The following is a 120,891-nucleotide window of genomic DNA, read 5'->3' on the forward strand; positions in this document are numbered from 1 at the left end:
AACAAGGCATTAGTTTCGATTTTTTTTCTCAAGTTGCTAGTCAGAATAAATAAACAAGATAATATTTATTTTTTATATATATAATAAATATATAGATATGCAAATATTTTCCTACAATTTGATGTGACATTTCAATTACATATTTAATACACAATGACAATCAGACAGACTGTGTTATGGATTCATTGTTCCACTTTTAATCCAGGTGCAACTATTTTAAAATTAACTAATGTTAAAATGTGCACATCAATTTTACACAGGGGTGGAAATTAGACGAAATTGAACGGTAATTGTTTTTTTGGGATTTTTCATTTTTCTTTCTGAAGAGTAAAAATAAGTTACGATTTTCAAAAATCGGAATGAAAAATACAGTTCGTTCCGATTTTCTCCCCTATTTTTATTCACTACACTACTATGCTTTAATAAAAATCCAATGATTATTGTTTCTTTATTCACTTTTCCCAATAATAAAAAAAACACATTATTTAAATACAAAACTCATGTATTAGTGCTCTACTTTACAAAATTGCGTCAAAATCAAAAGAGTCTTTTGCTATTGGTTGGCATCAACTAATATATAAATACATAAAAATAAAATAAAATTTAATTTTCTTTTTGTGGAACTGAATTAAAAGCATTTTTCATAGTGGAAATATGTAGTAGTGGAAATTGACCCAAAATTGCAACCCTACCCGACATGCCCAACTATTACAACCCCACGAGTGATGTTGACAATTTAACCTCCATTAGAATGTTCTTTATTTACAATTGTCAACATTTTCCAATCTTTTTTTTTTTTTTTTTTTTTTTTTTTTCTCTATTGTTATTTTCAATATTTGAATTTTTGCCAAGTTCAACATATGTAGTTTGACTTGGCTTTGATTTTCTTTAAAACCGGCCATTAATTAATTTCCACTCATTTCTTGCACCAACTTACCGCCCCCAAAACGAGCTATATGCAGGCGCACAATTTTCACTCGTTTATGTGTAGAAGAAAAATTGAACAAATTGAATTAAGTTGCATGTTTCATAAATTGTGGGACTTGTAATAAAAGTTAGGGTAAATTACAACCACCTCACTGAAATAAAGACTATTTATGAATAAAATAATCTTTTTTGTTTTCCAGATATTATATTCAGATCCCTACAATTTGTAAATTCCTTACATAAACCGCCGAAAAAAAGATGTTAATATAAAAAAAAACTACGAAGTGCAGAGGTGAATGTAATTATGAAAAATGAGGGACTTTTTGGTAAATAGACCATACATCAGGGACATATCTAATACGGGGAAGATACAATTTTCATCCCTCAAATTTGCACCGATTTCACCTTTGATCCCCGTGTTTACAAAAAAAAAAAATATTTGGTCCCTCATGTTTCAAAAACTCAACATTTTTGGTCATTTCCGTCATTTTTCCATTAAGACTAACGGAATCAAACGTGGGGCCATCATTACCCTAACTGACGGACTAACGGTAATTCGACGAAAATGACCAAAAATGTCAAATTATTGAAACATGAGGGACCAAATATATTTTCTGTAAATATGAGGTAACAAATGTGAAATCAGTACAAACTTGAAGAATGAAAACTATAAATTTACGAAAAGTAATATCCTAAAAGTTATTGGAAAAATTTACTTTAGATTTGAAGTGGATTATGATGTGATAGGCCAACGAATCTTGTAGGAAATTTTATGCTTAAGACGGCCAAATTTAATATTACAACAATTTTGCATGGCCGCAATAATCTACAATTGCACACGCCAAAAGCATTAAACTTTTCATTTTTTACGTATTCGGTCCAATATCTATGGAGTAATATGATAAAAACCCCATTTTCCACTTCTTACTTATTTTATGTTCTTTAGTGGAATAAAATTGCATCTACATTATTCAATAGAAGCTAGTGCCTTTAAAAAAAACATTGCACAATTTATTTCATTACACATCAGTTTTGTAGCTGCTATACTCGATAAAATATACCAGGTGATTCTGCTTATAGATTTATATTACAAAATCACCCGATATTTTTCATCTGGTGGTAAATTACATGCTTACATATGTTTTTTATTTCCTCTTACGGTAAATATAAAAGTAAAATGTTTTATTGCTTATTATGAAACTAAATTTAGTAAACTAAGATTTTGATTGATTTATAATAACTTAATAAGATATAATTGTGTAATTAAGGTTAACTTTACAGAGAAAACTAGGTCTTAATGTAATAAATTAGTAATAAACGTGGGTCGTTATTGGATAATGCTGTCTAATGGTCCATAAATTATGTGCAGATGCATCGAATTGGACCACAAACATTTTATTAATTTCCACGTCACCAAACGGCCGGCAAAATTATACTTTATTATATTTAAAATATTAACAATGAATTTAGCAATCGTATGATAATATGTAATTAATAATTTTGCCTTGAAATTTAAAAAGAATAAAAAATAAAACTAAAAAAAGATACTTGAAAATATTCCTAGCCTAAAAGGTTAATCTAACATTAGATTATAAGATTATTTAAGTACGTAACAATCATTAGTGACTAGATCATTAATGTTTGATGTTGATTACCCCTCATAAACTATGATTATTATATTGTTCGAAAAGTCACATCTTTGAAGTTTCAATTCCCCACCATTGATCATTTTTTTTTCTAAATTAATAAATTAAATTAAAAGGTGGTGTCTAATAAATCGGAATTCGATTCTTCGATTCAACCAATATTTTCTAGGTTAAGCTCGTTGCACATAATTCTAGGTTAACATTTGAAGGAACGCGATCTCTTACTGACTTAATTGCTTTAAAGTATTGAGTTAATTATCAACACGTGACATTATCTGATTTAAACGTTATAGTATAATCGCACCGGGATTTCTTGAAGTGTCAGATAGTGTTTTAAGTGGTTTTGCAGGAAATTCCTGAACGACTATACTTTACGCAACGAGTATCGCATACTTATAAAAACGCAAATGTTGTGGCATTCGAACCAGCATTCTTGAATAAATTTTCAAATTCTAAACCTTTGAACTACTCGTTTCAAGAGATTTTGCATCAATTTCGGTCAATTCTTTATGGGTATAATAAATGTATACATGCTTAAAAATTGCAAAATTTATTGCCAACTTGAGATAATTAAGAAGAAAATAAGAGAGACAAAATAAATTGAGTTGTTAGTTTTACGTCAACGTCAACCCATTCTGGATTTTCACTTAGTCAAACTCCCGGCTGGATATATATACATGCAATTTCTGGATTAGTTGAAATTCGGCAATTTCAGATTCCAATTCCAATTCTGTCAATTATGGAATAAGAACGAATCACACCAGATTATACCAACTAATTAAAATAAATAAATAATAATATTAATATTAATCCCCCATTCAAGAAATAGACCTGATCGATAGCTATAGGAATTTAATTTGTTTAATGCCCTAATAATCATTCAGCTACACTAAATTATTAAGACATCCAGCTCATTAATATATGCTTTAAACATAGGTATTTAAATTTAAATAAATTCGTTGTGACCTAGGAGTATATATATGATGATTCCCTTAATTATCGGTTGTACAATTATTGCATCATTAATTATCTTCGACATGTTATTTAAAGCTTCAAAACCCTTTGGTAACTTCATTTTGAAGAATGAATTGCAATTAATGGCTTTGTATTAATGGTGTACGAGATGCTAAACCTGGTGTAACATACAGATTGATTTTGAACAATTGATCTATATAAATAACTAGTCGCTAAACACATATACACATAAGTGTGTGTTATTACCGTATGTATTTCGTCGGGTGTAGCATCTATAAAACCGTAATTAATACTCAGATTAAAACCCATTGCATCCTATGGGTTTTAAAGAGACCAATAATACAATATTGAAATTTTAAGTTTGTGGACTATTTTTTTATTTGATTTTTTTTAGTAAACATAAATTTGATGTAAATATTTATAAACAACATTGTAATTAAACCACCACACAAGGGTATATCCCATGATATTCAAGAATCCAAAAAGAGTGGTCTCTTTTTATTATGAAATAAAGCTATTCATAATTCATAAATACACATCATATCTATTCCACACACTCATCACTGAGGAAATTACAAAGATTCCACAAAAGCAAATTCACTTTTAGAAAAACCTAACAAAATAAAAAATAAAAATAAAAATAAAAATAAAAATAAAAATAAAAAGAAAGAACAAAGATCATTTTTTTTTCAACTAGGGAATGAAAATGAAAGGAAAAAATGAAAAAAAGGGATAGAGACACACACTACAGAAGTGGTGGGGTCTCACTCTTCAACTAAGGCGTAATTTTCATTTTTTTTCACCCACAGCTCAGCAGATCAACACAACCCTTATCAAGAAACGCGCCACCGCGTCAACCCAGCGAGTCGACTCAGTGAGCCTAGCTCAATTTCCAGGCCGAGGTGGCAATCAGTGGCCTGGTATGCCACCCCAACATCAAACAACCACCGTTCTCCTCCACCATATACCCATCCCCACCAGCAAACAACGCCAGCAGCATACTGGCTTGCTTGTAAGCGTTCGAACCCAAATGAACCGGTACAAACCCGGCCGAGTCGAACCGGGTTCTCCACTGAGCCAGTGTTTCATGCCTCTCGACCCGGTCCACACCCTCACAAGCCACCACATTGCAAATCTGCCTCCCCAAGTACACCTCCGTCATAACCTTATCCTGAACGCTCACCGCCTCTTCTGCGGCGGCGGCGGATCCGCCGCCCCCGCCTCCGCAGCTCTCCAACGAATCGAAAAGGGTGGAGTAGTAGTGCAGAGACTCGGTGAACCGGTCCAAGAAAACAGCTCCGTTGTGATTAGCCTCTTGCTCGACGACGGTCAAGATTTCGGGCTTCAATTCACGGACAACTTGCAGAACCTTCTCGACGGCGCCGGGCCGGGCCATCAACTGGTGCAAGTCGAAGATTGAATTGACCGCCACGGTTTCGCCTTCCCTCACATCGAACATGGACGCGTTCAGATCCGCGAGGGAATTAGCGACGAAGCCCCTGTACTCGAATTCGACGTTGATAGTTTCCGCCAGCTGCGCCAATCTCCACCCAACTTCCTGCAAGTGATCCGTGTCGTCGTGCGAAGGCGGGCCGATTCCGGTTAACCGGAAACTAGGAGGGCCGCCGGGCCTCAACGCCAGAGCTTGCAGGAGGGCCGGCCACTGCATACCTTGCTTCATGCTGAAATCGATGACGTGGACTCTGCTTTTGCCCTCGAACGCTTCGAGGATTGCTTGGTTCGCCGTGAAGTGGGCGAATTTGAGATACGGGCACGTTTCGTAGAAGTGCATTTGGAGCAAATCGGTGAAGGCGGAGTCCTGTGGGTTGGTTGGGTACAGCCTGTAGATTCTTCTGGCAAGTGCCTCCGCGAAATACGTGGCAACTTTCCTCATCGCGCCGGGCTGTGAAACTGCGAGGAATCCGATGTTCTTGACCAGAGCTTCGGCGAGTTTGAAGTTCTCTTGCTGTACGGCCTCGGCGCAGGCTAACAGTGTGTGGACGAGGCGGACGCCGTTCTCCTGTGAGTCGAGGAGGACTACGGGCCGGGCCGATTCAACGGGCCGCGCGAAAACCGGATCCCTATGAAGCGCTGATACGGAGTTGCCCAGAGACGGCGACGTTTTGAGTTTCTTAGCTTGCGGCTGATGATGCTGATGCTGCTGCGGCGGCGGGGGAGGAGGGGGTTGAGTTCTGGGGTAAACGGCTTTTCCGGGTATGGCGATGAGATCTGACCCGAAATCCAAGTCAACCGGCATACGAGGACGGCTGTCGAAGCTGTTTGTGGTGGTGGTGGTGGTGGTGGTTAGGGTTGGGGATGAATCGAGAAATGGATTATCTAACGAGGAGTCGAAATCCGGCATCGGATTGAGGCCGGAAATCATGGATTCAAGCCACGACGAGAGATCGGAGGGGTTGTAATGTACGGTGTCGGAAGCGAGCTGAGAAAGGCCGTCCTGGCGGACGCTGCCCATCACCTCCTCCAACTGTTCGATCTTATGCGCCACCTCCGCCATGTCCGACGACTTGACGTTGTAGCCGAGAACAGCAAAGAGCTCGTCGACTCCGCCGCCGCCGCCGCCGCCGTCGTCGGCATCGCACGGCCACATCTTGGCTTTGGTGGAGGAGCTGCAGCTGCCAGCTGTACTGCTGGAGAAATTGTCCTGATTCATACTGTCTCTCTTCATCTCTTTTTCAGAGAAATCGAAAATCAAAATCAAATCAAATCGAAAGAAAGCTAGCTTGGTGAATGGGTGGATTAGGAGAAGAAAGAAGAAGAAAAAATTAGGGCAGTGGGGATTGGGGGAAAGGGTGCTTGGTTTTTCACATATGGTATGGCCGCCTCTGTTTCTGGGTTTTAGAGAGAGAAAGTGAGAGTACTGTTTTGCAGTGTGTGCGCTTTGGGGAGAGAGAAAATTAACTGGGTGTGTATCAGAAATCAGGGACTAGAATAATAATAATAATAATAATACAGGTACGAATAGGAGAAGAGAGAGAAAGAAACTAGAGAGAGAAAGAGGAGAGAGAAGAGAGAGAAAGGGGAAAAGTTCTCGTGAAGAGTGGCTCGTCTTTCAACACTGTAACTATATTATTATTACTGGCCAAACCCACTCTACTCTGCTTTTTTACCATTGCTAATAATTTCTTACACTCTCAGTAAATAAGATTAAAATGTTTTTTTTTTAAATATGTTAGTTTAAATTCCAATTTCCCCCCTCGTACTTTGGCTCTGTATTATTTTACGCCGTCCTACTATCGATTGCATTGATTTCCCCCCTGCACTTAAAAAATTGTCTCAATATGGCCGTCGCCGTTAGTTGGTAGACCTTTGACCTTAATATCGTTTGATCTAAGTCTGAAAATTAAAAAAAACCACCCTCACAGTTTAAATAATTATTAAAAAAAAAAAAAATTATTGTTGACGTTGCGGACTATGCTTTCTCGTTGTCTTGAATTTTTTATTATTCTTTTTGTTTTTCAATAATTATTTAAACTGGGTGAGGTGGATTTTTTGTAATTTCATAGCTTTAACTATACGGTGGTATGTCAAATGTTTAACAACTAACAGCGATGGTCACAGTGAGATAATTTTTCAAGTGCATGGGGCAAATCGATAGAATCAAAAATATGAGGAGTAAAGCAATACCAAGGCAAAGTACAGGGGAAAAGTGAAATTTACCCCATATATTATTGAAACTATAAAGTAGTACCAAATGAAAAGCTTAAAGAATTCTAGTTAACTAGGGTTCGGTTTTAATTACATCATTAAGACATAATTATGAGTTTTGCAGTTCGAGAGGTGGGGATAATCTTCTTAACTCCATCTAGTACATTCCAAAAGTAACATAGAACAATTACTAAATTACCCTTGTTCTATTTTATAATTTGTCTTCATAAATTAATTAAAGTTCTATCTATATATATATATAGTTATATATATATATATATATATATATATATATAGCCTTCTATTTTTCTCATTTAAATCATTATTTTTCTTCTCGTAAATTGGAACTTGTGATGATAAAGCTGTTGAAATGAATTAATAAAGTATATATGAATAAAAAATTGCTTGGATTTGAGGTTAACTTCTGAATCTACTTAGTCAACTATCTACATTTTAAATATATATTCCATAACAAAAGATAAAAAGGATTACCTTGTAACTTTGCTTTTAGAGGATGAAAATTTACTTTATCAGAATTTTAATTAAATATTCACTGACAATTTAATCTTTTTATTATTATTTACAGCTAGAAAATTAAGGGTTTTGAATTTCACCTTTATTTTTTTTTATTTTTTTTTATTTTATGTTGTTGAATTTTGGATTAACTTTGATAATATCTATGCAAATGCACTGAGGCTGAGGTTTTATATCAGAATCCCCGTGTGCAAGAACGTGCAAGAAATATTCCGAGGCTATTAATTAATTTATTAATTTTAATTTACCCAAGATATGCTTTTAGTAGTATTATTATTAATTATAATTAATTAAGTAATTAATTAATTTTAGATGTAGCTGTCAAGAACGCATAGAAAACTTAAGACAGTTTCAGCTTTATTCTTTTGGTTAAACATGAAAGATAGAATTTCGTGTCTTACCCTTTATCCCAACTATCAATATTTTCGAATTCAAATTATACAATACTTATATATTTATTTTTTTAAATCTCGATTTTATGAATACCTCATATTAATTAAGTCTAAAATAAAAAAAAAACAATTATGTTTAATTATGTCTAAGCTAAAAAAAATTAATCTTAGAAACTTCAAATTATATGCTTAAGATGCTCTAATGGATCCACTAGTTACATGGGACTCAAACATTTTAGCTATCGTGCTCGATGGAAGCGAGCTCTTGACCCATCTGAATCTCCGTGGGCGAATTTGCATGGTCCACGTTACTCTCTTCCCCTATTCGGCCTCCTGCCCAATATGTCGAGCAGGTGGGGGTACGGCCCATTTGTCGAACGTATGGTCGTAACGCCATCAGAAGTGTTCGAATCGTTCTGCTTACGCGTGTAGTGACATACTTTAATTTATAGTAGCAATATGTAGTGGTGTGTCTACGATGGATACTCACATGATTTCAAACTTGTACTAACCGTTTTGCAATAATTAAAAGCTATTTATTTTTTTCTTCCTTTTTTTATATAATTTATGGAGTATTAATCAAGTAGTAAATTATACTATTCAAGTAGAATAACATATGGACTTCTTGAAAATAAAATTGTTATTCTTATATTTAATTTTTGTGGTTGGTGAAATTTTATTAATAATTAGGGATGTGAATGGGTTTGAGTTTGACATGTTGAGAATGCAATTATTCGAGTCGAGTTTTTGTAAGATGAATAATTATGAGAAGAACGGTGGAATTAATATTTAAAACGATTTTTTTTTTTTTTTTTTTTTAGAATAGCTAGTTAAATCGTAGTTAAAATTTTAAGGGGGTGATATTTTTATTCACTTTGTATATACAACATCTATATTTTTATAAGAATCATAAAATAAATTTGAAGTATATATTTTCCTTAGGAATAAAAAAATATATATTATTTAATAGAGTTAGACCCGTTGACTTCGAGTCCGACTAGGGGCTGAGTTTAGGTATCTGAATTTCATAATTTTTCATATTCAATATATTTTTCATTTCTTTTTATTAATAATAGGGTAAATTACAACTAGAGGTATGGTAAATTTACAAAAGAACCCCTCTTGTTTGGATCATTACATATAACCCTCCAACTATGATTTTTTCTTACATCTCCACCCTAATGGAGTCAAATTCAACATAATCATATAGATTTCGTGGAATGTGCTATAGTTTGTACTTGTTTTGTGTGAAATGCAGTTTCTCGTGCACCATAATCTGATACAGGGGCATACCCAAGCTTGTGGCTGGGGTGGCCCCCGCCCCCCCCCCCCCCCCCCCCCCCCCGAAAAAAAATTTAAGCTGTTTTTTTTTTTTTTTTTTTTTTTTTTTTTGGGTATTTATGTATTAGTTAATGCACTTTCGCCCCCCTTCCCCAAACTTTTAATTTTGTACATTTTAGTCCTAAAAACAAAAAAAAAAAATTATTTTCTTAAATTACCCATATATTTCATCCCCCCCAAGAAAACCCCCTGGGTCCGCCCCTGATCTAATATATACAAGCCGAAAAATACATATTATGATTATCTTGCTTCAATATATGGAGTTCGAGATTGATAAAACGGGTACAAAAGTGATAATATTCCATATAATCTCGAAGATTCCACTAAATTTGAAACCGCAAGGGTGGACATGTAAAAAAATTTATAGTTGAGGGATGGTTGTAATTACCCAAACAAGAGGGGATTTTCGTAATTTGACCATACATCAGGGGTGGTTGTAATTTACTAATTTACCCTTAATAATAAAATACTCAATAATTAAACTTCAGCAAAAATAATGAGCGCGTGTAAACTATTCATCGATGAGGACGTGAGGAGATCAGATGAAATAACAGCCAGATTCAGTGTCAGATCTGCCCCACACAGGGGAGACAAATTGACCAAACGACCCCGCCGTCAACATCACCCACAACTTCCGTTAAACGGTGGGACGGTGATAGGCCAGTACGGAAATCGGAGTCTTAACGGCGTTACTGCTCCCAGCCTTATCTTCTCAATTCCCCATGCTGGCATGCATCTGCTATAATTTCCATCATAAAAATCGTATTTGTACCAGACTTTCACTTTGATCCCTCAACCTCTTAATTATTCGCTATTGACCCCCTATTTTACAATTATTTCACAATAACTATCACTTTTGGAAAAATATTTTTATTTTACATATTTTGTCACTTTACATTTTCAAAATTGTATTAAATATATCTTTTTCTTGCTTTAAACTTACTAATTGTTAATCAGTAAAGATTATTTTAGTCATTTTTATGTGACTTTATTAAAATGAAGTCACATATATGGAATTTCTTAATATTTGTGCAAATATGAAGGGAGACAATTATTTACAAAGTATGAGGGACTTATTTGTAATAATAAAAACATCAAGGGCCCATGAGTAACACACTACATTAGCTCACACAGTTGAAGTGGCCACAAGGGCCCACCTCCCACGTGATGATGACACGTGTAGGATACAACAGCGTTTTGATTGGCCCCACAGCACTTGCTGCAGTTTTAAAGTCCTCTTTGCTATTTTTAGCACATGTAGATAGATTAGGCCAAGCCTTGCTGTCACACGTGTCACAAAAATCTGTTATTGGGAGCTTTATTTTTAACTGCAATTAAAAAATTCAACAACATCTAGTATCATATTTGCAAATATAAATTTATAACAAAGTTAATAATATCTTTACGACTTCAAACGTGATTTTGATCATTTTTAATTTTAAAGTTTTCAAAACCTGGAAAATTGAATTTGTAGTATTCTGAGTTAGTTTTCTAATCCAACTTAGAATCACTAAAATTGGATGTTGGCCGAGAAAGATATACATTAATCAATGAATACTGCCCACAACTTTGATGTATTGAGGTATCTAAAATTCAAAATGTGGCTCAGGTCATGCATAACTTTGTCACACGACATCCAATCTAACGGATTTAAGTTGGATTAGAAAGCTAACCCAAATGACTACAATTTTTGTGTTTCGAATTTTGCTAAAATCAAAATAGAATTATATCAAAATTAGATTCGAAGTTAAAACGACATTAGTAAAATGACAGACTAATGTCCAAAAATCCGTTACGTGAAAAAGCAAAGCATCTCCTAAATTCATGTGTTGACCGAAACAAATCTAGTCCCTTTTTGATTGACCAAGAATTTTATTTTATCTATTAATTATTAATTATAACATTGTACAACTAGCTTGATTTTGATAAATCATTTGTTGGATTTAACGGGTTTTGTTGATGCTATACACGGTGAAATACACCAGTTAATCCTGTACCATTGATCTACACATAATAATACATATATTGTAATTAACTTTTTAATTTCAGTTTGATCCGTTCGATTGTCTTTCCTCGTTCAATAAATTATCCAATCCACTAGTACAACATTCAACAACACACACACTAGATGTGTTTATGGAAGGACAGAATAATAATACATTAATTTTTGAATTTCTTTAAATGTAACGCTTGGTATTTTCAAATAACAATTGATAGAACCCAAGTCATTTATTTATTGTGTATGCCAGCTTCATTTGAGTCTCAAAAACCGAATATTCTTCCTTGGACCACCCAAACATTATTTTCACTCAATAAAAAAAAAAAAAAATTCCCTAAAAAAGAAAAGAATAATACAATCAAAACCTAAATAAATAAATAAATAATAGCGATATATTTCCCATCAATGTCATATTTCCCTATCTCGAGACCCAAAAGTTAAACAGATTATACCAAATCCGAACTATTATTCCAACAATTTTCAGAAAAATAATACATTAATTTAAATAATTTAAATAGTTAATTAGTTAAGCTCACATCAAATGAATAATTAAATGGAGCCAATCATTTGGAACCACATAGGATAAGTAGCATAATACAAAACTGGTTAATTACTCAATTACATATCGGCCGGCCGTTCGATTCGAGACCATGTAAATAATACAAATATGTCAAATTTAGGTATCTAAAATTATATTCATTTTAACTGTAACGGTCAAGTACATCGGGTCATTTCAAACCACAGATTTACAGATAACACACACAATCATATATGTATACGAGCTCAGTGTGTAGTTATTTATGTAGATCTACAGTTTAAGTTCACGCAAGCAATACACTAATTGATACGAACAACAAAAATGATGTCTATAGTCGGCAATTAATAACATAAAATTTTATTGTTCCCAGGCCGGGCCGGGCCGTGGTGAAATTAATTTTCAAATTATAGGATTTGGCAAGTGCAGTTTTATTTTTTCCCTTTCCCGTGGTTATGCAAAAGAAGCAAGAGAAATGAAAAAGAAAATAATGTGGGGTTTATTGCAATTAGTACCCTCTATTACATCGAATTGCTAAAAAGCTACCTTGTGTTATTTTATTAGCAAAAAGATCCCCAGATTCAATTTTTCTAGCACTAATTGCAATAAACTCAATTAATGTGATTGGACAACACTAAAAACTAAGGCACTTGATATACCATAATTTGTTGTGGCTAAATTCAAGAATCAAAAAAGAAGTGGCCCTAAAAGAACTCAAGATCTGACCTATATTTTCACAGAAGTGGAGTCAGAAAGGCAAAAGGAAAAAGTTGAGTATTTTCACATAGGGAAAAGGGATATTAAAGAATTTATCAATCATGTTGCATTTTCAGACGTTTTATTTAATTTAATTTTATTTATTTATAACATTGCAATATACAGTTCAGACTACAAGCGAAAGTTAAACGAAGACCGTATTTTTAAAAGCAGAAGTTAGTGATTGTAAGTTATTGCTTATTTCCTAACTTTTCAAAAGCAGAAGTTAGTGATTGTAAGTTATTGCTTATTTCCAAAAGTTAAGGTGTCTGCAGATATGTTGGAAAATCAACTTAAATTGAAAAAACGGGTCTAGAAATGTTTTTTTTAAAAGCTTAAAACAAGTTATTTGAAGAAAAGTAAAAGCAAAAGTTGATTAGGCAAACACCTAAAAACAACTTATGAGCAAAAAAAACTCGTAAATTGTTTATAAAAGCTTTTGCCAACACCATCAAAATACATATTTTAAATAATATTTTATATTTTTAGAAAAGAATATCATATTTTGTATCTAATAGACTAATACACACTTAATATATATATATATTTTGAAAGACCCATATCTGAAGAAGTACTTAAAAAGGAAAAAGCTGGAGTTGCTTTATATAGTATTGGGGCCTCTATGATTGATAGAAAGGGAAGACAAGTGATGAAAGCACATGCTCAATCAGTGTAGAATATGCACCAACTTCTAAGCAAATGTCATTAATTTCTTTTCTTTTTCAATTACAATTAAATATAATTGTAGAAAAACATATTATCTATCTTTCATGTATATATAGCAGCAAAAAAACTTAATATGCATAAAATTTCAGTATGACCCCTTAATAAGTTCATGCTATTACTCTGACATCCACTTGGAATGTAACAAACGGAATATATTTCTGTGTGGAAAAATTACCGGTATCAGTCGAAGGGTAAAATACGGAGTTAATTATAAAAATAAAAATTAAATAGTTCCGTGATGTTGTAAACGGAATCATCCAAAATTATGAAATTAATTACTTAAACAGCAACACTTCAGGAAAACTAGCCAAACTTATCACAACAGACAAAAAAAACAAAAAAACAAAGAAACCTATGTTTTTTATGGAAGCATAGCAATTATATCGAAAACACATAAAATGAAAAATCATTACATGCAAAGAATATATATACATGTGCGTCTGAAACATTTGGCATTCGCTACGGTTCGTCTTTAACCAATTGAAACATAAACAAATAATAAATATTTAAAAAAGGTATCAAATACAAATACCAGTTAGTTAGCACGTGAATCGCATTGATCACATCTAAACGATGATTACAACATTAGAAAACATACAGTTCTTTTCAAATTTCTCAACCTTAGTTCTTCCATAAGGACTATAATTTGCAACATTTTCTCAAAAATATTTTAAAAAATAATTGTATATTAATGGATGAATTCATTGCAGCCAATAAAACCCACATCTAACTATCAAAATTTACGGGACAGCCAAAATAAATTATGTGGTAATAAAACACAATTTGGAGAGGGGCGGTGAAGAATAAGATAAGCTTATACCAAATGAAATTATATGACATGTCCCAGATAAGTCAAAAGGAATCTAGTTACTGCCAGAATGCCTGTGGGATTATATTAAACGGCTTCAGTAAATGCGTGAAAATACAAGACAGAAAAAAAAAAAGAAGGGACAAAATGCGTACCTGCGCATGATTTCATTCATCTATCAAAGAATGCATCTGTTGTCTGAATATGGATATTTTACTAGCTTCAATAGCCATCACTAAACCCATTGGCCGATAATTTTTAAGCTGTAATGGTATTGGATTTCAATAATCAGCAAATAACAAAAGGCTGGAATTTGAAAATGTGAAAATACATCGAAATTAAAATTTATTACTAGTATTAGAACTTTAGGACAATACTTGCCTCATCCGTTGTGACTTGCTGTGCATGCAACGGAAAACTGAAGGACCACGAGCAAAACTACAGAAGTATTTTATGAAAGTCAGGTTTAAATACCGAAAATACAGAAATAGAAGAAAGAATAAAAGCTTGGTACCTCAAGGAAAAGTTCATCTTCCGGTTTGATGTAAATTACGTTTTCATCTCCATTTTTAGTTGTCCCCTTATCCCCAACTGCATTCTTGTGCTATAAGCATGCAAAAGAAAAAAATTATCAATAAATGTTGATTTACTTAGATCTTACTCGGTATTGATTGGCATATACAGAGCTCATTCAACATGTACCTTATATATTTTGCTGATAATCAGATAAAATTTGAAGCGAAACGAACTCTGGAGCTCCGCTGTAGGCTTTAAACAACACAATATAGAAAAGTCATTAGCATGATGAAGAAACATAATCATCTCCAAATCTTGTCTTATCATAATAACATTGTGATTTATTTACCTCGTCTTCTGTTGCCCAATTTACTTCATCGAAGAGAGAGTCATAAAGCGGAGGCAAAAGCTGAGGTGGCAGATTTACAACACGCTGAGAGACGATAAGACCAACATCTTTTGCACGATCCCCAATTAGAGACTTGAGTTGAGGTATTATATCCATATCCCGGCACACTTTTAGCAGGTAATCCTTGAGCTCAATAATACATTTACTATCCTGATAGTAAACGCACAGCATCATATATTAAATGAACTTTAAGCAACAATTCTTGAGAAAAACTAAAATGGCGGAAAAACGGGATAAGACAGTTGAATATCAAAAGTGTAAGGTCTCGTTTGGTTGCCAAGATAGGATTGGCCAAGATAAAATTATATAATCTAATGAAAACCCAATTGTTTTATTGGACCCCGAAAGGCCCAACAAAAAGGGTCCCTAAAAGGCATGACACAGCATGATAATATCATATTTCCGGGTTGACCCGGGAAGTTATTGGGTTTACCAAACGTCAAACAAAGTCCAATTATTTAGTTAATCATGACTAATCTACCCAACCAAACAAGGCCTAAGTAGATTACCGTGTATCTTCCTAAATTGAGAGCAGAAACAACAGAGTAAACTCCTTCATCTTCATCATCCTCAATTTTGACTACGGTCCCCACTGTTGGTTGACCCAATATCAAGTCAACAAATCCACTGAGATCCCACTGCTTATTATCAAGGTACGTTTGTAAAAGAACCTTCACTCCATGGAAGTCGCTGTTTTTTGGATCAAAGAAGGCGAAATCTGCTTGAACGACTCCCTTCCCAAACAAATACTGTAATCGATTAGATATTTATAACAATCAAATGCAACAAGTGGTGAGATGAAGGTGAAGGGGACAACCTCAAGATCTTCGCTGTCAGAAGATTCAGACCGTTTAGTTTTATCTTTGCCGTTGTTTAGAAGCCTGTTAACTGCAAAAGAGCATTGGCCTTCAAATTTGATGAAATAATTTAAACCAAAAAAGGGAATCTGAACGAAAAAAAAGCATACCAGAAGATGATGGGGAATCTTCGATTTGTAAGTTGATTTCCTTAATATCTTGCTTGGCCTTTTTACATGATGTCATAGCCACTGACCGAGCAAATGGAGTAAAGGTGAGTGGGTGGTGTCGTTTTGATTTCTTCGGCATTCTGTAAGTTAGAAAAACTTGGACATACGTTTAGAAAAAAAAAAACTCGATATTGTGCCGTTGACCACACACGCATACATGATACATGCACACACTCGCACACTTTTCACACACTCACACACATTTTTCACACACTCACAGACACACATTCACTCACACACACTCTTGCAGAAGGGCAAGAGTTGATTGATTGTCTTTTATTTTTTATTAAAATCTCAGCATATAAGATGCAAATTTCTGTTCTGTCAAATTTCTAAGTCTAACCAATTACACAAACATCTTCACGGTACATGCAAAGTGCTTGACTCCCACAATGTTTTCAACAGCAATTCTCTTGAAATTTTTCTGACATGTTTATATGGAATTTGGAATAACAGATTTCAAAACTAAATAAAATACACCATACAATAAAGTCATTATATTCATAGACAAATCAAAACAAATTTCATTCTCCTTTTCTACTTGACAGAGCTGAGGTATTGTGAGTAGCTGAAAAATATATGTTAATTTTCGATAATCAGTAAATAATGCTTAAACTTCGTTGATTTGTTCCAAGTAAAACAGCAAGCCAAAAGGAAAACTTCGTGATAGAGAGAGATACCTGTTGTTGAGTGGGAATTGAAGGAGCTTGATGAGATTTTGAACGAAGCTTTTCGATTACTGCGTTGACGGCGGCGGAGGCGGTGGTGGAAGTGAGTGGCGACCGACGGGTTTGGTCCGTTCGGAAGATGAATTGGGAAATTAGGGCTTTTTAATTTTTTCTATATTTTTTTTATGAGGCAATTTGCTATAAGTCCTCTTATTAGATTTAGAGGGTGTTTGGCTAAGCTTATAAGATGTTAAAAGGAGCTTATAAGATGTTTTAGAGCTTATAAGCTCTTCCAAAGTGTTTGGTAAATTTTTAAGAAAAAATCTTAATTTTTTTCAAAATAAGCTGTTGGAGACCAAATAAGATCTTTTTAAATAAGTACATCTACCCCACCTTTTTATTTAAGATCTTATAATGAATAAAAATAGAAAATAAGCTCATTATCCAAACACTCTAAAAATTAATCATAAAAATAAGATGTAACAGCTTATCAGCTCTAAAAACATCTTATCAGACGTAAGAGCTTATTAGCTGTTTAAAATAAGCTTAGCCAAACACCCTCTTAATGTGTATAAACCCAACTAATAAATCCCTATTTTAATTAAATTTATTGCAATTTTTGTATCTAAAATACCCCTCACAATATATGGAATAAAATCCCAAAATAATAGACAACTTAATACTTGATTTTTATCCCAAAAGATCCGTATCAACCACTCTCTAAAATTCCAAGAATCCTGAAATTAAAATCCATCGGCAAAAATTAAAAAACCTAGTCAAAAATTGGATCGTGTATGCATAGCAAGAGCCTTCGGATTGTTCTGAAATCTTCAAATTTCTTTTGATGTTTGTGATGTGGTAATTGCTTGCTCGTTCTTCGTTTCTTCGTTTGCTATTTTGGAGACATCGATTGTTATTTTGGGAGCTTTTTTCGTTCTAGCTTTGTTTAGTGTTTGTGATTTTCACTCCTCCCGCAAATAATGGTTCAGACATGTATGAGTCTTGGTAAGCAACAAATGTTATGGATATTATGCTGAAAAATAAAAGTCTGGGTATGTAATTATCTTTTTTGCATTTCTCCCATTTGTTTTTTGATGATGATTTAATGATAGATGTTATAGATCTCTTCTTTTTTTATCTTAGGAATTTCTTTTGCTGATACAGGAGTATCGATCTCCTTCATTAACCACACATTTCAAAGGTTTCGATTTACATATTTTGTACCTTTATTAATTGTACTTTTTATATTGTTGTTTGCATTTTTTAAAATTTTTTATTTTATTTTTTGCAGTTGTTTGTTGACAATTATCGTTGTTTGTATTTCTTATTGTATGAAATTTGCATTACATTGTGCATTATTGAACCTTTGTATTTATGTTTATTAGATGTTCTTATGACGGTCTCCATTTTGTTGTTCTTCAGGTCTTCTGTTATTTATTGTTGTTCATTTGGTTTGCAGTTTGCTATTTGTTTATAATTGAATCAACATATTCTTGTTAGCAGTTTTTTGTTTGCAATTTGAAGTCTCTTGTTTACAATTTCTTGTTTGATATTCATTGTTTGTAATTTCTTGTTACTTTGAAATTATTGTTTGGAATTGCAGTTATTGTTTGTAATTTGCTATTTCATGTTTATCTTTGCAATCGAAAATCTTATTGATAGTTTTTTGTTTGTTTTGTGCCTGCTCAAACAATTACGTCAAAAAAAAGGGACGAAAAATTACATGACTCCTCATGTCTTCCAGGAAGGCAAAAACAGGAGCAAATCCGATTGCAAACGAAGCCCTGAAAAACGACGACTTTCGTCGAGCATTGTAGGATCATTAATTCCATATTATTGTTGTGTAAAGGCGTTTGTACAATAACATTTTTAAACATAACATAGTTGGTTTCATGTTCTATTTGTTATGCTATTTATTTTGTTGTAGCAAATTACAATTTGTTTATCCTTTCTTTTGTATTTCTCGCTTGGTTGTTGCAATTGGTATCTTGCAAATTGTATTTTGCATTTTGCTGTTACAACTTGAAAAGATATAAATTTGGTGGATAAAAAATTGGATAATAAAAAATAATGTCGAAAAATTATGAAAATAAATGTATGAAATCCTACCAAAAAATGTAACAAGTAAATACATATATTACACCGATTTTGTGACGTTAAATATGCGTTCAAATTATTTTGTTGTTTGATGAAGCATAATTAATTAGAAAATGCAAATAAAAATTATAAGTCTGCTACAAATAAGTAATAACAAAAATATATTGAGAAAGAGAAAGAGAGGAGAGTGATTTACGTGAGATTGGGAGAGGGAGAGGGAGAGAGAGACTCGCGTGTTGTGTGATAAGAAAATGACAGATATGTGAGATTTGTTCCCTCATTTGCCATAAATAGTTATTTTCATATAAATATTAATTAAGGGTATTTATGTCTATATACTATTAATTTAAATATTTTTTTTAAATTAAAGGACTTATATCTATATTTATTTAACAACTTGGATCCCCAACTATATAAGTGTAGAATAAAGGGTGTTTAGTCAATTTCCCCTTTTAATATTGACCCTTTTATTTGGGCTTTTATTTATCCATATAATTTTGAGTTGGACTTACATATTATTTCTTAAGTAGGTTTGGCCCGGTTCATATGGACCTAGTTTTTTTTGATTTCAACTGTTAATAAATTCTTACCAGATAAGTTGTTTTACGAGTTAATAAACTGTTTGGTCTTATTTTTTGCATCAATTTTTAAATTGTTTTGATAATAATCTTATAAGTTATTTTTACTCCTTAATAAAATTTTATTTGCACCCAACAACTTGTTTTTAGATTTTTTTTAAATGACAATCACGTTAAACAAAAATTATAAGCTCTTAAGCATTTTATAATTTATTTTTAACTGGTTTTTTAAATTTAGCCAAACAAGTTCCAACTTATCTCACTTTCCCTCACAAAAAAAATAGCTAACAATATTAATCGACAAAGTACGCTGACTAATGTATTGTATTATCTCTCTTAATTTAGATTACATGGGATTGTATTAATTATCTACTTACCACTTAATTATTCAGTTAGTGTCTTCTAAAATATATTTAATTAGTAATAATTTTTTATATCTCAAATCAGATCTTGTCCTATTTATTAAATAAAATCTCTTATTGATAAAATCAAAATATGATTTTAAGGATAAAATCACATATATATTTTTTTTAAGGGGTAGTACTAATTAAATTCAATAAAAGGGTAAATTCCATATTTCTCCCTTGTACTTTGGTTGGATATCACTTTACCCCCTTATACTTTCAATTGCATCGATTTGTCCCCTTGTACTTTGGTTCGATATCACCTTAACCCTTCTACTCTCAATTCATCGATTTGCCTCCTTGTACTTTGGCTTAATATCACTTTACCCCCTTTACTCTCAATTGCATCGATTTGCCCTCATGTACTTGAAAAATTGTCTCAATGTGGCCCTCGCCGTTAGTTTTCAGACATTTGACATTAACACCATTTGATCTAAGTTTGAAAATTACAAAAAATCCACCCTTCACAGTTTAAATAATTATTAATGAAAAAAAATAAAAAAAAATTTATGACTGGCGTCGTGGACTATGTTTTCTCGTTGTCTTGAATTTTTTATTATTTTATTATTTGTTTTTTTTATTATTTTTCATTTTCTTTATTTTTTTTAACTGGAGGGGTGTCATTTTAGTAATTTTCAGACTTAAATCAAACGGTAATAAGGTCAAAAGTCTGAAAACTAACGGTTAAGCCACATTGAGACAATTTCTCAAGTACATGGGGCAAATCGATGCAATTGAGAGTAGAATGGGGTAAAGTGATATCGAGTCAAAGTAAATGGGGCAAATCGATGAATTGAGAGTAGAAGTGGGTAAGGTGATATCGAACCAAAGTACAAGGGGTCAAATTGATGCAATTGAGAGTACAAAGGGGTAAAGTGATATCCAGCCAAAGTAAAATGGGAGAAAGTGGAATTTAGGCTTAATTCCACTTTGCACCCTTGAAATATACCATTTTGGCACTTTGCACCCTCGAAATAAATTAATAGCACTTTGCACCCTCGAAATACAATAAATCATGCATAATGCACCCCAAATGATTTTTTAAAGCTAAAAGATATAAATTTAATATTTGTAGTGATATTTTTTTAGGATGCCAAATGTCAAATATTTTTTTTATTCATCAATCATTTTGAAACTATAAAGTTCAAAAATAAAAATACATTCCATCAACATATTTAAAAATTATATTGTTTTATCAAAATAAAATATTTTACGAAAAAAAATCATTCAACTATTACGTTATCAAGTATCTGAAAATTATTTTTTCTTCCAAATATTTTCACCTAATATTTTACAAACAGTGACATAAAAGATCCACAATCGAATAATTTAGTGATAAAAGAATATTTTTTTTATTTTTCTTTTGTAAGATAATGTAGTTTTTTTTAAATAATCCGGTGTAATTTTTATTTTTTCGCACTTTGTCCGCTCGAAATTAGGTTTGAGGTTCAAGAAAACAACAATTTTTTTTATTTTGTACCCCAAAACGAAAAACACCAATGAAAAATAAAATTGCCTTTATTATTCAATTGAGGGTGCACTGTGAATGATTTATTGTGTTTTGAGGGTGCAAAGTGTTATTATTATTTTTCGAGGGTGCAAAGTGCCAAAATGGTATATTTCAAGGGTGCAAAGTGGAATTAAGCCTGGAATTTACACTAAATAAAATATGAATTTGGATTTGCGGGGTGAATAGTGGAATTAAGTCAAATATAGACTAGTCCATATCCCGTTTGGATTTTCACCCGCAGTGACGGAGGTCAATTTGGATTCCCATTACTGCTAACCACTCTTATTTACTCTCTCTCTCTCTCTCTCTCATTTCATACCGATTTCTTATTCAATCTCCGATCCATTTCCCTTTGATTTCACACTGCAAAAAATAAAAGTTGAAAAAAAATCCTCTCTGCAATGGAAGAAGACAAATCATTTACCATCACCGCGGAGCCGATCAGCCACGCCGCCGAGGACAACAGCCACGGCTGGCAGAAGGTCACCTACGTGAAAAAGCAGCGGAAAGTTCAGAACCAGAAAACGGCGTCCGATCCATCCGCGATGTTGGCTAACGGATCTGGAATTCTACCCGAGAAAAGCAGCGTTTTCAAGGGATTGGAGAAGCACGCCGAGGAGAGGCGCCGGCAATTGGAGGCGCAGCGCGCCGCCGCGGCCTATGACGACGACGACGAGATTCCGAGGAGATCGAGGAATAATCGAGGAGGTGACGAGGACGACGATGACGTCAGCAGCGATGCCGATGTCAAGGGTAATGCGGCGAAGGTGGTTAAGGAGAAGCCGAAGAAGGTTAAGAAGCCGAAAGTGAGTGTGCCGGAGGCTGCCGCTAAGATCGACGCTGACGATCTGACCGCTTTTCTCGCTAATGTTTCGGTAGGTTTTCTTAGATCTGAATTTATTTTATTTGTTGGTGGAATTTGATATTTATATTTGTTTTTTGGGTGGTAGGAATCGTACGAAGGGCAGCAAGATATACAGTTGATGAGGTTTGCTGATTATTTTGGACGTGCATTTTCTTCTGTGAGCGCGTCTCAATTTCCGTGGCTTAAGTTGTTCAGGGAGTCTTCTGTGGCAAAAATCGCCGATGTGAGTTGCTTAGGATTTTATTTAGTATTCATTTGTTTGTAAATCTGTATTTGGAAAAAAATTAAGCACCAAGGCAGCTAGATGAGTTTTAATGGGTTTTCAGCTGCATGTGCCAACAATGTGTTATGAACTTATGGTATAATTAGATAATATATTGTGGGGATTTTATGGAAGCAAAATAAATTATGAACTATGATTTTGCCTTTTGATTAATAAGTGATTATGTACCACACAATTTCTAATGTTAAATTTTGGTTACATAATATTCCAGATTACTAGTCTAGATTCTTGTTTGAAAATCACGTGCTTTTTGGTTGATCAATAAAACTTTGATTTCCTGTGTTGTCGTGGTAGTGGTTTGGTTTATTCTCTAACTGATGATTTGAATATTGTGGCACTTAATGTTCTCTATTGAGTTTTTCTGCATCAGAATTAGTTTGTTGCTTCCATTGCGAGTTTTAGGCTTAGAATGAGAGGTGCAGTACAGACACATGGAATCTAATGTTAGCTTTTGTCGTTCTTCTGATTTTTTTTTTTAAATATTGACACTCCTGCATTTGTTGTGGCCTCTAACCAATTGTCATCGCCTAGATATACAGCTTTCTCCTGGTATGCATTGGACGATATTATTTATGATTATCGTTTCCTGATTCTATTGCTTTTTTTTTTTGGTATGCATTGGACCTTTATGATATCATTTATGCTTGATATGATCTGTGTTTTTGGTTGATTTTTTGGATGCCTTTGAGGCTTCAGAGGATCTTAGGCCTTAGAGTGTGCTCATTTTTTCTTTTCCTTTTTATAATCAGGTCCCTGTTTCTCATGTTTCTGAAGCTGTTTACAAGGCTTCAGTTGACTGGATCAATCATCGTTCCAACGAGGCATTGGGAACCTTTGTGGTCTGGTCATTAGATTGCATATTTGCTGACTTGGCTAGCCAACAGTTGGGATCTAAGGGTCCAAAGAAAGCCGGACAGCAAGCATCTTCAAAGTCTCAGGTAGATGTACACAATGCTTCTTTTTTCACATTTTAGCTACTTAATAAGTTAGTTTGCAGTATCATCGGTCAGTGTTTTTTTTTCCTAAAAAAATTGGCCTTTTAAATGGCCTACAATCTGACCTCAAATGGAATTCGAATCGTTGACCTAATGCTACTCACCCCACCCCAATACCACTCAGGCAAGATCTCCGCGGTATAGTGCTGGACAGTCTCTAATTGTTATCTTGACTAAATGGTCTGTAATGATCTACCAATTTGTTTTGGTTTAGATTCATGAGCAGGCTCGTGTGTTGCCTCCTGAATAAAATGATACTAGTTTTTTCAGAGTTTTATAAGTTGTATAATTTCGTACTAGAAAGTGCAATTGAAGTTTTTGGTTCTGAGTGGTTTGATAACCTCCTTTGAATGGTCTTGTTTGGACACATTATATATTGCATATAGAGGAAATTATAAAACTAATATTTTTCCCCATCACTTTTAACACTGTAGTCGAAGTTTTATGCAGTTTGTCACTTGAGTTAGGAATGTTGTTCAAGTTGGTGATTTTAATATCCGGTTCCTGTTTAATAATTTTTTTTTAGACTTTGATCCTTTTAAGTGTTTCTTCTGCACTATGTTGGAAAGCTCATTTTTTTTGTCCATAATATGTTTACTGATTCTGATATAGTGAAGGATGTTGTGGATGCAATCTTATGTCTTTCCAAGGGTTCCTCTCTTGAGAGAAAAAGTTTAATTTATATAAATTAATTTTAAATTGAAGGATAGTTGGCTCGGATTCTCAGAATGTATTACATTGGTATCCGGTTCCATTTACTATTTACTCATTTGTTTCGTTATATTACATCTTTGTCAATTATCACACATGTTAAATTTCCCACTCCTTACCTTTCTAACTTACAGTGTCATATCATAACATCTTCTGGAGAGTATGCAATCTGTTATCCATTTACTAAGTTGTTGATATTACAGGTTGCTATCTTTTTAGTTTTAGCAATGGTATTGCGGCGGAAACCTGATGTACTTATTAACTTATTGCCAAATTTGAGCGAAAACTCAAAGTATCAAGGACAAGATAAGCTCACAGTTATTATATGGATGGTAGTTCAGGTGAGAAAGTTACACTACTCTCCACTATATCATCAATTTCTGTTCATATAGATGCCTTGGTTTTTATTCCCTGTGTATTCGCTATTCCAAGCTGAAACTGAGCCTTTCTGTGTAGGCATGTCAAGGAGACTTAGCTGTAGGGTTGTATTTATGGGCTCATCATATTTTGCCTGTACTTGGAGGAAAATCAGGGTCTAACCCACAATCCAGGGACTTGGTTTTGCAGTTGGTGGAAAGGTTTGAAGTTGTACCCTCTCCAACACTTTGAAGTGCTTTGATTTATTTTATTGATTTTCTTAAATGACATAATCTACTTATCCGTGTCTCAGAATTCTGGCTGTACCAAAAGCTCGTGGCATATTAGTAAATAATGCCGTTAGGAAGGGCGAGCGCCTTGTGCCGCCTGTAGCACTTGACCTATTGTTACATGTAGCTTTTCCTGCTTCATCTGCACGAGTTAAGGTACGTGTCATTGAAAAACTTCTGCACTATCTTTAACAGAATCAGAAATTATTCCAAAGGGGTCTTCTTTTCTCTTCTCTACGGTGATTAGATATGGTTGTTACGTATAATAGGCTACCGAAAGATTTGAGGCAATTTACCCACTTCTGAAAGATGTTGCTCTTGCGGGTTCCCCTGGAAGCAAAGCAATGAAGCAAGTGGCTTTGCAGATACAGACTTTAACTGCTAAAACAGCTGGAGAAGGTAATTTTTTTTATTTTAAAATTTAAACCACTCTCTATTCTTGCCTCAAAGTAGTTAGTAGTTAGTAAAGTAAACTACGAAGAACATTTGATAAAATGGCCCTTTCAGGTATTCCGTCACTATCTGAGGAAGCATCTAGCATCTTTATATGGTGTTTGGTTCAGAATCCTGATTGCTACAAGCAGTGGGTAACTTTTTTGTGTTGCTATTTCGAATTCTAATATTATTATTATTATTAATTTTCTTCTTGCCCTTTGGGTTCAGACGAGAATCATATTAATGTTAATTGTTGTGATTTTCACAGGACAAGATTTACGAGGATAACATAGAGGCTAACGTAGCTATCTTACGAAAGCTTTCCGAGAATTGGAAGGAGATTTCTTCGAAGCATTCCTCTCTTCAACCACTTGGGGAAACTCTGAAGAGTTTCCGTCAAAAGGTTGACTTTTCTAGACCTGTCCTTGACTCCTTGTCTACTTAGTTGAAAGTCAACCAACTTATATATATATTTCAACTGCCTTAAAATTTGCAGAATGAGAAAGTGTTGAGTGGAGGAGGTGATGCGACTCGACAAGGTTTGTTCAAGGAGGCGGATAAATACTGCAAGGTGATTTTGGGAAGGGTATCGAGTGGGCATGGTTGCGTGAAAACCGTGGTGTTTACCATTGCTGTGCTTGCTGTGGGAGCTGCTGTTGTTTCCCCAAACATTGATGCATGGGATTGGAGTAAGTTGTCCGTTTTGTTTAATGCCCAGCAATCTTTCTGAGAAAAATCGTCCATGTCAACCAAAGTCAACCAAGGCTTAAGAGTTCGAAATATAGTTTTTTTTTTTTTTTTATAATCTATTTGGACCTGGGCAAAACGAACATAAGTTGCCCGAAAATAAAGTGGCTGAAGAGGTAGGTTTTTTTTTGCGTAATAGCAAGTTCTGGTGGGTTTACTCTGAATTAGAATGATGTGAGAAAAGGAAATTTGGTTGGGTTTTTTTTTGAGGTGGTGAAAGTTAGAGACGAACCCCGATGTAATCGGCACTAATCTATTTGGTCGGCGAAATGAAGACATACAAGATATTGATATACATGTTTATTTATTTTGGACTATTTTCTTGAATTTGTGATTGGTTTAGGTTTCTTAATAATTGTTGAATATGCCTCTCATTATTCATTGCTTCTTTGTTGTGAATGTGTATATACTGAGTATATATATAATTAGCCTTCGGTGAGAAAGCACCTAATATATATACAATTGTACACACAATTTGAGAAAGAATACAAGAGAGAAGGAAGAAGATTGAGAGAATCAAGTGTATGTTTGATATCTAGAAGAATAAGTGATAAAATTTACAATGCCTAGGGATTTATTTAAATCAAATGAAAAATGGTTAAATACAAATTGTAGCCCCGTACTGTCATTAGTGTCGTGTATACCCTGTACTACAAAATGACTCCTGTCGTTAAGCCATGTTAAAGAATTCGTTTATTTTCAAAGTTGACTGACCATTGCATTAGATGTTGGACAATTTCGAATGAAAATACCCATATGCTTTATGTATAAAAGGTGTTCTTTCTCTTCTATACTTAATTTACTTCCAATTTTATTTTTTCCACGATCTAAAATTTTCACCCAAATTTTCTGGAAAAAAAAAATATTTATAATTTCCTTTAAAAAATTATGAAATTTTGCAATTTCGAATTCTCAAAAATCATACATTTCATCTTACGTCCAAACAATATATAATATATTTTTTCAGTACCACTTGTCGATGCAACCGAAGTGCTACGTAATAAAGTAAAAAAAAATGGCCAAGCAATAAAGCCAAAAAAATGTTTATTTATATTATATAAATAATAAATGTAATAGTAAAAATATACCTACGCTACATAAACTAAACATATTAGAAATTTGGGGATTGACCATTAAATTAAATTGATCACTTTGTCGCATTTTGTAGTAAATGAAGTAAATGCGACAATGCATATATTACATGAATGCAATTTGTATTTAACACATGAATCTAGAATGCAACATATTATCGACATAGCATTATTATAATCTTTATGTTATGCATATTTTCTGAAAAATAATGATAAGTGAAAATAATATTATAATAATAGCCCAAACATGCACTGAAAACCACTTATTAATTATTAAACGATTGACTGTGATTGACATTTAAACATTACATTTATTTTAAAATATTTGTCAACATGACTTTTAATTTTGCACAGTGTAAACAACATAGTAATAATAAATTAATCTATCCACACACGAAATTAATTTAATATAAAAATGAATAAAATAAAATAAAATAACAAAATAAAAAAGATGATGTGAAGATGAATCATCATATGATGAAAGAGGGCCGGTATTATTAGCCACCCAACCAAAGGTAACGAATTTTCCACCTTTTTCACAACAGGGTGTAGCCATTTACTCTCTCTCTAGTAACAGCAAGAGAGAGAGAGAGAGAGAGAGAGAGAGAGAGAGAATCAGGGGTTCCGAATTTTACGATTGATAAAACTGAAGCAAGTGTGGGAATGGCGACACTTCAGACATGGAGGAAAGCGTACGGCGCTCTTAAAGACCAGACTAAAGTCGGCCTTGCCCATGTCAATTCCGATTTCAAGGTTTTTCTACTTTTTTTTTTTTTTTTTTTAATTTATCGAACTGCTGATTTTATATGAGAGGGTTTGGGGTTGGTGTTTGCCAAAAATAGTAGAATCAAGGGAAACAGTTTAGAACTACGGCGATCGTGTACGAATGAGGGCTTTCGTGTGTTTGAATACCGAAAATAGAGAAATGTGATTTTTTAATTTTTTAAATTTTTTAATAATATGATATTTGTTTTGGATGGCTAAAAAAAGGATGTGGATGTGGCGATCGTGAAGGCTACTAATCATGTGGAGTGCCCACCCAAAGAGAGACACATCAGAAGTGAGTTTTTTTAGATCCGTTAATTTGTGGTTTGATGCCATGTATGTGTAGTTTCTTCGGTTTTCTGTGTGTGTGTTTGGTGGATATATTATCCACTGGTTTCTGGGTTCTTTTGGGGGAGGGTGAAAATGTCGAAATTTAGTGTTCGTTTTTCGTTTTATGGGGATTTTTGAAATTTCGTTATAGATATGTTCGGTTTTGGTTTCTTGGAGATTCATGCGGGTTTGGTGTTTCGGAATTAGTAGAAATTTCACCTTCTTGGTTGTGTTCTAAAGGATGCAGAAAGAAAATGAGAATTTGCGTTTGGGGTTTCGTTTTTAAAGGGGGAGATGAGAAATTAACCGCGTCTCACTCTAGGGATTTGGTTGTCATTTAGTAAAAGATGAGTTCACTTGCAATCATGTTATTAGTGTTCGGATGCTTCTTGCAGAAATTTTGGTTGCCACATCATCGATTCGACCTCGCGCTGATGTTCAGTACTGCATACATGCACTTGCTAGAAGATTGGCAAAGACACACAACTGGACGGTATAGGATTTCTTCATTTTTAGATTTGTCTAAGGACTCCATCTGTATATACTTTCCTCCATTTGAGCATCAACTTACATCCTCTTCGTATACTTTTCAACAGGTTGCACTGAAAACATTGGTAGTTATTCATAGAACATTGAGAGAAGGTGATCCCACATTTAGGGAGGAACTCGTCAATTTCCAACAAAGAGGGCGATTTCTCCAAATGTCCAATTTCAAGGACGATTCTAGCCCTATCGGCAAGTGGCTACTGTTGTGTATTTTTTAATATTTGTCTTTTGAATTTTTATCGCCTTATCTTGAGTTAGGCTCAAATTATTTGTACTCTATTTGTCCAGCTTGGGATTGCTCTGCGTGGGTAAGAACGTATGCACTCTTTTTGGAAGAAAGACTTGAATGCTTTAGGGTTCTTAAGTATGACATTGAAGCCGAACGTCTTCCTAGACCTGCACAAGCCCAAGATAAGGTGTGTTTTAGTTTCATAAATAGTATCTTTATGATTCCTATTTCCTTCCTAGTTGATTGATAGTCGTATCTTTAACACTCTCTCAAATTTCTCCCTCTACCCTTTTGTGGATGTCTGAAAATAAGGCTCTGTTTCTGAGCAGATAATTTTTCCGAAACCCACATTTTCACTTGAATAAATGATATGAGCCCATAATAGTAGAATAATCCTAAAATTATAGGATTTTACGGTTTTACTACTTAAATCCTAGTAGAACTCTAATCCAAGCAAAATACTTCAAGATTGGGAGTAAAATCTTTAAAATCTATGATTTTAGATTTGGATCAGAATTGGGCCATGATTTTAGGTTTTTTTCTTCGAAAAAGTGAAGCTCAAGTGAAGTCAACCATTTTCTTTGAGGAAGACTAAATCTTGGCCAATAGTCAACAACAACCAATAGCACATTTTGTTTATGTTCAGAAACTTTTACGAGTACCGGAACATGCTTCATTTATGGTGGGAGATGTTTTATAAATGGGGACATAAAGCATTTGCTGTGATATTTAAATTTACAAGTTATGTAAAATCCCATGATTTTATCCGTTTCAACATTTACAATTTAGAACAATTTTGACTACCTGTTAGCCCACTAACCCCCGCTCACTAATTCCAAGGGAAAAAGTGTACTATAATCCGTAACTCACACTTCTAATTATTGTTGAAGCTTTGTGCCAAAAGTCAAACTAGGACACTGATATTCGGAAAAGGAGTACAAAAGAGATGTGTGTTAGATATCGGTTTAAAACATGCGAACTAAATACTTTTAACTTGAAGATATTTGGATACAGTACCTGAGGTTTGGTCTGTAGCATGCAGCATGAAAAAATGTTTAAAGTTTTGAGTGCTTTTAATCTGTGAAAAGCGAATTGGAATTCAGTTATCGTCCAATTGCATGACCTTGAGAAAATATTAATGTCACAGGGAAAAAAAGATTAGGTTTTATGACTTACGAAGTTGACGCATATTTTCGTATAATTTGTGATCAGGGTTACAGTAAAACTAGAGACTTGGACAGTGAAGAACTTCTAGACCACTTGCCTGCTTTGCAGCAGCTGCTTTACCGTCTTATTGGATGTCGGGTACTCTCATAATCTCTACGACTGTCATTCTTTTTTGGTTATAACCATTTTCAAGTTGTGTTTCTTTTCCACCATGTGTCTGAATATCTCACTATCAGTCATATGTGAAATTACTTTTTTAACCGACCTTTATTGACTTACAGCCTGAAGGAGCAGCTATGGGCAATTATGTAATTCAGTATGCACTCGCCTTGGTTCGTGCTCTCTCTCTCTCTCTCTCTCTCTCTCTCTCTCTCTCTCTCTCTCTCTCCAACGAGAACTTTGTTTTTTATTTATTCTTAAATGTTTGATTTCACTTTTCATGTTCGATGTTTGTGATTTTCAGGTGCTGAAAGAGAGCTTTAAAATATACTGTGCCATAAATGATGGGATAATCAATCTTGTTGACAAGGTGAATGAATTATCATTCCAGGCCCCATATATTTTTCTTAATTGATGGCTTCGATTTTGCTTAACACAAAATTGGTTAACCTGAATTTGCATTTCAGTTTTTTGAAATGGCAAGACACGAAGCAATTAAATCCCTCGATATATACAAAAGAGCTGGTCAGCAGGTAGTTTCTTGCTCTGCAGAACTAAAATACGAGTTCTCTTTTCCATCTGTCATTTTTAAGTTAAATACAATGAACCTGGAATTGCTCTCGATTGTTTCATAATTGTTTTTTTTAATGCAGGCCACTAGTCTGTCCGATTTTTATGAAATTTGCAAAGGTCTTGAACTTGCTAGAAATTTTCAATTCCCCGTGTTGAGAGAGGTAAGTAGTTGTCGAGGATTGGTGTTTTTTTTCTTATTAATTATTAATTATTTTACTGCTTCGTCTGATTTTTCTATGTGTTATGATTGTGTAGCCACCACAATCATTTCTCGTCACAATGGAAGAGTATATAAAAGAAGCACCGAGGATGGTTTCGGTACCAAGTGTCACCTTGGTCAGTATATATATAAATATTATATATATATATATATTATATATATATATATATATATATATATATATATATATATATATATATATATATATATATATATATATCATTATTCGGTACCATAATTTTTGCATTTGCCTATGATAAATTAATTCTCAATAATAATAATATAATTATCTGGAATATATATCATCAGGAATACCCTGAAAGGTTAATGCTAACTTACAAGGAAGAGGATATTTCTTCACCTTCCGAAGAGACAAAAGTGACGTTGGATGAAGTGGGCCCACCACCTTCGAACGGAGTTGTCGTATCAACCCCTGAGGTGGCATGTGACACGGATGATCTGCTGGTGAATTTTTTTATTCTTTATATTTTGGGATTGCATTTTCCTTTTTTTCAAATTTATTAATCCATCCTTTATTATGGGTAAATTTTTTTTTTTTCCAGGGTTTGAATGCAATTATTGAGGAACACAATCCTTTGGCTTTAACCGTAGTTCCATCTGGTCAGCATTCATGTCTATTGTTTTTGTGATCGATCACCATATTGTAGAGGGTTTAATTATGATATGATTTTAATGCAGACACTACGCCGTTCGACTTTGATGCTTACGAAACAAAAAAATTCGAACCTAGTGGCTGGGAACTTGCACTGGCTACTACTCCCAGCACCAATTTATCAACCGTTCAGGAGAGGCAATTGGTATATATATATATATATATATATATATATATATATATATATATATATATATATGTATATATGTATATATGTATGTTGAAACTTGTAGTACTAATTTACAAACACCCGTAAAGTGAAGTAAAATATCAAGGGGGTATTTGCAATTTTAGAAGTTAGCTGGATTGTATTCGTAGTTTTGCTTAATGGGATATTCTTGATTTGCAGGGCGGTGGATTGGATTCACTTATACTCGACAGTTTGTACGATGATGGTGCGTATAGAGGAGCATTGCAACAACCTGTGTATAGTGGTGCACCTGCTCCCAATCCGTTTGAAGTCAACGATCCATTTGCTGCAGTTCCTAATCCTCCTCTTGCTGCAGGTCCTAACCCTCCGATAGGTCAAACCAACAACCCGTTCGGACCATTTGAACCCGTTTACCCACACCCTGAACAGCAGCAGCAACAATTGTTCGTTAGCCCGCAAAATCCTTTCGGTGATACAGGCTTTGAAACATTTCTACTCCCTACCCCTGTTTTTACCCCTGCCCCTGTTTCTGCCCCTGTTTTTACCTCTGCCCCTGTTTTTACCTCTGCCCCTGTTTCTACCCCCGCCCCTGTTTCTGCCCCTGTTTCTACCCCCGCCCCTGTTTCTGCCCCTGTTTTTACCCCTGCCCCTCCTCCTGTATTTGCTCAAACACACCCAATGAATCCATTTGGGAGCACAGGGATTGTATAATAATAAAGATGCATATATATATAAATATATATACAGAATGTAATACACTCGGCGAATAGATGATTTTATCGGTATAGTTGTTGAAATGAGTGGCAGTGCTACTATTGCATAATTCTTCCTATAAGCATAGTAGTAGTACTTGTCTTGAGTTTTTGTAAAGATATTTCAGTTGTTTACTAAATCTATTTCTTTGTTTATATGATATGATGCTAATTTTTTTTTTATTTTTTTTTTTCAATTTTCAATTTTTTTTTTGGAAGATGAAAATTATATGTATTATAGAGATATATGTACGGGCCGGGCCGTACCCCTCTGATTTTCATACCCACTATTTGCTAAATAGGGACCAATTGTTTTTTTGGCCCCCCCCTACTTTTACAATCGACCGACCTAAGTTGAAAATCCGCCCCCCATCGCATGATTTTCACATTTATGTAAATTAACTACATTAGGTAAATCCGTAAATTTATCCCCAAAAAAATCAATATTAGGTGATGCATATTTAGGTATTTCATACTCAATTCATGTTAAAAAGACACAAAAATAAATAAATTATATTAGTACATGTCATGTTTGTAGATTGAGTATATTAGAAAAAAGATCTAGAATTTTTTATGTTGTTTGATATATTTTATATTAGTTTTATTGATAACATCATCTATGAAAATTAATCTATTTTAATATTATTTTATATTTTGTGAAGAGAAATTCAATATGACACATGATTCCATGATAGAGAATTTGAACTGCTTTAATTTTGTTTTCCGCAGCTGCATCAAATCATCATACTCATTGCATTTTATCTGACTTCACCCAAAAAAATATAAACAAAAAAAAAAGAAAAAAGAAAAATTGTATTAACTATTAATTAAAGAAATAATTAAATTATTAATTAGAGTTGGGTGATGTCTCTTTCCAGCCAATAGATCATAATTAATTACTGATTGGTCCTATCTTAGAATTAATTATTCAGACAAAGGTAATAGGTATAAAGGAAAAACATGCTTCACTCACTACAATTTGCCCAACTCTAGATTTTAGTACAAATTAGCTCTCCTATTTGATTAATTGGACAATTTAGTAAATTCTAGAATAGAAGAATGTATTTTGGATGTAAGAATTATTAATTAGGACTTTTTGGTATTTTCTCCTAATTTTATTCGGTCTACTAATTTATTATTGCAGTTTGAAAGGGGGAAAAAACAACAAAGATGCTCTCATTTCTTTTCCTATTTGGGTAGAGAATAGAGATGTTTAATATAATTATGGTTAAATACAAATTACACCCATATACTATCACTAATGTCGCATATACCCATTTACTATGAAATACGACAATGTGAACCCTGCCGTCAAATATGTTAAAGAATCCATCAATTTTCAAAGTTGACTGATCATTGCACTAGATGTTGGACAATTTCAGACGAAAATACCCCTATAATTATGTATAAAAACCAAAAAGTGTACCTCTTTCTTTTTTTCGTGCATTCAATTAACTCTAAACTTTTTTTATTTAACCCATAAAATTACGGACACATAATATATTATTACATCAAAAAATGGAAAAAAGGAAAATTAAAAAAATAATAATAAAAAAAAAAAAGGTAGACACATATGATGAGGTCCAACATCTGCATCCTTTTGTGGGCCCCATCTGGCTTTTGGGTATGGCCCATCAATACCATTTTCTTGTTAGGTGGGCCCCATCATTTTGATGCCCCGTGAAGATAAATAAATAAATCAATACGATTTTCGCAAAGCAAAAGGCGTTTTGGATCCAAAGTTGACAACACCACCCATCCGATTTTATTTATTTATTTATCTTTTAAATTTTTTTGGGGGGGGCGGGGGCCCCCGAATAATGTAGTTGCCAAAAATAATTCACTTATATAAGAAATTCAAGATTTGGAGGAGAGCGTGTTGTTAATGACAATAGCATGAATTAGAACGTTAAAAATCCATTATATATTTATTGGAGCTTGATTTGATTATTAATTGAATTCAATTTCAACAATACTTAATATATGGCATAGTTCAAACTTTTTACATGTTTTTAGTTCTATCATTTAATATTTCACTAAATTAATAAAATTTTGCTAGTCTCGACAGTACTAATTTATAAATGTTTAACTGTATATAATATCTGAGCTAGTATCTGAACAACTGTCATATTAATGGGTAAATTACGACCAACCCCATGAGGTACGGTTATTAATGTGTAAATTACGACCAACCCCATACATGTTTGGGTAATTACAAACATCCTTTAATTATGAATCTTCTTACACGTTCATTCTTACGGTGTCAAATTTAGTGGAATTTTCTAGATTATATACAATATTCTCCAGTTTGTTCCCATTTTATCTCATTTGAGCTCTACATTTTGAAGTAAAATGATCGTAAAATGCGTCTCTTGGCTTGTAAACATTACATTGTAGTGCATAAAAAAAACTGCATTTTGCAAAAAATGGGTACAAACTAGAGAACATTCCACATAATCTAGGGTGGATGTGTAAGAAGATTCATAGTTGAGGGATAGTTGTAATTATCCAAAGAAGAGAGATTTTTCGTAATTTGACCTTACCTCAAGCTCAAGGGTGTGGTCGTAATTTACCCTATATAAAAAATGAAATAAGAAAAAAAAAAAATTGATTGTGTGATGAAAGTTCGTCAAATGTCTGAACGCTCCGTTTGATTTGTTAAACATTCTTTAATCTTTAATCCTCTCACTTAATTCTTTTGCTTCTTTTTCTAAAGTTGTCTTCTTTGGCTGTCTGCTGCTTCTTCAAACCGCCCGCCCTCTCTCTCTCTCTCTCCTACCTTCCGATTCTCTCTCTCCTCTTTCTCTCTCTACACCAGTTCAAATTTCTGCTCATTTCCCAATTCTCAACAATTATCGTTTCAAAATACATACAATCACCCCCTGTTTCTGTTTCGTCATCTCTTCACAATAACGACGCCCACCAGGTGTTTGAAACATGGCCGCAAACAGATTCGCCACCATGTTGCACAGAAACACCAACAAGATTACGCTGGTTCTCACCTACGCAGTTCTCGAGTGGATTCTGATATCCCTCCTCCTCTTAAATTCCCTCTTCTCTTACCTGATCGTCAAATTCGCCGAGTTTTTCGGGCTCAAACCGCCATGCCCGTGGTGCACGAGAATCGATCATATCATTGATCCAGCCAAAGGGAACAAGAACATGCACAGGGATCTCCTCTGCGAAGTTCATTCCAAGGAGATCTCCAGATTGGGGTACTGTTCGAATCATCAAAACTTGGTCGATTCTCAAAACCTGTGTGAGGATTGCTTGTCCCCTGTCCCGGATTATAAGGATAAATTGAATAATTTCGCTTTGTTTCCATGTACGAAGGGGTTCGGAGGGAGTGATAAAGAGAAGGTTGGTGAGAATGGGGAGGTGAGTTTGAACTGTTTGAACTGCTCTTGTTGTGGGGTGAGCTTGGATTGTGATAAATATTCGTCTTATATACTGCTCAAAACTTCATCTTGGGATGTTTTGGAATGTGCCCAGAAAGAAAATTACTTGATTAATGATTCTGATGAGAAGCTGTCAGATTTCGCTGAGGGAGAAAACGAAACGAAAGGGGATGATGTGGATTTGTGTTTGGAGGAAGAAAAGGGAACATTGATTGAGGAGAACTCGACTTTGATCATGAAAGATAAGTCTGTTCAAGTGTGCGTTGAAGAAGATGCTGGTGCTCCTGTCGAAATTTTCTCCGAGCAGCATCTGGAATTTTTTCTGGACTATAGTGGTAATAGATTGGTTCCGATTGAACTGATCGATTCGGTGACTGAAGAACATAAGAGCGAGGGGAGTGTTACGGTCGAAGACGAAGATAAGAACTTGGTTCGAGAGTTCAGACAAGATTCTGAAGTTCAGTTTGAAGAAAAAGAGGAATTGTTTGTGGGGGGTAGGAGCGGAGTGGAGAAATTCGAAACGTTTATTGATGTTGATATCAATGAGGAACCTAAATACACCATGTTGGAGTCCATGGAAATTGAAGAGGATGAAAATTCTCTGGTTTTTCATGCTAACCACTGTCGTTTGATGACGGGTGAGTTTGCAGATTTTCGAGCTTTCCCTTTAGCCAGGTGGCCTTCTCAAGAGGCAACTGATGTTCAAGAAATGGCAGGCTCGTCGTTGGAAATGCATTTAGATGTTCATACAGGTATAGATATATATATTATTTTTTTAATTTTTCAATATTTCTTCAAGAATTATCTCATAAGTGATATATGTGAGAAAAAACTATAACAATGCTTTTTTATATAGATAATGTAGCATGTGAAGAAGAAGAAGTTGCTCAGTCAAACAATGAAAATGAAGCAGATGTCTCAATTGGAACAGAAATCCCCGATTTAGATATAACAGATGAAATGCAAATACAAGATTCTGTTCATTCATATGATTACATTCACGAAGATCCTTCAACAAATCCTCACAGAGTATCTGATCATGGTAATTTCCGAATTCTTAACTATTATTCACCTTCCAATTCAGTTCCTTGTTGCACTTTGATTAAATCCAACGATTTTTTTTTTTTTTTTAGATACTTCTCAATTTGAGGAACACATGAAAGAATTACAGTCCTTATCAGTTCAAAATAGGGAGGATCATATAACAAACAATAATTCATCGTTCCATTTGGAGATAAACGAGCCTGAAGAAGACAAGGTCCCCGATACACCTACATCTACAGACAGCTTTAGTCAGTTGCACAAGAAATTGCTACTGCTCGAGAAAAGGGATTCGGGGGCAGAAGAGTCATTAGACGGGAGTGTGACGAGCGAATTGGAAGGCAGCGAAGGAGTTGTAACCGTCGAAGGGTTGAAATCAGCACTAAGATCAGAACGAAAAGCTTTGCAGGCACTGTACTCCGAGTTAGAAGAGGAGAGAAGTGCTTCTGCTGTGGCGGCTAATCAAACAATGGCAATGATAAATCGGCTCCAAGAAGAGAAGGCGGCAATGCAGATGGAGGCTTTGCAGTATCAGAGAATGATGGAGGAACAGTCTGAATACGATCAAGAAGCTTTGCAGCTTTTGAACGAACTAATGGTGAAGAGAGAGAGGGAAAAACAAGAACTGGAAAAGGAGATGGAAATTTATAGGAAGAAGCTTTTCGATTACGAGACGAAGGAAAAGATTAGGGTTTTGAGAAGAAGCAAAGATGGGAGTACAAGAAGCGGGTTTTCATCGGACAGTGATGGATTGTCTATTGATCTAAATCATGAATCGAAGGAAGAAGACGGGTTTTATAGCAATCTTAATACTCCTGTTGATGATGTCATCAACTTGGAAGAATCTTTAGCTGATTTCGAGGAAGAGAGGATGTCGATTCTCGACCAGCTGAAGGTTCTAGAAGAAAAGCTTTCTACTTTGGATGACGAAAATGCTAAAACCAACGGTGAAGCAAATGGGCATGAAAATGGATTTTCGAATCATCATCAAAAGAGAAGAATTGCTGGTCTGCAGAAGGGAAAATCGCTTCTTCCGCTTTTCGATGCGATATTTGAAGAAAACGGAGATACGATGAACGAGAACGGGAACGGAAACGAAAACGAAAACGGGTTCGATTCTTATGAATCGAATTTCGAAATGGAGGAAAACAAGAAGCTCGCCATTGAAGCGGAAATCGATCATCTTTACGAAAGGCTACAAGCGCTCGAGGCAGATAGAGAGTTTCTTAAGCACTGCATTAGCTCTCTAAAGAAAGGGGACAAGGGAATGGATCTTCTCCAAGAGATCCTGCAACATTTGCGCGATCTCCGAAATGTGGAGGCTCGATCGAGAAACTTAGGGGACAGTGCTTAACGAAGATTAATATCGGTAATTATTTCAAAAAAAAATTGTCACTTTACTTGGATTACATTGTTTCTGATATCCCTTTTGTTAATGCAGATTCCATTTTCAAGAAAAGGTCTTATTTTGGGGGTATTATTGGCAGACAAGAAGTTGAAGTCTGCACAACTTTTGTTTATTATTTCCTATTCATTTTGTCCTAGCATGCCCAAATTTTTGTGGGTATGTTTCTATTTGTCTACCCCCCCTTTTTAAGGTAAAAAGGGGGGTGATGAATGTATGTGTGTGTAGTCTAGTGGGCAGAAGTAGTTAGCCACTCTGTCATTTTCTATGTTTTGTGTGTTAAAGAAAAAAAGAAAAAAGAAAAAGAAAAAAAAAAAGAATGGATAAATCCAACAAAGATTCCATTTTTTCCAGGTTCTTAGAATTATAGCTTATCAGGTATTTTTAGGGTTAGAACATTTTTTTTTAATTTCAATTTTTGTTTTAAGAGGAAAAAGGGGGGGTAAGTAACTTTCTTTTTTTCCAGTCTTATATTTGAGAGTTTGTTTATTATTTTGGAAGGCTAAGTTGGTCTAGTTGTATACTACATGTATCCATCTGTAAGTATTTATGAAAATTGAGTGTGTTTTGTATAATGTTTCTTTTTGCTGTCAATTTTTTTATTTTTTATTTTTTATTTTTATATATATTTAGCAGAGCTGTCAAGTTTATACAAATGACCTATGAGTCTATGACCATGTTTGATGTTTGTTATTTATGTCAATGTAGTGAAAGTCAATTAAAAAATTAAGTAAAAGATTGCTTTCACAATGAATTGTGCTTTAAGCATAAACAAACCTTGTTCTTTTAGATAGATATGTCATATTATGTACTTTAGTTGCTCAATTAGAGCTCAATTACACAAAGCTAACATAATAGTTTACTGCTAATGACAAGTGCTTAACATTATAATAAAAATGAACTTAATAATCAATTTTTAATTTTTTTGGTAATGAGCCGCAAGTAACCAACCATATATGTACATTGGATAAATATACACTCGTAAACAATGTTATCAGAACCGGACCGGACACTAAACCGGATAGGCATTCGGGTCACGGTTGGACCGGTTCAACCGGGTTCGACCCGGGTTTTTTAATTTTTAAAAATTTAAATTTTGTAATTGTTTTTATTGATTTTAAATTTCAAAATTAATATATTTCTATCTATCTTTATATATTTTAAACATTTTTTTTCCATTTTAATACAATATCCCTTATTTTATTTTATTTTATTTTATTCTTTATCTCTCATGTCTATAATTTTCTCTCTTCCCACTTTTTCTTCTCTCCTTCACGTAGCCCCTCTCTATCTCCTCTCCCCTTCTCTCTCCTCTGTGAATTCAAAAATTCTTCTTCTTCCCTCATTTTCTTTCTTTTTCTCTATTTTCTACCATTTATTTCTCCATTTCCGGCATCCGTCCACCGAATTCAGCCCACGGCCGCCCATGTCTGCCCACCTGACCGTCTTTACAGCGGAGATTCGTCCACCTCCGGCCTCCGACCACCGGATTCAACCCACCTCCGCCCAGATCTGGCCACGAACAGCTGTTGCGACCGAGATCCGTCCACCATTATACTTGTTTTGATAAAAACCGGGGTCATTAACCGGTTCGCCGGTTTCCGGGTTTTGCCCGGTTGAACCGGGTTTCGCCCATTTGACCCCGGTTTTAGATTTTCCCGGTTTTGAAGTCCAAACCGGACCGCCTCATCGCCGGGTCGCGGTCGAACCGGTCCGACCGGCCGGTCCGGTCCGGTTCTTACAACATTGCTCGTAAACTACACTAGGCTAACCATGTGTGACAAGTTCGATAACAAGAACCTGAGTTAATTGACACGTGTTGACTTGATCCAACCGCCAGATCAGCCCTTGTGGGACACTACTTCGTAATCATTTGAGTACAACAATGCAGTATATTAAATTCATTTTTAATACATGTACTTTAGTCATGAAACTTGTTCTTGTCATGATTAACGAATATTTTGTAAGGTGAAAGAAATGATTACCGAATATTCTTTATTTTCTTCTTATTTATATAGCTGAGCTCAGTTCCGAGCACGAGCTGGTTTATGATATTGCTTAGCATGTTCAAATCTAATAGTGCAAAAGTTCAAGTAATGTTATAAAATGAATTAGGGTTTGTTGTCAACGAGTCGAACTCGCCTGTTTTGGCAGGCACGGGCTCGAGTTCATTTTGTCGAGCTCGAGCTCGTCGAGTTTTTTTTTTTTTTGTTTTTTTTTTGAATTTTCTTTTTTTTTTTGACTTTTAATTTTTTATTATTAAAAATTAGTTTGATTATAATTTTTTTTTACAAAATAAATCTGTAATTATGTATATATATATATATATATATATATATATATATATATATATATATATATATATATATATTTAATATTTATATTATTTATTTCTATTATATTTTATATTATTATACATTATTTAAATAAAAAATAAAAAATAAAAATAATAAGGCTCGCGAGCCGGCTCGTGAGTTGAAGAACAACTAAAAAATAGCTCGAGCTCGACTCGTTAGAAAGCTCAAGCTCGAAAAACTTGAGTTCGAATTCGAGATTTTCTCGAACCGGCTCATCTAACTTACGAGTCGGCTTAGCTCGTTCACCACCCCTAAACCTAAAATGAATGTATAGAGAGAGAGAATTTTCTGATACTTTCCATTTCTGAAAATTAAAACAGAGTACAAAAGGAACACTCGTGTGTGGGAATATTTCACTACAAATCGGCTAATACAATAATACATAAAGGACACGCTTCCATTAATAACAAAATAGAAATTACATAAAATAAAAGCCTCACCAAGTATTGCAATTGGGCCGGGTCCATTTAATCGGACCGAGCCCAATCTCTTCATTCATCTAAACGACGCCGCATCACTCCAAATCAGCCTCCGCTAAAACGCCGTCGTTTCAAGCTGTATACAATTGCACTTCCTCCTCCAATCATTCCCCAATACTGTTTTGTAAGCATTATCTATCTCCATATCTCCATCCAATCTTCCAAATAATAATGTAGGCCACGTATTAATATCTAATAATTGTAATTCACAATATAAATTTTTTGTAAGTTAATCTAAATATGACGTCATTCCAGATTACGTCATAAAAACTGATTTTTTGGATCTTTCAAATAAAATCCTTATGAGCCACTTGTCACACCGTCATTGGTTAGTTAAGGGTACTATTCCAAATTTATATCTGTACTAGATTTTAACAATTTTGGTATTTGACCTAATAAAATAAATCTTGTTAACTACTATAATACAAGTTAATAAGTATTAAAACATAAAATCAAATAGTAATTAACAGCATGATTTTTTATGTTATTTTTATTTTTTCTGTACACTAAAATCTAAAAAATTGAGAATTATATTATATAAAATGGGATTATTGTTTATTGTTTGTCTAGTTAATAAAAGTCCTTCGGCAACGGTGGACATTTCACACGTGCAAGGAATTATTCAGTAGGATTATATTTATAAAATTCGTAGCACATTATAATATTAATAACAAAATATTTGTGTTTGACTTCCGTTATATAAAGCTTTCATAGTACGTAAACCAAAGGTGACATTTAAAAAAATTGTTTATGAATATACATATATATTATAAATTATATATGTAGATGTTATTTATTGTCTTTATATACTGTGCTCATATGTTTAATAATGTAGTTTTAAATAAAAATAAAAAGTAAATATTGTTAATTGAAAAAACAAAGAAAGATAATAAGTGAGTGTAACACATAAGATAAGTGAACTTACGAACCGTGGCGTGAAACCAGAGGCGAGTGCTTATGGATAAACTCAAGTCAACCCTTAATCGAAAAAATTCTCAATATACCTATATATTTATTAAGTTCACCTAAATTTTTATTATTTAGTTCAGCCGAAATCCAAATTGACGCAAAAAAAAAATAAAAAAATCATAAGTTTCTTTTTTTCTATTTTCTGGTTTTTGTCAAAAAAAAATTCTAATTTTTTAAGGGCTCGCCCCGAACCTCTGAATTTCGTCATTCTTGAAACAATTATTGATCATATTTATTTACGTTATTTTTAATATATATTTGGACTGTCAATTAGACTGTTCTTACAACGATAGTCGATATTTCTTATTAGGATATAGGTAATTTCTAAGGGATAATTAGTTGGAACCCCCTTATTTGGAACTTATATAGATGGGGGTCCATTTTGTTAGTTCATTATAGCTATAGGTCCCTTGACCAATAAATATAATATAATTAAATTAAATTATTTTTTTATTGACATTAATACCTTTAATTATTATTTATATTGAGATAGTTAGTTATGGAAAACATGAATAAAATCCCACATTTCACTCTTCCCTTTAACTTCTCTCTCTTCCTCTCCCTCACCTCACGTATCTCTTTTTTTTCTCTCTCTTTAACTCCTCTCTCTCTCCTCACGCCTCTCTCTCTCTCTCTCTCTCTCTCTCTCTCTCTCTCTTTTTCTTTTTTTCTTTTCTATTTTTTATTTCCTTTTTTTTTTTCTCTTTTTCTTTTCTATTTTTACAACAACAAATTGCAAAATACAATTAGCACCATACAAAGTTACAAACTGCAATTTATAATAGCAAAAATAAATAGCAAAACAAAATATATTACGGAACCACAGACCATATGTCAAAAATATTATTTTACAAATGTCTTTTCACAACAACACAATATGGAACTAATGATAATTTGCTCAAACAACAGATGTCTAAGTTTATTCTTAGTCGAACAATATAAAATTTATTTAAAATATAAAATATGAAATAAAAGATGATATAACAAACCAACAAACCATTTTTATTTAGGAATAAATCAGTACATTAAATACAAAATATTGTAAGATACAAATTAATAGATACAAGCAGTGTTGCAATATAGTCGATGAACAAACTACAATCTATCATAATTGATTATGGTTGGGGTGATGTCATAACGGACAGAGTCTCGGCGTCCGACTGAATTCACAACTTCCAAACGTCATCCGGGATCTTCTAGAAACATGATCGTGTCAGTAGCATCAACCTCTAATGAATTCCTTGTTTGTTTTCTTCTCGCCTATAGTTGCAGCGACGGTAAAATGCGAGTTCAACCAAAAAATCTTACAATTATAATATGCACAAATTTGCATCAATGCATATCACAATATCAAAACACATCATAGAATCCCTATAGGAAAATACAATGTTCGAAATTGCAACAACGAGATGCAAATAAATACAATTACTATTGCAATATGCAATACATTATGAAACGGCAAAATACAAAAGAAAAAAAAAGTCATACACACATTAAGTTTAATACGAGTTTAGAAAGAGAACCAAAAAATATGTGAAACTTTTCATAGTTATTCTCAAAGAAGAAAAAAAACTAATATTAATTTGCAATAACGAGCTGCAAATTAAAATATGAAGAACTGCAAAAGTGAAAATCAAAACCGTCTAAAGGGACAACATCAACAAACTTCAAGTTGCAGACAACAACATAAAAAATATAAACTACAACAACATCAACAAAATAGTGGCAGCAACAACCAAATAAAAGTATACAAATAACCATATCCAAATGCAATTGTCAACAACAAACTGCAAAATGCAAACGATACAATGACAATAAGTTATTTTCAACAAGTATTTTGTTATGATAGATGAAACCATTTGTTAAGACACAAACTGCAAAATGTTACAGAAAAGTGCAACTTGTACTATGATAGCAACAAAGTCGAAATGAATTATAATATAAAAGTAAAATACGTATCATATAAGCAAAATCCAAAATAAACAGCAAAGTGCAAATTATACTATGCTAAAAACAAAAAAAAATCCAAACAAAAACCAATAAAATGTTGCAATCGACATCAAAAAATTATGTAACAAAAAACAACAAAATCAAAAGCAAGAAACCAATGATTTTTACAAAAAAACAGGTATGGTAACCGGGGTCGAAGAATCAAAGTGCAAAATACACATAAAAACAGCAAAATAAACATAAAACAACAAAATAAAAAACGAACAAAAAAAATTCTTTCCGGAAAACAAAGTTATTACATGTGGTCGTAGGCTCCAAATCTCTATCTTTCACTTCATTCATAAAAAAACCCATTGTATTTCGTCAATGAATCGCGATTTAAAAAAAATACAAAAAAATGCAATGTATAGCAAATTACCTGTACGTTTTCGATTTTGCGTCATCTTCTCGGTATCCAGATCTACAAACTCTCCATCGATCTCAGCAATAAGTGGCTATGATTACAGAGTTTGGGTTGAACGAAAGGGGGAGAGTTTTTGCATGTTTCAATCGACGAGACTTGCAGATTTTTTCCTTCGGTGGCGGTTTGCAGATTTACAACTTCTTCGTCGATCTGAGAATTAGGGCTATTGTGTGTGTTGAAAGAAACGAGAGGTGAGTTTTTGCAGTTTCTCCCTTTCGATGGCGGTGTGAAGATATACAACCCTTTCTGTCGATTTGAGAATTATGGCTATAGGGTGCTTTGAAAGAAACGAGAGGTGAGGTTTTGCAGTTTCAATCTCACGATTTGAGATTTGTTTGCCTATTTTTTAGCTAAAAAACTGATTTGCTGGATAATTATATTTAAAAGGGAATTTTCCTATTTTGCTGCAAAGGGCAAATCAGCCAAAAATATTAGTAGGGGGTTTTAGAAAAATAGGACTTATGACTTGGACTAGGACCTATATAATCTTAGAGTGGAGGGTGTATAAAAAATTAGAGTAAAAAGCAGTTTGCCCCCTAAACTATGACCCATTTTGCGCTTTGCCCCCCAAACAATTTTTTTTTGCACGTTTTTACCTAAACTCGAGTTTTTGTTGCACGATGCCCAAAAAGTGGTATATTCCGGCAAAATTCACCGGAAATCTGTGCACGCGCGCCACATGTGAAATTGATAGGGTTAAATTTGTCTATTCACTCTCATCCTGACTAAAAGTTTAATTTTTCCTTTTTCTTTTTTATCTCTCCTTTTCATTTTTCATTTTTCATTTTTTTAATCTGCCAAATCTCTTTCTCTCTCTCTCTCTCTCTCTCTCTCTCACTAATTCTCAACTTCTGTAAAAAAATTTATTCTTGTTCCCATCTTGCTTAGCCCAAATCCCTTTTGATCTCCTCTCCCAAACTCTTGCTTTTGTGATGGAGGATTTCCTTTATTTGATTCTTGTAATTTCAACTTTGTTTAATGAAATTTGTTACTTATCAAAAAAAAAAAAAAAAAAAATTCCTCCTCTCCGCCGCCTCCAATTCCCACTCCTTCCGCCGTCGGAACCCCTAATCAAGTCTACCAAAGCAACCCAGGACTCAACTCCGACAACGAGACCTATCGCCCAAACCCCAGCCCACAACCTCCCACCATCCCGTCGCGAAACGACTCCATTTCGGCGCCGGCAGACGAGGCTAATGGGGATGCGAAGCCGTGGAACTTGTGGCCGGGGAAGGAGCCCGTCAAAACGGCGGCGGCGGAATCGAAGAAGGAATGAGTAAAATTTGGAGTCTAGATTATTTTGATTGACGAGATGTTTGAAGACACCCTCGGCGGAATCGAAGAAGGAATGAGTAAATTAGGAATGAGAATCAATTTCTGTAAATTTTCTTATTCTATGTAGAATTGATTGAAAATCTTTTTATGGATGGAGATGAGGTTTAATTGCTCCGTTCGTTGCTCTCTGTTCTTTGGCATGGAAATGGGTCTGGGAGGTTGTTGGGGAAGAAGATCAGAATTTTCTTTTTTTATTTTTAATTTTTTTTTGTTTATTTTTGTTTTTTAATGATTAATTTATATTTAATATATAGAATTTTAGTGAATAGACAAATTTACCCCCACAAATCACACGTGCATCGCACATGATATAACATTCCGTTCAAAATCGCCGGAAAATTGAGTTTAGGGGGCACCGTGCAACAGACTAATGAGTTTAGGTAAACCCGTGTAAATTTTTTTTGTTTGGGGGGCAAAGTGCAAAACGACCACTAGTTTAGGGGGAAAACTGCTTTTTACTCTAAAAAATTACCCCAATTTATAATATTTGAAACAAGAATATAATTTCTTTCTTTTTAAAAATTAAACTACAAAAAATTAAAAATGAGAACCGTCTTCTTTGTAATAACATTTCTTTGATAGAAAAGTCAAAGTCAACGCGCCTCTCCAGTCTGTGTTGTTATCAAAACGCTGTCACCTGTTTGGTGCAGCAGCTAAATTTCACACGCAATTCATAAGAACTCTTCTTCAGATTACAACGGCAAAAACATTTCATTCATATTACTAATTAATAATCCCCAGAAAAAAAAAAAAAAAAAAAAAAAAAAAAAAAAAAAAAAATCTCGACGGAAAATGGTAGCAGTTGGAGATGAGTAAATCGAAAATCTTCCTCCGTAATCTTATCAAGCCCTTCAAATCCCACACAACACCAGGTCAGTTTTTTTTTTTTTTTTTTTTTTTTTTTTTTTTTTCTGGGCGGAAGCAAATCTGTGTAATTTTCTGCAATATCTGATGGAATTTGGTGTGTGTGTGTTATTTAAAGACGAAAACGAAGTGGATTTGCAGACAATTGCAGCAAAGGAGCAGAGGAGTTTCTCTTTTCAAACCCTAGTTGCGGCGACCAAGAATTTTCACCCCTCTCATAAGCTTGGTGAAGGGGGTTTTGGTCCAGTTTTCCGGGTAATCAAACAATTGCTACTCAGTTTTATTTAATTTTACTCTGTGTGTGTGAATTGGGCTGGATGATATTTGTAATTTTGTAAAAAAATTGATTTAGGGTTTTTATTTTTAGGGAAAATTGGATGATGGGAGAGAAGTAGCTGTGAAGAGGCTGTCGCAGAGATCGTCTCAGGGGAAGCAAGAGTTTCAGAATGAGGCAAAGCTTTTGGCGCGTGTGCAGCACAAAAATGTGGTGAATTTGCTTGGTTATTGTTTGCATGGTGAATTTGAAAAGCTTCTTGTTTATGAGTATGTGCCTAATCAGAGCCTCGACAAGCTTCTTTTCAGTAAGTTTTCTTGTTATTTATTTATTTTATTTTTTATTTCGATTTTGTATTGCTTTCTATCATGGGCTAATGATGCATAATGCAAGGTTCGATAATGTGTTAATGCAAAATTCAGCATCGTAGACGGTTAGGATTAGATTGGAATCTTCACAAATCAAACGTTTACATCTTTATTTATGTTTACTAGTGCAACACTTCAATATTGTGCTGCTATATTCTGCGTTAAGTAAACCTTAGATGTGATAGCAATTTACTTTCATCTGCCTGTAAGAGATTTGATTACCCACATGCATAACTGTGAGTGATTTTATAAATTTGTAACTTTGGGTAGAATGGTAATTTTTTAAGGCCTCGTTTGGTTGCCAAGGTAAGATTAGTCGATAAATAATCTAATGAAAGCCCAATTGTATTATTGGATAAAATAGTATTTTCCGGGTCGACCCGGAAGATATTGGGTAATTTCCCAAAACATCAAACAAAGTCCAATTATTTAGTTTATGATGTCTAATCCCCCCACCCCAACCAAATGAGGCCTTAGTAATATTACAACATGGAAGTGAGATTACAAGTTATATATACTGACATTACATAAAATCTCTTTCTTGTTTTAGAACCCGATACACGAGAATTACTCGACTGGAAACGGAGGCTTGACGTGATAACAGGCACAGCAAAGGGATTGCTTTATCTTCACGAAGATGCTCCGTGTTCCATCATACACCGTGACATCAAAGCCAGCAATATCTTACTAGACGACAAATGGGTGGCCAAGATTGCCGATTTCGGATTGGCTCGTCTCTTTCCCGAAGATCAAACGCATGTCCAGACACGTATAGCTGGCACTAAGTACGTGTTTTCTGCATTCTAATATTTTTTTTAAGGTTGTCTCTTTGTTGTTTGAGTTGGATTAACAAATGTCTAAACTAATTTCTGCGTGCCTAAATGCTTTCAAAAGAATTTGTCGCTTTAGAATTCCAATACTGGATTGGTTACATAATTTTCAATTCTACCCTTACATTCTCTCTTCTCGACTTATTAGTGGACACTATTATATTAGTCTAATCATGTACATTTCCCTAAAACCAAGCCATAAATATTGAGTTTCTTAATATTGCAGTGGTTATATGGCACCGGAGTATCTCATGCTTGGGAATCTTTCTAAAAAAGCGGATGTCTTCAGCTTTGGAGTCGTTGTTCTTGAGCTAATTAGCGGACAGAAGAACTCGGCTTTCAACCGAGACCCTGATTGTCAGAGCCTACTTGAATGGGTAAATAAAAACTTTGATATTTGACATTCTATTTGATGTTTTAATCGTAAATAAAAAGTCCCGAAAATTTCCGATTTTGGAACAATATTTTTCATTCCATATTCCGAAAGTTCCGATATTCTGTGGAACAGAATTGGAATATTATTAGATTCTGATTTCTAATCCGATTTTAATTTTCAAGAAGTCCGACTTGTTTCCAAAAATTACACTTGTAATATCAATATTATTATGTATTTTGTACTATAACTTCCGTGACCAGAAAAAAATGGAGTTTCCGAATTTCGCATTATGATCCTTAAAGTTCCGATTTCGGAACAAATGTTTTGATTCCAATTTCCGATAATCCCATTTTTGTTTTGGAACAAAAAAAAAATTAGTTTTCCACTTCCAAAAAAAAAAAATCGTTTTTTCCTGAAGTGCTAATTCCGATCTGATCTGTCCGATTTTGTCTTGCCATGTGCGTAGTAAGACAAATACAATCTATATACATTCATAAACCTTTTTTTAGTGTAAAAAACATCACTTCATATATTAAAAAAAGTTCCACCATGTTCTATATCCAGGCATATAAGCTATACAAGAAACGCAGAACCTTGGAAATCATGGATCCCTCATTGCTGGCATCAGCAGACAGAGAGCAGATAGCAATGTGTGTGCAGATAGGTTTACTCTGCGTCCAAACAGAATCGCATCTACGGCCAGACATGGATCGTGTGGTTGCGATCCTCTCGAGAAAACCGAGCAATCTCGAGGAGCCCACCAGGCCAGGTTGTCCTGGATCGAGGTACAAAAGACATCACCGCCCTAAGTCTTCTACCGGCGGTGCTGCCACGTCATCAGTTACTGGAACTTCTGACGTGTCGAGTTCTGGTTCGTTTGGGTCCACCACAGGTACGCAAACCGCCACGTCATCTGGAACTCGATCGAGCTATACGGGCCCACGTGTTGATGGCCCGCCACGTGGAAAGCGTCCTACCGTGAAAGATTAAGGGCATTTCGTTAATTTATATGTGGCGGGTGAATATAATATTTTTTTGTACATATGATGTAGTTGTGGTTGCGGGTATTTTTTGTTTGTTGATAGATTTTGGTGCGAGGGGGTGATATAGATATTGAATGCCTAATTATACGAGCGATTAGCTTAGAAATTCGATTATTGTTGCGCCGTAGAAAGAAGATTGATTTGGAGTAGAGGAACATATGTACTTTTTGGTGTCTAATAATATGTTGCATTTAAATGTTAATTTTTTTATTTTTCTAATAAATAAAAAAGCCTTTTGAATAATATTTTTCATTTCGAATATTGAAATTTCAGATTTTCATTTCGATAAAAAAGAACTGAACTCCAAGAACAATAAGAACAAGTAATTCATAGTGGTTCAGATCAAGAATTGATCCAACATCCACTTTGAACAACACGAACTCGATCGTTTTATTGATCAATTAACGGAACTCAGGTTCTATTATAAAAACAGATACTCGCAACAAATCACTCTCTCAAGAAACATCACCGAAAACTCTAAATGGGTTTCTCTCTCATAAACTAACTAGCCAACAAGCAGGGGCGGACCCAGTAAGAGACTAGGGTGGCCCCGCCCATGCAATTTTGAATTTATCTATTAGTTTATAGACTTTCGCCTCCCAAAAAAAATATTTTTATACACTTTTAACCCTCCATATTTTTTTTTCTTAAATCACCCAATATTCTAACCCCGCAAAAGATCATGAGTCCGCCCCTGCTAACAAGTGGCTTATATGCACTCTAAAAGATGCTAAGGTCCAGCACCTCTTGTCCACGTGTTGCATGTCACCAGAAGTTAGTTAACTCTTCACACTACAAAAGAAAAAAAAAAAATCTTTTTAGTGACAACACCTATTTTTTTTTACATAGTTAGGCAAAAAGTGTTGTTATTATGCTTGTCACTAACGGGATGTCGCTAATGCTCTATAGTGATAATAAATAAGGATTTAGTGACAACAAAAAGATGTATTAGTGACAATAAAAAGACGTTGTCACTTAATGTGTGTATTAAGTGACAACTTTTGTATTTGTCACAATTGGGGTGTCGCTAATGCAATTTTTTCTTGTAGTGGATCGGTTGTTTTCCAGCTTGTACAGTCAGCTTTCTTCAACCAATCAGATCCGTTCTTGATCCCTTGATACTTCATCAATCCTTTAAAATTAATTAATTAATTCGAGTAAAATTCTATTGTAACAACTATTACAGTAGAACCTCGATAAATTAATACTCGATAAATTAATAACCTCGCTTAAATAATAAATTTTCCCGATCCCGACTCGGGGACAACGTGCTAAATTAATAATTCGCTAAATTTATAAGATAATACACTTTCAAAAATTTTAAGAAGCCCCATATAATATATAAATTAATAATGCATAAAAATAATTCTTAAATTACATGGTACAATACATACTTCACATATCTATGAAGGCTTAGTAAAATATAATTTAATTGTCACTTGTTTCTTGTTGAAGTTCACATTACCATCAATCTCATCCCTCACTTTTCTTAACATGGTTAGAATTTTTGGTATAGTTTTCTCATAACTCAACAGAAAATTGTTCAATGCCATATCTGCTTTAAAAGTTTCCGTTTGTGAAACGGGCTCTATAGTGCACTAAACTAATGGTACAATGAATAATATACACGTAATTTAAAAAAAAAAATGTATTATTGAAAATAATAATAAAAGTAATTTCATAAATTAATAAGTTATTAATTACTCCCTCCTTCCCATATTATTTGTCGTTTTGAGCTGATGCACACGTATTAAGAAAACCAATAAATGTGCATGGATTATTGAAAAATCATAATAAAATGACCAAAAAACCACTTTCATTAATTGTTTCACCTAATTTTATTAATAGTAGTAAGGGCAAATATAAGAAAAACACAATAAATGCTTCATTGGAAATTCAAAGTGACAATTATTTTGAAATAAATTTTTTTTTCTAAAAAGACAAATAAAATGGGAAGGAGGGAGTAATGTACTCCCTCCTTCCCTTAATATTTGTCACTTTTGCCATTTTTTCATATTTCAAATTATTTGTCATTTTACTATTCCAATAAATAATTAATTGCATTTTTTTCAATTTTGCCCTTTCTCACTCATAATTAATTGAAATATAATTATTTAAAAATCAATTAATGGCATGAACATTTTAGTGATTTACTATACTTTTTGCTACTATCTATACATATTTATTGAGTTTCTTAATATGTGTGCAACTAACAAAAATGACAAATAATAAGGGAAGGATGGAGTATAAATTAATAATTATTAATTTATCGATAAGTTAATATTTCGCTAAATTAATGAAATTTTGATGGTCCAATTGTATTAATTTATATTAATTACTATCAATCATGAAACAAGTAATTAATAATTAATAAATTAATTCACCAACCATGAGAAGTAAAATGACCTTAGCTTAGCTAGATGTAGGTGTGATACAGTAGTTTTACAACAAATTAAAGCATATTTTTATTTATATATATCTACAAATTAGTCAATTTCTTATATCATAGTTGTGACTCTTGAGCAGCAGCTCTAATTTGACCTTACACACAAAAAAAAAAAAAAAAAAAAAAAAATGATAATTAATAAAATGTTTATATTCAATATTAAACAACTGGAGGAACAAACCCAAATTCACTTCAAGTTTTATTTCTTAATTTATGATCCAACAATAATTGATCAATAATAAATACATACAACTTACAACAAATGCATGCACTAACATTAATTATTCCACACAAAATAATATAACACACACACACACAACATGCGAGGTACGGTACGGTACTCGAGGACGACTGGACGACGACGTGGATAATTAAACAAACATTTAACGCACTTTGTGCTTTATTAATACGACGATTAATATAATTAATCGATAGAACTCTCTAGTTGATTGCGCTGCAAACCCTTCTTATGATTCCAGCGCTTCCGAGGAGGGGCGAAATCTCGGACATTTTAATCATTGCGTTGCCGAAATCAGTCGAAAAAGTTCTAGGGTTTGTGCTGTACTCCGAGACGATGCTAGTCGTGGCACCGGTAAGAAGTATCTGATCCGATTGGAGAAGACCCCTTCGCAGCACAATATTTCTGAAATAATTATTGTCGAACGAGTTAGGTGTCACCAAATCGAGGGGGGCCAAATTTGCGTTACCCCCCGTCGTCTGAGGGCACCGGCGTCTTCTCTCGCTGGCGAAATTGGGATCGATGTCGGTGCCGTTGCTGTATACTCTCGCACGGAACAAGAAGCATTGGGCTTGACCTATTGTGTGTGCTCCTGCATGCATGCATGCACGCACGTACGTACGTGTATATTAATCATCGGTTAAATTAATTATATAACGATATGTAGTACTGATTATGTATAAATATATATAAATACCTGATAGGGCTACCATTTCCCTTGTATTGAGTCCCTTATTTGCGAAAGCTGAGATGAGATCGTTGAGACTGCCAAACGGATTCGGAAGATCGGTGTTTGCCTGCGCACGGTTCGCCGTGGTCGAGTCTCGTCTCCCTAGCCTCACCGTCCACGACGGACCACTAACCTGCACACACACATATATACATACACAAATATTAATATATATATATATATATATATATATATATATATATATATATATATATATATATATATATATATATATATATATATATATATATATATATATAGTAACATCATATAATTACTTTATATATATAGAGAGAGTTTAATTTATTGCATATTCTATCCACGTGTTGTACTGAATTGTCAAAAAAGTCATCGTGTTATAAATATTAGCGAAAATGAAAATCAAGAATCTAATCTAATGATTAGTTATTCAAGAAGTGATACTATAGATATAAATATAAAATATATATATGCACTTACAGCAACGGAAGCTTCTCGTGCAGCTAGGGTTAGTACGTCGGCGCAAGAAACGACACCGGGGCATGCACGCTCGACGAGAAGTTTGGCCGCGTCAATCACTTCGTACCCTCTCGCGGAATTATTATTCGGGATTGCGGTTTTCTCGGACTGAATGGTGGGGGTCTCGTCCAATAGGATCGAAGCATCGCAGCCCTGAACGAAGCAGTCGTGGAAGTGGAGCCGAATGAGCGAGGCCGCCATGCGCCTCTCACGTGACACAGCTGGCCTGATTGAGTTTCTGATGATGGTGATTGCATTGGGGCATGTTCGGTCGTAGAATGTTGCAGACAGCTGTGCTTCGCTTAGTGGAAGTACGACGAAGATGCTGAACAGAAAGATCGCCGAGAAAACGGATTTTTTTATCGAAGCAGAAGAAGCCATTATTCGAAAATTTAATTTTGGAAATATAATTAATTGATTAATTAATTAATTATTTGATTTGGAGGTGAAGAAGAAAGTTGATGGAGAAGAAAGAGGTTTTGCTGCTGTATTTATAGGTGTACTTCTTCAGTCACCGTTCACGGCTGAAGCGCGTTGCGACCACGTAATTTATTTTATTACAAAACAATATTGTGTTATATTTAATTAATTTATATTTTTGTGAAATTTTATTTAGTATGTATGGGACTTGGTCTTGGCGTTCTGTTAGCTAGTACTTAGTAGAGTTTTATTTATTTATTTTGGAATATTGAAATGGGTATTTGTCAATATAATGGATATTATACACATGCTGATAAATTATAGTAAAAAAATATTTAAATAAATACACATGCTGATAATGAATATATGAAGGTGAATGGAAACTCGAACTCCATACGTATATCCATGTTTATGTATATTTAATTTATATTTAATTAGTGGATTGTATTCTATTGTAAATTTAAATATACATGTATATATTTATATGATTTTTCTTAAATCAATAGAGAAAAATATCGGTTGTACGTATTTCGACGAAGAATCTGTACAAACTTGTGTCGACGAGAGCCAAAAAGTCTGAAATTATAATAAAGTTGAGTTTATATACTGGATAAACCTCTCGAATAATAGCTTGCAAATCATACAAGAGACATCAACCACACTAGAATAATTATGTGTGACAAGCTCGACCTGACCACTACTGTTGGCAAATGGATTCGAATTACAATTTTTGACCAATTTAAGTGATTAATTGTAATCTCCTAAGCTAAAGAAAGTTTTGTATAATTTGATCAAACTAATTAGAAGATCAAACAGGTCTTCATTTTATTTTTTATTTTATTTTTACTTTTTAGAGAAAACAAATATTTTTATAAAATCAATAGTTGGTGACGATATTCGAGTTTAAAACGTTTATTCCTAATTTTCCTAGTTTGACTTTTCATACCGTTATATTGCTTATGACAATTTTTATATAATAAATTGTTTTTATTTTTGAAGTATTGGGAATAGGTCCAGTTATTAATATTCTATAGCAAGATGCTACTCAGGACTATCCCTATTCACACACATCTAATTGCAAGTGTCAATTCTCTTTGAAAAATATATATAATTGTTCAATTAGGATTATAATTAATTAATCATGCATGAAAATATATAATTAATAATTATGATTTAAAATAATAAAAAATAAAAAATAAAAAATCTTACGACCCTTATCATCTAATTTGTCCCCACGAATCACCATAACGTGATTTGGTAGCAATACAGTGTTGTTGATTCGATTGGAATTTAATTACATGTATAATACAAACTAATTCATCAAAATAAAAATAAAATAAAAATAATAATAATAACAATTCATAATAATTGCTACAATTGATAATTTTAGAATTTATTTATTGTAAAATTCGTCGATCTTAATTAGCTTAATAGAGACAGTTTATCCTCTACTTGACATGATCTTTTATGCATGGCGGACCCCATGACAAAATATTTGCGGTAGCAAATTTGATTTTTATTTCCTAAAAAAGTTAAAAATAAAAATTGATGAATGGTTCAATGTTTTAGGAATTCTTCGGAAAAAAATATTTTGGGAATTCAGGGCAACAACATCCTCTAATTATTTTTAGGGATATTTTTATTATATATAAAGATAGCTAAAACATTATTAGTTTTAATTAGTATATACACCGTAAAATTTAGTTAAAACAACATAAAATTTCATCAATATTAATTTTCAATTGTGTGAATCCATGCACAATTAAATTATTGAGCCAATAATTTCATTTCTCTAAATAAATCGAGCTCAATTTGGGAATCGTTCTCAAACTCTACTATGTTCTTCGAATTTTCGTATAAGAAAAAAGGTTACAAAAAAATTATATATTTGAACCCTAAATTCCGAATCTAATAATCAAAATTATGCATAATAATAATCACTTCCGATCCCGTGAGATGTCGGTGTAAACTTCGTTCTCCAAGTTACATTAACACCGAAATTTGAAATAACAAATATAATAGTACCATTTAATATAATTAACAAACTTTAATTGTCAATATATGGTAACTAGTAAACTAATACATTTAATTGAAGGATGCATGGTTGTGTGGAGCTTTGAACAAGAACGTTTCTAAGTCAAACGAGTTTATTGACAAGCAACTATTTATATATAGCTAATTAATAATCAATAGTTTAATTAAATAAATAAATAAATCAATACAATTAAATTAATTAATTAAATATGAATAGAACCATTATAATTTGATTCTATCAAGAACCAGTTGTATTCAAATGCAAGGAAAATTATGACTTCGTTTGAAATTTCCTGTTCAAACCTTCAGAGGCAAGTGTCAATTTACACAATATTATAATATTAATTATACTCCTTAGTTATTTAATAAACCTACTTTTGAGCTAACTAATTCCAGTAATTATTGGATACACGTGGAGGATCGTTACAAGAAAAAGTCCAAACAGTGATCCATGTTTTGTTTAATTAAAGGGGAAATATGCAAAACCCCCCTCAAACCATAAATAATATGAGTTAAACCCATTTGACTTTTAAGACTTTTCTCCACACCCAAAGTCCAATTTTAATTAGTGAAACCCCCCCTCAACAACTGTGATAAGACGAAACTACCCTTATCAGTAGTTTTTAAAATAATTACAATATTTATTTTCCATAACCGTCTCACGTGATTGTAGGATTACATTAATTCTCTCTCATTCTCTCTCTCTTTCTCACGCAACTTCACTCTTTTTTTTTTTTTTTTTTCTCTTCTTCAGACCCATAATCCTCCACCACTCGCCAATGTACACCACTCAGCCGCACACGGCTCCGGCACCGGCGCCGGGTTTCGATTCTCCCTCCGAAGAGCGAACGAAAAAAGAGGAAAAAAATCAAGTTTTGAGATGCAACAGTTTTCGTGCAGAGGCTAGATCGGAAGATCTAACCGTCGGATCGGGTTGATATTTTTACACAGGATTCATAACACATAAATCTAATTTATGAACGGTGGAGATCGGAATAAGACTTCTCTAAATATAGATCGGATCTTAAAACTCGCTGCTGGTTTTTGTTACTGAATAATTCAGGACAGCTAGTTTGGACGCGTTTTTCGTGCAATTGAACCGTTGGATGTGGCCGAAATTTGGATAGAGTATTCGGAGTATATATTTTTATATACTGTACGGAGGAGATTGAATTTGGTGCCCCCTAGCTCCGGATATAAATTGTGAAAGTATCACAATTTGGTGAGATTTTTTTTTTTTTCATTTTTTAGTCTTCACTTTTAGAGATTTTCAATTTAAAATTTGTTGAGGTCATTTGTGTTTGATTTTGATATTCCAATTGTTGTTAATTGTTGTTAATTAGTCATTTTTTTCGTTGAATAGTGCAGATTCATTCAGCAGAATTATTCATATAGTAGTCACATTCTCATGTTTTTTTGTAGTGTTGCACAACATGTCGTCAATCTTGATGATTGTGTTGAAGTATGGAGGGTCGTTTGGGGTGAAGATATGTCAGGGTGAATTTGTGTATGAAGACCTCGTCGACTCCCATCCCTCTCTCTCGTTATTTTTCTATCTTTATTTATATTTTTCGATTTTTTTTCTTCAGATCTGAACAGCAGTAGTAACATGACTATAGTCATATTCGAATATGACTATAGTCATATTTATGTATTTTTCGAATATGAGTGTAGTCATATTCGAATATGACTATTGTTGAATATGTTCTATCTTCTCGTTTTCAGGTTGACTTCTAATAACAAGATTCAAATTGTGATTTTTGTGTGGATGTTGATTGAATTGATTTCGTAAATAATAGGGAATTTTCGTTGTTTTATATGATTTGGTTAACATGACTATACCATATAATCGGAATTTTTAAGTTTAAAATGTAAAAAACAACAATATAAAGAAAGAATATGACTACAGTTTATAGTCACATATAGTCATATTCAACCATAGTCATATTCGGCGTTGCAAACCTGTCGAGAAAAAAATTTCAATTTTTTGTTTAAAAAAATTTAAAATAATTTTTTTATTAAAAAATTAAAAAAATAAATGACTAAATAAAGTCCGAAAAAATAAAAAAATAAAATCCGATTTTTTTTATTTTTTTTTGATTTGGTAAATTTTTTTTAGGAATTTGGAAGGTGATTTTTAGGAATTAAATTGTTGTTATGGAAAGAGAGAAAAAAGGAATAATTGAGATAAATTATATTAGGAGCAGTTTTATTAGGGAAAGTATATAATTAGACCTAATTAGCGAGATTAGGTGCCTCATTAATAGGGATTTCGAAAATATTGGATAATTATATAAAAAAAGAAAACGTGATAGGTACTAAAGGGTAAGATTGGAAATAAATATTTTAGGGGTTTTCACAAAGGAAGAATTATGGTATGGAAATATCACTATTTTTTATCTATAGGAGGGGTGTATTGCTAATGACCCTTTAATTAAATAATATGAAAATATAAATATATAATTTGAAAGTAAAAACAAAAAAGTCTGTAACAAGAAGTTATCCAAAAATGGACGCGATCCACAATCAACATCACATGCATCTTGGATAAATCTTCTTTATTAATATTTATTCTTAGGATAAAGGTAATTACTATTTGGTTAAATTACGAAACCTCCCCTGAATTTGAACTAAATTACAAAAAATGCCTCCACCTATCCGTAATTACTAAAATTCTCCCGACTTTTGTTTCGTCCATCTTACACCGATCCCCTTTACAGTGTGATTTTCATGGAATTTTTTTTATGCCAAATAATATTTCCCGAAAAAATGACAATTCTACCCCTGCAGACGTGACATTTCTTTATGCTATTTTTTTAAAGGGAAAAAAAATCAATTAATTTAGTGAGTGTTTTTTTCTCTTCTTCTTTACTTTAAAAAAACCAAGAAAAAAAAAATTGCCACTGAAAAGATGAATTTGCCTCATTGACTATTAAAAATTCAATTTTGGGTGCAATTTGAATGGTTTACTGTGATTCCAGTTTGCAAAATGCTATTATTTTTTTATGACGGTGCAAAGTGACGAAAACTATATTTTAAGGGTGCAAAGTGTAATTAAGCCTTGTTAATTTAACCTATAAACATATATAGTTGGTCTATTTAAGTTTTAACTGAGGGGGTAGAAAGTCAATGGTAGTAAAAGTGTAAAACTGTCACGCAATTGCTTTGGATTTAAGCTAAAATCAGAGACGACTTTTAACAAATTCAACGCTTTCCTACAAGGTCCAATGTCAAACAACCATGCACGCAAGCGCATCTGACAGCTAATTAAGGGACAATTAATTAATATTTTAACCATTAATTAAGCATCTTTAATATGCCTGGTTCGAAACATAATTTTCATGCATGAAAACTGATTTTTGTGGAGTAGAAAACTTGCTAGTATTTTGGTACATGGTTAGTTTGTGCGGAAAATGGAACGGAATTTTTTATTTTCGTCGATTGCAATTCGGATAATTTCAATTTAGATCAATATTTTTCATTCCGAATTTCAAAAAAATGATTTCTGATTTTCCGAAAATCGGCTATCCGCCTATTTAGGTTTTGTGCATGTCTTCGTAATTTACTACATATCTATATTGATCTGGGCCAGTTTGGACACACACATACACCAAGAACACACACTCCACACATACAGACACACAATACACTCAACACGTTTCTATGGTGGCCAAACGAACCCCATCATATATTATACTCATTTGCAATATTGTTTCAATTCATTAGTGTGTGTGTGTATATATATATATTGAAATATTGAAATGAATAAAACTCTATATATATATAAGCAGACAATGATATATAGAAATGAAAATTCCATTATATTAATTGATTCATAAAATCAAAGATTACATGGAGGGATAACATAACAAGAAAATACAAGTAGTAGTGTGAATGAATATACAATTATTGAATGATGAAATAATATGTGAGATAAATATCAGCTTATTTTGAAAAATACATATGAATTGCATACGGATCGAATAACAAATTAATTAATGAATGAACTAGTTGATTGCGCTGCAAACCCTTCTGATGATTCCAGCTTGTCCGACAAGGGGCTGAATCTCCGACATTTTAATCATAGCCCTCGCGAAATCAGCAGCAAAAGTTCTAGGGTTTCGGCTGTAGTCGGTAACAATGGCGCTCGTCGATCCGCTTAGAAGTATTTGATCCGTCTGGAGAAGACCCTTTCTTTGCACAATGTTCCTGTAATAATTGTTGTCGAACGAATTCGGTGTCACTAAATCAAGTGCCGCCAAATTAGAATCGCCGCCGGTTTGAGGGCATCTTCGTCTTTTTTCTTTGGCAAAGTTGGCGTCAATGTCGGTTCCGTTGCTGTATATTCTTGTACGGAACAAGAAGCATTGTGCTTGACCTAGTGTATGCGCTCCTGCACATTCATTCATTCAAACACCATATTTATTATTAATAAATTACTCATTTTTTGTAATTAATTAACATAAAATTAATTATGTATATATTATTAATATGATTAATTAATTAATTAATTAATTAATTACCAGATAAAGCAACCATGTCTCTTGCATTAAGTCCCTTGATATCTGATGATGCTAAAATGTAGATCACCTGGGGTAGTGTAGAAAACGAACTGGGAGAGCAAAGCGGATCAGTAGCTTGACAACTTGATGATCCTGAGGTACCTGCGATCATAGAACACATGAACTAAGCCGGGGGTTGATCCGGCGGAAACATCTCCGACGCTCAAGTCAGACGTGCTGATCATAGAAATAGTCCAGAGAATACAATTAATAGTATTGCTCAGATAATAGGACGTACCTTAAGGAATGAGTTCAAACCTTTATTTATAGCTTAGTTGAGATTGTCGGGCCCAAACCTTACTTGAAGGTGATTGGGCCTCAGTGATAGTGGTCTTCGATATTGGGCTCGTGGCCCAGTAGGTAAATAATTTGTAGGCCCATTGGGTTGGGCCAATTAGGCATATCATTAAGCCCCCCACTCTCGAGTCGATGTGGGGGCCATATTGAAATGGGTGACAGATCGTGTCGAGAGTAAAAATTGTAGTAGTCGATGGTGTGCGAAAACACGTTGGAGCGTGTGTCGGAGGGGCGTGAATGCGCGTTGGCGCGTAGCGTGACCAAGTTGTCGCTATGTAAGTTATTTGAGTTGTCAGTGTTGTCCCGCGACGATGTAATAGCGAATTATCTCCTCGTGGGAGTTGTCTCGTCGCGGGGTAATATAGTTGATCGAGTTATCTCCTCGTGGGAGTTGTCTCGCGATAATGTGGTAGCACGGATCAAGTAATCTCCTCGTGGGAGTTGTCTCGTCGTGGGGTAATAGAGTTGAGCGAGTGGTCTCCTCGTGGGAGTTATCTCGCGATAATGTAGTAGCACGGAACTAGTATTCTCCTCGTGGGAGTTGTTATTTATCGACATTGTCAATGTTTTGACGCGTTGCTTGTATGTGTTTACATATAGCCTTGTGCGTGATGTACTTGAGCAGGGGAATAGGCTCTCAAGAGTTTTTTATGGGGATCGTGCCCCTTGTTAGACCTTGTGGGTCGTAAGTATGTTTGGACCGTGGCCACGTTTTAATGAAGGACCCGTCGAAAACAAGTAGATAAATTTTGAGTAATCAAGCTGGCCAGGCTATATAGATTCTCATAATATCTCTAACTGTTTCTAGGGTTATAATCGTGCTAACTTGAGTTTGCGATTATGTAGTGCATTGCGAGCGAGTTGTCTCTTCGAGAGAGTTGTCTTGCAGCGAAGTTGTAGGAGCATTGGATGACGCGCGATTGAGGAGCGTGCGGATTGAGGTTGCTCTGAGCGAGTTGTCTCCTCGTGGGAGTTGTCTCGCAGCTAGTCTTATTATCGAGCGAGGTGGTTGCACGTGGGAGTTGCCTTGCAACGCATTTGTAGTATCGAGCGAGTTGGCTCCTCGTGGGAGTTGTCTCGCTGCGGGTTCGTAGTATCGAGCGAGTTGGCTCCTCGTGGGAGTTTCCTCGCTGCGGGTCGTAGGATGGAGCGAGTGGTCTCCTTGTAGGAGTTATCTCGTTGTGGGTTCGTAGACCCGAGGGAGTTGCCTCGCAACGGGTTATATGACTGAGCGAGTTATCTCATCGTGGGAGTTGTCTTGCTGCCGGTTGTAGTACCGAGCGAGTTGGATCCTCGTGGGAGTTGTCTCGCTACGGGTTGTAGTACCGGGCGAGTTGGCTCCTCGTGGGAGTTGTCTCGCTGCGAATTGTGGGACGGAGCGAGTGGTCTCCTCGTGGGAGTTATCTCGCTGTGGTTATGAGACCCGAGGGAGTTGGCTCCTCGTGGGAGTTACCTCGCAACGGGTTATAGGACGGAGCGAGTGGTCTCCTCGTGGGAGTTATCTCGCTATGGTTTCGTAGACCCGAGGGAGTTGGCTCCTCGTGGGAGTTGTCTCGCTGCGGGTTGTAGGATGGAGCGAGTGGTCTCCTCGTGGGAGTTGTCCCGCTGTGGGTATGAGACCCGAGGGAGTTGGCTCCTCGTGGGAGTTGTCTCGCTGCGGGTGGTAGTACTGAGCGAGTTGGCTCCTCGTGGGAGAGAGAAATTAATTTTTCACCCCCCTGAGGTATGGTCAAATTACAAAAATCTCCCTCTTGTTTGGATAATTACATCTACCCCCTCAACTATGATTTTTTCTTACACACCCACCCTTATTGTGCCAAATTCAACATAATCATCTAGATTCCGTGGAATGTGCTCTAATTTGTACTCATTTTGTGTAAAAATACAGTTTCCGATGCACCACAAACTGATATATACAAGCTAAAAATCGCATATTATGATCATCTTGCTTCATAATGTAGAGTTTGAATGGGATAAAATGGGTACACAAGTGATAATATTCCATATAATCTCGAAGATTCCACTAAATTTGAGGATTGAGGGGTTGGTTGTAATTATCCAAACAAGAGGGGTGTTTTTGTAATTTGACCATACCTCAGGGGGTGTTTGTAATTTACCCTATTTAATTATTATTTTAATAATATATACATAATTAATTTTATGTAAATTAATTACAAAAAATGAGTAATTTATTAATTAATAAATATGGTGTTTGAATGAATGAATGTGCAGGAGCGCATACACTAGGTCAAGCACAATGCTTCTTGTTCCGTGGAAGAATATACAGCAACGGAACCGACATTGAGATGCCAACTTCGCCAAAGAAAAAAGACGAAGATGCCCTCAAACCGGCGGCGATGCTAATTTGGCGGCGCTTGATTTGGTGACGCCGAATTAGTTCGACAACAATTATTACAGGAACATTGTGCAAAGAAAGGGTCTTCTTCAGACGGATCAAATACTTCTAAGCGGATCGACGAGCTCCATTGTTACCGATTACAGCCGAAACCCTAGAACTTTTGCCGCTGATTTCGCGAGGGCTATGATTAAAATGTCGGAGATTCAGCCCCTTGTCGGACAAGCTGGAATCATCAGAAGGGTTTGCAGCGCAATCAATTAGTTCATTAATTAATTAACCATTTATTTGCTTGTATATGCAATTCATTTTTTTTATTATTTTTAAAATAATTAGCTGATATTGGTTTCACATATTCTTTCATCGTTCAATAATTGTATATTATATTTACAGTACTATTTGTATTTTCTTGTTCTGTTATTCCTCCATGTAATCTTTGATTTTATGAACCAATTAATATAATGGAATTTTCATTTCTATATATATATTATAGTATATATATATATATATATGGAGTTATATTCATTTCAATATTAGTAGTAACCATGCATGGCCACGTGTTCCCCATGAATCCACAAACGTCCGTGCCTTACACCATTTGTATACGTAGTAACGGATTTTTTTGACATTTTAGGCTATATAATATTAATTAAAATTTTAAATAAGGGCAAATTACGGCCACCCCTGAGTTATGGTTACATTACGAACACCCCCTATTGTTTGGATAATTACAGCCACACCCTCAAAAAAAAATATTTTCTTAAATCACCCCATATTGTGGCCCCCCTGCAAAAAACCCTGGATCCGCCCTGCTAACAAGTGGCTTATATGCACTCGAAAAGATGCTAAGGTCCAGCAAATTATAATGTGTTAATGCAAAATTCAGCATCGTAGACGGTTAGGATTAGATTGGAATCTTCACAAATCAAAGGTTTACATCTTTATTTATGTTTACTAGTGCAACACTTCAATATTGTGCTGCTATATTCTGCGTTAAGTAAACCTTAGATGTGATAGCAATTTACTTTCATCTGCCTGTAAGAGATTTGATTACCCACGTGCATAACTGTGAGTGATTTTATAAATTTGTAACTTTGGGTAGAATGGTAATTTTTTAAGGCCTCGTTTGGTTGCCAAGGTAAGATTAGTCGCTAAATAATCTAATGAAAGCCCAATTGTATTATTGGATAAAATAGTATTTTCCTGGTCGACCCAGAAGATGTTGGGTAATCTCCCAAAACATCAAATAAAGTCCAATTATTTAGTTTATGATGTCTAATCTTCCCCCTAACCAAATGAGGCCTTAGTATTATTACAACATGGAAGTGAGATTACAAGTTATATATACTGACATTACATAAAATATCTTTCTTGCTTTATGTTGAGTGTAGATTTTACACTCAATACGTTTACTTTACGTGGATCTTTTGTTTAGATTTAATTATATTTGTGCTTTAATTGATTGATTTTGTGTTTTATAGGTGAAAAACGAGAATTAGGTGTCCATGAAGGTAAAAAGATCAAAAAGAAAGGAAAAAGTTGCAAATAAGGAAACAAATCAAATTGGAAGAAGGAATCTCGCCACAGCTTTGACAGTATCCACGATTTTGAGCATATCTCTCTCATAAGAACTCCGAATTAGGTGATTTTGGCGGCATTGGAAAGCTAATTTCAAGGGCTACAATTCTTATTTACACAATATTCCAAAATTCGGACTCCAACATGGCGAAAATCGAATAACAAGTCCTGATAGGGAGAAAGTGGCGGAAATTGAGTCCTATTAGGTTTCTACTACTTCCTTATCAAGAAAAGCCTATAAAAGCAACATGTCTCTACACCATAAGGACGAAATTTTACACCACAAAACACGAGGAACGAAGATCAACGAAGACTCAAGCATAGTTTTTCTTATTTCTTTTATTTTTATTTTGTTTATCATAAGAATTACGAGTAGCTAAGTTTTTATTCTAGGATTTTATTGGAACCCTATGTGGTAATTCGAACCTCTTTTTCGACTTTTATGCAAGTTTAATTCTTCGATTATTTCCTCTATCTTGATCTTATTTAGTGCATGAGCGTAGCTAACTTATGTTGCTATTAGTTATTGTTAGAATTGATTGACAGATCGTTTTAATGATTAGAACAGGGATAGAAGAGCCTTCGAGTAGTTTTTCACCGAATGTGTGTGTTAATTGCATGTATTATCGTAGACATACAGATAATACCTTAGGTAGCCGTTTACGAGACTTGTTATTTAATGCTTTATTTATACTAGGTTTGCATAGACATATAGTAAATCTTTTATGAATAATAGGTTTATAGCGCAGCGACAGCTGGTTATGAATAATTTCGTGTCTTGGGTTAATAATCGGGAATCGTAACTTGCATGATAGGAGAGTAATTGGGTGAAGAATTATCGCATAGGGGGAAGATAAAATCCTAGATCCGTTTATTATTGATTTTTCTCGTGATTACTTGTTTTCTTAATTATTTTAATTTTATTAGTTAATTAATTTGACAACCTTGCGTAGGCTGGATAAAAATCACAATTGTTAGGATTTGGTACTTAGGATTAAATAATTTACGTATTCCCTGTGGGATCGACATCCGACTCTCACGAGTCTACTTTACTACTTGTTTGCGATACGTACACTTGCGTGTTGGTATTTAGCACCCAACAAGTTTTTGGCGCCGTTGCCGGGGAATACGGCTAAATTATTTATTTATTCTAATATCAAATTTGAGCAATTTTTCTTACTTCAGTCATTTAATTTTTATTTTTATTTTTATTTTTAATTTTGAATTTTTGTTTTTTTTACATGTCTGGTTACAATGTTGGGGCACCTCAAACGGGATATGAATGGCTTCCATCTGACGAATACCTCCAAAACACCTACGATATGCCTCCGTTTTGTTCAGCATGTGGTGGAAATCATTTTTCCGATCAATGTTGGGGATCACCAAAGGCGACAAATTTCGTCGAAATTACCAACGGAGGTTATTGGAACACTTACACCAACACATACGAGCAAAGCTTTCAAGACCAAGATTTGAACGAGTTTCAACATAGAGAGCCACAAATTGATGATTTTCAAAATTATTATCCAATGCAGCAGCAGACCACTGATGAACAACTTGATTTGGTATCCCTTATTGCCGAATTCATGAAGTCCACTCAAGCATCATTTCAAAATATGGAGATACAACTGGAAGAGATGACTCTCAAATTTAAATCTGAGTCTCTTGAAAATATTCCAAACGAAATCGGCAATGGTTATATCAAAGAAAATTCGGGTGAAGCCTGCGGTGAGAAAAATCTTCTATGTCCGGAAAATAGTGTCGATGTGAGAGAAATTGAAATTACAAAGACACTTGAGCATGATGAATCTGAGAAGGCAATCGAGCTAAACCACGAAGATGCCTCAGAACAAGAGAAGAAGGAGATGGATGTAATGATTGAAGATATTCTAGTTGTGGACCCTGTCGTTGATCTAAATGTAGATTTGAAGGCATCAATAGAGGTTGACGAGAAGACGAAGGTGTTTGAAGTGGAGGTTATACGCGGACGTGAGGTTTTTGTGTACCGATTTGAGGGAGCGGGTGATGAAGATCCCATCTTAGCTTCGTACCGATTGATTACAACCAAGAAAGACTACAAGCTAAGGTGGACCCTGATATATTGCAATGCTATCCATGCCTTGGTTGCAATTAAAGTGATAGAGCTCATGGATGGATGCGCAATCTACAAGGCTTTGGATTGGACATAACAGTTTTAAGAAGCAAAGTCTGGCTGAAGACTTAAAACTTAGCGCTTCTCGGGAGGCAACCCGAGCTTTCGTTTTTCTTATTTTATGTTATTTTAAATTTTTAGTTTTAGTTTTATTTTATTTTCTTTAAAAAAAAAAAAAAAAAAAAAAAAAAAAAACTTTAGGGGCACTAATACAAAGTTTTTATTTTGCAGGGACCTAATTGCAATTATTCACACGGCCGTGCAAGAAAAAGGCAGGAATCTCACACGGCCGTGTGAGATTTCGGCGCAGCTACTGGACAAAAACGCATAATGGCGCGGCCGTGCGGATTTCTTAACTAAATCTCGCACGGCCGTCCGAAATTCGAAGCCGCTACTGCCCAAATATGCAAAATGGTGCGGCCGTGCGGATTTCACGCTTAAATCCCGCACGGCCGTCCGCCGAAAAAAAAAAAAAAAAAAAAAAACAAACAAAAAAAAAGGGGGCAATTTTAAATACAATTTTTCACACATTCTTGAGCCGGTACCCGAACTTTCGGATGATGAAGATGATGGTGATGCTCATGCGCAAGGCGGAGTTGACGAGCAGCCCGACGATGGTCCCGACATTTAAACAGGTGTTTTCTATCCTTAAACTCCGGGCGAATCACATTGAGGGCAATGTGAATTTTAAGTTTGGGGGTGGTAAACTACTTGTTTTCGTTTATGTGCGCTTTATTTGTGTCTTAATTTTTTTTAGTTTGCATGCTTTAGTTTTGTTTTCGTTGCATCGATGAATTATGATGATGAGAGATGGTCAATGTTTGATGATGAGACTACTTGTTTTATGCTTTTAAGGAGTAGATATTTGTTCAGCTTTCGATTCAACGGAACGTAGAAGTGAATTATTGCTAGGAATCACACCTTGTGCATTGCTTTGGTTGAATGTTTTGCATTTTAAATTTGGAATTTATTTGTGCTCAATCATGCTTTGTTCGGTTTTAAATCTCACCTTAGGACATTTATGATACGAAGTGTTGATAGTAAGTGATTTGGGATATGATTTGGGCCTTCTTTGAACCGTTTGAGCCTTTCAAGCCTACCTTTTTTGTCAAATTATCCTTAGAACCTTGATTTGAGCCTCGGAGAAAAGGTGTTCTTTCTTTTAGCCAATATGTAGAAGGTAGAAAAGTGGAGATTTTTGAATAATTATCCCTTGGTGGTCGTTCGAAAAATTCTTATAAGATCTTTTTGCTTCTTCGATAAAAAAAAAAAAAAAAAAAAAAAAAAAAAAAAAAAAAAAAAAAAAAAGAAAAAAAGAAAAAGGATAGATATATATGTGCATCTTCATATATATATGTATCTAAATTCTTCGATTCGAAAAAAAAAAGAAAAAAAAAAAAAAAAGAAAAAAAAAAAAAAAAAGAAGAAAAAAAAAAAAAAAAAAAAAAAAAAAAAAAGGAGAAGAAGAAGAATAGATTAGAAGGGAGAAATAAGGACTAGTTGTTGAGTTGTGTTGAAAACTCGATCCATTGCCTAAAAGGCAAAAGTGTTGACGTGTGAATTTTGGAGAATCGAGTTTATTGAAGTCCCTAGAGGTGAATTCATTGTTTCAAACGCCTATCTTTCAAATTTTGGCGTAATCACCTCAATTCAAGACAATTAGCCACACATACCCATATTACCTACCTCGGACCAAAGAGCCTAACAATTGAAAGCCACAAAGTCCCAATGATCCCAATAGCTTATTGTTCAATATTAGTTGAGTAAAATAATTTGGTGAGTATTTGGAGTCAAATATATGCATGTAAGTATAAATTTTCTCTATTTTTAACTTGCAAATATTGGATACTTGAAGCAATTGTATGATTTGTGGTTTTTGGTAATAGTGAGTGACTAAGTGCCGTTGAATGTTAAGCTTGCGAATACCTAGGAATTATCATCATAATTGCAAGTTCTGAAAACATGAAGTTGACCAATCGATCTATGTAATGAGATGTATTGTCATGGTTTGTGTTCTTAATTTGATTTTACTTGAGGACAAGCAAAAGTTCAAGTTTGGGGGTGTGTTGAGTGTAGATTTTACACTCAATACGTTTACTTTACGTGGATCTTTTGTTTAGATTTAATTATATTTGTGCTTTAATTGATTGATTTTGTGTTTTATAGGTGAAAAACGAGAATTAGGTGTCCATGAAGGTAAAAAGATCAAAAAGAAAGGAAAAAGTTGCAAATAAGGAAACAAATCAAATTGGAAGAAGGAATCTCGCCACAGCTTTGACAGTATCCACGATTTTGAGCATATCTCTCTCATAAGAACTCCGAATTAGGTGATTTTGGCGGCATTGGAAAGCTAATTTCAAGGGCTACAATTCTTATTTACACAATATTCCAAAATTCGGACTCCAACATGGCGAAAATCGAATAACAAGTCCTGATAGGGAGAAAGTGGCGGAAATTGAGTCCTATTAGGTTTCTACTACTTCCTTATCAAGAAAAGCCTATAAAAGCAACATGTCTCTACACCATAAGGACGAAATTTTACACCACAAAACACGAGGAACGAAGATCAACGAAGACTCAAGCATAGTTTTTCTTATTTCTTTTATTTTTATTTTGTTTATCATAAGAATTACGAGTAGCTAAGTTTTTATTCTAGGATTTTATTGGAACCCTATGTGGTAATTCGAACCTCTTTTTCGACTTTTATGCAAGTTTAATTCTTCGATTATTTCCTCTATCTTGATCTTATTTAGTGCATGAGCGTAGCTAACTTATGTTGCTATTAGTTATTGTTAGAATTGATTGACAGATCGTTTTAATGATTAGAACAGGGATAGAAGAGCCTTCGAGTAGTTTTTCACCGAATGTGTGTGTTAATTGCATGTATTATCGTAGACATACAGATAATACCTTAGGTAGCCGTTTACGAGACTTGTTATTTAATGCTTTATTTATACTAGGTTTGCATAGACATATAGTAAATCTTTTATGAATAATAGGTTTATAGCGCAGCGACAGCTGGTTATGAATAATTTCGTGTCTTGGGTTAATAATCGGGAATCGTAACTTGCATGATAGGAGAGTAATTGGGTGAAGAATTATCGCATAGGGGGAAGATAAAATCCTAGATCCGTTTATTATTGATTTTTCTCGTGATTACTTGTTTTCTTAATTATTTTAATTTTATTAGTTAATTAATTTGACAACCTTGCGTAGGCTGGATAAAAATCACAATTGTTAGGATTTGGTACTTAGGATTAAATAATTTACGTATTCCCTGTGGGATCGACATCCGACTCTCACGAGTCTACTTTACTACTTGTTTGCGATACGTACACTTGCGTGTTGGTATTTAGCACCCAACACTTTAGAATCCGATACACGAGAGTTACTCGACTGGAAACGGAGGCTTGACGTGATAACAGGCACAGCAAAGGGATTGCTTTATCTTCACGAAGATGCTCCGTGTTCCATCATACACCGTGACATCAAAGCCAGCAATATCTTACTAGACGACAAATGGGTGGCCAAGATTGCCGATTTCGGATTGGCCCGTCTCTTTCCCGAAGATCAAACGCATGTCCAAACACGTATAGCTGGCACTAAGTACGTGTTTTCTTGCATTCTAATATTTTTTTGAGGTTGTCTCTTTGTTGTTTGAGTTGGATTAACAAATATCCAAACTTATTTCTGCGTGCCTAAATGCTTCCAAAAGAATTTGTCGCTTTAGAATTCCAATACTGGATTGGTTACCTAATTTTCAATTCTACCCTTACATTCTCTCTTCTCGACTTATTAGTGAACAATATTATTTTAGTCTAAACATGTACATTTCCCTAAAACCAAGCCATAAATATTGAGTTTCTTAATATTGCAGTGGTTATATGGCACCGGAGTATCTCATGCTTGGGAATCTTTCTAAAAAAGCGGATGTCTTCAGCTTTGGAGTAGTTGTTCTTGAGCTAATTAGCGGACAGAAGAACTCGGCTTTCAACCGAGACCCTGATTGTCAGAGCTTACTTGAATGGGTAAATAAAAACTTTGATATTTGACATTTTTTATGATCAAGAATCTAGTTTAACGCATCAGAAACTTGTTTTAATCGTAAATAACAACTCCCGAAAATTTCTGATTTTGGAACAATATTTTTCATTCCATATTCCGAAAGTTCCAATTTTGTTTGGAACAGAATTGGAATATTATTAGATTCTGATTTCTAATCCGATTTTAATTTTCAAGAAGTCCGACTTGTTTCCAAAAATTACACTTGTAATATCAATATTATTATGTATTTTGTACTATAACTTCCGTGACCAGAAAAAAATGGAGTTTCCGAATTTCGCATTATGATCCTTAAAGTTCCGATTTTGGAACAAATGTTTTGATTCCAATTTCCGATAATCCCATTTTTTTTGGAACAAAAATAAAATTAGTTTTCCACTTCCAAAAAAAAAATATCGTTTTTTCCTAAAGTGCTAATTCCGATCTGTCCGATTTTGTCTTGCCATGTGCGTAGTAAGACAAATACAATGTATATACATTCGTAAACCTTTTTTTAGTGTAAAAAACATCACTTAATATATTAAAAAAAGTTCCACCATGTTCTATATCCAGGCATATAAGCTATACAAGAAACGCAGAACCTTGGAAATCATGGATCCCTCATTGCTGGCATCAGCAGACAGAGAGCAGATAGCAATGTGTGTGCAGATAGGTTTACTCTGCGTCCAAACAGAATCGCATCTACGGCCAGACATGGATCGTGTGGTTGCGATCCTCTCGAGAAAACCGAGCAATCTCGAGGAGCCCACCAGGCCAGGTTGTCCTGGATCGAGGTACAAAAGACATCACCGCCCTAAGTCTTCTACCGGCGGTGTCGCCACGTCATCAGTTACTGGAACTTCTGACGTGTCGAGTTCTAGTTCGTTTGGGTCCACCACAGGTACGCAAACCGCCACGTCATCTGGAACTCGATCGAGCTATACGGGCCCACGTGTTGATGGCCCGCCACGTGGAAAGCGTCCTACCGTGAAAGATTAAGGGCATTTCGTTAATTAATATGTGGCGGGTGAATATAATATTTTTTTGTACATATAATGTAGTTGTGGTTGCGGGTATTTTTTGTTTGTTGATAGATTTTGGTGCGAGGGGGTGATATAGATATTGAATGCCTAATTATCGAGCGATTAGCTTAGAAATTCGATTATTGTTGCGCCGTAGAAAGAAGATTGATTTGGAGTAGAGGAACATATGTACTTTTTGGTGTCTAATAATATGTTGCATTTAAATGTTAATTTTTTTTATTTTTCTAATAAATAAAAAAGCCTTTTGAATAATATTTTTCATTTCGAATATTGAAATTTCAGATTTTCATTTCGATAAAAAAGAACTGAACTCCAAGAACAATAAGAACAAGTAATTCATAGTGGTTCGGATCAAGAATTGATCCAACATCCACTTTGAACAACACGAACTCGATCGTTTTATTGATCAATTAACGGAACTCAGGTTCGCTTATAAAAACACATACTCGCAACAAATCACTCTCTCAAGAAACATCACCGAAAACTCTAAATGGGTTTCTCTCTCATAAACTAACTAGCCAACAAGCAGGGGCGGACCCAGTAAGAGACTAGGGTGGCCCCGCCCATGCAATTTTGAATTTATCTATTAGTTTATAGACTTTCGCCTCCCAAAAAAAATATTTTTATACACTTTTAACCCTCCACATTTTTTCTTTTCTTAAATCACCCAATATTCTGACCCCGCAAAAGATCATGAGTCCGCCCCTGCTAACAAGTGGCTTATATGCACTCTAAAAGATGCTAAGGTCCAGCAGCTCTTGTCCACGTGTTGCATGTCACCAGAAGTTAGTTAACTCTTCACACTACAAAAAAAAAAAAAAAAAAAATCTTTTTAGCGACAACACCTATTTTTTACATAGTTAGGCAAAAAGTGTTGTTATTATGCTTGTCACTAACGGGATGTCGCTAATGCTCTATAGTGATAATAAATAAGGATTTAGTGACAACAAAAAGAGGTATTAGTGACAATAAAAAGATGTTGTCACTTAATGTGTGTATTAAGTGACAACTTTTGTATTTGTCACAATTGGGGTGTTGCTAATGCAATTTTTTCTTGTAGTGGATCGGTTGTTTTCCAGCTTGTACAGTCAGCTTTCTTCAACCAATCAGACCCGTTCTTGATCCCTTGATACTTCATCAATCCTTTAAAATTAATTAATTAATTCGAGTAAAATTCTATTGTAACAACTATTACAGTAGAACCTCGATAAATTAATACTCGATAAATTAATAACCTCGCTTAAATAATAAATTTTTCCAGTCCCGACTCGGGGACAACGTGCTAAATTAATAATTCGCTAAATTTATAAGATAATACACTTTAAAAAATTTTAAGAAGCCCCATATAATATATAAATTAATAATGCATAAAAATAATTCTTAAATTACATGGTACAATACATACTTCACATATCTATGAAGGCTTAGTAAAATATAATTTAATTGTCACTTGTTTCTTGTTGAAGTTCACATTACCATCAATCTCATCCCTCACTTTTCTTAACATGGTTAGAATTTTTGGTATAGTTTTCTCATACCTTAACAGAAAATTGTTCAATGCCATATCTGCTTTAAAAGCTTCCGTTTGTGAAACGGGCTCTATAGGGCACTAAACTAATGGTACAATGAATAATATACACGTAATTTTTTTAAAAAATGTATTATTGAAAATAATAATAAAAGTAATTTCATAAATTAATAAGTTATTAATTAATGTATAAATTAATAATTATTAATTTATCGATAAGTTAATATTTCGCTAAATTAATGAAATTTTGATGGTCCCAATTGTATTAATTTATATTAATTACTATCAATCATGAAACAAGTAATTAATAATTAATAAATTAATTCACCAACCATGAGAAGTAAAATGACCTTAGCTTAGCTAGATGTAGGTGTGACTCTTGAGCAGCAGCTCTAATTTGACCTTACACAAAAAAAAAAATAAAAAAAAATGATAATTAATAAAATGTTTATATTCAATATTAAACAACTGGAGGAACAAACCCAAATTCACTTCAAGTTTTATTTCTTAATTTATGATCCAACAATAATTGATCAATAATAAATACAAACAACTTGCACTAACATTAATTATTCCAAACAAAATAACATAACACGCACGCGCGCACACACACAACATGAGAGGTACGATACTCGAGGTCGAGGATGATGACGTCGATAATTAAACAAACATTTAACGAACATTAACAGCGCACTTTGTGCTTTATTAATACGACCGATTAATTAATGTAATCGATAAAACTCTCTAGTTGATTGCGCTGCAAACCCTTCTAATGATTCCAGCGCTTCCGAGGAGGGGCGAAATCTCGGACATTTTAATCATTGCGTTGGCGAAATCAGTCGAAAAAGTTCTAGGGTTTGTGCTGTACTCCGTGACGATGCTAGTTGTGGCACCGGAAAGAAGTATTTGATCCGATTGGAGAAGACCCCTTCGCAGCACAATATTTCTGAAATAATTATTGTCGAACGAGTTAGGTGTCACCAAATCGAGGGGGGCCAGATTCGCGTTACCCCCCGTTTGAGGGCACCCGCGTCTTCTCTCGCTGGCAAAATTGGGATCGATGTCGGTGCCGTTGCTGTATACTCTCGCTCGGAACAAGAAGCATTGGGCTTGACCTATTGTGTGTGATCCTGCATGCATGCACGCACGTGTACATATATTAATCATCGATCAATTTAATTAATGGTGTGATCATAATATAAATATATATGTGATATATTTATAATTAACCTACCTGATAGGGCAACCATTTCCCTTGTGTTGAGTCCCTTATTCGCGAAAGACGAGATGAGACCGTTGAGACCGGCAAACGGACTCGGTAGATCGGAGTTTGCCTGCGCGCGGTTCGCTGTTGTCGAGTCTCTTCTTCCTAGCCTCACCGTCCACGATGGACCGCTAACCTGCACCCGCATATATACGAATATATTATATATATAGACTTGAATTTTAATATATATATATATATATATATATATATATATATATATATATATATATATATATATATATACAGTGGCGGATTCAGGATTTTTGCCAAGGGGGTTCGAAATTGTAGAGTAAAAAAATTAAATATCACTTTATAAAAATAGTGGACCAAAAATTTACAATTTAAAAATTTTAGGTGAATTGTGGAAATATTTAATGGAAAAAAAGGTGAAAAACGTTATATTTGGAAAAAAAAATCAAATATTGAAAAAAACAATAAATGTGAAAAATGTTAAGATTTGGAAAAGAAATCAAATATAGAAAGGGGTGGAGTTCGAACCGGAACCTATTATTAAAAGAAGGCAGACCTTTACCACCTCAACAACCTACTTCTTCTATTAACATATGTATAATAGTACTATTTCTTTACAATCAAGGGTGTGCAACTGCACACCCGAGACCATAGCTAGATCCGCCACTGTATATATATATATATATATATATATATATATATATATATATATATATATATATATATATATATATATATATATATATATTGGCTGCAGGTTTCTTCAGTACTGAAGAAAAAAAAACATGCATGATATATAAATATATGTACTTACAGCAACAGAGGCTTCTCGTGCAGCTAGGGTTAGTACGTCGGCGCAAGAAACGACGCCGGGGCATGCACGCTCGACGAGAAGTTTGGCCGCTTCGATCACTTCGTACCCTCTGGCGGAGTTCACATTAGGGATAGCGGTTTTCTCGGACTGAATGGTGGGGGTCTCGTCCAATAGGATCGAAGCATCGCAGCCCTGAACGAAGCAGTCGTGGAAGTGGAGCCGAATGAGCGAGGCCGCCATGCGCCTCTCACGTGACACCGCTTGTCTGATTGAGTTTCGGATAATGGTGACCGCAGTAGGGCATGTTCGGTCGTAGAATGTTGCAGACAGCTGTGCTTCGCTTAGTGGAAGTACGACGAAGATGCTGAATAGAAATATCGCCGAGAAAATGTATTTTTTTATCGAAGAAGAAGAAGCCATTATTCGAAATATTTAATTTGGAAATATAATTAATTAATTAATTAATTATTTGGTTTGGAGGTGAAGAAGAAAGTTGATGGAGAAGAAAGAGGTTTTGCTGCTATATTTATAGGTGTAATTCTTTGGTCACTGTTCACGGCTGAAGCGCGTTGCGACCACGTATTTTATTTTATTTTATTTTTTTATTACAAAAGAATATTGTTTTATATTTAATTTATTTTTTTGTGAAATTTTATTTAGTGTATGGGACTTGGTCTTGGTGTTCTGTTAGCTAGTACTTAGTAGAGTTTTATTTATTTTGCAATAGTTAAATGGGTATTTGTCAAAATAATGGATATAAGTGTGACGTGTGGTAGCTAATATTTAATAATAGAGGGAATAAAATAAGGAGATTGGTTGAACAACTAATAATTGACTCACATATATTTTATAATAATAAAAAAAGATTTACATAAATACTAGATATATAAGATATATGCTAATTAATATATGGCGGTGAATATATATTGTCAAATTAAAGGTGCATGGAAATTTGAACTCCATACGTTATATCCATGTTTATGTATTTTACAATTTATATTTTAGTGGATTATATTCTATTAATGTATAAATTTAAATATACACCCAAATGTATATATTTATATGATTTTTCTTGAATCAATAGAAAAAAACGTCGGGTGTACGTATTTCGACGAAGAATCTGTACAAACTCGTGTCGACGGGAGTCTAAGTCTGAAATTACAATAAAGTTGAGTTTACATATACCTGGATAAACCTATACTTTCGTTTCGTATAATAATTTGCAAATCATACGAAAAACGTAAACTACAATAGGATAACTATGTGTGACAAGCTAGACCTATCAACCGTTGGCAAATGAATTTTCGAATTTCGACGTAAATTCATTATTAATTTGCTCCAACTGTTAAGTCATTATTGCAGGACAGTGTAATTATATTACATTTTTTTACCAAGAAGTTAGTTTAAGTGATTAACTGTAATCTCCTAAACTAGGAAAGTTTTGTATAATTTGATCAAATTAATTAGAAGATCAAACAAGTCTTCTTTTTAATTTTACTTTTTAGAGAATTTCTTTTTTTATTTTATAAAATCAATAGTTGGTGACGATATTTGAGTTTTAAACGTTATTCCTGATTTTCCTAGTTTGACTTTGATACCGTTATATTATATTGCTTCGGACAATTTTTATATAAATAGATTGTTTTTATTTTTGAAGTATTGGGAATAGGTCCAATTATTAATATTCTATAGTAAGATGCTACTCGGGACTAATCCCTATTCCACACATCTAATTGCAAGTAGGGGTGAACGCGGGCGGGTTTGGGCGGGTTTCTAAAAAAAATCAACCCGACCCGACATTGGCGGGTTACAAATTAGCAAACCCGCACCTGCTATTATAAACTTACAAATTGCCTCTTCGGGTTGGTTGGGTGGGGCGGGTTTGCGGGCGGGTTGGTTAAAAAAAAATCCAATAAAAGCTTTGACAGAAAGTTAATAGTATCTACTCACTTAAAAATTCTCATTGTTGCACTCTTCCGAAAACCCGAAAATCCCTCACTGTATTTTTTTTCCAAAGAAAAATGACCACCCATTGGAAAACCACTTTGCTGAATTATTAAAAAAAAAAAAAAAAAAAACAAACATGTTTCTGCAATTTTTCCAGTGAAAAATGACCACTCACAGCAAATAGCAAATCCCATCTTATTGGTTTTTTTTACCACTCTCATCTTCAACCCTCTCCATTTTCAATTGACGAATTTGGTTGGAGTGAACCTACAGACGAGACACCAAACTGGGAAGAACAGATGCGGCTGATCACTAAAAAACTAGGGTTTGACATATTACTGAATATATATTATATTAGTAGGACACGGGCGGGTCGGGCGGGTTGCGGGTTTTAATTTGCAAACCCGCCACCCGACCCATAACAATCGGGTATGCATATCATCAAACTGCGGGTGATAATTTAACATGTAAATTTTGCGGGTTTCGGGCGGATCGCCTCGGGTCGGGCGGGCGGGTCGGGTCCGGCGGGTTTATGAACACCCCTAATTGCAAGTGTCAATTCTCTTTGCAAAAAAATATATAATTTAATTGTCAGTAGGATTATAATTAATTAATTAATCATGCATGAATATATATATATATATATATATATATATATATATATATATATATATATATATATATATATATATAATTAATAATTATGATTTTTTTTAGATGAATTATTAATTATGATTTAAAATAATAAAAAATAAAATCTTACGTCCCTTATCTTTTAATTTGTTGTTGATTTGATTGGAATTTGATAACATGTATAGTACAAACTAATTGACATGAATTCATCAAAATTATAAAAAAAATAATAATAATTCATAATAATTGCTACAAGTGATAATTTTATAATTTATTTCTTGTAAAATTCGTCGACCTTAATTAGCTTAATAGAGACAGTTTATCCTCTACTTGACATGATCTTTTATGCATGGCGGACCCATGACGATATAATATTTACGGGAGAAATTTTGATTTTTTATTTTTATTTATTTTTTCATAAAAAAATAAATAAAATAAAATAAAATTGGTGATTGATTCAATGTTTTGGGATTTCTTCCAAACTAAATATTCCGGGAATTAGGGGAAAAAACATCCTCGTGTTATTTTTAGGGATATTTATTAGTTTGGGCAAATTACGGCCACCCCCTAGTTTGGGTAATTACACTCACTCTCTTCTTTTTAAATATTTTTACATAAAATTTATGTAATTCGGTTATTTACCGAACCAAATTGTATATTCAGTTCGTTAAACGGTACGAAATGTTGGTGTACCGAAATTTTGGTTCAATTTTACCGATTTAACATCTATAAATTTACCTCTGAAGGGGTATTTTAGTAAGATAATACATAGTTGATGGGTGGCTGTAATTACCCAAACAACAGGAGGTTTCCGTAATTTGACTACAACTCAGAGGTGGTGGCCATAATTTGCCCCATATATAAAAGATAGCTAAACCATTATTAGTTTAATTAATAATTAGATACAACGTAAAGTTTAGTTAAAATTTCATCGATATGAATTTTCAATTGTGTAAACTGTAAATCGATGCACAATCAAATTATTGAGCCAATACTTTCATTTATCTAAATTAAATAAATCGTGCTCAATTCGAACTCAAACTCTACTATATTCTTCGAATAATTTGAATAAGAAAAAAAAAAGGTCAAATATAAAAAAATATATATTTGAACCCTAAATTTCGACTCTAATAATCAAAATTATGTATAATAATAATCACTTCTGACACTAGGCCAAAATGCATTTCAGGCGACGGAAATTTGCGACGAAACAAGCTCATTTGCGACGGAAAATAAAAATTTGCGACGAAATGTTTGCGACTTTTCTGACGGAAAAAACCGTCAAAAAAGTGGCCGTCGCAATTTATGCGACGAAAAATATAAACCGTCGCAAATTTTGCGACGTTTAGTTAGAATCGTCGCAAAATTTTAATTTTTCCGTTAACATATATATGGCGACGACACTTTCAATATCGTCGCAAACTTCGTCCTCAATTTGCGACTGAAATAAAACGTCGCGTTTTATGTCTGTATATTTGCGACGAAAAACAATAAAAAGTCACAAATATTTTATTTGATTATTTTTTTTCCTATTTATTTCATTTGTTTAATTGTTAATTAATCTGTAATTATAAACAATTCTAATAAAATCAAATACGCAGAAGTACTGAACTCCGAATTTATATCCACTGTATTAAAATTCACAATTAAGTTAAATCATTCAAACATGAAATTTAAATTACAGAAAATGTTTATGTAGTAGTAGCATTACAAAGAGAACTTCATCCTTATGTAGCAGTAACAACCTTGAATGGCTCGCTATCTAACCTGAAGTTAATTCCAATAACATATTTCGGTCAAACTGAAAATCAAAACAAGAATGTGATTAGTGAAAGATAAGTAGCTATTATACAACTAAGAACTGATATAAAAATACTTTGGATTATATACTTACCCAAAAATCCTTTCTCTACAAAATATACGGTTCTATGTGGCGATCAGCATATAGCCCTGCTTTCTTACGGTCTTTACAAAACCTGAAAATAATACTTAAAACCTACAAAAAAGTTGCCATCAAAATACAAGATTTTAATCCACGGAGCTTTAGCAAATATCTCACATTTGGATATTTTATTTGAATTCAGTATATGTTATATAAAAGCATCTTAAAGAATCACACAATATAGACGAGATGGCTAAAGGGAATGCAATGAAAAGAGACATAAGCTTCCACCGATCTTTAGACATAATAACCAGCAAACTTACATTAGTTGCACCTGCTCTTCTCATTAATTGTATAATAGCTACTTATCTTTTCATTATGAATTCAAGTTATAGTTTTTTTATCTTTTTTATGGTTTTCTCCTATATGACTGGACAAGCTTAATTCTCTAAAAATAACTTGAATTCATAATATCAACAAACATCCTTATGAAGACAAAAAACTGAAAGTTCATACACTTGCGGATTGAAACTTGTTACTGCATCCATATCAAACCATCTTCATTACTGGCAAAAAAAAAAAAAAACACCAAATGTTTCACAAAAACAAGCAAAAAACCATCAACTTAGAAAGGAAAATAAAAATTACATTGCACGAGTTCCATTTTCATCAAGACATCCTTCTTTAGCCTTATTTATCAGATCTTCGCAAATCTAAGACACAACGGTGGCGCAATTTTTCCAAGAAAATTCACTAAACAATAACTTTTTAATTTCAGAAGGAAAAAAAAGGATTTTTTAAATGAAAGTAAGTAGTCTATGTTTTATTAAAAAAATAAAACACATAAATATGCACATTAAACAAAACATGCTCATTTTTAAAACCTAGATATATATACCCAACAATTAAAGTAGTCTGTTAACTTCAATGATAATTACATACATATATATTCAAATAAAAGTGATCTAAACCACCTTCTTTAGCTTTCTCAATAAGATCTGGCCACATCTACATTATCCCATTAACTAATTTCAAACATTAACAAAATTTAATAGCTATAAAAAAAAAAAAAAAAACAGAGAGAGAGAGAGAGAGAGAGAGAGAGAGAGAGAGAGAGAGAGAGAGAGAGAGAGAGAATGCTTCTTGGATAGTGAATGGATCGAGAAATGAGAATTTTCTTCTGACCATTTACAGAAATGGCCTTTGAATCATATGAAACAGAAGCTTCTACACAATAAACCCATGAGCAAAATAGCACCACCACCACCCACAGAAGAAACCCATTCCACATTGCTAATTACAAAACCAAATAATGCCAGAAAATTCAGAACCCTCTTCTAATCTCTTGAAAATGTGTATAGTGCTATTACTTTTCAAATTTTATTTTAAATTAAATCTGAATTTACAAAATTTAGATTGAAGAAAAAGACAAGGTATAAATCCCAAATTAAACCCGATTTAATGGAGCATGAATTTTATACCTCTTTAATGATCACTACAAAAAAAGTGCTTTTAAATAACGAAACAATGGTAACAATTATAAAATTTGTCACAATAAGTAGCATATGGTAACGACTTATAAATTTTGTCACGAATAAGTCATTGTTTTGTAACAGTACTATAAAATCGTTACCAAAAGAAGAATTTCGTTACAAAAAACCCAGTATTTGGCGACAACCTAATATATTGTTACAAAAACTTTATTTTTGTTACGAAAGAATATTTTCTAGTGACAAAGGTAAACAATCGTTACAAATGTGATAATATTGTCATAAAAACTTGTTATTTTTTTGTGACAAATTTGAATCTATTACAATAACTTAATGGAATTGCCTTAAATAGTTATTAATTATTCAAATATACAAATACATTTTAGAATGTTGTTAATTTTTAGAAGGTTACAAATCAATTGACTTAATTTTGTTACAAAATGTTTTTTTTTACAATTTTGTTAATTTTTATGATGATCAATTAATTGTTAATAAAAATAATTCTACTAGAAACATATTTATTTTTATTATGTTATCATATGTAATTAACTATCATCAACACCAATTTATTTGTTATTACAAAATATATGAACAACATAAAAAATATATTTGAAGCATATTTGTTATTATTAATTATTAGTCTAAATTATTTTTCTAGTTGAACTTTTCAATTTTAAACATCAATTTTCATATCACCTAGCAAAATTTTTAATATCAAATATTGATTTTGAAGATTACCAAAATTCATTTTATCAATTGATATTGCAATAGAAATAATAGTAGTAGAGACACTTTAAGTTGTAAAAGACCAAAAAATTAATATATTCTAAAAGAATAATTTTTTGACTAAATATAATTAATCTATTATACAAATGGGCCAAATGGGCCAAATTGCCCAAAATATATTGCACAAGCAGCGGCAGCTTGTGAAAACATAAGGACAAAATGCGCTAGGGCTTTTAGATCTGACTCCGTATGGATAGTACTCAGATTCCTTCAAGCTTTTCACTTGAAGACAAGCAGCTTTTCACGGCGACGGCGATGGAGACAAGCGGTTTCTTCACGGCGACGGCGATGGAGATAAGCAACTTCAAGAAGGCGAGGAAGACGACAGTATACGATTAAGGTAAAGCTTTAATTTTTAATTTTACCTATTTCAAGTTTGAGGTTTCGATTTACGGCGACGACGACGAGACTATAGGTGATTTTTACTTCTGTTTTGTTCGATTTCAATCTCCCAATCTTGAATAAAATTTTGATTGGATTTAAGATGTTCCATTTGTTCCATATTGTTGTTAAAATATTCTCTTGTTGTACACGAAATATGCACAAATACCGGCATTATGTACACGAAATATGCATAAATACGGGCATTAGGTTTTTTTTTTTTTTTTTTTTTTTTTTTTTTTATTTAGGATGGGATTGAAATTTATTTCCATGTTATTCTGTATTATGTAGATGAAGTTGAGTTGGTGAATAAGGTTTTATGTTCATGAGAGATAGTGATAGTGTTATTTTGATTGATGAGTTATGAGATTTCCAGCATGAATGAATGTAGACAATTTGTCTAGGACTTTTTTACAAAACACGGGAAAATTTGCGGAATAAGAATTTCAAGAGCTTGAGCTTACCTCATGGTGGGAAATCAGTAGGAAATTTCCAGTGATATGGTTATTTGAAATATCGTGACAGTTATGTCTCATTCTTGTATTCATATGATTCCATTTACCATGCCAATGAATGCTATTAATACTTGTGCAGCTGGCTGAGTTGTTGCTTTAGGCCTTGGTGAAGATGGATTTTGGGCGAAGTAGCAACAACAACGGCGATTGGGCAGAGCTGGAGTGGCGATTGGGCAAAGCTGCAACGGCGATTGGACAAAGCCGGAATGGCAATTGGCAAAGCTAAAATTTAAGGTAGAACTAGTAAAAAATGCTTTTGGTATATTAGTTTTGGATCATCTTCTCTATTTAATCACTTGTACATATTACTCAAAAGATTAACCTATATATTACTTCGTATATGGTGAATTTGCAATGCTTGAAAAAACTATAACACTAGTTTAAGAATTTCTCAATAATACTCGTATGTAGTTGATATAGGTGTCTGTTGCTTACAAAGCCTTATAACTAGTATATAACATCAAATGCTAACAACATTGGTAGCAAAATGAATGTTGTCTAAACTTTAGATGCTAAGTTGAATGTTGTCTAGGCTAGCTAGCTATTACTTGAAATTGTTATTGCTTCTTTACTGCTTGCTTAAATCTCATCCTCTGAATTCTTATCAGTGCTTTTAAAAATATTTGTTCTATTCTCATGATATTAGTTCTTAATTTCCATGTATGTCCTTATCTAATGTGTATCATTAAAATTAATCTTGTAAAGTCGAATTGTACTTGTGTCTGCAGGTTTTTGGAATAGATACAATGGTGGATATTGCAACATGATGTTGCAGAAAATTGCTTTTGTTTTGATCAATATATTGTGCTTTTAAAAAAAACAATAAAACATGATGTATTTTATATTTTAAGCTTGTATAAGAATGTAATTATCCATAATTAAGATACAAGTTTCTTTTTGTAATAAAGAATATTATCTCTTGTTTTGATTGTGATTATAAAGTGTTACCAAGTAATCTTCAGCTCCTATTACAAGATTTCATTATGTTGCAGTTTATGCCTTTTGATGTATATTCATTTTGAATTTAAATTTATTATGAAGGATTTATGGTCATATTTATATAGTATTTGTGAGAATTATATAGGTAGCAAAAATATATATTTTTTTAATAAATTATGAGAATTTGTGAGGAAACAAATTGTCACATAAGGTATTTGTAACGAATATTATTATTACAAATATATATAAAATATTTCTCCAAATTTGACTATTGGTAACGAATTTATTTCTTGTAACGACACCAAACAGTATTAGTGAGGATAATATTGTTACCATAAATTGTGATATTGTAACAAACAATATGTCGTTACCAATACATTTGTAACGAATATAGAATATTTGTCACCTAAACTTCTAGCGTCGAGCTTTACAGGACAAACAAAAGGTAACAAATCTTCTGTTACAATAAGTTTTAGCGACAAATTAGGCACTTATTGTGACAATTTTTCTCCTTGCTAAAAGTGTCTTTTTTTGTAGTGGATTTTCAACAGCGGCAACGGAATCTTGTGGTAGCGACGGTGTGAGCTGGTCGTGGTAGCGACGGCGTGAGCTGGTGCTGGCATCGAAGTCAAAAGATGGTTGAGGCAACGTCTCTCCGTCACGGTGCTGGCAGCGTATCGCGGTCGCGGTGGTGATGCCCATCTCCGTCGTTGAAGGATGAAAACGAAGGAGAAATCTAAAATTGTCGGCCGCTCCAGGAAGAAAGACTGTGTGGAGGAGAAGAGGAATAGAGGGTTAGGGCACGCTGTTTAATAAATAAATTGGGGTTTCTGATTATAAATAAATAAAAATTAATAACTTGCGTCGTTTTATATTGAATGTCGCAACGTTTTTCATTTTATCTAACACAAATTGCGACGGTATTTCCCAAATCGTCGCAAAAAATTTTTGTTCTGCTAATAATTTAAATCATTGCGACGAAAATAACTATAAGTCGCAAATATATTAAATAAAAAAAATAATTGCGACGTTTTTAACACAAACGTCGCCATAGTTTGCGACGATTTATTTTTTTCGTCGCAATTGTCCAAAAAATTCTTTAACCTGCTCTAGTGCGACGTTATTTGCGACGTATTTTATAATAGTCGCAATTGTATTTATGGATTCTCATTTTTTTCCAATTTTGCGACTTTTTTTTTGTAAAACGTCGCAAAATTGCGACATATCCAATTTCGTCGCAAAAAAAAACGTCGCCTGAAATGCATTTTGGCCTAGTGTGATCCCGGGATGCCGGTGTAAACTTCATTCTCCAATTAGTTACATTAATACCTAAATTTGAAATAACAAATATAATATACCATTTAATATAATTAAAAAAAATTAATTGTCAATGGTAAGTAGTAATATAAATTTAATTAAAGGATGCATGGTTGTGGAGCTTTGAACAAGAACGTTTCTAAGTCAAAAGAGTGTATTGACAAGCAACTATTTATATATAGCTAATTAATTATTATGCAAATCAAAAAAGGTCAAACAATTTGTTAGAATCAATAGTTTAAATAAATAAATCAACACAATTAATTAATTAAATATGAATTTATAATACCATTATAATTAATTTGATTCTATCAAGAACCAGTTGTATTCAAATGCAAGGAAAATTATGACTTTGTTTGACATTTCCTGTTCAAACCTTGAGAGGCAAGTGTCAATTTACACAATATTATAATATTAATAATACTCGTTAATTATTTAATAAGGGTGTAAATTTAGATCGAATGATCTGTTTTAATAAAAAAATTGGATGTCATAAGATGATTAACACGTCTATAGTTTAAATAAAAATATAATTAGGATTCTAATAATTGTGAAGAAAAAAAAAAGGAAAAAAAAAAACTTCAGCAGAACCCATATCCCCACTAACCCTAATTATAATCAGCGTGATTTATTAAAAATTAAGACTTAAAAGTACCACATGTCAAAAAATAGTGAAATCAAATTATATTAAACATAGGATAATCCGCTCAGAATTTAATCTCATTTAATAAACCAACTTTTGAGCTAATTAATTCCAGTAATCATTGTTTGTTAATTATTAGATACACGTAGAGGATCATTGCAAGAAAAAGTCCAAACAGTGACCCATGTTTTATTCAATCTTTTATTTAATTTATACCCTCTAATTATTAAATTAAATAATGAAAATATAAATATAATTTATTAAAGTATTCTCAGTACACAAGAAGTTATCCACCAATGGACACGATTAACAATCAACATCACATGCATGATGGATAAAGGTAATTACCATTTGGTTAAATTACGAAACCTCCCCTAAACTTAAACTAAATTACGAAAAATACCCCCACCTATCCATAATTACTGAAATTCTCCCGACTTTTGCTTCTATTTTACACCGACCTCCCCTTACAGTGTGATTTTTCATGGAATCTTTTTTCTTCGAAATAATATTTTCCGAAAAATGCCAATTCTACCCCTACAAACGTGACATTTTTTATGCTATTTTTGAAAGGCAAAAAAGAAAAATCAATTAATTTAGTGAGTTTTTTTTTTATTACACTTTCTTTTAAAAAAAAATCACCAAAAAAAATGCCATTGAAAAATGAATTTGCCTCGTTGCCTATTAAAAATTTAACTTACCATGCAATTTGAATGGTTTATTGTGATTTGAGGATGCAAAATGCAATTATTTTTCTGATGGTGTAAAGTGATAAAATGCAATTATTTAACTGAGGGGGTAGAAAGTCAATGGTAGTAAAACTGTCACGCAATTGCTTTGGATTTAAGCTAAAATCAGAGACGACTTTTAACAAATTCAACGCTTTCCTACAAGGTCCAATGTCAAACAACCATGCACGCAAGCGCATCTGACAGCTAATTAAGGGACAATTAATTAATATTTTAACCATTAATTAAGCATCTTTAATATGCCTGGTTCGAAACATAATTTTCATGCATGAAAACTGATTTTGTGGATCGGACTAGAAAACTTGCTAGTATTTTGGTACATGGTTAGTTTGTGCGTAAAATGGAACGGAATTTTTTTATTTTCGTCGATTACAATTCGGATAATTTCAGTTTAGCTAGATCAATATTTTTCATTCCGAATTTCAAAAAAATGATTTATGATTTTCCGAAATCGGCTATCCGCCTATTTAGGTTTTGTGCATGTCTTCGTAATTTACTACTCCCTCCGTCCCAATTTAAATGACGTTTTGGGTTGTTACACACATATTAAGAAAATCAATAAATGTGTATAGATTATAGTGAAAAACATAGGAAAATACTAATATATCCTTGACATTAATTATTTTACAACTAACAAAGTAGGAGTGATAAAGGGTAAAATTGAAAATAATGCAATTAATGATGCATTGAAAATCTAAAATGACAAATAATTTGGGACAAAAAAGACTCTCTAAAAAGACATATAATATCGGACAGAGGGAGTATATATTTATATTGATCTGGGTCAGTTTGGACACACATATAGACCAAGAAAACACACACATACAGACACACAATACACTCAACACGTTTCTATGGTGGCCAAACGAACCCCATCATATATTATACTCATTTGCAATATTGTTTCAATTCATTAGTGTATATATATATATTGAAATATTGAAATGAATAAAACTCTATATATATATATATATATATATATATATATATATATATATATATATAAATATAAATAGACAATGATCTATAGAAATGAAAATTCATTACATTAATTGATTCATAAAATCAAAGATTACATGGAGGGATAACAGAACTAGAAAATACAAGTAGTACTGTGAATGAATATACAATTATTGAATGATGAAATAATATGTGAAATAAATATCAGCTTATTTTGAAAAATACATATGAATTGCATGCGGATCGAATAACAAATTAATTAATGAATGAACTAGTTGATTGCGCTGCAAACCCTTCTGATGATTCCAGCTTGTCCGACAAGGGGCTGAATCTCCGACATTTTAATCATAGCCCTCGCGAAATCCGCTGCGAAAGTTCTAGGGTTTCGGCTGTAATCGGTAACAATGGCGCTCGTCGATCCGCTTAGAAGTATTTGATCCGTCTGGAGAAGACCCTTTCTTTGCACAATGTTCCTATAATAATTGTTGTCGAACGAATTCGGTGTCACCAAATCAAGCGCCGCCAAATTAGAATCGCCGCCGGTTTGAGGGCATCTTCGTCTTTTTTCTTTGGCGAAGTTGGCGTCTATGTCGGTTCCGTTGCTGTATATTCTTCCCCGGAACAAGAAGCATTGTGCTTGACCTAGTGTATGCGCTCCTGCACATTCATTCATTCGTTCAAACACTATATTTATTTATTAATAAATTACTCATTTTTTGTAATTAATTAACATAAAATTAATTATTAATAGAATAATTAATTAATGTAATTAATTACCAGATAGAGCAACCATGTCTCTTGCATTAAGTCCCTTGATATCGAAAGCAGAAATAAGTGCATCGAGACCGACAAACGGACTCGGAAGATCAATATTCGCCTGCGAACGACTAGCGGTAGTTGAATCTCTTCGTCCGAGCCTCACACTCCATGATGGCCCACACTACAAGAAAAGTGAGATTTAACAACATGTAAATAACAACACACGGCTAAAAAATGTTGTCGTATTATATATTTCACAACATGCTTTTAATGTATGTTGTCTATAATATCAGCAAAATATATTTCACAACATGCTTATATTAAACGTTGTAAAAACTGCATACTACAACAAGCGCAAGCGTATTGTAGAAATATATACATATAACAAGACACAAGTGTGCGTTGTAATATAAAAAGGCATACTACAAGATGCTTATGCATGCAGTAGTTTTCTAAAACTATTACACGTCACATAAACCCTTTGTAAAAAAAATTAATTATAAAAATATATGTCACAACATCCTTGTGCTTCTTGTAGAAATTGTTTAGTATAGAATATCCATAAGTATGTCTCTAGGTGGAAGTTGAATACACCCTGTCGAGATTGACACTTTCAGGAAAAAAAAAAATCGGAAGTGCAAACTCAAATTTTGTTTAGAATTTTTTTTTTTTAAATTTGAAATTGAGACGAATTATTATATTAAGATCTTAGCCATTTATAATATAAAATATATAATAATATAAATATTATAATCATAATTTTCGAGAGAAAAAAAGAGTTCTCGAAAATATTTTCGGAAATTGAAATCAAGATAAAACAATTCAAATATATTATGTATTCTAATTATTTCCAAAAAATATCAAAAAAATAAAATGAAAAATTTTCGGAATTTGGAATGAAAATATTGTTCTAAAATCTAAATATTCGGATGTGAATCGACAAAATTTAACTACATAACATATACAAATTTAAAAATTATAACTAAAATATATATATTTTATGCATTATTTATATTTAAATGTTAAATAAAATGTAGAAACATGTTAAATGTAAGTATACATATATATATTAAAATAGGTCGTGGCTTTTACTATTCCCCTTTTTCAACTGCACATTTCATTACTTTCTCTTTATAGGATTAGGGATTAGGGATTTTATTACTCTTCCACAATTCAACGTCAGTTAAAATTTTATAGTGCAATGCCTGCGAGTTACGACGGTGGATGCGAAGGAATTGACGAGTTATGCAGTTTGCAGCCCTAACGATTTAAGGTATTCTTTTTCCTTTTTGGCGAGCAAGGGTGGGCATTTAGTTTTATGGTCAATCAATTGAAATTCTTCAACTCAAAGAACTTTGAACTTGTGGGTTTTATCCATCGATGGTTGACAGTCCCATTAATTCCTCTCAAATCAGGTTTTGTTTCATATTTCCCCCCATTTTCTTAATTAATGTTTCTATTTTTTTTAGGAAAATAATAAATCAACATTGGTAATTAAAATGGGTCTGATTTATTGAGTGATTAGATGCGAATGGTTGTGGTTTATTGTAAAATATTAGTTATATTATTTGGTTGAAAAGCTTTAATTATATTGTTCCTTAGAGGATGTTTAAGTGAATATGAGTTATTAAGTTTCACTTTCTGCGAATTAAAATATTGACAAAATAGATTCTTTTATCATTAGATTACTAGAAATTGCATTGAATCTGGATTTTTTTTTCCCTAAATTGTTACTTGGGTTGCTAACCTTGGTGTTGACTTGAGATTGCTGAAATATTTTCATCAATGTATAGTTATTTCACATTTAGTATTCTTTGTTTAATTAGTTGAATTTTCCAGGTATTAAAAAAATGGAGAGATGCTAAGGGGATTGCTCACTGGTTTCAGACTAAGTTTTGTAGAACTAAGTTCTTTGTATTTTCGATTGCATTGATGTTCGCAAGTTGAAATCGATTATTCAGGAAATGAAGCTTTAGGTTCTCTGGTCATTATTAGTTTGATTTGTTGGCATGTGATAAGTGTGACTTCTGATGTCGGTGAAACAATGATAAGCATTTTAATCAAAGTTTATAAATTCTAATCTACTGATCTATTTTATTTGGATGTTTCAGAATGGAGTAGAGATTATATGTATTATGTATGTTCCATGTGTAGCACCAACAGTGAAGGATGGCATTGTTAACCCAAGATGAAGAATTAACTAAACAAGTAATTGTTTCAGATGACTTCGATAATGAAAATAATTAATGGACTATACTGTTATGACTTAATTTTTATTTTGCATACAAAGATATTAATTATATATATGTATATTAATCATATTAATATGCAACAGAAGACAAAGGGGATGATGCTGTGAAAGGGGATGAAGACAACGTGTATAACAGAAGACACTGTGTATGATGCTGTGAAATCGGTATGCACCTTTACAATAAATAGTTTAAACATGAAATTAAAATAAACATTTTACTATTATTAAATTCTAATTGCGATATCATTTTAATATTCTATGCTTTCATTTGCAAAACTTTTGCTAGAATCATGTATGACAATGTCTGTATTATTTTTAATGCAGATGACAACATAATGTTGGAGATATGGTAGTCGTTAAACCTGAAGAGCAGAAGTTGATTGTTGGAATTATCACATATAGAGGTCTATTTGATTATCACAATATTTCATATATAAATGATGAGTATTGTTGGGCTCCTTAGAATTTACTTGTTAATAGAGGATTACTTTTGTTATTTGGCCTACTCATAAAACGTACTGGATGATTTTGTATTGTAAAGAAGTTGATATAATATTAAAATCGATTGGAAATCCAATTTCTCTGTATTTTGATTATAAATGATTTATTCTTTCCTTTTTTTTTGTTTTTTTGTAATAATAATCTACAAGCTGCAGACGAATGTTGTTAAAATTCTACCACAGGATGCCATCGTATGTGGTCATACATATTCTACAACGTGCAAATGATTGTTGCAAATACCATAATACAAGATGACATGTGCCTTGTCGTAATATAAACTACAACATACGTCACAACTTGCAATACATGTTGTTAAACAACAAGGGTTTTAACAACATGTTGGTCTACAACATGCGTATGCGTGTTGTCTATATATTTTAACAACAGACATGGCATGTTGTCAAAAGGTCTTTTTCTTGTAGTGCCACCAACCTATATTTTTTTAAAATTTTAATTAATTAATTATGATCTTAATTAATTTAATCATGAGATTATTAATTATATCATTATATATATATAGATGTAAAATGTATATATACTTACAGCAACGGAGGCATCACGAGCAGCTAGGGTTAGTACATCGGCACAAGAAACGACACCGGGGCATGCACGTTCAACTTCGGCCTTGGCGGCTTCGATCACTTCGTAGCCACGTGCGGAATTGATATTAGGGAAAGCGGTTTTCTCGGATTGAATGGAAGGTGTCTCGTCCAATAAGATCGAAGCGTCGCAGCCCTGAACAAAGCAGTCGTGGAAGTGGAGCCGGATGAGCGAGGCCGCCATGCGCCTCTCACGCGAAACGGCTCTTCGGATAGAGTTTCGGATAATGTTAGCCGCTTTCGGGCATCTGCTGTTGTAGAATGTCGCGGAGAGCTGCGCTTCGCTTATGGGGATGTTGTTCGTTATCACGAACAAGATCGCGATGCCGATGAGAGAGAAAATGAAGCTTTTCATTTTTATTTTTATTAAATTTTGAAATATGTATGAGATATTGAAATGGAGTTGATTTGAATTTGATGAGAAGAAAGTGTTATGGGAGAGGGGTATATATAGTAGTGCAAAAAGCGGTAGTTGGACAATTGGTCACTGTTGATTGGCTGCTGTAAAACGCGTTTATGCCTTGATTCAGACAAAAGCGTTACTTTTTTGTTTTTGCTTTTTAATATTTTAATGGTGAAAATGAATTGTTTCACCACGTTGGATTCGGTCACTATGGATTTTATATATTATTATTTTATTACTTAGTTTTGGGCGTTTGGCCTTTTCAAATATTTATTATTAACTAGCACTAGCAGTTTAATTCACATGATTTGGTCAACATTAATGGATGTGGGCTTTGTTTGTAATCTGACAGTGGGACAAAACTTTAATTTTGTAATAAAAAGTTTATTGTTTGAATCTTAATAAATTGTCAAAAGCCTTCATATTATATTATTTATTAATTAATAATTATTATACTTGTAATTTAATCCCAGTCTAGTTGAGGAAGGAGCAAGGAAATAGTGGCACGAAAGTTGAAACGCAACCTTTATTTATTTATATATTATTTATTTGAATAGATCGTTGGTAACTGAATTCGAACCTTGGTCAATTGAGGTTCCTTCAACCCTTCACCTGGTGATAAACAGCGGGTGGGTCTTCTGCTGCCACGTGTCCCTTTTTTTTATTTTTCTAAAATCCCTAAAGGTAAACCCTAGCGGGGAATATATTATAAAATACAAAAAGGATACACGTGGCAGTAGAAGACCCACCCGGTGTTTATCACCGGGTGTAGGGTCGAACAAATCATCAATTGACACATGCACACTTGCTCAACAGCTTAGGACATCCCTGCATGAAAGTAAAATAGTAAGTTAAATAACCTAATCAATAATAAAGCTTACACCAAGGGATGGTCGAGGGGCGGGTTTTGGAAACCGGCAGCCGCCCCCGCTACAAAAATATTCACTCGTACCCGTTTCGGGTTTGATTTCATATAACCCGTCCCTGTCCCGTATAAAACCCACCCCGTAACCGTAAAAAAATATAATATTTTTATACAGATAATTTATTTTATTAAAATATGCCTTAATATTAATATTTATAATATAAAAAATATATAAAATTAATTAAAAAAATATATATATATAAATTCATCTATTCCTACCTACTTACACCTAACTTAAGATATACAAATTCATCTCTTCCTATATCTGTGCATTTGACATGTTATTAAAGATTAAATTAATACAGGGGTTGAGTATTAGTTTAGTCCAGGACATGCAATTTTAACAAGGGGAAGGAATAAATTAAAATAATAATTAACAAATTAAATGATTAATTACAGCTGGGAACAGAATCAACAGTTGAATTTTCCGAACAATCAATGTCAAAAATCAAATTAATAAACCTAGTTTAAAATTGGCCTTGTAGAGAGATTTGTGCATCACAAGTTGACCAAGTCGCTGTCCCTGTCAAAAAACGATTTGTTCGATGCTACACCCGGTGAAAAACACCGGGTGGGTCTTCTGCTGCCACGTGTCTCTTTTTTTGTATTTTATAATAGATTCCCCGTTAGGGTTTACCTTTAGGGGTTTTAGAAAAATAAAAAAAGAACACGTGGCAGCAGAAGACTCACCCGGTGTTTTTCACCGGGTGTAGCATCGAAGGAACCTCAAAAAACCCTCATACAAAATACCCACGTCATCCATCGTTGACTAAATCAAACGGAACTTACAAGGGCAAAACAGTCCAATCAAATTAATTTAATTAATAATTAAGAATCCTACGTGGGCAAGTAGTTTATTTTTTTAAGATTAAAAAAAAGTTGTAGACGCGTTTTAGCAGCCAACAGTGACCAAAATTTAGTACTATATATATCTCACTTCCCATAACGCTTTCTACTCATCAAAATCAATCACCTTCATTTCAAAGCATATATATAAATATATATAATTATAATTTGCTCCTCAATATAAAAAAATAAAAATAAAAATGAAAAGCTTCATTTTCTCTCTCATCAGCATCACGATCTTGTTCGTGATAACGAACAACATCCCCGTAAGCGAAGCGCAGCTTTCGACGACATTCTACGACAGCAGATGCCCTAACGCAGCTACTATTATCCGAAACTCCATCCGAAGAGCCGTTTCACGAGAGAGGCGCATGGCGGCCTCGCTCATTCGCCTCCACTTTCACGACTGCTTCGTTCAGGGTTGCGACGCTTCGATCTTATTGGACGAGACACCTTCCATTCAATCCGAGAAAACTGCTTTCCCTAATATCAATTCCGCACGTGGCTACGAAGTGATCGAAGCCGCCAAGGCCGAAGTTGAACGTGCATGTCCCGGTGTCGTTTCTTGTGCCGATGTACTAACCCTAGCTGCTCGTGATGCCTCCGTTGCTGTAAGTATATATACATTTTACATCTATATATTTATAATGATAATTCATAATCTCATGATTAAATTAATTAAGATCATAATTAATTAATTAAAATTAAAAAAAAAATATAGGTTGGTGGGCCATCATGGAGTGTGAGACTCGGACGAAGAGATTCAACTACCGCTAGTCGATCACAGGCGAACATTGATCTTCCGAGTCCGTTTGTCGGTCTCGATGCTCTTATTTCCGCTTTCGATATCAAGGGGCTTAATGCAAGAGACATGGTTGCTCTATCTGGTAATTAATTAATTATTATATTAATAGTATATACATAATTAATTTTATGTTAATTAATTACAAAAAATGTGTAATTTATTAATTAATTAATATGGTGTTTGAATGAATGAATGTGCAGGAGCTCATACACTAGGTCAAGCACAATGCTTCTTGTTCCGTGGAAGAATATACAGCAACGGAACCGACATTGACGCCAACTTCGCCAAAGAAAAAAGACGAAGATGCCCTCAAACCGGCGGCGATTCTAATTTGGCGGCGCTTGATTTGGTGACACCAAATTCGTTCGACAACAATTATTACAGGAACATTGTGCAAAGAAAGGGTCTTCTCCAGACGGATCAAATACTTCTAAGCGGATCGACGAGCGCCATTGTTACCGATTACAGCCGAAACCCTAGAACTTTCGCAGCTGATTTCGCGAGGGCTATGATTAAAATGTCGGAGATTCAGCCCCTTGTCGGACAAGCTGGAATCATCAGAAGGGTTTGCAGCGCAATCAACTAGTTCATTCATTAATTATTTATTTATTTACCTGGTTATGCAATTCATTTTTTATTATTTTTAAAATAATTAGCTGATATTGATTTCACATATTCTTTCATCGTTCAATAATTGTATATTCAATATTTACAGTACTATTTGTATTTTCTTGTTCTGTTAATTATTCCTCCATGTAATCTTTGATCTTTTGAACCAATTAATATAATGGAATTTTCATTTCTATATATTATTGTCTATTTATAATATATATCGAGTTATATTCATTTCAATATTAGTAACAATATGCATGGCCACGTGTTCCCCATGAATCCACAAACGTCCACGCCTCACACCATTTGTATACGGGAGGTGATATTCGCGGTAGGAAAATTACAAATGCCGGTTTAAAAAATCCACTCTCTATTTATCTTTCTCTCTCTACAATTTTATTTTTAATAACTTTTATATTACAAATCGTTCCAAAACCCATGTTATTGTAGCGATTTGCAAAGAAAAATGAACGGAACCCAATGAGGTAAAATTTATTCGTTTTTGTTCTTTAAATCGTGAAAACGCGACTCACAACCAATTTGGACGCCGAAAAATACGTTTCACGACCAAACTAGGCGCAAAAAAGCTAAGGATTCGAACACGGGTGCATTATGTACAAATATCAACTTGCCTAACCAACTAGGCTACAGTCATTTTAAATATAAATATTTATTCATTATACTGGGCAAAAAATGAGTGCATCGAATGAGGATCGAGATACGAAATTCGTTTTTGTTCTTTAAATCGCGAAAACGCGACTCACAACTAATTTGGACGCCGAAAAATACGTTTCACGACCAAACTAGGCGCAAAAAAGCTAAGGATTCGAATTCGGGTGCATTATGTACAAATATCAACTTGCCTAACCAATTAGGCTACAGTCATTTTAGAATATAATTATTTATTCATTATACTCGCCAAAAAATACGTTTCACGACCAAACTAGGCGCAAAAAAGATAAGGATTCGAACTCGGGTGCATTATGTACAAATATCAACTTGCCTAACCAAGTAGGCTACAATCATTTTAAATATAATTATTTATTCATTATACTGGGCAAAAAGCAACTAGGCTATAGTCATTTTAAATATAATTATTTATTCATTATACTGGGCAAGAAATAAAAATACGCGTTGCTACCGAGACTCAAACACGGGTCTATTATGCAGTACACGAAATGCCAGACCAACTAGGCCACAGAAAGTTTTGTTAACTAATACTTATTTAAGTGTACTCATTAATTTCTGTTATACTGGGCAAAAAAGAAAAATTGAACCGGACGACCGGTCCAGAACCGGCGTCTGGATCGGACGCTTGAAGTAATTTTCTACGCCCAAAATGGGCGTGGGAAAGCAGTTTCCACGCCTAAACCAGGCGTGGAAAATTCGAAAACCCAACACTAAAAACAGCCCCAAATCGCAATTTTCATGGGATTTTCACATGATTAACCACAAATTCAATATATATAACTACTTTAGATGATTAATTACCTTTTAAATTGACGAGATTTTCTGATTTGGGAGGATTTGTGAGAGAGGTTGAAGGTTTTTGTGAATTTTTGGGCTTTTGGGGAATTTGGGTTTTGGGTGGATTTGATGATTTTTTGAGAGAGAAAGAGAAGACTATTGTGAACGACATTCGTAAATTTGCTGCCGCGTATATCATTTCAGTTTGTATACGTAGTAACGGATTTTTTGACATTTTAGGCTATATAATATTAATTAAAATTTAAATAAGGGCAAATTACGGCCAACCCCTGATTTATGGTTAAATTACGAAAACTTCCCTCATGTTTGGATAATTAAAGCCACCCCTCAACTACGTATTATCTTACGAATAAATCCCTCTAAAGGTAAATTATTTAAGGATGTTAAATCGGTAAAACCAAACCAAAAATTCAGTACGCCAGCATTTCATACCGTTTAACGAACTGAATATACGATTTGGTTCGGTAAATAACCGAATTACATAAATTTTATCTAAAAATATTTAAAAGGAGGGTGGCTGTAATTACCCAAACAAGAGGGGTTCTTTCATAGTTTGGCCATACTTCAAGGCGTGGCCGTAATTTGCCCTTTAAAGGCATCTCCAACGTTTGCTCTTTTGGACTGCTAAAAGTTAAATTATATGATATATAGCTGATGGGAACAAAAAATCTAGCTCCAACGGGCCAGCTAAAATTTTGCATGCAATGTATAATTGAAAGCCCAACTGATATCAATAGCAGATACGGTACATGGGCTGGTAAATATAAATATAATAAAATAATGAAAAAATATCTCAAATGTAGAGAGAGACAAAGTGGGCCACACCACTTTCCTTTAAATAAATAATATAATATAATAAACATGTATAATATAGATGTTATGATTGGAATAGAAATTATAAAAGTAAGAAGGCAAAACACTATTCACAAGCTAATATAAATATACCATTTTGATTTATAGCATTCTCCATTGGAGATGCTCTAAATAATGACTTATTTACTTTCTCAAATACCCCTAGAAAGTTTGGGACGCTGCCTCCGAAATTTCGTAAATTGAACTCGGCCCATAATTATTATTTTTTGAACTTTGTTGCACCAGAAAAAAAAAAAAAGAAAAAGGAGAGAGAGAGAAAAAAAAAGAAGAAAAAGAGCATCTATGGGTCCGACCACGTTTCCACATATTAATGATAAGATAATAAGATGTAAAATAATTATTGTAAAAGAAGATGAGGATTAATGATTGGCCCAACATATTGTTAGTTAATGATAATGACCATGCTAATTAATTATGTCCATTTCTTGTCATGACAGATGCATGGAATAGTAACAATGCAAGAATTAAATCAAATTTGCAATCTATCAAACTCAAAAAATAAAAACACAACATTAATTGCAAACATGGACTAATCCAATCCATTATTTCATAATAAGTCATAATAAGACAATACAAAAAAAAAAAAAAAAAAAAAAACACATTTGTGGAAATTGATACAATTATTAATGCAACAAAAAAAACCGTAAAAATAGTCGAAAATATGCTATATAGAACTAGTTGATGGCGGTACAAATCCTTCGTATGATCCCACTTTGTCCGGTAACCGGCTCAATCTCACTCATCTTAATCATTGCGGTGGCGAAATCTGCTGCGAAAGTTCTCGGAGTAGTACTGTATTCCGTCACTATACTGTCTGTCGATCCTCCGCTTAGAAGCACTTGATCCGACTGAAGAAGCCCCCTCCTCTGCACCAAGTTCCTAAAGTAGTTGTTGTCGAATGAATTAGGCGTCACCAAATCTAGGGGCGCCAAATTTCCGTCACCTCCGGTTTGCGGGCAAGTGCGTCTTCTAGTGGTAGCGAATCCTGGGTCGATGTTCGTTCCGTTGCTGTAAATTCTCGTGCGGAACGAGGAGCATTGGGCTAGACCTAGTGTGTGTGCTCCTGCATAGCGAAATTAATTCATATAATATTAGTTTAAAAAATAAATTTCACATTTTTTCGGATTATATATATGCAGTATAGAGAATTGTTAATTGATCATGGGAAATCAATTACCTGATAAAGCAACCATGTCTCTAGGGGTGAGATTATTTTTGATACCGAAAGAATCGATAAGTCTTTGGAGAGTAGAATCGGGCCCCGGAAGATCCCTGTTCGCCTGGTCACGGTTCGCCGTGGTTGAATCCCTTCTCCCCAATCTCACGTTCCACGTCGGACCACCAACCTATAATTTTCATTATCACATTAAATTAAATTAAATATGGAGGTAATACGTTCTGAATGCAATAACGAACTTGTTATATGTTATATAATATATATATATATATATATACATATATATACTTACAGCGACGGAGGCATCACGGGCAGCTAGGGTTAGTATATCGGCGCAAGAGACGACACCAGGGCATATGCGCTCGACTAGGGTTTTGGCGGCCTCGATCACTTCGTAGCCTCTGACGGAATTGACGTTCGGAAATGCGGTTTTCTCGGATCGGATGGTGGGGGTCTCGTCCAATAGGATCGAAGCGTCGCAACCCTGGACGAAGCAGTCGTGGAAGTGGAGGCGGATGAGTGAGCCGGCCATTCGCCTCTCACGCGACACTGCTTGTCGGATTGATGTTCGGATTGTGGCGAGCGCGTTAGGGCATGTTGCGTCGTAGAACGTCGGAGGAGACAGTTGCGCTTCTGATGCCGGCACTTGCGAGAGCACGAATATGAGTGCTAGTGCTGATGTGGCGAAAAATGTGGCGAAATAATTCATTGTGAATTAAGAGAGGAAGAAGAATTGAACAATTGAAAGATATATTATTTGTAAGTGAAGAATAAGGTTGGGTTTTGTGTCTGAATTTATAGTGCATGCATGAGGGTTTTTTGGTCAGTAGTGTTTGGCTGCTCAAACGCGTTGATTAGTATTTGGGTATTGTTGGATTCAGTCTATATTTTGTCAAGTGGTGGTTGTGTACTTATTTTGTTATTTTGGCTTTATTTTATTTTTCTCTCACTCTTATGATATATTCTTTAATTAGGGATTTGATTGTAGTACATACTTCTATGTTTATTTTGATCATTTAAAAAAAAAATCGTACTATCTTTACTAATAATATTATTCCCTAAGAAATAGCTATTAATTATTAGTATTTGCTAATAATTAATACTAATACTTTTTTTTTCATTTAATTGGATATTACTCCATATGTTTCCCGATAACTGTCAATTTTGAAAATTATTTTTCTTTCATATTATCTGTCACTTTACGTTTTTCATACAAGATTAATTAATGTAAATTGACATACTTCAACTTTATTAGTTCAACTCTAAGTATTAACTTTATATTATAAATTATTAAATGATAAAGGTTATATTATTCATTTTGTATAATATTACTAAAATCAAGCGACGCTTGTTCAGTTTCTTAATATTTGCGCAAAGGTGAAAAAAGACAAATAGTTAGGAACTGAGGGATTATATTGTCGGTGTTAGTGATCTTTTGAGTTACATTATCGTTAAGGATAGCTGATTATTGAGTCTATGATCAGCTGCTAACACCTGATGAAAAACACTAAGTGGATTTGCACTACAAATTTACACAAATAAGTATTCACTAAGTAAAATCATCTGATACATTACATCGGATTTAGCATCTACAAAACTCTAATTATTAGAAGCAGAAAAGTCAAAATAAGCGCTAGCTAGTTATTGGAGTAATTCAAATGTCAAATCATTGAATTTAAAGATAGTATAATAATATTGTCAAATGAAAGTTGAGAGGGTCTTTTGGTAATTTGATTTTGTAAGGGGTTATGGCAAAAGAAGAAAGAATGGTGGGCTTATTTGTAGTAAAAAAATACTTTTATGGACCGATTTCTCATATAATTAAGATCTGACTTGTGATTTGATAAAATTAAGAAATCAATCTGACTTTTGACCGCGTGAATAATACAACAATTAATTAATTCCTCTACTACTGTAGTAATTTGACATTTTTACCCCAGCCGCCGCTTTACGTCGTTGGCATGCAAATTCCTCCGGATTAATTAAGTAATTAATTAATTTACAGCTCAATCACAGAATCGATCGAACCAACTTTTAAATTTTCCTTGCATGGAAACTCATAAATATTAATATTATTATCAGGAAAATTGAATAAGTCACTGTTACTTTTTGACATTTGACATAAATATTTATTACTTTTTAGGAGTGATCTGATATTTTTTTCTATTTATATATGAACTGGAAATCAAAATAAATAAAATAAAATAAAATTCAAAAGGGCCAGGCTGCTTTTAATTGTGTCATAAACTTCAACAATTTGTGACCATGCACGCAAAGCATATTCCCTTTATCAAACTTTCAATTTACGTGGCTGCGCAAGTCAATAATCTGCATTTAATTTTGGTTATGGAATAGATATATTGAATTGATAGAACAGTATTTTCGCTGTTCATTAAATATTATATATATATATATATATATATATATATATATATATATATATATATATATATATATATATATTGCAATGGGTTTTGTAATTTACATGGCTTGTATATGCTTGTTTAGGGGTGTTCACCGGCCGTTAAACTGACTGAACCGCACTGATTAGCAAAAATTCAGTATTTTATGGAATTCTGTTACGATGTGTTGTACCGAATACCGAAATGTTTAATAATTTTTTTTATAAGATTATAACAAACTATAAAAAACATTAGATTGATATTTTTTTCCCACTAATTACAAATTAGCCTCTATTGATAATCACCTTTTGTTTTTTGCATCGATTATTTGAAATTTGAATGTCAAATTCAAGAATTAATTAGTTTAAATATATATATTTTTTAAAATATTAAAATATATTTTATTTTTTACCAGAGCGAACCGAAAAAACTAAATTAATTCAGTAAAAAGCCGTACCAAACGAATAGTGCAGTACGGTACCGAAATTAAAGTACGATTCAATGCAGTATATATGTAATTTTCAATTTCAAAAACCAATCTAAATATAATTAAACAATTACCTATTATCATTATATATGAATTAAATTAAATAATTTAAGATATTCAACTTAAATTTCCAAAATGAACATCACCATCAATTTTATCTATTAATTAATTTTAAATTAAAATCAGTCGGATAGGCCAGACTCGATACTTTTCAAACAAAATAATTATATTGGCATTAAATGTTTGAAATAATCCACATCATTCCGATGACATATTCAAGCTGGATTTCATAGAAGATTGTTCCCTCTTTAATTTAGTGGTGGGGGAGAATATATTCTTTTATTATTATTACTACGATTATTTTATTCTATCTTTTTTTTTTTGTGTGGCTACGAAAGAATATTGATGGACGCAGGAGAGCCGTCGGATCGAAGGTGGCTGAAAGCAGCGGACGTGATTAAAGTTAAAATATAGAAGGAAAAAACTGGATAAAAGGGAGAAAAATCGAATATGATATTTGATAATGAAATGGAATGGAATGGTCAAAGCTGGTCAAAGCTGGAGGGGCGGCGTGCCATCGAATATCCCACTTGTAGATAAAGCATATAAAATATGGAGAAATTAGTGAAAAGCCCCTCATTTTAAAATTGCATTGAGATAGGTCCTTCATTTAAAAATAATTAGTGATAACTCTCTCTTTATATTTTTTTTTGCGATTTTTAGATTACCTTATGTTTTTCCGCCGAAATAATTAGTGATAACCCTCTCTCTAGATTAAACTTGACGTAAATCGATTGCGTTGTTTGTGTAGTTGATTAAAATATTATAGCGTATATTAGACCTAAAAATAATAAATTGATTGTAAAAGAAATATATTTGATTTATTAATCGACTAAAGTCGATTAGGTAAAATGTCACATATCAATACTAAAATCGATGGAAGAAAAATCGAATTGAATCTGGCGGATGAGAGAAGCTCTCCCCCACGATGCGGTAATCGGAACCGTAGATGAGGAAGTTGCCGGTTTATGAGAGGATAGTTGTTGTTTCAATTTCGGTGATAAAGGTGTTTGGTGTCCAGACGGTGATACCTCGGCGACGGTGTAAGAATTTTTTTCGTAAGAAAATACATCCATGTTTGCATAAAAGTCAATAGGCATAAAAATGTAGCAAAAGATAATTACAAAGAACTTGGCACCCTAAAAATATAATTAGGCCCAAAATCATTGAATATTAATCAGATTGGGCTCACGTAGGATATATTTTAAAATGGTTTGGGCTTTCAACTAAAGCATTAGGATTTGAGCAAATAAATATTAGCCCATGAACTTTAGGGCCTCTTCAAATGACTTGCTAGATTTTGTTGATTGTCCAAAAAAGTAAATTAATTTTCAATGTTATTAACAAAAAAAATATTATATTTTTTAATGAAAAAAAAAATTATATAACATTTCTTTAGTTAACATTAAACAATAAGGGAAGTCTTTGCAGTATTTTAAAATAAAATGGTTTTATGTGCAATTACATCAAACCTCAAGGGTAGCAATGTAATTTACTCAATATCGATCAAGGTGAAAAATGAAAATTGAAAAATGTCGATTGGTAGCTAAAATTAAACCTAAAGGGAGGTATGTGTAATTTTCCAAACTACATGAGAGATGAGTATAATTATACCTAACCTCAAAGTAGGTATTTATAATTTACCCTGTCATAAATATGTAGTATCTAAACTTATATTAGATGCGCCCAAGTCTAAAAGCACGTATCGACACGCCTAAGGGGTATAAATTAATATTTTTAAGAATTTTGAATTGAATAAAAAAAAAAGAGGTAAATAAAACCCACGTAATGCTACACCTGGTGTAACACGTCGCATATTTATATTATCATATACATTACATAACTATTCAATAAACACACACATGTACACATGAGTGTGTGTGTGTTTTTATGTGTAGATGTATAATTTATAATCGTCCAGTGTATTTCAACCAGCGTAGTATCTACAAAACCGTATAATTCATGGGGGCCACGAAGATGGATGAGGCGATAAGTTAATTCTTTGTTCGTTTTATCTTTTTTCTTTTTGTTTTTTTTTGTCGTAAAAAGAGTGAAAATCGCAGATCCGGGCGGTTAGGACAAGAGAAAATGAGAATACATGCGGCATAGAATAATCTTATTTATTTATTATTTTTATTTTTTATATTACTTTTTATAATTTTTAAATATTCTATAAAAAAATATTTATTTATTACTCACTCTCACCCCACTCTCTCCAAACAAAATCACACCTGTCACCCCCTCCCTCATCTTCCTTCCCTTTCTCTGTAAGCATTCTCTGTGAAACTTTTTCTCGAACACCTTGTGTGCATATAATCATTACACACACACACACACACACACACTCAGCTGCTGTGTGCATTAGGTTTTCTTTCTGATTAATTTCTGCTGTGTTGTGTTTGTTCTTCAGTGGAGTTTTAATCAAAGATGGTGATGTTCAAGGTTTCCCGTGTCGAGACTACTCCGTTTGATGGGCAGAAACCTGGAACTTCCGGTCTTCGGAAGAAGGTTTTGTAATTTTTGATTTATTTTGTTGATTTATCGTGCAATTCCTTTTTTGATTTGGGTACTACTGATTATGATTGGAAATAGTTCGGATAATTATGATCTATCCTCTTGTTTGAAATGTGATAATTTTCATTTGCGAATCATCCGTTTTGTTTTGATGATTTTGATTACGATCTGTTTTTGTGAAACATCTGTTTGATTTGTAGATACTTGATCGTGGATTTTTTTTATATGATTTCTAATAACAGCTGGTAGATCTGGCATAAATTTATTTCCTTTGTGCAAATCACTAGCCAAGGTAGCTTGCTGGTTGATTGCATGATGCTTTAGTTTTTAGACTTCCAATATTCCGTGTGAAATTTGTGGTTCACGATGATTTGTGCAGTTTGTGCTGACAGCATGAATTATTTGAAGTTTGATACTGTAGCAAGATACCAATTCGATGAAGTTCATTTGAGGCGTCAGCATGCAGTTATACTATTTTTACAGATCAATTAATGCTAGGATTATGCCGTAGTCTTGCGAGATATATTTGAATTGTTTCAGAAAGGATCTTCAATATAACTCTATTTTTACGTTGCTTGGTTAAGAATTTCGCTGAATTCTTTCCAATTGCTGAATCTGAAATGGTTTTTGAATTCATGATCAGGTTAAGGTTTTCGTGCAACCCCATTACTTGGAAAATTTTGTTCAATCCACGTTTAATGCCCTTGGAGCTGATAAAGTAACAGGTGCTTGTTTCAGCATTTTTCAATCTCTTCTTTTAATTTTATGAGATGCAAGATGTTTCTTGGTATGATGTAAGTTTGGTGTGACTGGGTTAGCGGTCCATGTAATAGGCATTTTATTTCGTGTTTTCGGTTACTGTTTTAGAATTCTCATATAAACTACAACTGCACCAATGTGTTTAGTCAGAAACGCTCAAGAAATCAACAGCTCGTTTCACTGATTTTGGTTGAAATGTTTTATAATGGACCAATTTGTACTTGAGTTCTTGTTTTCTTAGCTTTCCCTGTCTCCAAGGAATCTTTATAGTTTTGGCTGAGTAATTGTGTAGGTGCAACTCTTGTTGTCTCTGGTGATGGCCGTTACTATTCAAAGGATGCTATTCAGGTAACTTTTGTGTTTCTGATGAAACAGTCGTCGTATAATTTGTTAGTCTTATTTATGCAAAATTACATTTTTTTATATTTATTATTTTATACATAATAGATATCTACGGACACCTATATTAAATACACACAAGGATTTTTCTTATCTGGTTTGATAGAATTATGATGCATTCATCGTTTAAAAAATATGGGGAAAAGTGAAAACAAAGATATTATAGATTCACTAAATTAAAACGTTTATTATCTTTGGAAAAAATCTTATTCTTTTCACATTACTAATTCATGACAAATGTAATCTTTAGAATGCATTTGTTGTTGCCTGCATGATGTTATGCCTGCTTGTTTGTAGTTATGTATTGATTTTATGTCAATGTGGTATTAATAGTTGTATGAATGTATCCGATGACAGATCATTATTAAAATGGCTGCTGCTAATGGAGTAAGGCGTATCTGGGTTGGTCAGAATGGATTGCTGTCTACTCCTGCTGTATCAGCTGTTATACGTGAAAGAGTAGGCGCAGATGTAAGTAATCAACTTGATATGCTATATTAATCTGTCACCTCCAAATTTCTTTTTATCTGTATAATGACGTCTTGATTTAAATGATTTAAATAGTTATCTAATCATGAAACCTTCACAGGGATCCAAGGCAACTGGGGCATTTATTCTTACAGCAAGCCACAACCCAGGGGGCCCCACTGAGGTGCATGCCTCTCTCTCTCTCTCTGAAAGTTTTGTAATAAGTTCTCGCCATTATTGTTGCTGGTTCCAAATTATCCTACAACATCTTTCAATATCTTTTGAAATCAAGAGTAGGACATTCTTGAAGAATACTCTTTTTTTTTTTTTTCTGTTCCACTAAATTAGTTTGTCACCATGGTGAAAGATTTTGGTTCCGAGGTTGATTTGTTCAGTATAAACACAGTCCCCACTTAGAAGAAATCTGATACTTGCCAGTTTGTCAAATCAAAATTTTAGATTCCCGATTGAAAGCCAGTGAATTTTGCGTTGGAATCCGTGTTACTTTGATCTATTATATAGTTAGTGAAACAATTCGATTTTGCCTGCTTATTCAGATATTGCTTTTAGCTCTTTGATGGACATTTGATTCTTATCTGTGTTCTTCTATTTACCAGGATTTTGGAATAAAATATAACATGGAAAATGGTGGACCTGCACCAGAAGGAATCACAGATAAGATCTACTCGAACACCACTACGATTAAGGAATACTTGATTGCAGAAGGCCTGCCAGATGTATGACTCTTTTCTCCCAACCCCACACATACAGGGATGTGCCCAAATGCATATGTGAGGAGTCATCGATTACACCTATTTCTAATGACATTTAAATGAAATTACAGGTGGACATCTCTACCACAGGCGTAACTAGCTTTGCGGGTCCTGAGGGGCAGTTTGATGTTGATGTTTTTGATTCAGCAAGTGATTATGTCAAGTTGATGAAGTATGTTTCTTCATAGGATTGGCCGAATAACTTTTCATTTTCCCATAACTACAAAATATATGCCAATATTTGGGTTATCTATCATTCCCTTGAAAGGCAATGTTGGTACCAAAAGAAGCAAATCTAATTTCCTTGAATATCTACTTTATTTGAAAGTCATTTTTTTCTATTAATGGCAATTCTCTCCATTTTTTATGGCTTTATATGTAGTCATTACGCGTACCAATTTTTGTTTTGCTTATTCCTTTGCAGGTCGATTTTTGATTTTCAAGCTATCCAGAAGTTAATATCATCTCCAAAATTTAGTTTCTGGTATGCTCGAGAATCCTCAACGTGTTTGATATTTGGAATGTTTTTCAATTTCTTTTGCTCAAATAAAGCAAATATTGACTGCATCATTCTACTTTCTGTTGCCAGTTACGACGCACTCCATGGAGTCGGTGGTGCTTATGCTAAACCTATATTCGTGGACGAGCTAGGTGCACAAGAAAACTCTTTGTTGAATTGTGTTCCCAAGGTATAGTTTTTCGATTCTCGGTTATTTCTTTAATAAATAAATTTACAGTTACAATATTGCTGCTTTGGAACAATCATTTTCTGCAATTTATATGTATATTCATCCTTGCAGGAAGATTTCGGTGGGGGCCACCCCGATCCCAATCTGACCTATGCGAAAGAATTAGTTGCTCGCATGGGATTGGGTAAGACAAGCACTGAAGAGCCACCTGAATTCGGTGCTGCTGCTGATGGAGATGCAGACCGTAATATGGTCCTTGGCAAAAGGTTGACTTTCATGTTAATGTTGATTTTTTCAACGCCATTACGTAGTTAATTTTATTTTCATTATTCAGGTTTTTCGTCACTCCGTCTGATTCTGTTGCTATAATAGCTGCAAATGCTGTCCAATCGATACCTTACTTTTCTGGTGGACTAAAAGGAGTTGCAAGGTTCTGCTCTTGCTCTGTCTGTCTCTGTCCTTTAATCTTTTCGGTTTTACCTATATTCTCATTTTTTGTGAACTTCTGTCTAAGAAAAAATTCCGATCTCTATTCTTTTTGGGTTTCAGGAGCATGCCCACATCAGCTGCTCTTGATGTTGTAGCCAAAAACCTGAATCTAAAATTCTTCGAGGTACTATTCAAGTATATTATAGATATATGTAACAGATTTTGGCATTGGCTTTAGAACTAACTGATGTTATTTCTGTTTAGGTGCCCACTGGCTGGAAATTTTTTGGCAACTTGATGGATGCTGGAATGTGTTCTGTTTGTGGTGAAGAAAGTTTCGGAACTGGTAGGCTATTTGTATATTTTATAATAAGCGCTAGAAATTAGATATTCTCAGTGTTCTTGATTAGTTTTTATTCCAAATGTCGACAGGCTCAGACCACATTCGTGAAAAAGATGGAATATGGGCTGTTTTGGCATGGTTATCCATTCTTGCCTATAAGAACAAAGACAATCTTGGGGGAGAGAAACTTGTCAGTGTGGAAGACATTGTTCGTCAGCATTGGTCCACATACGGGCGCCATTATTACACTCGATATGATTATGAGGTATTTATGTAGGATATGTAGTTGCTGCTCTTTAATGGTCTGTATTATTGGTATATGCAATATTATATATATTTGCCGAACTTATTTGCTAATTCGGTTCTCTCTTGTTTTGAAGAATGTTGATGCAGCTAGTGCAAAGGAACTTATGGCCTATCTGGTCAAGCTGGAATCCTCCCTTTCTGATGTTAACGAGTAAGCCCTTAAGAAAAGATAAAATCATATACAAGCTTTTAACATGGGAGTTAGCACAAAATCGAAAGGGATTCTTACAACCGTTCTACTAAACATGAATGCAAACAAACTCAAACAAATCTACCATACAAGCATGCTTGGCAATTAATCAACAAATTACAGCATACAACTCTAATTTGATTAATTCAAGAATTTATTTTCTGAATTTATGGTTTTTATTGTCAAGTTCGTTTAAGCTTGGGACTGATAGGGACTATTATTTGTGCTACCATTATTATAGACTTGACTGGTCGATAATATTTTTATTCAAATGCTCACACGTGTTTGTTACTACAGCATTATAAAGGGAATCCGTTCAGATGTGTCAAAGGTTGTCCATGCTGATGAATTTGAGTACAAAGATCCTGTTGACGGTTCCATTTCAAAGCATCAGGGCATCAGATATCTGTTTGAAGATGGATCCCGATTGGTAAATCATTTTTCTCATATGGCTGAAGATCATAAATACTTCCGTAGGGATTGTTTAATGAGAAATCTGTTAAAACTATGAAATAATTTTCAAAGAAGAAAAGGGAAAATGATTGGAATTTTTTATTTTGTTTCATACCGAACAATGTTAGAAATCACTCGAAAGTATTTTCATTCGATGTACCACTGTAAATTTTGCAGGTTTTCCGTCTTTCTGGAACTGGGTCGGAGGGTGCCACCATCCGTCTTTACATAGAGCAATACGAGCAGGATCCTTCGAAGATTGGGAGAGAGTCTCAAGACGCACTTGCTCCTTTGGTGAGACATAATGCAATTTTACATTTCCTCTCCTTCACACACACACACACACTCTCGTGTGCTCTCTCTCTCTCTCTCTCTCTCTCTCTCTCTCACACACACACACACACACACACACACACACACACACACACACACACACACACACACACACACACACACACACACACACACACACACACACACACTCTCGTGTGCGCGAACTGAATTGGATTTATGTGGATGAAGGTTGAGGTTGCGCTCAAGCTTTCTAAGATGCAAGAGTTCACCGGCCGACCTGCTCCAACCGTTATTACATAATTTGGATGTTATTGACGTGACAATGAAAATGTTGACATAATTTTGCTCGGAAAAAATAAAAATAAAAAATAAACTGGGGCGAGGTGATCTTATCATCTCTTCAGCTCTTGTGCCTTGTTGTATCCATTTTATGGAGACCATATTTTCAGAACACTCTTTCTTTACTTATGTATACTTGTGGCTTGTATCGCCATTTGACCCACAAAGATAAATATAACATCTGGCTTGTATCGTATTTTCGGTTTATTGTGCACACTTTCTTCAAAAAATTCCTTTCCTTTTCATTTTTGTTGTTTAGGTCGAATCAAATTATAAAAAAACTCCTCATGTTTATGTAATTACAACTACCACCCTCAATTGTAAATTTTCTCATACGTCCACCCTTGCGATGTTAAATTTATTGAAATCTTCTAGAAATCTTTTAGATTATGTGTAATACTTTTCCGTTTGTACCCGTTTTACCGCATTCGAGCTCTACACTTTAGAAACAAGATGATCATAATCTCTTGATTTGTAAATATCAAAATTATATTTTTGCACAAAATGAGTACAAATTAGAGAATATTCTACAGAATGTAGAAAAATTATGTTGAATTTGACACCAAAATGGTGTATGTGTAAGAAGATTTACAACAGAGAAGGGTGGTTAGTAATTACCCAAACAAGATTATAGTAATTAAAGCTTTGACCCATGAGCAGACAAATATGAAACAGGTACTTTGCCTTATGAGTGACCATTTGCATGCATGATTGGGGTTTATGACAACTCTGTTACAGTCCCACATTTTATTTTATTTTTGATCTTAAAAAGTGCAAAAGGCAAGACAACCCCGTGACGGTGAACCCCATTAATTTTATCAGGCATTTATTACATTTAAGCAATCAAATACATACAAAATTTACAAAAATATTCAATTTTGTTACATCTCCTTTTCCTTCACAACTGTCCTTCCCAATTTCACGTGCATGCCTAATATAAGCCAATCTTTCTTTTACTTGTCTCCCTCTCTTGTTCATAAAATTCCAAAACATAACCCTAACCACATCCAATTATTAGTGTTATAATTATAAAGACTTACTTAATTAGATAGTCTTATGTTGTCACATCTTTCATTTATGTAGGAAATCACGAGTTCGAGTACTGCTGCTTAAGTCACCATAATTTACATTCTCCTTTTGGTGTAAGGAAATTTACGGGCTGGGTCGGAGTTGCGGGACGCAACATATTTAGGGCCATGCTCTCTATAAAGTAGTTACAATTTTATACGTTATTTTTTTAGTAGTTTAGTGTTATCGTCTCTCTAAAGAATTTCTTACGTATTAATTGGCGCCTGCTAAAATGAAATTTTGGCTCCATCTCTATGAGATAAGGAGTGGTTGATACATAAGTATAACCACCAAACACAAAATTTAAAAAACCCGGTCCAATCCTATTTATATGTAATAAGAGGTGGTAATTAATTTGAACGATCAACTAGCAAGTGACACATGCATTTATTTGCATTTGATTCGATCATATAAATTCAATTTATAAAAAAACTATGTATATAGATTTTATATCACTAATTGAATTGATTTGAACTTTGAAGTTAGCATTAAAATTGATATATATATATATATATATATATATATATATATATATATATATATATATATATATATATATATATATATATATATATATATATATATATATATATATATATATTATAAACAAAATATGTAATAAAAATACAAGCAACACAATTTGGGACTTTAGTCTTGTGTCCACACAACATGCATCGATCATCTTTATCCAAAATGCAATACTTTCGTTTCACGCATGATCACCTTGCTTAATTAATTGACATTATATATATATTACAAATTGAACCCATACGTCAAAAGTACAGTTCATATTAACTAATTAATTAATTCTTATATAATTCCTTAATTTACGTACTGATGAGTCATATGCAGTTTAGTATAACTTTCGCGTAAAACACGAAAGGTTATATATATACGTTATTGTGTTATACTGTAATCATCGTCTTACTAATAATCAAATAATGATCGATTACATTCTATTATCCCCAAAGCAAGGAAATGATTAATAAGAATTAACACGTCAGCTAGTTTAATGAAAACGTATATACTATATACATACTTTGATACTATTATATATTTTTTCGGCATCATGTTTTTCGTTACGTATATGATTGAATATTTGTTAGGTTTGCGTTAGTTACGTTACTTTCTCCGAAAGCTTCTTGTATGTATTCTTGTTTTTGTACATGTTTAATTTCTCCTTCACAGGCCCACGTTTGAACCCCAGTCGATTGTTTTACATTATAATCCGGTGTGACTGGCGTCGTCTTAAGCAAAATAATAATAATAATAATCATCAGAGGATTATATATATCCAAATACTGATCAATCGATGATTTAAAATGTGTTTGGCAAAACTTGTAAGATATTTAAGAACTTATAAACTATGCCAAAATGTTTGCTATTTTTCTGTCAAAAATAACTTATTATAGCTCTTAAAACATTTTATCAGACGTAATAGCAATTATCAGTTGTTTCAAACAAGCTTAGCCAAACATTCCCTTAGTTTCTCCACAATCTGAAAGTTGGTAATAAATTAAACTACAAAAACTCCATATTATATACATAATCCATAATTAATAAATTAAGTACACAAATACAAAAAGATAACAAAAACATACAAACCACCCCCACTTCAAACTTTTCAGTACTCTTTATATCCCCTTTTCACCAACTATATACACTACGATCGACACCGCACATTTTTGTACCAATAATAAAAATTAATTAATCTAAACCAATCAATTTTCTTATAATTATAAAAAAAAAAATAATATATTCTCGTAAATTAAATATTTAATTTGTTTCACGGGGAGGTAATCTTATCAACATAACTATTCACCAGCGCCAGCGCGTTGCTCGTCACCTTCTTCACCTCCACCGTCCGATCGCACACGTCACTCTTCATCGGACCGTCCGCCACCTCCTGCAATCCGTCCGTACACGTGTCCTCGTTCGTCAGCGCCGCGCTCATCCACGTCTGCACGTTGCTCATCTGGAACCTCAGCTCCTCTCCCCCGCCGCCGCCGCCGCCAGCCGCCGGCGGCACCCGCCGCATCTGCTTCATGGAGCCGCGTATCTGGCTCACCGCGTCGCCGAACACGCTGAAGCAGTCGCGGAGGGCTGCCGCCGCGCGTGGGTCGCCGCCGCCGCCGAAGTACGCCTGGCGGGAGAGGTTCGCGAGGTAGATGGCCATGCCGGCGGCGCGGGAGAGGCTGACCCCGATGGCGGCGCCGGCGAGACGGGCCGGGTCTTGTTGTACGGCATTGGCGTAGCCGGAGAGCGAGCTGTAGCAGACCTCCGGGTACAGTGTGGTCTCGCAGCTCGTACGGATGAACTCGGCCGCCGCCGAAGGGGCGGGTGCCGGTTCCTCGGCGGCGTACGCCGTGAGAAAGACGGCGGCGGTAAGGAAGAATAATAGACGTAAAATTCTCATGGTGTAGGCCGCAGTATTTAGTGCGTGTCTGTGTTTTTAAATTAAAGAGAGTTCAATAATATGTATTATGAGAAGATGGAATGGCGGAAGGGAGTTTATATGGGCAAATGCTGTGTGAGATGTGAATTGACGATGATACCCTTGTGACAGGCGAGCACATGTGTGTGTGGGGTTATTTTATGTTTTATTTTTTGGTAAATTGGTAGTAGGGCTGGAAAGTTATATCATTCCCAATTTAAAAATAGGTTCACGTCGTTTTAGAACTAATCCTATTTCAGAATATTAAGTATATTAATCATTAGTATTTATTTTGTATTCTTTTTACAACAAAATATAATAGTGGGGCCTAGCTATATATATAGTAGTTACAGTGCAGTTTACATCGCTCGTGTGTTTTGCGAGTTACGTATATGAGAGTAAAATTGAAGTACTCGATGCGCATCTGTGGCTTTGGGTTTCGTTGTAAAATATATATGTTAGTTTCATTTCGTGCAGATATTTGTGTCAGATTCAGTTTTCCATTCAGTTTTTGTTGGTGTTGTTGTAACAGTTCGTAAAAGACATAACATAATTAAAAATTAAATCTGACACAAATTAACAATATTTGCAAGAAATAAAACTAACAATATACTATCGTTGATTTGAACACACGTGTCAAAGACATAACATAATTAAAAATTAAATCTGACACAAATTAACAATATTTGCAAGAAATAAAACTAACAATATACTATCGTTGATTTGAACACACGTGTCAGCTCATATACTAATATATTATACTATATTTGTTCTATAATATCTGTCACTTTTGAGAATTTATTTTGTTCCATATTATCTGTCATTTTACAATTCCAATGCTGCATTAATGGCTTATTTTTCAATTTTACCCTCAATAACTCTGCAACACTCTTCCCGCGTTAATTAATAAATAAGGGTATTTTGGTCCATCAATATATACTTTCCTAAAATCAAGACATATTTGTTGAGATTTTTAATATTTGTGCCAAGGTGAAAAACGACACCTATTTTAGAAACGAAGGGAATATGTAGTAACTGCATTTGGTGATAGAAAATGCAAAACCAAATTGCAAATAAAACATTTAGAATAGTTAAAATATACGTGACAAGATTTCAAAAATATTAATGGCTGTCTATATATATATACAATCACCACATTAAATGCATTATCTTGCTATGCAGGACAAATTATTTGTGACCTTTTCTTTCATGTGAGCATCTATTTTTGGAATTTTATGTTGTAATCAAGTGGTGCAAAATTATTTATCTTTAATAAGAAAGTATTTAGTTGGACGGTAGAAAAAAATTAAAAAAAATGTAGAAGCTTCTTTAATTTGTTTGTATATTCTGATTTGTCGGATTATAAGATAACGTTAGGAATTCTGTGTCTGTTTTCAAGTGGAAAAATGTAAATATTTACACAAATAGTTACAACCGTTTTAACTGCAAACTGTGTGAATCAAAATAGACCTGCCAACTAGACAAAATAATTCATAACCTGTGGCTGTCTTTTTTTTTTTTTTTTTTTCTAAAGATAATTATAAAAAGAATATCAAATAATTAAATAAAATAATACTCTTGGGCATTATTTGTTTGTCAATATAAAAATTAGTGAAAATAAGATTAAATAATTTAATAATAACAAAAATATTTTATCGGACCCTAGAACGTCCAACAAAAAATCTCTCTAAGAAGTAAGATAAACCATGATAACAAAATAATTGCTGGTCGACTCGACTCAATAAATTATTGGGAATACCAAATATAAAACAAGATCCAATTATTTAGTTAATAATAGAGAATTTTCCCAACCAAACGAGGTCTAGGTCGATTGATTTTAAAACCATGATAATGATGATTTGAAAACAAATTCTTTTTTTTTTTTTTTCTTTCAAATGACAGAATAATATATTAAATTGAAACTTGGGCTGGATCCAAATCATTGGAACTTTTAATTATTATTCTGATTGGTTAATGGACTGTATACTTTAACCCAGTAAGGCAAGAGAAATTGGGGCCCATATAGCCCATTTATATTATCACAATCCCACTAAATATCCAGTTCGGCATATTTCAACGAACCGGCCAGGGTAAGCCCACTACTTTATTATTTATGGGATAATTAGCAAGAACCCTCTCATCTAGGAAAATGAGTTAAGAAAACACCCCCTCCAAAAAATAATTAGAGAAAACCCCCTTACCTAATATCCTATCTACCCCTAACTCATTGTCGTTCTATCTCTCTCTTTTTTTTTTTTTTTTTTTTTTTTTTCTCGTCTTCTCTCTTCTGCCGTTCTCTCTTCTTCTTTTCTCGTCTTCTCGTCTTCTCTCTTCTCTCTTCTCTTCCCGACTGAAATTCAGAAGAAAAGCAAGACATCGACCGATGATGGTGGTGGCGGTGGAGAGTGTTTGTCACCGCCTCCCGCCGCCGCGTGAAGAGTGGTGATGGATCTGTAGTTCGCGGCGGTGGTTTCCACCGACGACGTTGAAGATGATCACTGAATCGTTTCTGTTTTTTTTTTTTTTTTTTTTTTTGGACACTGAAATGTTAATTTGTGTTTTTTTGTATGAATTATTTAATTTATTTATTTTATTCTTGTTAGGGATTGGTTGAATAATGTATTGTGACAGCGGTGTGGTGACGACGGGGAGGCAGATTTAAGGTTTTTTGTTGGATTGGGCGGATAACGGCGCGTGTAGAGAATTTCGCGCAGGCTGAAACATTAATCGACTATGTACATATTCATAGTCGATTAAGCTAATCGACTATGTTCTGGTAGTCGATTAATTAAGGTTGATCGACTCCATTTTTTTAGTTTTTTTTGGATTTTTTGTTTATTGATTCTAATTGTATAAATCAATTATAATGTTTGTATATTTTTTTTGTTTTTGTAATATATAGGTGATTTTGCATTTTTTCGCAGTTGTGATTTGTTATTTTTAGACTTTTAGTAGCAGATTCTTAATCGACTATGCTCTGGTGTTGATTAAGTTGATCGACTCCAATCTTCTTCTTTTTTTTTTTGGTTTTTTTGTTTATTGATTCCAATTGTATAAATCAATTATAATGTTCTTATATTTTTGTTTTTTTGTAAAATATAGTTGATTTTGCATTTTTTGCAGTTTTAATTTTTTATTTTTAGTAGCAGACTTTTGATCGACTATGCTTCATCATAGTCAATTAATAAATATGATATAAAAAAATAAATTAAAGAACAATTTTTTTTTTTTTAAAATAAAAAATTTCCTTAATCGACTATGAAGCATGGTCGATTTAAGACTAATCGACTATGCTTCATAGTCGATTAAAAAAACGGAAAAAAAAAAATTGCGCGCGTGACCCAGTGATGAGGTGGCGGGCGGGGGTAAAGCTGGAAAACATAATGACTGAAAATGGGTGTGGACTTTTCTCAATGGACTAAAATATTTTGGGCCTCCTTCCATTAAAAAAAATAGTGAGGGGGTTTTCTCAAAGAGCCCCATTACTTATATATATAAAAGAAAAAAGTTAATTGTCTCAATAAATCTCAGACCCATGATATGTGGCAAAGAAATGTTGAGAGTGGCCCTATTATTAGTTGGAAGCCAACTTGTTTTGATTTAATGTTTTATGGTCCACATATTTTAGGCGCAATTTGGTCTATGCCTGTCAATTAATTTCCTACTGATTTTTTTCATTTTTTATATTTATCTGTATCCATATGGTTGGCTACACATTCTTTCATTATAAAAAAAAAATGTTTTGTATATTTTGTGAATGTTGTCACAATATATTGTGTATAGTTAAAAAAAACAATAGAAACGAGATTGGAATTTAATCCAATTTTTTCGGTCGTGGACCATTGACCAATAGATCGGTAAGTCCCGATCGGTGGGCAACCACCGGGAACCGTGGTTATATCTATTTATACCTAGTAAAGTGTATGTAACTTGTACAAGTTCAAATAAACTCGAGTCTACACGATAAGACTAGTAGGAAAATATAATTGTTGACATTTCAAAAGTTTACTCCTCTTCCATTTCCATATTATTAATAGAATCTAAATAAAATTATTCCATAATACTTAAATTTTATCGCAATTGTAACATGTATTTTAAGATATCGAATACGTGTCCAGAAATAATTTTTTTTAAAAAATTATATTATTTTATTTATTACTTATTCGTACCAATATAATTAGTTTACATAAAAATGGGATATGACTACAATTCCATTGGCATCGTGTCGGTAGTGTATATTTGCCACTGCACATGAAATAATTATAAGTGTATGCTGGAATTTTGGTTTTGTCACTCCGACAATGAAATTTGAAGTGAGACCGCGTTTGGTTGGAAACATAATATTAAATAATGTAACGAAAATTTAATTATTTTATTGGACCTCGAGAAGTCCAATAAAAAAAATCTATAAAGCAGAATAAGCCATGGTAATATAACATTTACAGATCGGCCAGACAAATTTGAAGATACCAAACTTTAAACAAAATCCAATTATTTAATTAATAATGGCTACTCTGATCCCAACCAAATGTGACCTAAGCCGCCAAGAAGGACTATACATTGTTTTGTGTGTCAAAACATAATTGAAATTTTAATATCAAGTAAATAATATTAATGTTAGAACATCTTATATATATATATATATATATATATATATATATATATATATGTGATGAGAGAAACTCATAGATATAGAATTTAATGGTGGGGAAAAGTCATGATCGATGCATGGTTGAATAGTCTTTTTTGGATTAACAATTAAAATAAATCTCGTGGTAGGACAATACTGCAACTTGGTACTATCTGATAATGGCAACTACCTAATTATATATACATACATATATATGTATGTATATATATAATCATGCACACTCTATTTAAACTGCATATTAAAGAAGCCTTCATTGCACATTAGTTGTATATCTTTTCCCAATAAGAAGAATTAAAAAAAAAAAAGTGAGTGAGTGATGGAATACTCTAACCAAGCGGACGCCGCCAAGAAATCCCCGGCGGCGCAGCGAGTTAACGTCGGCGGCGCTCCGGGGTCTTGGTCCACTGGCCTTTGTGACTGTGGCTCCGATGTTTCCAATTGTAAATCTAATTATAAGCCTAATTTATATAATTATTTTCCAATAAATTAATTAGAAGATTTTAAATATTGTTGCTAATTTTTACATTTTATATATATACTGCAGGCTGCATAACATGCTGGTGTCCATGCATAACATTCGGACAAATTGCTGAGATTGTAGACAAAGGATCTATCTGTAAGTCATTCCATTTAATTAATTAATTATTATTATTAAATCACAATGTTATATTAATTAATTAATAATGATTAGAGATCTCTAATTAATTGCGGCTTGATTAATTTAGGAAAATATATGCTTTAATTAGACTCAAAGGCCCCTTACCACTAAGAGATAATAAGTGTAAGCTGGATAATTATGCAATTAATGTTGTATTGTCATTTTAAACTGACAGATAATATAAAATAATTTTTTTATTTAGAAGTGTCGGATATTATGGAATGAAAGGAGTAATTATTAATAACAATAATTTTATTTTTTCTTGGAATTTTGTGCAGCTTGTGGAGCTGCTGGAGGGTTATATTTTCTAATATCGATAGTAGTCGGATGCGGGTGTTTATACTCGTGTTTCTACCGATCGAAGATGAGAAAGCAGTACATGCTGCCGGAAAATCAATGTGGCGATTGTATGGTCCACTGTTGCTGCGAGGTGTGCGCTTTGTGCCAAGAGTATCGTGAGCTCCAACACCGTGGTTTTGATGTGTCTCTCGGTAAATATATAATCCCGTTACTTTTTTTTTTAGCGTAAACCCTAATTATATATATTCCATGTTTTTTTCAATCACATAATATTTGCTAATAAAACTAACTAGCAAATATAAGTTTTGTTTTTACTTAATTTCATTCAAAATGTTTTTCTTTTAGTTAAAAAGGAAAAAAAAACTAAAATTAAATCATATTTCAACCATATTTTTGTCACTATTACATATTATTTCAATTAATGTTGTATTTCTACACCCAATAATTGTTTTATAAATTATATTGAATTTATATATATATATATATATATATATATATATATATATATATATATATATATATATATATATATATATATATATATATATATATATTAACCATGCATATTGCAATCAATTAATCCATCTACGCATTTAGTCATTTAGTTATGAGCTATCGAATTCATGAGACCGTGATGTGATGTCCTCACATGTAATGTCTAATAAAAAAATTTAATTATATTGGACCCTTTTATTTATTTATTTATTTAATGTAATATCTTATATTTGTATTTGTTTTTTTTTTTAATAATATATTTAATTAATTAAATGTGAAAATTTGTTAGGTTGGGAAGGAAATGTAGAACGACAAAATAATCAAGGAGTGAAAATGGCCCCATTTGTTGAAGGAGGAATGAGTAGATAAAGTTGGAGACCAACTTGTGTTCATTTTAATGTTTTATTTATTGTCCACAAATTTTATTATTTTGGTTGTCATCAATTAATTTCCTACCTACTTTAATTTCTTCATTTTGTAATTGTCATAATCAATATGTAATGTTTTCTACACTATCCTTGTTATAGTTTGTGATGAATGTTGTTCTATAATAATATGTGGATGTGCATCGTACTTAATTAATCCTATGCAATTGTAAGACATATAAAATAAGCATTTTCGTTAAATTCAATTCATCAAAGTAAATATTTCACTCTATTTCCAAAAAAAAAAAGAAAAAAAAATACAAATTCGAATGAAAATAACAAAAAGAAATATCATTTTTGAATTTGTTATGAATGTGGATTTAGAGGGTGTTTGGCTAAGCTTATAAGATGTTAAAAGGAGCTTATAAGATGTTTTAGAGCTTATAAGCTCTTCCAAAGTGTTTGGTAAATTTTTAGAAAAAGATCTTAATTTTTATTTAAATAAGCTGTTGGAGAGCAAAGAAGATCTTTTTAAATAAGTACATCTACCTCACC

At 33.6% G+C, this 120,891-nt stretch overlaps 16 protein-coding genes and 3 long non-coding RNA genes across 20 annotated transcripts; 9 read left to right on the forward strand and 10 right to left on the reverse strand.

The window, feature by feature from the left end:
- Window positions 1–4,017: 4,017 nt before the first annotated feature.
- On the reverse strand, window positions 4,018–6,628 carry LOC105966068 (DELLA protein GAI1). The gene has a single exon (XM_012990613.2). The coding sequence runs from the start codon at window positions 6,232–6,234 to the stop codon at window positions 4,429–4,431; it is 1,806 nt and encodes a 601-aa protein (XP_012846067.2). The 5' UTR covers window positions 6,235–6,628; the 3' UTR covers window positions 4,018–4,428.
- A 7,349-nt stretch (window positions 6,629–13,977) lies between these two features.
- On the reverse strand, window positions 13,978–17,104 carry LOC105966070 (CDK inhibitor P21 binding protein). Its single transcript, XM_012990616.2, has 10 exons — window positions 16,938–17,104; window positions 16,198–16,337; window positions 16,048–16,118; window positions 15,740–15,964; window positions 15,171–15,380; window positions 15,008–15,073; window positions 14,820–14,909; window positions 14,687–14,743; window positions 14,461–14,568; window positions 13,978–14,379 (listed from the first exon to the last, which is right to left on the reverse strand). Exons 2-9 carry the CDS (start codon window positions 16,334–16,336, stop codon window positions 14,473–14,475), a joined length of 954 nt encoding a protein of 317 aa, XP_012846070.2. The 5' UTR covers window position 16,337; window positions 16,938–17,104; the 3' UTR covers window positions 13,978–14,379; window positions 14,461–14,472.
- A 4,560-nt stretch (window positions 17,105–21,664) lies between these two features.
- On the forward strand, window positions 21,665–26,514 carry LOC105966069 (uncharacterized). 2 transcript variants are annotated; one of them, XM_088818514.1, is made up of 10 exons: window positions 21,665–22,389; window positions 22,465–22,602; window positions 23,412–23,600; window positions 24,572–24,709; window positions 24,825–24,946; window positions 25,039–25,171; window positions 25,285–25,414; window positions 25,523–25,602; window positions 25,719–25,853; window positions 25,947–26,514. In XM_088818514.1, exons 1-10 carry the CDS (start codon window positions 21,916–21,918, stop codon window positions 26,178–26,180), a joined length of 1,773 nt encoding a protein of 590 aa, XP_088674640.1. In that variant the 5' UTR covers window positions 21,665–21,915; the 3' UTR covers window positions 26,181–26,514. The 2 variants fall into 2 exon arrangements, 1 of the variants encoding a protein (XP_088674640.1); XR_016031354.1 differs by having other exon boundaries at window positions 21,748–22,389; window positions 25,523–25,598.
- Window positions 26,515–27,773: 1,259 nt separating this feature from the next.
- On the forward strand, window positions 27,774–33,011 carry LOC105965966 (putative clathrin assembly protein At2g01600). Its single transcript, XM_088818515.1, has 15 exons — window positions 27,774–28,041; window positions 28,279–28,348; window positions 28,779–28,876; window positions 28,980–29,118; window positions 29,218–29,345; window positions 30,371–30,463; window positions 30,607–30,657; window positions 30,789–30,854; window positions 30,952–31,017; window positions 31,138–31,218; window positions 31,313–31,393; window positions 31,587–31,742; window positions 31,841–31,898; window positions 31,977–32,095; window positions 32,300–33,011. The coding sequence occupies exons 1-15, from the start codon at window positions 27,952–27,954 to the stop codon at window positions 32,810–32,812; spliced, it is 1,809 nt and encodes a 602-aa protein (XP_088674641.1). The 5' UTR covers window positions 27,774–27,951; the 3' UTR covers window positions 32,813–33,011.
- Window positions 33,012–35,375: 2,364 nt separating this feature from the next.
- Window positions 35,376–39,272, forward strand: LOC105966144 (myosin-binding protein (Protein of unknown function, DUF593)). The gene is made up of 4 exons (XM_012990702.2): window positions 35,376–37,003; window positions 37,108–37,293; window positions 37,385–38,661; window positions 38,734–39,272. The coding sequence occupies exons 1-3, from the start codon at window positions 35,791–35,793 to the stop codon at window positions 38,644–38,646; spliced, it is 2,661 nt and encodes an 886-aa protein (XP_012846156.2). The 5' UTR covers window positions 35,376–35,790; the 3' UTR covers window positions 38,647–38,661; window positions 38,734–39,272.
- Window positions 39,273–43,483: 4,211 nt separating this feature from the next.
- LOC105966809 (uncharacterized) lies at window positions 43,484–45,348 on the reverse strand. Its single transcript, XR_016031228.1, has 2 exons — window positions 44,871–45,348; window positions 43,484–43,762 (listed from the first exon to the last, which is right to left on the reverse strand). It is a non-coding gene; the product is annotated as an uncharacterized LOC105966809 (long non-coding RNA).
- Window positions 45,349–46,804: 1,456 nt separating this feature from the next.
- Window positions 46,805–50,245, forward strand: LOC105966186 (cysteine-rich receptor-like protein kinase 43). The gene is made up of 6 exons (XM_012990752.2): window positions 46,805–47,122; window positions 47,233–47,369; window positions 47,482–47,695; window positions 48,307–48,541; window positions 48,813–48,963; window positions 49,527–50,245. Exons 1-6 carry the CDS (start codon window positions 47,059–47,061, stop codon window positions 49,950–49,952), a joined length of 1,227 nt encoding a protein of 408 aa, XP_012846206.2. The 5' UTR covers window positions 46,805–47,058; the 3' UTR covers window positions 49,953–50,245.
- A 2,565-nt stretch (window positions 50,246–52,810) lies between these two features.
- Window positions 52,811–54,384, reverse strand: LOC148770419 (lignin-forming anionic peroxidase-like). The gene is made up of 3 exons (XM_088818523.1): window positions 53,879–54,384; window positions 53,387–53,552; window positions 52,811–53,281 (listed from the first exon to the last, which is right to left on the reverse strand). Exons 1-3 carry the CDS (start codon window positions 54,296–54,298, stop codon window positions 52,893–52,895), a joined length of 975 nt encoding a protein of 324 aa, XP_088674649.1. The 5' UTR covers window positions 54,299–54,384; the 3' UTR covers window positions 52,811–52,892.
- A 5,787-nt stretch (window positions 54,385–60,171) lies between these two features.
- On the reverse strand, window positions 60,172–60,929 carry LOC148770420 (lignin-forming anionic peroxidase-like). The gene is made up of 2 exons (XM_088818525.1): window positions 60,895–60,929; window positions 60,172–60,764 (listed from the first exon to the last, which is right to left on the reverse strand). The coding sequence occupies exons 1-2, from the start codon at window positions 60,908–60,910 to the stop codon at window positions 60,379–60,381; spliced, it is 402 nt and encodes a 133-aa protein (XP_088674651.1). The 5' UTR covers window positions 60,911–60,929; the 3' UTR covers window positions 60,172–60,378.
- Window positions 60,930–64,477: 3,548 nt separating this feature from the next.
- On the forward strand, window positions 64,478–72,649 carry LOC148770421 (cysteine-rich receptor-like protein kinase 43). The gene is made up of 4 exons (XM_088818524.1): window positions 64,478–64,966; window positions 70,688–70,922; window positions 71,194–71,344; window positions 71,931–72,649. The coding sequence occupies exons 3-4, from the start codon at window positions 71,201–71,203 to the stop codon at window positions 72,354–72,356; spliced, it is 570 nt and encodes a 189-aa protein (XP_088674650.1). The 5' UTR covers window positions 64,478–64,966; window positions 70,688–70,922; window positions 71,194–71,200; the 3' UTR covers window positions 72,357–72,649.
- Window positions 72,650–74,403: 1,754 nt separating this feature from the next.
- LOC105966031 (lignin-forming anionic peroxidase) lies at window positions 74,404–76,479 on the reverse strand. Its single transcript, XM_088818516.1, has 3 exons — window positions 75,980–76,479; window positions 75,163–75,328; window positions 74,404–75,058 (listed from the first exon to the last, which is right to left on the reverse strand). The coding sequence occupies exons 1-3, from the start codon at window positions 76,397–76,399 to the stop codon at window positions 74,673–74,675; spliced, it is 972 nt and encodes a 323-aa protein (XP_088674642.1). The 5' UTR covers window positions 76,400–76,479; the 3' UTR covers window positions 74,404–74,672.
- Window positions 76,480–80,300: 3,821 nt separating this feature from the next.
- Window positions 80,301–81,480, reverse strand: LOC148770422 (uncharacterized). The gene is made up of 2 exons (XR_016031355.1): window positions 80,454–81,480; window positions 80,301–80,360 (listed from the first exon to the last, which is right to left on the reverse strand). It is a non-coding gene; the product is annotated as an uncharacterized LOC148770422 (long non-coding RNA).
- A 1,438-nt stretch (window positions 81,481–82,918) lies between these two features.
- On the forward strand, window positions 82,919–84,568 carry LOC148770423 (uncharacterized). Its single transcript, XR_016031229.1, has 3 exons — window positions 82,919–83,057; window positions 83,693–83,847; window positions 84,342–84,568. It is a non-coding gene; the product is annotated as an uncharacterized LOC148770423 (long non-coding RNA).
- Window positions 84,569–88,313: 3,745 nt separating this feature from the next.
- LOC105965967 (lignin-forming anionic peroxidase) lies at window positions 88,314–92,739 on the reverse strand. The gene is made up of 3 exons (XM_088818526.1): window positions 92,276–92,739; window positions 88,999–89,161; window positions 88,314–88,878 (listed from the first exon to the last, which is right to left on the reverse strand). Exons 1-3 carry the CDS (start codon window positions 92,684–92,686, stop codon window positions 88,493–88,495), a joined length of 960 nt encoding a protein of 319 aa, XP_088674652.1. The 5' UTR covers window positions 92,687–92,739; the 3' UTR covers window positions 88,314–88,492.
- A 1,878-nt stretch (window positions 92,740–94,617) lies between these two features.
- On the forward strand, window positions 94,618–96,115 carry LOC105966023 (lignin-forming anionic peroxidase). Its single transcript, XM_012990565.2, has 3 exons — window positions 94,618–95,116; window positions 95,227–95,392; window positions 95,511–96,115. Exons 1-3 carry the CDS (start codon window positions 94,706–94,708, stop codon window positions 95,894–95,896), a joined length of 963 nt encoding a protein of 320 aa, XP_012846019.1. The 5' UTR covers window positions 94,618–94,705; the 3' UTR covers window positions 95,897–96,115.
- A 2,680-nt stretch (window positions 96,116–98,795) lies between these two features.
- LOC105966016 (lignin-forming anionic peroxidase) lies at window positions 98,796–100,344 on the reverse strand. The gene is made up of 3 exons (XM_012990559.2): window positions 99,753–100,344; window positions 99,461–99,629; window positions 98,796–99,346 (listed from the first exon to the last, which is right to left on the reverse strand). Exons 1-3 carry the CDS (start codon window positions 100,167–100,169, stop codon window positions 98,958–98,960), a joined length of 975 nt encoding a protein of 324 aa, XP_012846013.2. The 5' UTR covers window positions 100,170–100,344; the 3' UTR covers window positions 98,796–98,957.
- Window positions 100,345–104,556: 4,212 nt separating this feature from the next.
- LOC105966110 (phosphoglucomutase, cytoplasmic) lies at window positions 104,557–110,700 on the forward strand. Its single transcript, XM_012990658.2, has 19 exons — window positions 104,557–104,676; window positions 104,820–104,917; window positions 105,567–105,648; window positions 105,975–106,030; window positions 106,439–106,552; window positions 106,671–106,733; window positions 107,167–107,286; window positions 107,394–107,494; window positions 107,747–107,806; window positions 107,912–108,011; window positions 108,123–108,277; window positions 108,346–108,441; window positions 108,561–108,624; window positions 108,705–108,786; window positions 108,873–109,048; window positions 109,164–109,240; window positions 109,577–109,709; window positions 109,910–110,026; window positions 110,255–110,700. The coding sequence occupies exons 2-19, from the start codon at window positions 104,837–104,839 to the stop codon at window positions 110,324–110,326; spliced, it is 1,749 nt and encodes a 582-aa protein (XP_012846112.2). The 5' UTR covers window positions 104,557–104,676; window positions 104,820–104,836; the 3' UTR covers window positions 110,327–110,700.
- A 2,249-nt stretch (window positions 110,701–112,949) lies between these two features.
- LOC105966203 (pectinesterase inhibitor 11) lies at window positions 112,950–114,338 on the reverse strand. Its single transcript, XM_012990770.2, has one exon. The coding sequence runs from the start codon at window positions 113,847–113,849 to the stop codon at window positions 113,220–113,222; it is 630 nt and encodes a 209-aa protein (XP_012846224.2). The 5' UTR covers window positions 113,850–114,338; the 3' UTR covers window positions 112,950–113,219.
- Window positions 114,339–118,730: 4,392 nt separating this feature from the next.
- Window positions 118,731–120,553, forward strand: LOC148770424 (protein PLANT CADMIUM RESISTANCE 2-like). The gene is made up of 4 exons (XM_088818527.1): window positions 118,731–118,958; window positions 119,063–119,134; window positions 119,455–119,667; window positions 120,261–120,553. The coding sequence occupies exons 1-4, from the start codon at window positions 118,835–118,837 to the stop codon at window positions 120,338–120,340; spliced, it is 489 nt and encodes a 162-aa protein (XP_088674653.1). The 5' UTR covers window positions 118,731–118,834; the 3' UTR covers window positions 120,341–120,553.
- The last annotated feature ends 338 nt before the right edge of the window (window positions 120,554–120,891 follow it).

Source organism: Erythranthe guttata, chromosome 5 (genome assembly GCF_056151865.1).
Source record: "Erythranthe guttata isolate IM_541 chromosome 5, IM_541, whole genome shotgun sequence".
NCBI classification, from domain to species: domain Eukaryota; kingdom Viridiplantae; phylum Streptophyta; class Magnoliopsida; order Lamiales; family Phrymaceae; genus Erythranthe; species Erythranthe guttata.

What these genes read in the sequence shown, in the direction of transcription:
- LOC105966068 (XM_012990613.2), bottom strand. Translation starts at nt 6,234, where the DNA reads ATGAAGAGAGACAGTATGAATCAGGACAATTTCTCCAGCAGTACAGCT.
- LOC105966070 (XM_012990616.2), bottom strand. Translation starts at nt 16,336, where the DNA reads ATGCCGAAGAAATCAAAACGACACCACCCACTCACCTTTACTCCATTT. An exon ending in TCAATTTAGGAAGATACACG is followed by an intron (nt 15,381 to 15,739) that starts GTAATCTACTTA and finishes GTTTACTATCAG; the next exon opens with GATAGTAAATGTATTATTGA. An exon ending in TTATCAGCAAAATATATAAG is followed by an intron (nt 14,910 to 15,007) that starts GTACATGTTGAA and finishes GCATGCTTATAG; the next exon opens with CACAAGAATGCAGTTGGGGA.
- LOC105966069 (XM_088818514.1), top strand. Translation starts at nt 21,916, where the DNA reads ATGGAAGAAGACAAATCATTTACCATCACCGCGGAGCCGATCAGCCAC. An exon ending in AAGCATCTTCAAAGTCTCAG is followed by an intron (nt 23,601 to 24,571) that starts GTAGATGTACAC and finishes TTGATATTACAG; the next exon opens with GTTGCTATCTTTTTAGTTTT. An exon ending in TTATATGGATGGTAGTTCAG is followed by an intron (nt 24,710 to 24,824) that starts GTGAGAAAGTTA and finishes CTTTCTGTGTAG; the next exon opens with GCATGTCAAGGAGACTTAGC.
- LOC105965966 (XM_088818515.1), top strand. Translation starts at nt 27,952, where the DNA reads ATGGCGACACTTCAGACATGGAGGAAAGCGTACGGCGCTCTTAAAGAC. An exon ending in CAAAGAGAGACACATCAGAA is followed by an intron (nt 28,349 to 28,778) that starts GTGAGTTTTTTT and finishes TGCTTCTTGCAG; the next exon opens with AAATTTTGGTTGCCACATCA. An exon ending in GGACGATTCTAGCCCTATCG is followed by an intron (nt 29,119 to 29,217) that starts GCAAGTGGCTAC and finishes CTATTTGTCCAG; the next exon opens with CTTGGGATTGCTCTGCGTGG.
- LOC105966144 (XM_012990702.2), top strand. Translation starts at nt 35,791, where the DNA reads ATGGCCGCAAACAGATTCGCCACCATGTTGCACAGAAACACCAACAAG. An exon ending in GCATTTAGATGTTCATACAG is followed by an intron (nt 37,004 to 37,107) that starts GTATAGATATAT and finishes TTTTTTATATAG; the next exon opens with ATAATGTAGCATGTGAAGAA. An exon ending in TCACAGAGTATCTGATCATG is followed by an intron (nt 37,294 to 37,384) that starts GTAATTTCCGAA and finishes TTTTTTTTTTAG; the next exon opens with ATACTTCTCAATTTGAGGAA.
- LOC105966186 (XM_012990752.2), top strand. Translation starts at nt 47,059, where the DNA reads ATGAGTAAATCGAAAATCTTCCTCCGTAATCTTATCAAGCCCTTCAAA. An exon ending in CAAATCCCACACAACACCAG is followed by an intron (nt 47,123 to 47,232) that starts GTCAGTTTTTTT and finishes TGTTATTTAAAG; the next exon opens with ACGAAAACGAAGTGGATTTG. An exon ending in GTTTTGGTCCAGTTTTCCGG is followed by an intron (nt 47,370 to 47,481) that starts GTAATCAAACAA and finishes TTTTATTTTTAG; the next exon opens with GGAAAATTGGATGATGGGAG.
- LOC148770419 (XM_088818523.1), bottom strand. Translation starts at nt 54,298, where the DNA reads ATGGCTTCTTCTGCTTCGATAAAAAAATCCGTTTTCTCGGCGATCTTT. An exon ending in CACGAGAAGCTTCCGTTGCT is followed by an intron (nt 53,553 to 53,878) that starts GTAAGTGCATAT and finishes GTGTGTGTGCAG; the next exon opens with GTTAGTGGTCCGTCGTGGAC. An exon ending in GGAAATGGTAGCCCTATCAG is followed by an intron (nt 53,282 to 53,386) that starts GTATTTATATAT and finishes GCATGCATGCAG; the next exon opens with GAGCACACACAATAGGTCAA.
- LOC148770421 (XM_088818524.1), top strand. Translation starts at nt 71,201, where the DNA reads ATGGCACCGGAGTATCTCATGCTTGGGAATCTTTCTAAAAAAGCGGAT. An exon ending in GTCAGAGCTTACTTGAATGG is followed by an intron (nt 71,345 to 71,930) that starts GTAAATAAAAAC and finishes TTCTATATCCAG; the next exon opens with GCATATAAGCTATACAAGAA.
- LOC105966031 (XM_088818516.1), bottom strand. Translation starts at nt 76,399, where the DNA reads ATGGCTTCTTCTTCTTCGATAAAAAAATACATTTTCTCGGCGATATTT. An exon ending in CACGAGAAGCCTCTGTTGCT is followed by an intron (nt 75,329 to 75,979) that starts GTAAGTACATAT and finishes ATGCGGGTGCAG; the next exon opens with GTTAGCGGTCCATCGTGGAC. An exon ending in GGAAATGGTTGCCCTATCAG is followed by an intron (nt 75,059 to 75,162) that starts GTAGGTTAATTA and finishes GCATGCATGCAG; the next exon opens with GATCACACACAATAGGTCAA.
- LOC105965967 (XM_088818526.1), bottom strand. Translation starts at nt 92,686, where the DNA reads ATGAAAAGCTTCATTTTCTCTCTCATCGGCATCGCGATCTTGTTCGTG. An exon ending in CTCGTGATGCCTCCGTTGCT is followed by an intron (nt 89,162 to 92,275) that starts GTAAGTATATAT and finishes CTTTTCTTGTAG; the next exon opens with TGTGGGCCATCATGGAGTGT. An exon ending in AGACATGGTTGCTCTATCTG is followed by an intron (nt 88,879 to 88,998) that starts GTAATTAATTAC and finishes ATGAATGTGCAG; the next exon opens with GAGCGCATACACTAGGTCAA.
- LOC105966023 (XM_012990565.2), top strand. Translation starts at nt 94,706, where the DNA reads ATGAAAAGCTTCATTTTCTCTCTCATCAGCATCACGATCTTGTTCGTG. An exon ending in CTCGTGATGCCTCCGTTGCT is followed by an intron (nt 95,117 to 95,226) that starts GTAAGTATATAT and finishes AAAAAAATATAG; the next exon opens with GTTGGTGGGCCATCATGGAG. An exon ending in AGACATGGTTGCTCTATCTG is followed by an intron (nt 95,393 to 95,510) that starts GTAATTAATTAA and finishes ATGAATGTGCAG; the next exon opens with GAGCTCATACACTAGGTCAA.
- LOC105966016 (XM_012990559.2), bottom strand. Translation starts at nt 100,169, where the DNA reads ATGAATTATTTCGCCACATTTTTCGCCACATCAGCACTAGCACTCATA. An exon ending in CCCGTGATGCCTCCGTCGCT is followed by an intron (nt 99,630 to 99,752) that starts GTAAGTATATAT and finishes TGAAAATTATAG; the next exon opens with GTTGGTGGTCCGACGTGGAA. An exon ending in AGACATGGTTGCTTTATCAG is followed by an intron (nt 99,347 to 99,460) that starts GTAATTGATTTC and finishes TTCGCTATGCAG; the next exon opens with GAGCACACACACTAGGTCTA.
- LOC105966110 (XM_012990658.2), top strand. Translation starts at nt 104,837, where the DNA reads ATGGTGATGTTCAAGGTTTCCCGTGTCGAGACTACTCCGTTTGATGGG. An exon ending in GATTATGTCAAGTTGATGAA is followed by an intron (nt 107,495 to 107,746) that starts GTATGTTTCTTC and finishes ATTCCTTTGCAG; the next exon opens with GTCGATTTTTGATTTTCAAG. An exon ending in TTGAAGATGGATCCCGATTG is followed by an intron (nt 109,710 to 109,909) that starts GTAAATCATTTT and finishes TAAATTTTGCAG; the next exon opens with GTTTTCCGTCTTTCTGGAAC.
- LOC105966203 (XM_012990770.2), bottom strand. Translation starts at nt 113,849, where the DNA reads ATGAGAATTTTACGTCTATTATTCTTCCTTACCGCCGCCGTCTTTCTC.
- LOC148770424 (XM_088818527.1), top strand. Translation starts at nt 118,835, where the DNA reads ATGGAATACTCTAACCAAGCGGACGCCGCCAAGAAATCCCCGGCGGCG. An exon ending in TGGCTCCGATGTTTCCAATT is followed by an intron (nt 118,959 to 119,062) that starts GTAAATCTAATT and finishes TATATACTGCAG; the next exon opens with GCTGCATAACATGCTGGTGT. An exon ending in TGGTTTTGATGTGTCTCTCG is followed by an intron (nt 119,668 to 120,260) that starts GTAAATATATAA and finishes AAAATTTGTTAG; the next exon opens with GTTGGGAAGGAAATGTAGAA.